The 139,146-nt window shown below is 59.4% G+C and overlaps 2 protein-coding genes and 1 long non-coding RNA gene across 6 annotated transcripts in view; 1 reads left to right on the top strand and 2 right to left on the bottom strand.

Annotated features, from left to right (window-relative positions):
- Positions 1-20,774, bottom strand: part of SLC16A3 (solute carrier family 16 member 3) — a 23,800-nt gene extending 3,026 nt beyond the window's left edge. The window contains exons 1-3 of one of the 2 annotated variants that reach the window (XM_029057049.1): positions 20,652-20,774; positions 2,640-2,885; positions 1,685-1,828 (exon numbers count right to left, since the gene is read on the bottom strand). In XM_029057049.1, coding sequence (XP_028912882.1) covers positions 1,685-1,828; positions 2,640-2,862 — 367 coding nt within the window. In that variant the 5' untranslated portion in view covers positions 2,863-2,885; positions 20,652-20,774. Of the gene's footprint in view, positions 1-1,684; positions 1,829-2,639; positions 2,886-18,499; positions 18,591-20,651 lie in introns of those variants that run through there. The other variant, XM_029057050.2, reaches the window with a different exon arrangement.
- Positions 20,775-49,699: 28,925 nt separating this feature from the next.
- Positions 49,700-51,944, bottom strand: LOC114808849. The gene is made up of 3 exons (XR_003756612.2): positions 51,539-51,944; positions 51,237-51,301; positions 49,700-50,080 (listed from the first exon to the last, which is right to left on the bottom strand). It is a non-coding gene; the product is annotated as an uncharacterized LOC114808849 (long non-coding RNA).
- Positions 51,945-55,937: 3,993 nt separating this feature from the next.
- On the top strand, positions 55,938-124,438 carry CCDC57 (coiled-coil domain containing 57). 3 transcript variants are annotated; one of them, XM_029057046.1, is made up of 13 exons: positions 55,938-55,971; positions 56,965-57,389; positions 58,050-58,158; positions 65,281-65,382; positions 67,691-67,848; positions 68,103-68,177; positions 68,805-68,984; positions 70,575-70,733; positions 82,018-82,118; positions 93,311-93,524; positions 98,163-98,281; positions 99,442-99,652; positions 124,026-124,438. In XM_029057046.1, the coding sequence occupies exons 2-13, from the start codon at positions 57,022-57,024 to the stop codon at positions 124,417-124,419; spliced, it is 2,190 nt and encodes a 729-aa protein (XP_028912879.1). In that variant the 5' UTR covers positions 55,938-55,971; positions 56,965-57,021; the 3' UTR covers positions 124,420-124,438. The 3 variants fall into 3 exon arrangements, with proteins under 3 accessions (XP_028912879.1, XP_039766978.1, XP_028912881.1); XM_039911044.1 differs by lacking the exon at positions 82,018-82,118 and adding an exon at positions 72,746-72,908 and having other exon boundaries at positions 124,026-124,338; XM_029057048.2 differs by lacking the exon at positions 124,026-124,438 and adding an exon at positions 101,886-102,194.
- Positions 124,439-139,146: the final 14,708 nt, after the last annotated feature.

Genomic DNA, 139,146 nt, shown 5'->3' with positions numbered 1-139,146 from the left:
TCGGGCGATTTACTTCACTTCTCTGGGCCTCAGTTACCTCATCCGTAGAATGAGGATGGAGACCGTGAGCCCCACGTGGGACCTACCGGATTATCTTCCCCACAACTTAGCCTGGCTCACCGGAAGCGCTTAGCAAATGCCATTAAAAGAAAAAAAACGCAGAGCCTCTCGACCCTTGCAGAGGCGACTTTGCGGGAAAGGGTCCGGCCTGGTTTGGGACGCCCCCCCGCCACGCCCGGGGCCGCTCCGGGACTTCACCAGAGCTACCGCGGTGGGCGCGGGGGCTGCTGATGGGGTCCAACGTTCAGTCCGTGAGCCCGCCACTGGGCAGGGACCGTCTCTATCTGTTGCCCAATCGTCCATTCCAAGCGCTTCGGACGGCGCTCTGCACGTAGTAAGCGCTCGATAAATACTACTGAATGAACTCCTCCAGGGAGGCCGCCCTGACTCATCGGAGAAGCAGCGTGGCCTGCTGGAGAGAATACAGGCCTGGGAGTCAAGAGGTCCCGGGTTCTAACGCCGGCTCGGCCGCCTGTCTGCTGTGTGACCTAGGGTAAGTCCCTCCGCTTCTCTGGGCCTCACCCGGAAAAGGGGGGTGAAGGCCGGGAGCCCCATGTGGGAGTCCAACCTGATGGGCTTGTATCTACCCGGCATTTGTAGAGTGTCCGGCACGTAGTAAGCGCCTAACAGATACCACAGTTATTATTATTAATCTCTCGTCTCCCCACGTCATTTCCCCCCAGCTGCGTCTCCTACGTTCTCGAGTCCCTTCCTCCACAGCCCGCAGGTACACATCTCGATACTCGGATCCTCCTCCTACCTGCGGTTTACTTCGGAGTCCGTCCGTCTCCTCTTCTAGACCGTAAGCTCCTTAAAGGCAGACGTCCACTAACTCTTCTATTTTCTCCTCCCAAGCCACCATTCGCTCATTCGGTGGTATTTACTGAGCGCTTACTGGGTGCAGACCACTATGTGAACCGCCTGGAAAGTACAGTTTGCACCAGGACAGGTTTCTTCGCCCGGTAAATTGGAGCTCCTCCGCTAGATCATTCGTTCAGTCGTATTTATTGAGCGCTTACTGCGTGCGGAGCACTGTACCGAGCGCTTGGAATGGACAATCGGGCAACAGATAGAGACGATCCCCGCCCGACAAGGGACTCACGGTCTAAAAGGGGGTGACAGACACAAGCTTATCGGGGCCCTGTCCCACGTGGGGCTCAGTCTCCGTCCCCATTTCGTAGCCGAGGTCTCGGAAGCCCAGAGAATCCAAGTGACCTGCCCCGGGTCACGGAGCAGACAGGTGGCGGAGTCGGGATTAGAACCCAGGTCCTCCTGGCTCCCAGCCCGTGCTCTATCCACTAGGCCACGCTGCTCCCCGTTATTTATTAGAACGTCTGTCTCCCCCTCTGCTCGTGGGCAGGGGACGCGTCTCCCGACTGTGTTATGTCGGACTCTCCCGAGTGCTTATACGGCACTCGCAGTAGGCGCTCGATAAATAGCACCGATTGATTCCCCGGGCTCATCCCGCCGCGCTCGAGATGCTTAGAGTAGCGCGGGTCGGGGGCTCGCCCCCCAGCCATTGGCCCAGCCCCCTTTTGCCGCCGCCGGGCTTTCGTCCGCCGCCCCCGGCGTCCCCCTCAGCCACCCCCAAATCCTGCCCTCCGCCGCCCCCGGCCCCGCTCACCAGTGATGACGCCGGCGGTGAGGTAGATCTGGATGATGCTGGTGCAGAAGGAGGCGGCCACCATCCCCAGCGAGGCGAGCAGGCCGCCCACCAGCATGACCGGCCGGCACCCGAACCGGTTCACGCACACGCTGCACAGGGGACCTGCGGGCGGACCACCGGACCCCTGGAACCCCGCGGCCGACCGCCCGGCCGCTCCCCCCGCCCCGGCCCTCCGCAGCCCCCTCTGCCCGGCCGCCGTCCCCAGGAGCGCCCCGAGGGCCGGGTGGCCGCCCCACCGGCTCCGCTTGGGCATCGCCAGGCCCTCGGGCGAATGGCCCGGAGTGAATCCCAACAGGCCTCCCTGGCCGAGGCGGGGCTTGAGCCCGTCTCCCGGGGAGGGAGACCGAGGCCCGGAGGGACTAGCCGTCCGAATCAGGCGGCGCCCGGCCGGGCAGGCTGGACTTTAGGAGGGATTTGATCCGCTCCCGTCAGGGGGGCCCGGACCGGAAGCTCGCCGCGGGCGGGGAACTTGTATCGGACTCGCCCAAGCCATCCGCCCGCAATAAGCGCTCAATAAATCCCGTCGGTGGCGACGATGGGGTCGAATCTCTCCCCTGAGCTTCTTGAGGGCGGGGATCACGGCTCTTAACTCCACCGGCCTCTCCGAAGTGCCCGGCCCGGTACTCGGCTAACAGCGGACGGTAAGCTCCTGCGGGACAAGGATCGAGCCTACCCTCTCCGAGGTACCGTCCTGTCGTGAGCGTCTAGTACAGTGCTCTGCCCACGGGCCGCGCTCGGTAAGTACCCGTCGGATCCAGTCGGACCCCGCCGCGGCCGGGGGATCCCCCCCTTCTCTGCAGCTGCTTTGGCTCATTCACTCGGTGGGATTCACCGAGCGCTTACTCGGTGCAGAGCGCCGTACTAAGCGCTTGGAAGGTAGGATTCGGCAACAGATCTGCTCCTGACCCCTCACCTGTCCCGTAGAGCATGGCCAGCAGGATGGAGGAGATCCAGGCCGTGTCGCTGTAGCCGATGCCGAACTCACGGATCAGCTCCTTGAAGAAGACGCTGACGGCCTTGGGAAAGGCGTAGGAGAAGCCGGTGATGATGAAGCAGCCGAAGAGGATGGCCCAGCCCCAGCCGCCGTCGGGGGCCTTGACCCCGGTGGGGCCTTCGTCCGGCACCACCGCTCCCATGCCGAGCCCCGCTCCGTCGCTCCCTGAGGAAGAGGAAACGCGGCCGTCGGCTGCGGGCCCGGGTCGCCCGGGAGACGGTCCTCCCCGCCCGCTCGGCGGGGGGCAGGGGAAGGCCGCAGACACCCCGGGAAGGGTCGGGCACGCCGACGCAACGGAGGCCGAAACCGCGACGCCCGGAGGAAGGGTCGCCGGGGGCTCGGCCTCCTTCTTGCCCGGCGGCATCACGGCCCTTCACCCGACTCCAAGCCCTGACCCTCGTGCCGTTTTCCGGAGGGTGAAACTGGAGCCTGAGAGAAGCAACCAGACTTCTCAGCTGTGTGACTTTGGGCGAATCACTTCACTTCTCTGTGCCTCATCTGCAAAATGGGGATGAAGACCGGGAGCCCCACGTTGGACGACCTGATCACCTTGTATCCGCCCCCGCAGCGCTCAGAACGGTGCTTTGCACAAATGCCGTGATCATTATTATTATCATTCCCGCGGCTGTTACCGCCATGGCTGATGCCAACCCCGCTCCCTCCCGGCCGTGTCAGTGAGCCCGTCCTCCCTTAAAAGAGGTCAGAGAGAAACCCGCGTCCGTTTCCATCCTGAGCCGGGTCGGTTCCGGCCAGAACAGGAAGACTTCTGCCCTGCCCGCTTCGTTTCCGTTCGGCCCCCGGGACCAGAATGGGGAAACCGCTTCCCCTTTGCCTCCGGGGACAGGGCAGGAGAGCAGAGGGCACTCCCGGCAAGACGGGGAGATGGAAGACCTGGGTTCTAATTCCGGCTCCGCCCCTTGCCCGCTGGGTGACCTTGGGAGAGTCATTTCACTTCCTCTGTAAAATGGGGGTTGAATCCCCGTTCCCCCTTCTCCTTAGACCGGTGGAGTGGGGAAGCGACCTGGCAGAGTGGCTAGAGCCCGGGCCCGGGAGTCAGAAGACCTGGGTTATTAATAATAATAATAATAATAATAATACTGACGGTATTTGTTGGGCAGGGATCGTCTCTATCTGTTGCCGAATTGTCCATTCCAAGCGCTTGGTACGGTGCCCTGCACATAGTGAGCGCTCGATAAATACTACTGAATGAGCGCCCAGCCCCGTCCTAAGTTCTGGGGCAGAGAGAAGATAAAGAGGTTGTTTCACGTGGGGCTCACGGTCTTAATCGTCATTTCACAGAGGAGGTAACTGAGGTCCCACAGCTGATCGGCGGCGGCGGGGTTAGAACCCAGGTCCTCCGCCTCCCGAGCCCGGGCTCTTTCCACCCGGCCACGCCGCTATAATCCCCGCCCCGCCACTCGTCCCCCCGGGGTTTTCCGGGGGGCCGCTCCGACCCCGTAAGGCGAGGAGGAGGGAAGTCACTCCCAGGTGGGGACTGGCGTCGCCTCGACCACCACCGCCGGACGGAGGGACCCGGAGTTAAATACGGGCCCCTAGACCCTTATCCACAACCCCCGACCTCGACGCCTAGCCGCAGCACCGAATCACAGCTCCTAGTTAATAATAATGTTGGTATTTGTTAAGCGCTTACTATGTGCCGAGCACTGTTCTAAGCGCTGGGGTAGACACAGGGGAATCAGGTCGTCCCACGTGGGGCTCACAGTCTTAATCCCCATTTTACAGATGAGGGAACTGAGGCACGGAGAAGTTAAGTGACTCGCCCACAGTCACACAGCCGACAAGTGGCAGAGCTGGGATTCGAACTCATGAGCCCTGACTCCAAAGCCCGTGCTCTTTCCACTGAGCCACGCTGCTTCTCTAGTTGCGGCCCCCAGTCACGCCCCCACCCCCAGATCGCAACCCCTAACCTTGACTCCTAACCACGACCCCTAACCTCGACCTCTAGCCGCAGCCCCGAATCACAACTCCAAACCACGACCCCCAACCGCCACCCCTGATCGCAACGCCAATCCGTAGCAATAATAACTGTGCTACTTGTTAAGCGCTTACTATGTGCCGGGCACCGTCCTAAACGCTGGGGAGGGACAGGATAATTCGGTTGGACGCGGTCCCCGCCTCACGCGGGGCTCCCGCTCTCAATCCCCCTTTTGCAGATGAGGTGACCGAGGCACCGAGAAGTAAAATGACTTGCCCGAGGTCACACGGCAGGCATGGATGATTCCTGCCTCCAAACCATGACTCCGAACCGCTTCCCAAACCGGCCCTCCTCTAAGGCCCGGGGGCCGGGGAAATATTGGCAGCTCCACCCCTCTCGCCCGCCAAGCAGGTCCCGGCTGGCCAACGGGCCGACGGCCGGAAATGTGACCCTTCCCAATCCCAGCTGGTCTCGGCTCCCGACGGGAGGGAGGGAGGGCGGAAAGCGGCGAAGGAGGGAGCCAGGTTGGAAAAAGGTTGCTCAGGCGGAGCCTCATCCCCATCGGTGGCCCCACGTCCCGAGGCGGGGCGGTCTAGCGGATAGGGCCGGGGAGTCACAAGGACCCAGCTCCCCCACTTGCCTGCTGTATGACCTTGGGCAAGTCATTTCACTTGTCTGGCCCTCGGTTTCCTCATCTGTAAAATGGGGATTAAGACCGGGAGCCCCATGTGGGACAGGGGCTGTGTCCAACCTGATTAGCTTGGATCTACCCCAGTGCTCAGTGCAGCGCCTGGAAGATAGTAAGGGCTCAACAAATTCCAGAAGGAAAAACAACAAATGACCCAGGAGAGCTGGGGAACGGGGGTGGATCATCTCGCACACAGCAGGGCAACCAAGGGGGCGGACTCGGGGTGGGTGGGTGGAGCCTAGAGGGTCCGAGACTCCGGACTGTCCGCCTCCCTGCTTCTCCTCCCGCCCCCCAGAACCCCCCCCCCCCCGAGCAACTGCTATCACTATGGGTCCCAATTTAGAGGAGGAGTACAGATACACACCGGCCAACATTCCCCACAGACCCACCCTCGAAAGGGCCCCCGACTAGTTTCCGTGCAGACGAGCCGGGCGCAGGGGGATGGACCAGCCGACCCCCGATCCGGGCAAGGCTCGAGCTCGGCCCCTCGCCGTGCCAGGGGCCCGGACGGGTCGGACCCGCGGGAATCCACACCGTCTGGGCCCCGTGATATGAGCAGCGTTCCCACGGGCGGGACGGGATTTCCACGGGCCGGGGGGCATTCCCGTGGGCAAGGCGGTGTTTCCACGGTTGCTCGGGGCCTCCCGGCCCCTTTCCATCCCGCTCGTTGTTGACGACCGAGCTGGGCCCCGGCCGATCCCCACGGAGGGGAGCAGAGCCTCCGCCCGAGGGGACTCGAGGAATCCCACGGCAGGGCGGCTCCGGTCTCCGGGGGCCGGAGGGGTTTCCGGGGAGCTCCGGGTGGGACAGGGACTGCGTCCAACCCGACAACCTTGAATCAACCCCAGCGCTTAGTACGGCCCCTCTTACTCCGGCCCAGCCGGCGGGCTCGGGTCTAGCTCCAGCTTACTCGCTGCGCCCCGGTCTCGTCTGTCTCGTGGTCCTTTCCCACGGCCTCCCCGGAGCCTGGAAATCCCTCCCCCTCCGTGTACGCCAGCCCGCCGGTCTCCCCCTCTTCAAAGCCTCGTCGGGTCACGCCTCCTCCGAGAGGCCTTCCCCCATCAAGCCCTCCTTTCCCCGGCTCCCTCTCCCTTCCGCGTCATCTACGAACTTGGATCTGTGACCTCTGGCCATCTGCTAGCCGCTCTACCCCCTCGCCCCGTGTCTTTAAATTACGCGTTATCAATGATTTATTTATATCACCCTCTCCCCCTCTGGACCGTAAGCTCATCAGGGCAGGGACCGTGCCCCGGTGATTCTGTTCTGTTGAACTCTTCCAAGTGCTTCGCGCCGCAGTCAGCACATAGTAAGTGCTCGATAAATACCGCCGACGGATTGATCGGCGTTCAGGAAGGTCACCGCTATTAAACCCGTAAATGCGGAGGCTGGTCCGTGAAGGGCACATCTCCCTCGAAGCTAAATGGGCAGCCCAAACCAGCCCCAGGCTGGGGGGCGGGGGGTGGATAAAGCACAGGCCTGGGAGTCGGAAGGGCCGGGGTTCTAATCCCGCCTATGCCGCTCGTCTGCCGGGCGACCTTGGGCAAGTCGCGTCACTTCTCTGGGCCACCGTTCCCGTATCCGTTAAACGGGGATCGAGACGGTGAGCCCCGCGTGGGACGGGGACGGTGTCTGACCCGATTTGCTTGGATCCGCCCCGGCGCTTAGTACAGTGACTGGCACACAGGAAGGGCTTGGCACGTGAATCGTCATTATTATGGTTACGTATTATTGGACCGCCTCATCTAGCCCACTGGTGGCCCCGAATGGGCCGGGGCAACTCCCAGAATCTCTGAAAGAAATAATATCCACTGACTACTACTACTACTACTACTACTACTAACGATGGTATTTGTTAAGCGCTTACTATGTGCCAAGCACTGTACTAAGCGCTGGAGTAGATACAAGGTCATCAGGTGGTCCCACGTGGGGCTCCCGGTCTTCATCCCCATTTTCCAGGTGAGGGAACTGAGGCCCAGAGGAAGTGAAGTGACTGGCCCAAAGTCACACAGCTGATGAGAGGCAGAGCCGGGATTAGAACCCACGACCCCTGACTCCCAAGCCCGGGTTCTTTCCCCTAAACCACTCCTGCTTCTACTACTACTGATAATAATATCGGTCGAGCAACTGCGGTGTGCCAAACACTACCTAAAGCGCGGCGAGAGGAGAAAGTCATTCATTCAATCGCATTTATTGATAATAATAATTATGCCATTTGTTAAGCTCTTACTATGTGTCAGTCACTGTACTAAGCGCTGGGGTGGATACGAGCACATCGGGTTGGTCCCAAGAGGGGCTCACAGTCTCCCTCCCCATTTTGCAGATGAAATAACTGAGGCACAGAGTAGCGAAGTGACTTGGCCAAGGTCACACGGCAGACGAGTGGCGGAGCCGGGATTAGAACCCGTGACCTTCTGACTCCCAGGCCCGGGCTCTACGGGCTGCACCGTGCCGCTCCTTCCTGAGCACTTCCTGGGTGCAGAGCACTGTTCTAAGCGCTTGGGAGGGCACAGTGAAACAGTCAACGGACACATTCCCTGCCCACGACGAGCTTTCCGTCGAGAGGGTCGGACACGGGCCAGACACGGTTCCCGTCCCAGAAGCGACTCACACTTTAAATAGGAGGGAGAACAGATATTGACTCCCCACTTTCTAGGTGAGGAAACTGAGTCCCGGAGAAGCGAAGTGACTCGCCCAAGGCCTCCCAGCAGCCAACCGGCAGAAGCGGGATCGTAGTTCGTTAAGGGCGGGGAGCGTGTCGGCTAATTCCGTTGTGCTGGACTCTCCCAAGCGCGTCGTGCGGTGTTCCGCACGTAGTAGGTGCTGAATAAATCCTATCGATCGACTGATCAGAAGCCAGGTCTCCTGACTCCCAGTTCCGTGCGCTCTCCACTTGGCCGGGCCGTTTCCATCTTCCACCGGCGTCCGGCACTTCCAGTTTGCACAAGTCGTGTGGGAGGCTGGGAGCCAACGCGCCGGGTCCCTTCAGGATAAGCCTTCCCTCGCCACCCCGAAACCCGCCCAGCGGCAGATGGAATTTTCTTTTTTAAATAAACCAGTATTAGATGTCCAGCAGCAGCATATTCCTCTCCGGGCGACGGCCCCTCCCCGATCTCTAGCCGGGGGACGCGGGGACGGTCGGGGAGCCCGAGCCTTGTCCTCTGGAAGCCCGAGTCCAGGGAGGGGCAAATCACCGCTCCCACCGCCCCCCGGAAAAAGTTTGGCCTCTGTGGGGAGGGGTCCCCTGGCTCCTCCCGCCCCACCCAAGGGGGGCCGGGCCGCTTGGCCGTCCTGAGGTAGCCTGGGTCGTCCGCTGATGACGGGGCCCTGCGCGAGTCGGTCTGGGCGAGAGCAGAGATGGTGGGAAGTAGCCAGCGGGAGACTGGGTGCCAGTTGGGCTGGAGAAGCGGCGTGGCCCAGTGGCTAGAGCCCGGGCCTGGGAGTCAGAAGGTCCGATCCCCGCTCCGTCACTTGTCTGCCGGGCGATCTTGGGCAAGCCGCTTCACTTCTCTGGGCCTCAGTTCCCTCATCGGTAAAATGGGGATTAAGACCGTGAGCCCTGTGTGGGACAGGGACTGTACTCCAATCTGATTTGCTTGCATCCACCCCGGCGCTTAGTACGGTGCCTGGCACGTCGTAAGCGCTTAACAGATACCACGGTTATTAATATCCGGCCGGACTCTGCGGGGAGCCTCCCTCGGGGCCCCGGGGATGGAGGGGACCCTAAAGGCCAATGTGCTCCCAAACCTCCCAGACTTCCTGGCTCGAGGCTGAGGCTGCTAGATCGGTTTTATATGGTACTTTTCAGGCGCTTACTACGTGTCAGTCCCTGCTCTAAGCGCTGAGATGGATACAAGGTAATCAGCCCTTACCAAGGACCAAAATTACGATTGTTATTATTATGAGGTTCCCCCGTGGGGCTCACAGTCTAAGCAGGAGGGAGACCAGGCAAACCTGAGTTTGCCGAGACGGCACCAGTGGCCACCATCGCCTCCCTCCCTCTTCGGCCGGCGACCGGGGGAGCCGGGCTCTCCCGCGCGCCTGCCTGGTTCAACGTACAGGTCGGTCCGGGCCCGTGGGTCAGTGGGCGTCGGCGGACACGCACGTGACGTCGCATGCGTGTCACCGTTAAGGATGTCAGAAACATCGTCCCGTGACAGTCCGTCCGAGGCCTCCTGAACCTAGAGGGGTTCTCCGGGGCGACCCCCGCCTCCCGACTTCCTGCCGCACCTTTGCATCCCCTGTCTGGGAACGCCGCTTCCGAGCCCGAGAGAGGCGGAAAACCAGACTGTCCGGTATGAAAGGGGACAGCTGGTCACCTCCACTGTGGGCGAGGTTAGCCACGGTGGGCTCTAGCGGGTTGGGGGGTGAAGAGTCACCCCACCCTGTGATGTCAGAGGGTCCCACCCACTCCCTTGGAGAACTCATTCGCTCCCATGGCTTCGACTCCCACCTCCATGCGGATGATTCCCAAACGGACATCACCGGCCCTGACCGCTCTCCCTCTCTGCGGTCTCGCATCTCCTCCTGCCTTCGAGACATCTCTACTTGGACGTCCTGCCGTCACCTCAAGCTTAATACGTCCAAAACAGAGCTCCTTATCTTCCCACCCAAGCCCCGTCCTCCCCCTGACTTTCCCATCGCTGTCGACGGCCCCGCCGTCCTTCCAGTCTCACAGGCCCGCGACCTTGGCGTTACCGTTGCCTCCTCTCTCTCATTCAACCCACACATTCAATCCATCGCTAAATCCTGTCAGTCCCTAAAATCCGCCCTTTCCTCTTCATCCAAACTACCGTGGTAATCCCAGCGCTTCTCCTCTCCCGCCGTGATTACTGTTTCAGCCTCCTCGATGCCCTCCCGGCCTCCTGTCTCTCCCCGGTCCGGTCCGTATTTCACTCTGCTGCCCGAATCATTTTTCTACAGAAACATTCGGGCCACGTTTCCCCACTCCTCAAGAACCTCCGGTGGTTGCCCGTCCACTTCTGCATCCAACAGAAACTTCTTACCGTCGGCTGTAAGACCCTCAATCACCTCGCCCCTCCTCCCTCACCTCGCTGCTCTCTTACTCCGACCCGGCCCGCACACTTCGCTCCTCTAATGCCAACCTACTCACCGTACCTTGATCTCGCCTATCTCGCCGGCGACCGCTCGCCCACGTCCGGCCTCTGGCCCGGAACGCCCTCCCTCTTCATATCAGACGGACAATGACTCTCCCCCCGTTCCAAGTCTTTTTGAAGGCGCATCTCCTCCGAGAGGCCTTCCCTGATTAAGCCCCTCCTCTCCTCTCTTCCCGCTCCCTTCGGCGTCACCCTGACTCGCTCCCCTGCTCACCACTCCCCGCCCCGGCCCCACAGCACTCGCGTACACATCTACTTTATTTATTTATATTAATGCCCGTCTCCCCCTCTAGACTGTAAACTCTTTGTGGGCAGGGAATGTGTCTGTCATACTGTCGTGTTGTACTCCTCCAAGCGCTTGGTACAGAGCTCTGCACACAATAGGCACTCAATAAGTAAGACTGATTGACGCTTCCACAATCTATTACTGCTGCTGTGACTTGGCTCAGGGGCAAGAGCCGGGGTTTGGGAGTCGGAGGACCTGGGTTCTAATCCCACCTCTGACGCTTGCCTGCTGGGTGACCTCGGGCAAATCGCTTCGCTTCTCCGGGCCTCCCCTCCCTCATCTAATAATAATAATAATAATAATAATAATGTTGGTATTTGTTAAGCGCTTACTATGTGCCGAGCACTGTTCTAAGCGCTGGGGTAGACACAGGGGAATCAGGTCGTCCCACGTGGGGCTCACAGTCTTAATCCCCATTTTACAGATGAGGGAACTGAGGCACAGAGAAGTTAAGTGACTCGCCCACGGTCACACAGCCGACAAGTGGCAGAGCTGGGATTCGAACTCATGAGCCCTGACTCCAAAGCCCGTGCTCTTTCCACTGAGCCACGCTGCTTCTCTTAATTCCATATCTAGTCTCCTTCCTACTTAAGAGTGTGAGCCCCTTGAGGGACCTGATGATCTCGTCTCCCCCCGCCCCATGCTTGGCACATAGGAAGCACTTAGCAAATACCTCAATTATTATTATTGCAAAATAAAGAAGAGGCACTTTGCCTGCCCACAAGGAGCTTTGGCTCTCTCGGGAGAGACAAGCGTAAAAAAATTTACGACTCGAGGGGTCAGTGATAAATTATCAAGTCCACATGCACACGGGAGTGCTGAGGAAGGCATAGATAAGTTTATAAGTGCTCAGGGAAGGGGAACGGAGGCAGGTGACTCTTTGTCAGTAGGGACAAAAGGTCACTTTAGGGGCTGGTGGCCCGAAGCGGCGGGGAGGGGACCCCGCCCCCACCAATCTGCATCCGTCCCCCTCCCCGGCCTCTGGGGCGGGCAAGGGACCTGGCCTCCGTCGCGTGATCTCCAATTCTGCCACTGACGGTCAATCGAGCCCTCTCTGGGTTATCAAAACAGGCAGCTTTAACCGGCCAGACGACTTGGAGAATCAAGAAGCCCTGTGGAGGCTCAGCGGCCCACCTGTAGCCCACTCGGCTCTGGTCTGGGCCTCGTGGGCCACTGGGTGGACAGAGGAGAGCGCCGGGGCCCACCCTGCCTCCACCTCCCCGGGTCACAGGGAACGAGAGGACCGCCCCAAGCCGCCCCCTTCCCCAGGATGCGTTGCAAACCTTGACGTCCTCCCTCTCGTCCGTCAAACGACTCTTCAGTTGATTTCGCCTGGCTCCCCTGCTAGAGTGGAAGACCCTGTGAGCGGGAGACATTTCGCTTCATTTTCTGTACCTCCCAAGCACCTGGCACAGTGTGGTGCACCAAGTGGGCGCTCAATACTATCATCACTTCCACCAATATTGTCACATTATTACTACCAGTTCTATTGTTGCTATTAGTTGAGCGCTTACTATGTGCTAAGCGCCGGGGTGGATCGAAGCAAATGGGGTAGGGCTCAGTCCCTGTCCCCACGTGGGGCTCCCGCCTCGATCCCCATTTTTCGGATGAGGGAACCGAGGCCCAGAGAACCGAAGTGAGTGGCCCAAGGACGAGCGATCGGCAGAGCGGGGGCTCTCTCCGCTAGGCCGCCCGAGGTCCGGTTCCGCTCCCATCTCGGATCCAAATCCCTTGACCTTTCCTCGCCGCCCTGGGCCTGGGCTTTCCTCATCACCGGCCCGGCCTCCTCTGTCACCTTGGACCCCAGCAGCGGCCCCCATCCCGGGACTCATTCATTCATTCAATAGTATTTATTGGGCGCTTACTATGAGCAGAGCACTGTCCTAAGCGCGTGGAATGGACAATTCGGCAACAGATAGAGACCATCCCCGCCCAACGACGGGCTCACCGTCTGATCGGGGGAGACGGATGGACAAAAACAAGACTCCCCAGCCGCACTGGAGCCAACTCCCCGCCTCGATCAGTCGATCGGTTCACCGGTGGTGTTTACCGAGTGCTCACGGGGGGCGGAACACTGTCTTAAGCTCTTAGTCGCAGACCCGGTCCCTACCCTCCAGCGGCTCGCGGTCTAGCCGGGGAGACAGACGTGAAAAAGAATTACGGATCGAAGCGGCGGAGGGTGAGTGAGGACCGTACTTGCCCTCCTCCCCGCCTCGTCCTTTCGGCGAACCGCCCACGTCCGCCTCGCCTCCCTTGCCCTTCCTCCTTCCCCGGCTCCTTTCGGGTACCCGTTTTTGCCCCCGCTTCCCCTTCCTTCCTGCAAATTCCCCGCCCCGAGGCAGCCGAGCCGGGTCTCGCTCCCTTCCCTCGTCCCCCCGCGCCCGACACCTCACTTCCCGGGGGCAGACGCCCCCCGCGTCACCGCCGGGCAGAGCCCGACCCGGGACGGTCCGGGGCCCCCCACCCCGGGAGCCCGCAGGCCCAGTCGAGGCGGGACCGGACAGGTCCCAGAGCATCATGGGAGCCCCACTTTCCCCGATGCAAAAGCAGCTGCGGGGCCTAACCGCTGCCTCGGTTTCCTCCTCCCCGCCAGCTCCTCTTCCTCCGGCCGACGCCTGCGGAGGACCGGAGTCGGGTGAGGGGGGATACGGGTGTCTGAGGATGGGGCTGTGGGGGGGAGGAGGAGGAGGAGGAGGAGGAGGAGGAGGAGGAGGAGGAGGAGGAGGAGGAGGAGGAGGAGGAGAGTTAGCCTAGTTCAAGTAGTCGCCCTCAAGGCCACAGCAAACGTGCTCCGCCAGCCCGGTCCCTGGCAACCGTGGGTCCCCTAGAAGACGGGCAGGGCCCGCCACCGTCTCCGTTCGGACCGGAAGGAGCCGGGCCTTAGGAGAGCCCGAGTCGGAGGCCTCGGGGCAACTGAATCCTGCATTTCGCCTCATCGGAAAGGGAGTCCGCGGGGGAGAACGCTCCCCCAGACGGAGCGGACCGGGGATGTCGGAGCCGCTGAACAGGCCCCGGGACGGGTTTCCAATTCCCCGAGTTGGTCGTCGCCTCCCGCTCTACTGCCCTGTCCAGGATGGGACCCCGGCAGTGAATTTGCCAGCTGTGGCTCAACTCCGTCGTGAAGCAGGAGCTAATTTAGTCTTCCTCTGGAGGCCCAAAGGAGACACAAAACCTGGGGGGCCGGAGAGGCCTCTCTGACTCCTCCCCCGCCCCTTTCTCACCTGCTCTTCCAGCTCCAAAGGCTCTCCGTTAGAGCAGAAGCTCCCTGCGGGCAGGGAACGTTTCACGCTTCTGCTGGATATGCCGAGCGCTCGGTCCGACGCATTGCTTAGTGCTTAGGACGGCGCTCGATAAAAGGTAAGCGCCTAAGTGATATCAAAACAGTGACAGGTACCGTCGGACTCAGTGGGCTCTCGATAAATAATTGATAACAGATGGGAGGATGAGCAAAGAGGGAGGATGAGGATGGGGAGAAGGGAGGATGAGGAAGGAGGGAGGATGAAGGAGAGGGTGGGGAGGAGGGGGGATGCAGTGTGACCTTGGGCAAGTCACTTCTCTTCTCTGGGCCTCAGTTCCGTCATCTGGAAAATGGGGATTGAGACCGTGAGCCCCACGTGGGACAGGGACTGGGTCCAACCCGATGTGCTTGTATCCACCCCAGCGCTTAGTCCAGGGCCTGGCACATAGTAGAAGCAGCGTGGCGCAGTGGAAAGAGCACGGGCTTTGGAGTCAGGGCTCATGGGTTCGAATCCCAGCTCTGCCACTTGTCGGCTGTGTGACTGTGGGCAAGTCACTTAACTTCTCTGTGCCTCAGTTCCCTCATCTGTAAAATGGGGATTAAGACTGTGAGCCCCACGTGGGACGACCCGATTCCCCTGTGTTTACCCCAGCGCTTAGAACAGTGCTCTGCACATAGTAAGCGCTTAACAAATACCAACATTATTTATTATTATAGTAAGCGCTTAACGGATACCATTTTTAATAATAACGATGGCATTTGTTAAGCGCTTACTACATGCAAAGCACTGTTCTAAGCGCTGGGGGGGGGGGGGGATACCAGGTGATCAGGTTGTCCCACCTGGGGCTCACAGCCTTAATCCCCATTTTCCAGATGAGGTGACTGAGGCCCAGAGAAGTGACTTGCCCAAAGTCACACAGCTGCCAAGCGGCGGAGCCGGGATTAGAACCCACGATCTCTGACTCCCAAGCCCGGGCTCTTTCCACTGAGCCACGCTGCTTCCCTTCCCTTATTATCACCGTCTTCATTCATTCAATAGTATTTATCGAGCGCGTACTCTGTGCAGAGCACTGTCCTAAGCGCTTGGAATGTACAATTCGGCGACAGATAGAGACGGTCCCTGCCCAACGACGGGCTCATAGCCTAAGCGGGGAAGACAGACAGCAAAGCAAAACAGAACGAAACAAGGCGAGTAGTCTTCCTTATTAATTATAATTAGTATATATTTAGCATTATTATATTAATTACAATCAGTACATAGTTAGTAGCGTGGCTCAGCGGAAAGAGCACCGATTTAGGATTCGGAAGTCACGGGTTCTAATCCCCGCCCGGCCACTTCTCAGCTGTGTGACTTTGGGCCAGTCGCTTCACTTCTCGGCTCAGTGGAAAGAGCACGGGCTTGGGAATCAGAAGTCATGGGTTCGAATCCCAGCTCGGCCACTCGTCAGCTATGTGACTGTGGGCGAGTCACTTCACTCTTCTGCGCCTCAGTTACCTCGTCTGTAAAATGGGGATTGACCGTGAGCCTCACGTGGGACAACCCGATTACCCTGTATCCACCCCAGCGCTTAGAACAGTGCTCTGCACATAGTAAGCGCTTAACATAGACCAACATTATTATTATTATTATTATTGTTATTCTCGGTGCCTCAGTTCCCTCAACTGGAAAATGGGGAGCAAGGCCCTAAGCCTCAGGTGGGCCAACCCGATGACCCTGTATCTCCCCCAGCGCTTAGAACGGTGCTCTGCACATAGTCAGAGCTTAACAAATGCCCTCATTATTGTTATTATTAATTATTATATGGATTCATACTAACGAAGAGGGAGCATAGTAATAGGGGAGATGGAGGGTGGGAAAGGAGGGAGGCCCCGCCCCTTTCGCGATGACCACGCCCATTTCGCGCTGGCCCCGCCCCCCGGCTCTCGCGGCGGCCGCCGGCGGACGTGAAGGACGTGACCGGCCGCCGCTACCGAGCAGTTTGGAGTAGGAGCCCCCGCCCCGCCCCCGGCTCCCGTATTCCCCAGAAACGCCGTGCACCCCAACCTCCCCCGCCGCTCCCTCCCCGTCCCCCAGCCCGCACTGGCCGGCCCGGGACCCCCGAGGACCCCCGGGGACCCAGTCAGTCCACACGTCCTCCACCCCCATCCCGCACCCCCAAAACCCACCCATCCCACCCCTTCCCTGTCCCCAGCCGAGACTGAAAGCCCGTCACTGGGCAGGGACCGTCTCTATCTGTTGCCGAATTGTCCATTCCAAGCGCTTAGCGCAGTGCTCTGCACATAGTAAGCGATCAATAGATACTATCGAATGAATGAAGGAACATCCCGGAGGGCGGCGTGGAGGGGGAGGCTGCCTAGCGGATAGAGCCCGGGCCTGGGACACGGAAGGACCTGGGTTCTAATCCCAACTCGTCGGCTGGGTGGCCTCCGGCAAGTCGCTTCGCTTCGCCGGGCCCCAGATCCCTCATCTGGAGGATGGGGATGGAGACTGCGAGCCCCACGTGCGCAGGGATTGGGTCCGACTCGATCTACTCGGCGTTTAGTACAGCGCCCGGCACCTAGCATCTGAGAGCGATTCCATCATCACCGTCATTATCATTGTCACCGAAAGACGAGAAACCGACACCCCACGTCCCCCGCCGGACTCGGCCTCCATCACCCATCTCGCGGCTGGGACCCCCCCCTCGCCCCCACCCGGGGATGAGCGACAGCCCGGCCGGCCCCACGCCTGAAACTGAGAAGGTCAGAGAGCGGGGGCCCGGCGCCGCCTCTGGGTCACGAGCTGGCCTTTAAAATGGGTGGCTCTCTACTTCTGGCTCTCTGGTCCTGGGCCAGCACTCAAGACAAGACCCTCCACCCCCGCCCTAAATCCCTCCCGGGGTGAGCCTTCCTAATAATAATAGTCACGTTATGCGCTCAGCGCCTACTACGTGCCCAGCACCGGTCTGAGCACTGGGGTAGATACGAGGTCACCGGATTGGCCCACGTGGGGCTCGCGGGCTTCATCCTCATTTTACAGATGAGGGAAATGAGGCCCGGAGAAGCCAAGTGGCCCGCTCAAGGTCACGCGGCAGACGAGTGGCGGAGCGGGGATCGGAACCCGGGTCCTCCGACTCCCAGGCCCGGGCCCTTGCCGCTGAGCCACGCTGCTTCCGGGTCCCGGCCCTCTTCCTCCACGGCCTGGTCCCGGCCCTCTTCCTCCACCTGGTCCCGGCCCTCCTCCTCCGCCTCCATTCGAGCGTTCGAGAGAAGACCCTACCCCCCGGCCCGGCCCTAAATCCATCCTGGGGAGAGCCTTCCTCATTCATTTTTATGGGAGTTTTGAGCCAAATGGCCTCCCATTGTCTACCCCAACTCTTCCTCCTCTGCCTACCGCAAAATAGGGGAATGGCGACCCTGGAGGACCCCGCCATCCCGGCCCCCACGCCGCCCGGATTCTCCTCCCAAGGGGTCCGTGGGCGACCCCGGCCTGCCCCTCCCGCTCGGCCGCGTCCAGCCCCCCAACGCAGCTCTTGGGGAATGCGTCCGGCTTGCTAACCCGCTGCAGGAGCCGGGGCGCCCGGTGCCCGCTGAGCTGCCCCCCCCGCAACCAACCCTCTCCCCCATCGCTTCTTTGGACTGAGCAAGAGGTTCCTGGGCCTCCTGGCATCTGGGCCAGAACGTCGGGAGCCCTCCCTCCCTTCAGGGGGTCCGTTTCGGGGGGAGAGTGAGGCCACCCTGAGAGAGTCCAGAAGGCCGGGGACAGAGAGCCGACCCTAATATGGGCAACCTGAGGCTTGCTGGGGGGGCGGGGGGGGGGTGAAGTGGACTCTTCTCCCCTCCCTCCTCCTCCCCTGCGACCCACACATAACCTTCGAGACATCCACCCTTTCCCTTCTCCCCTCTATCTCCCCCTCCGCCGGCCCCCGGCCCCGCCACCTTCTCCCCACGGCCGAGGTGGGTCCGGCTGGCTGGCCCTAAGGAGCACCGGCCGCCCCTCCTCCATCCTCCCACCCCCTCCGTGCTCCTGGTCATTTCTGGGAATGTCGATGTTCCCTTAGAAACCACAACCAGAACAATTAGGATGGGTCATTAGTTTATTGTTGACACAGTAGTGGGTGTTTGCCCTGCCCGGGGGCCCGGGTATCCAGGTCGGGATGGGTAGTGGGTACCAGGGTCCGGCCGGTTCTGCCCCTCAAGGGCGGCAGGGGGGGCGGGAGTGGGGGGCGGCTCCCGGACCGTCCTCCGAGGGCCGGGGATTTCCCTACCCTTCCCGGGCGTCCCGGTTGGCTGGTTCGAAGGCCGTCTCCTGGGCCTCCACCCTCCTCCTCTACTTCCCCGGCATCCTCGGCCAACCAACTGGGGGGCCAAAGACCGGGTCCCGCAGCCCCTCCCTCTCTCCTCTCCCAAAGACCCCTCCCCTCCGCATCGGTCAGACAAGCAGAGTTATCTAGGGAACTCTCCCAAGCGCTCAGAACAGCGCCCGGCACACGGTTAGCCCTCCGTAAACGCCGTCGATCGACCCATGGGGCACTCACCGTGAGCCGAGCGCCGCGCTGAGTCCTGATAGCGCCTCGCCAAGTCCCCCAGACGCCCTCTGGGCTAATGCTCCGGTCTTGGCCGCCCCCTCCTCTGCCCACCACCACCAGCGCCGCCGCCACCGCCGTCCTCCTGCAGGCCGCGCCCCCCTCTCTCTGCCCCCGCCTGCCCTCCCCTCACTGCAGAAGTGCCATGCTGGCAGCATCGACGTCGATAAATACATTATCCATCCTCTAATGCCCCGCCGCCCGGGCAGGCGAGGATGAGCCGTCTAGGAATAGGGCATGACGTAAGGAGCTGGCATCGGTGCCCTTCCCCGGCAGGCGGGGGCCGGGAGCGGCCCCCTCCGGGATCCAGCCCGGGCACCCGGCGGGAGAGACCACGGATCCGAGCCGGGGCCCGGGCCGGGCCCCCGGGCGCTGTGGATTTCTCAGCCGGGGAGGGACGTGCCCGTCAACCCGGAGGAACGACGCGGCCCCGGCGGAGAGCGCGCGGGGCTGGCGGTCGGGAGCCCCGGCTCTGACGGCCGCCCGACCTCGGGCAAGTCACCTAGCTTCCCCGGGGCTCGGTCTTCTCATCTGTAAAATGGGGTCAGGGACCCGTCGGCCCCGAGGGGCGGGGACCGCGTCCGCCTGCTCGTGCTGTTACCTACCAGGGTGCCCGGCACGGAGTACGCGTTTCACAAGTGGCACAGTTATCGTCATCATCACTCCTCACTCCCACTACCCGGGTCCAGGGTGGACGGGAATGGATTCCGCGCCCTCGGCTCCACGCCACCTCCGCCCCCCCAAACACCCACACGTACAGACCCCTGGATCTCCCCTTCCCCGGAGAATGGTTTCCCGGGCCCGGTGGATTCGCCGTCCCCCCAGGCCCAACTTTTCCCTCCCTCCGGTGAGCGGGCGGCGGGCGCGGGGCAAGGGGAGGGACGGTGAGGAGGGGACAGAGAGGGACGGATTCGGTGCCAACGGGCCTCCCCTGCCCTCCTCCCGGGCTGCTGCCGGGGGTCGGAAGGGCCGGGCCCCCCCTCGGAAAAAGTCGGATGGCCTCTTGGTCTCGGCTCACCCGCCCGGGGGGGTCTTCGCCCATCCCTCTAGAGAGCTCGGCCGGTCTCTCCAAGGGGGCAGGGGCCATTCATTCATTCATTCATTCATTCATTCATGAGCGCTTACTAGGTGCGGAGCACCGTACTGAGCGCTCGGAACGGACAATTCGGCAACAGCTAGAGACCGTCCCTGCCCACCGACGGGCTCCAGGGGTGCAGGGGAGCCCCCCTCCTCCCCCAGTTCCCTTCCGGGCCCTCCCCGACCCCCGGCCCCGTCCGGCCTGGGGAGGGGTCACCCCAGACGTGGTGGGGGGGCGGCCTGGCCCAGGGAAGGGCTTGCAAGCCCTCGATCCGGGCCGCCCGGCGGACTCCTCCGGGACGTCGGGACCCCCGGCCTAGGCCGGACCCCGGGCCGAGCCCCCCCGCCCCCCTCCGCCCCGGGATGGGGACCGGAGGGGCCATGTGCTCCGTGGGGAGGGGCGGCCCCGGGCACGTGGCCGGACAACGGGACCTCCCCCCCTCCCCCCCGGAGACCCCCGGACGCCCCCCGCCCCCCACCCCTGTCGTCGGCAGCCGGGATCCCAGCCCCGCCACGCGTCGGCCGGGCGACCCCGGCCGAGCCGCTTCCCTCCTCCGGGAAACGGGGATGGAGACGGAGGGCCCCCACGTGGGCCGGGCCAGCGGCTCCACCCCGACGGGCTCGGATCGCCCTCCCCCGGGCGCTTAGTGCGCCGCCTGGCACGTAGTGAGCGCTTAGCCAAATCCCCGGGTGGGGATGATAACGGGGAGAAGGACGATGATGGCACGGGGCGAGCGCTTACTGCGTGCCAAGCACCGTTCTAACCGCCGGGGTGGTTAGAGGGTCATCGGATTATTATACGTGAGGAGGAAGGAGGAGGAGGAGGAGGAGGAGGAGGAGGATGACGATGCCGAGCAGCGGCGGGGGGAGGAGGGGGCTCTGCCCGTCCCCTCCCCCTCCTCCGGGACCGAACCGGGGGCCGAGCCGAGCCCGGAGCATCCCCTCCCCGTCCCCTCCCCGTCCCCTCCCTTCCCCTCCCCTCCCCTCCCCTCCCCTCCCCTCCCCTCCCCTCCCCGCCCCCCGGTACCTGCGCTCCTGCTCCGCCGGGGCCCTCGCTGCCTGCTCCCTCCGGCTCCCGCGATCCCGATCCCGCGATCCCGCTCCCGATGTACAGGGTCTGTGTGAGCTCCGGGCGGCGCGCCGCTCGCTTGGCCCCGGGGGGGGAGGGGGGACGGGCGGGGAAAGGGGCGGGGCCCTCGCAGGACACGCCCCTCCCGCCCCCTCCCACGTGTGTGTGTGTGTGTGTGTGTGTGTTGGGGGGGGCGGGGGTCCGTCCACGAGGTCAGGTCCCGGCCCTGGGCGGGGGGGGGGGGGTTCCGGGGAGGGGTCCCGGGCCGGGGTTGGGGGCAGGTTCTGAGGGGGGGGGGTCCCGGGCCGGGGGGTTGGGGGGCAGATCCCGGGGAGGGGTCCCGGGGCGGAGGGAACGGGAGAGGGGCATTCTAGGGAGGGGTTCTGGGCCGGGGAGGGCGGGGGGAGATCCCGGGGAGGGGTCCCGGGCCGGGGTGGCGGGGGCGGATCCTGGGGCGGAGGGAACAAGAGGGGGCTTTCTGGGGAGGGGGCCTGGGCCCGGGGGGCAGTTTCTGGGACGGGGTCCTGGGCTGCGGGGAGGGCAGTTCTGGGGAGGGGCCCTGGGGCGGGAAAAACGGGAGGGCCCCATTCTGGGGAGGGGGCCTGGGGCGGAGGGAACGGGAAGGGATCATTCTGGGGAGGGGGCTGTGGGTAGGTCACTGTGGGGAGGAGTCTAGGCGGTGGGAAGATCCTGGGGCGGGCGGGGGGGGGGGCTTTCCCGGGGCGGAAGGAACGGGAGGGGGCCCGGGTCCGGGGGATGACCCGCGCGGGCCCTCGGGGGGGGGGGTCCGCTTTCATTCATTCATTCATTCATTCAATAGTATTTATCGAGCGCTTACTGTGTGCAGAGCGCTCGGAACGAACAAGTCGGCGGCGGATAGAGACGGTCCCCGCCCTTTGACGGGCTCACGGTCCGATCGGGGGAGACGGACGGACGGGGACGATGGCGATAGATAGAGTCGAGGGGAAGGACGTCTCGTAAGAACGATGGCGACTGAATAGAATCGAGGCGACGTACGTTTCGTTAACGGAACGAATAGGGTCACGAAGACATATACGGTCGAGCGGACGAGTACGGTGCCGAGGGGCCGGGAAGGGAGGGGGGGAGGAGCGGAGGGAGATGGGGGGAAAAGGGGGTTAGGCCGCGGAGAGGCGAAGGTTGCTTTCCAACCCCCTCCTTCAATCCGAGCGCTTGGTACGGTGCTCCGCGCGGGGTAAGCGCTCCGTAAATACGATCGAATGAAAGAGTTCGCCCGGAGACAGATCCGGCCTCGCGCAGTCGAAGCCTCACACGTGGCCCTTACGCAGGGACAGACACACTCCCACTCCCACTCCCTCGCACCCACTCGCTCATACACCGCCCCCCGCGAACAGCCAGGAACCCGCGGATGGGAAGATCCTCTCGGGGCCCCGTCACCCCACGATTCTGCTTTCCCCTTCCCGTCTCCCCGTCTTCCCGGCCCGCTTCCCCTCTACCTCTCGGCGGGACCCTCATCTTCCTCCCCGCGAGAGGGGTGGGGGGTCCAGGTGGGGGACGTGGCTACCCCTCCCCGTCTCCGCTTGCCCATCCCTACCCCGGCGTGGCCGATGTTGATGATGATGTTGATGGCGTTCGTTAAGCTCTTCCTGGGTGCCGGGCACCGTACTAGACGCCGGGGTGGACCCGGGAGAATGGGGTCGGACGCCGTCCCCCGCCCCCCGTGGGGCCCGCCGTCTCCGGCCCCTTTCTCCAGATGAGGTCACCGAGGCCTAGAGAGGCGCGGCGCCTCGCCCGAGGTCACGCGGCGGACGAGCGGCGCGGCCGGGATCGGAACCCGGGACCTTCTGACTCCGGGGTCGTATCCGCTAAGCTCTGCTGCTCGGGTCCGCCGCCGGCACCCGTCACGGGGCTCGGCACGTAGTGAGCGCTTAACAGATAACCCGATTATCATCACCGTCGTGATCGTTACGGCATTCCTCGCCTCCCCGTTCGCCCTCCGCTCCTTCTGCGGTTCCGACCCGCCCTCGTTAATAATAGTAATAATAACGCCAATAACAATCGCCGAGTCCCTCTTAGGTTCCGAGCGCCGGAGTGGATTTAAGGCAATCGGGTCGGACACGGTCCCTGTCCCTTCCCGGTGTCAGCGATAGTAATCGTAATAATAATTGTATTTGTTAAACGACTATTACGTGCTAAGAGCTGGAGGGAAGGCACCTGCCTTAGTTGTGGGGTTTTGATATGTCTGGCCTAGGGAAAGGGTGGGAGAAGCGTCGGGGCTATTAATTTAACAGAAGTCCTGCCCCGGGGGCGCTTACTTCATCCCAGAAATGACGCTGCGTGAATCAGCGGTGAAACCCGGATAATGTGTTTCTTTACGGTCCGGCTTCCTGGGCGAACCTCGCCTGGTGGGGGAGAAAGTCGGAGAAAGGGAGGAGGGTGGAGGGACCTTGGGACTCGCCACGCCTGCGCTATAAAAGAGACAGTGAGTGACCGTGTACTGAACGCCAACCTCGGGAGGTGGGGAGCTGGATTGGTCGAGGGGGGTCCTAAATACTCTGGGGAACTTGCTGAAAGAGCCGTCCAAGCACCCCCAGACCCTCCTTCCTCTCCCTCCTCTCACAACTCTTCCCTGACTCTTTCTGTCAGCCGGTTGTATTTATTGAGCACCTAATGTGTGCAGAACACTGTACTGAATGCCGGGGAGAGCACAATATAACAATAAACGGACACGTTCTCTGCCCGCAACGGGCTTACAGCCTAGAGGGAGAGACCGACGATTAATATAAATTCAAAAATTACAGATTTGTAGGTACTGAGGGCCTGCCTCTGAACCCAGAAAACGAGGGGAGGCTTCAACTTCGTCGGCTTCCACTTTGTTGCTTTTTTTTTTTTCTGGTATCTGTTAAGTGCTTACTGTGTGCCAGACGCCGTACTAAGCGCCGGGGTGGATACAAACAAATGGGGTTGGACACAGTCCTGTCCCCCGTGGGGCTCACGGTCTTCATCCCCATTTTACAGACGAGGTAACCGAGGCCCAGAGAAGCGAGGTGACTTGCCCGAGGCCAAGCAGCAGGCAAGAGACGAAGCAGGGCCCGGGTTTGGGCGTCAGAGGATGTGGGTTCTAATCCCGGCTCCGCCGTTTGTCTGCCCTGTGATCTTAGGCAAGTCGTTTAACTTCTCCGTGCCTCAGTTCCCTCATCTGTAAAATGGGGGTGAAAGACTGTGAGCCCCATGTGGGACAACCTGATTACCTGGTATCTACCCCAGAGCTTAGAACAGTGTTCGGCACACAGTAAGCGTTTCACAATACCATCGTTATTATTATTATTATTATTGTTATTACCGCGTGCCCGGCACTGTGCTAAACACCGGGGTAGATGGTAGATAATCAGATGGGGGCCCATTCCTTTCCCCACTGGGGCTCACAGTCTACAGGGAGGGAAAACTGGTCTTTTATCTCCAATTTCCGGACGAGGACCGGACAAGTTAAATGACTTGCCCAAGGCCACGCAGCGGGCCAGTGCTTATGCGGCGAAAGCATCCAGTCCCCTGGTAGCCGATCTCTTCGGGGTCCCCTCAGTTTGCCGAACTTTACGGTCGCAGAATCCGTCGCCTAAAAGGGCATTACTTTCATTCGATCATTCGATCGTACTTATTGAGCGCTTACTGTGTCCAGAGCGCTGTACTAAGCGCTTGGGAAAGCACGATACAACAATAAACAGTGACGTTCCCTGCCCCCGACAAGCTCAGGGAAAGGGGACATCAGTAGAAATAGATAAAATTACAGATTTGCTCATAAGTGCTTTGGGGCTGGGCGAGGAGGAAAGTGGAAAACAGAAATACAAAACGCAAAATCATTCCAACTCTTCACCGCTCGGTTAGACGCCAAGAACCTGGGGTCTAAAATCCAAATTCAGCCCAGGACTTAACCGCTGCTGCTTTTAAGGCTGCCGGGGATCGGCGCTGATCAGACACAACCTGGAAGAGGAAAGAAAGTTGGGTGAAAATACCCAGGCTTCTGCTTTGCATTTCAGGGCGGAAGAACTCAGCCCGAGGGGAGAAAAAAACGCGGGTCCGGGAGCCGGGGGACCTGGGTTTAAATCCCAGGTGACGGGGTGAGTCAGAACACCTTCTGTGGGCCTCAGTTTCCTCACGCGCGAAATGGGGATTCGATACCCGTCCTCCTTCCTTCTTTAGACCCTGAGCCCTACGTGGGCCAGAGACCTCTGACCTTTTATCTATCCCAGCACCCAGCGCTCGACATATGGTGAGCGCTCCGCCAAAACCACCTTTATCATTTCTTCCTTCCGACTCGCTTTCCTAAGGGCACCACCCGGGCCTTCTCCCATTCCTGGAGAGAGAGAGGCAGTTCACATCTGACCTGCCACACCTCAGGCAGACTTCCAGGAAATTCAGAGGAACCAGAGAAGTCAGGAGAGCCGGGCCCGGACTGCCGCTGGCAGCTGGGACGCGGGCCGGTGCCCCCGGGTCTCATCCTCCATCCAGGCTGGTTACACCCCCTTTCCCGCCCCTCCGCCGGCTTTTCTCTCTTTCCCCCACCCGCTCCATCCTCCTCTCCCTTCTGTAGGCCGCCTCCCCCTTCTTCCCACAAATCCGGCCCCCCTAAATCTCAGTACAAGGAGCCTTTCTCCTTATGGCATTTGTTAAGCATTTACTCTCATGCCACATCCCGGGGTAGATACAGGACAATCAGTTGCATTTATGATAATAATCGATAATAACCGCGGTATCTGTCGAGCCCTTGCTGCCTGCCAGGCGCTCTACTAATATAAGCAGATCGGGTTGGACGCAGTCCCCGTCCCACGTGGGGGTCAGGCTCTTAATCCCCATTTTGCAGGTGAGGTAACTGAGGCCCGGAGATAACCGGGCGCATTCCCTGCCCACGGCGAGTTTAGGATCTCGAGGGGGAGCCAGGTATTAAGAGAAATAAATAAATTAGAGAGACAGGAAGGGGGGTGGGGGAAAGCTACAGAGTGAGTCATCGAGTCTGTGAGATCACTGGGACGCGGGCAGGAAGTCCGTCCCTTTCGGCCTCGTCACGATCATTCGTTCAGTCATATATATTAAGCGCTTACTGTGCGCAGAGCACTGTATTGAGCGCTTGGGATGACAGTAAACGGTGACATTTCCTGCCCACAACGAGCTCCCATGACCATCACCTGCAGGAAATAATCGCAATAGTAATGATAATATTACCTGTGGCATCTGTTATAATCATAATAACCGTGGTACCGGTTAAGCGCTTACTCTGCGCCGGGCGCCGTTCTAAGCGCTGGAGTGGGTAGAAGGTAATGGAGTCGTCCCACGCGGGGCTCGCGGTCTTCATCCCCCTTTTACGGATGAAGTGACCGAGGCCCAGAGAAGTGAAGTGGCTTGCCTAAGGTCGCACGGCAGACAGGCGGCGGAGCCGGGACTGGAACCCACGCCCTCTGACTTCCCAGGCCCGGGCCCTTTCCACTAAGCCGCGCCGCTCTCTAAGTGCTTAGTCTGCACCGAACGCTGCGCTAAGTGCTAGGGTAGCCGCAAGAGAACTGAGTCCCCCAAGGGGCTCTCGGTCTAAGAAGGAGGGAGAACGGGTCCCGAATCCTCGTTTTGTAGATGAGGGCCCTGAGGCCCAGAGAAGTGAAGTGACTTATCCAAGGTCACACAGAGCAGGGGGACGGCAGAACTGACTCCCAGCTCTCCGCTCTTCCCACTCTACCGCCCCGCTTCTCTAAATATTGAAACATTTGCTGAGCCACATAGGTCGCCCCCACCCTCCCCTCGCCCCCGGGTGTCTGGCAATTTCCTGCGCCGCTGATTACCCACAGGACGACAGTTCCGCTCTCAGGAGACTCCTCATGACGATGACGGTATTTGTTAAGCGCTTCCCGTGTGCCAAGCCCTCTTCTAAGCGCCGGTTAGCAAGTGGTCCCACGTGGGGCTCACGGTCTTCGTCCCCATTTTACAGATGAGGTAAGGGTGAGTCGGATGGGCACGTTTACTCGGGGTGGGTACACCCTAAGCACGGGGGCGGTTGGGGATCACGGCGTTTGTACAAGTGTCCGCCAAAACACACGTCAGAATCGGTCGATGCAGGGTACTTATTGCAGAATTGCTTATTCTGTGCAGAGCGCTGCGCTAAAGGCTTGGGAGAGTTTGAGATAGTAGATAAGCGTCCTTAAGGAATTTACAGTCTACTGTGTTCCGAGCACGGTACGAAGCCCTTGGCGACGGCTAGAGCCCGGGCCTGGGAGGCAGAAGGTCTAATCTCGCCTCCACCGCTTGTCAGTTGCGTGACCTTGGGCAAGTCCTTTCGTTTCTCAGTTATCTCATCTGTAAAAGGGAGACTAGAAGCGCGTGTGCGCCTGCCTGCTGGGTGACCTTGGACAAGTCCTTTTGTTTCTCAGTTACCTCATCCGTAAAATGGGGATTAAAAGCATCGGCTCCACGTGGGACATGGGCTGCGTCTGACCCGATTTGCTTCTAACCACCCCAGCGCTCAGAACAGCGCCTGGCACGTAGTAAGGGCTAAACAAACACCGTAATGATTGATTATTATTATTCTTATTGCGATAGAGTTCGGAGACATGATACCTGCCTTCGAGGATCTTAGAATCTAAAATAAATTCCACATTGAGGGGGGAGGGATCAGAAAGCGTGAAGACGTGAACCTAAATGCTGCGTTGGGTAGGGGTTGGGGGAGGATTTGCGTGTTTTAGGAGGTGAAACTCCAGGACAAAGGTGAGGGGAAATTTTTGAAGCGGGAGAGGAGGGAGCAATTGACTGAGGAGATGAGAGAGTAGTAAGGGAAGGCTTCCTGGAGGAGATGTGCTGCTAGTAAAGCCTCGAAGATGGGAAGAATGGTGGTCTGTGAGATGATAATAATGATGATAATAGTATTTGTTTAGCGCTTACCATGTGCCAGGCACAGTACTGAGCGCTGGAGCGGATACAGGCAAATCGAGTTGGACACGGTCCCTGGCCCACATGGGGCTCCCAGTCCTAATCCCCATTTTCCAGATGAGGGAACTGAGGCCCAGATGAGTGAAACGACATGCCTGAGGTCACACAGCAGACAAGCGGCGGAGCTGGGATTAGAACCCGTGACTCTAGGAGTCCCAGGCCAGGGCTCTAGCCACGCTGCTAGTGACGAACCACCCGCCTCGACCCTCCCGGGGGGCGGCCGGTAACCGACCATGAGCCCGCGTGACCTTGGGCAGGTCGCTTCACTTCTCTGGGCCTCAGTGGCCTCATCTGTAGAATGGGGATCGAAGTGTAGGGGCTGTGTCCCACCTGATCAGCTTCTATCTACCCGAGTGCCTAGAACAGTGCTTGGCACATAGTGAGCGCTTAACTGGTACCGTGATTATCATTATGAAATTATACTGCTATTCCCACCAGGGACTGTACTAAGCGCTGGGGTGGGGACGAGCAAATCCAGTGGAACCCAGTCCCTGTCCCACATGGGGCTCACGGTCTTCATCCCCATTTTACAGACGAGGTCACCGAGTCACAGGGAAGTGAAGTGACCAGCCCAAGGTCACACAGCCGACAGGCCACACAGGTTCCCCCGAGAAGTCCTAGGCCGGCCCCATCCCTCCCCAAGCCGTGCTCGAGGCGCGTCCACTTATTCTGTTGAACGGTACAAGCCCGAGCGCTCAGGACAGTGCTCTGCACACAGCGAGCGCTCAATAAATAGCGTCGATGGACGGACTGAGCGGACTGGGAGAGTCAGCCTCAGACTTACCTCCGTATCCTCCCCCTTCTGCGGTCTCTGGCAGGCTTCTGGGCTGTGTTTATCTTCGGGCTCCTGGAACCATTTTCAGGCTGCAGACTCGAAAGCACGAAGAGGCCCCGAAGAAAATCAATGAGTCCCCACCCAGGCCCGCGGCCAGGTAAGACGATGCAAATCAGAACGCAAATCTGGCTCCATCTTGGCTTGCAACAAGGCCCTGGAGACACAAGGAGAAGGACCAGGTATTTTCTGCTGGGGATTTCCTTCTGGAGCTATAATCTGCTCCTTCCAAGAGCGATCGGTGCTCCCGAGACAGGGGAGTAAAACAAATGGACCAAATTCCAGAGTGGGGCCTGATTTTTCCCACACAATCCCTGTCTTCTGCCCCCTTCTGCCTCATGACGCTTCCCCTCTCTCCCTGCCCCAGAGAGGGAAGAGGGCAGAGAAGGATCGACTTAACCGGGGCGTGTGACACCCCCTCACCAACCCCAGTGCCAAGAGGTGGTGGATGGGACACCCTTTTATATATTAGAGTGGCACTGTGGGAGAGAGAGAGAGAGTTATTCGGTCCTTCATTCATTCAATCATATTCGTTGAGCACTTACTGTGTGCAGAGCACTGTGGAAAGTACAATTTGGCAACAGATAGAGACAATCCCTACCCAACAATGGGCTCATAGTCTAGAAGGGGGAGATAGACAACAAAACAGAACAAGAAGATAGACATCAATAGCACCAAAATAGAGAAATGGAATTATAGATGTATACTTTTCATTAAAAAAATAGAATAAAAAATAGACATCAATAGCACCAAAATAGAGAAATAGAATTATAGATATCTACCCATCATTAATAAAATAAATTGAATAACAAATATGTCCCGATAAACATCAGTGCTTGGGGCGGGGAAGGGGGTAGAGCAGAGGGAAGGAGTCGGGGCGATGGGGGGCGGAGGAGGAGCAGAGAAAGTAAAAAAGGCAAGAGGGAGAGAACGACAAAGAGGGAGACAGAAGAAGAGAAAGATAAAAGAAGGTGTGAGAGGGAGAGAGCGAGAGGAGAAAAAGAGAATGAGCGAGAGAAAGAGGAGAGAAAGAAAAAGGAAAAGGGAGAGAGGGAGAGAAAGATGAGAGGAAGAGAAAAAGGGAAAGCAAAAGAGAGAAAGAGAAAGAAAAACAATGAAAGGGAGAGAGAAGGAGGAGAGGAAGAGAAAGAAAGAGAAAAAGAGACAGAGAAGTTGAGAAAACCCTGGCGGGGGGCGGGGGGGAGGGGGCGGAAAGGAGAGCTTCCTCCACAGATCAGCCCTGACGGGTTGGAGCTTGGAGTCGACGGTCCTTTATTATTATTAATAATAATCATAATCATAGTTATGGAGCACTTATTGTGTGCAAAGCACTGTACTAAGCGCTTGGGAGAGTACAATATAACAATAAACCCATTCCCCACCCACAACGAGCTCATGGTCTAGAGGGGGAGACGGGCAGAAATAGAAGTAAATAGGTAAACAAATGAATTCATGAACTCAGTTGTATTTCTTGAGCGCTTACCGTGTGCAAAGCACTGTACTAAGTGTTTGGGAGAGTTCACTATACCATCAGACACCGGCCTGTCTGCCCAAGGCTCTCTAGGAAACGCAGCTGACACAGGAAGAAGTTGGTGAGTCAAGCTGCTCCTTTCTTCTCCACCCCTCAGTCACCAACTGCTTCCTTCCCCGGACCTCAGCCACCCCACCCCTTCCCCTCGTCCTCTCCATCCTTCCCCGCATCCTCTCCGCCTTGCCCTCGGCCTCTCCGTCCTTCCCGGCATCTTCTCCGCCTTCCTCTCGGCCTCTCCACCTTCCCCTTGTCCTCTCCGTTTTTTCCAGCGTCTTCTCTGCCTTCCGCTTGGCCTCCCCGTCCTTTCCAGGGTCTTCTCCGCCTTCCCCTCGGCCTCTCCGTCCTTCCCGGCATCCTCTCCGCCTTCCCCTCGGCCTCTCCGTCCTTCCCGGCACCTTCTCCGCCTTCCCCTCGGCCCCTCCACCTTCCCCTCGGCCTCTCCGTCCTTCCCAGCGTCCTCTCCACCTTCTCCTCAGAACCTCTGCCCCTGCTAAGCCCCTCTGCCCTTTTCCCAGCCCTTTTCCCATCAGCCCTTCCCTCAGCCCCCTCCCTTCAACCTTTCCACTCCCTTCCCTCAGAACTTAGGCCTTTCCCCGCACCCATCTCTTCCACCCCTCTGCCCCTGCGAACTTGCCCTTCTGGAAACAAAGCCCTCTACTTGAAGCCCGTGCGCCTCCCCACCCACCCGGCCTCCCTGTCTTCCCCCCACCGGGCATCTCCCCCCACGCCTATGTCCTCCCCCGGCAAGTCCTCAGGCTGGGAGTCAGAAGAGCTGGGTTCCAATCCCGGCCCCACCACTGTGACCTTGGGCAAATCGCTTCACTTCTCTGTCCCTCATCTGCACAACAGGGATTCAATTCGTGTTTTCTCTCCTACTTAGACTTTGAGTCCTCTGAGGGACCTGGCATCTATCCCAGCGCTTAACAGAGTGCTTGACACATAGTAAACGCTTAACAAAAAACACAGCTATTATTTAGAACAGGAAGGAAGTCCCCAGATGGCAAGTGCAGAGAACGTGTCTGTTTACTGCGGTATCGTACTCTCCCAGGCATTTAATACTGTCCTCTGGACACATTAAGCGCTCAGTAAATACGATCGCTTTAAGCCCGTTGAGCCCTGCTGCAGAAAGCCCCGAAATGCTCAGCCCGCCGTCCGTGTGGCAAGAAGCAGCCTGGCCTAGTGGAGAGGGCACGAGCTGGGGAGTCAGGAGACCTGGATTCTAATCCCGGCTCCACCACTGGCCTGCTGCGTGACCTTGGGCAGGTTGCTTAACCTCCCTGGACCTCAGTCTCCTCACCTGGAAAATGGGGATTCCGTTCTTATTCTCCCCGAGACCGTGTCAGGTCAGGTGGTATCGTATCTACCCAAACAGTGGTATATATTGAGCACTCACTCTGGATACTCACAGAGTAAATCGATCACCCCGGCGCTTAGGACAGTGCTAGGCACCCAGTCAGTGCTCAGTGAACACCTCGACTATTAGAGATAGCAGCGTGGCCTAGTGGATGGACCCTGGGTTCTAATCACTTGCCTGTTGTGTGACCTTGGGCATGTCACTTCCCTTCTCTGTGCCTCACTTCCCTCATCTGTAAAATGGGGATTAAAAGACTTGGAACCTCATGTGGGAAAAGGACTGGGTCCGGCCTGATCAGCTTGTATTTATCCCAGTGCTCGGTATATAGTGCCTGAAACAGAGAAATAGTAAGCATTTGACAAATACCATTTAAAAAAGAAGAATGCAGAGTGGATAAGGAAAATGTCTACGGACTCTGTTACGCTGTACTTTCCCGAGCGCTCAGTACGGTGCTCTGAACGCGTAGAGCGTTCGGTAAATAACACCGATGATGACATGAGGAGGTGGCTCGGGTTAGATCAGGCAAACCAAAGCCACTTCCTCTGTTTCCTTCCCATCCCGCCCCCCTTCTCTGAGGGGAAGGCTTGGGCGTCCTCCCCGATTTCTCCATCTCGGGTCCGGCCCCCGCCGTCTCAGACCTGACGTCACCCGGCTCCGTCCAACCCATCCCAGCCAGAGCCGGGCCGGACCTCGGCCGGGTGTCGGTCGAGGGGTGGTCCCAACCTCAGGCCCCGCGGAAGCTCAAACCCCCCGCTCCGGACTCCCCGAAGAGGCCAAGGCCAGACAGGCCGGAGAGACGGCAGCTCAAGGACACTCCCCTGATGCCAACGGAGAACGATGGAAAGGCCCGTCTCGGGGTCGGGGGGGTCTCGGCCCACCTCAGGACCTTCAGCTTCCGAGCCCGGAGAGAAGCGGTCAGAGACGCAGAGTGGCCCAGTGGGTAGAACCGGGGCCTGGGAGTCAGAAGGTCACGGGTTCTAATCCCGGCTCCGCCGCCTGTCTGCTGCGTGACTTTGGGCAAGTCGCTTCGCTTCTCTGTACCTCACTTGGCTGGAAAATGGCACCTGTCCGCTACGTGACTTTGGGCAGGTCGCTTCACATCTCTGGGCCTCAGTGACCTCATCTGCAAAATGGGGATGAAGACTGGGAGCCCCACGTGGGACAGGGACTGTGTCCAGCCCGACTGGCTTGTATCCGCCCCAGCGCTTAGTACGGTGGCTTGCGCATAGTAAGCGCTTAACAAATACCAAAATTATTATTATCTTGTCTGTCCCGGGTTCCTCGATGGAGCCGGAGGGAAGACGAGAGGCAGTCCCGAAGGATGTCTTCTCCACAGAGCGCTGAGACCGGGCGTCGAGCCTCTCCACCCAGCCTGGAGAGCTGCCCCGTCTCCTAAAACAGCCGGGAAAGGAGAGTTGGTTCTCTCTGCGCTGGCTTCAAGGGGATAATGGGGCAGGGGTCTTGCCTTCCCCGGAGATGCCCCTTTGGCCACCGACTCCTCCGCCAGCCTTCTGTCTCCCGTCTCCAAGCCGTGACTCAGCTCCTCTCGCCGTGCTCAGGGAAACGGGCTTTCTCTCTCTCTTCCCAGCTGGCTCCGGGCCCAGACGTCAGTCGCTCGGGAAAGGAAGAAGGAAATAAATGGCTTTGACCTCAAGCTCCCCATTCCCCCGGGGCGAGGGGCGGCCGGGCCTGGGTGAGGGGGGAGAGGGGGCTGGGCTTGGCGGCACCAGACTCCCAACCTGCGGGACGAGGCGGCGCGGCCCGGGAGAGCCGGGAAAAGGAAAACCGAGGGGCCGGGAGGACGGTGGGGTTCGAGGGGTCGGAACCGAAGGCCGGGCCGCTGGGCGGTCTTCGGGTTGCTGGGTCAGTGGAGGGGAGACCCCCGAGTGAGGGTAAATAGAGAAACAGTGTGGCCTAGTGGAAAGAGCTGAGGCCTGGGACTCAGCAGATCAGGGTTCTGGTCCCGGCTCCGCCGCTTCTCCGCTCCGTGACCTTGGGGAGGTCACTTCACTTCTCTGGCCCTCAGCTGCCTCGTCTTTAAAACGGGGATGGAGACCGTGAGCCCCACGTGGGACAGGGACTGGGTCCAACCTGATCTGCTTGGATCCACCCCGGCGCTTAAAACAGTGCTTGACACTTAGTAAGCGCTTCACAAATACCATCATCATCATCATCGTCACTCACCCCCAACGCCGTTTGATGAACGGGTGTCCCGGGCTTGCTCCTCTCCGGTCTCTGCCTGAGAGCAGATGTCGGGCCTGAAAAGCCCCAAGATGGAGGTCGTCTGGCCTGTTGCTCTTTGATGATGATCATCATCATCATCAGCTCTAGACCGTGAGCTCGTTGTGAGCTGTCCTTTCCAAACACTCTGCACCCAGTAAGCGCTCAATAAATACGACCGGATGAATGAACGGATAAATATCAAGCACTCGGGAGAGACCCACACTATACAATCAGTAGATGATTCCCACCCTCGAGGAGCTTACGGTCTACTCTGCGCCGAACGCTGTACTAAGCACTTGGGAGAGCACAATAGAGTTAATAGCCATGATCTCTTCTCTCAAGGGATCCCAGCCCTTCAGAAGCCAACGCTCTAGCAGAGGAGAAGACAAACTAAATCAAATTATAGGCAGGGGAAGCAACCTGAGTATAAAGGTTTCAAGCGTGAAGCCTAAGCAGCGAGGTGACCTAGGCATTTCACTTGGCTGGATCTCAAGTTCCGGATCTGTCAAACAGGGCTTCAATACCTGGCTCCCCTCAGTCATTCGATCCACCGTATGTACTTAGCGCTTCCCGGGTGCCGAACACCGTACTGAGCGCTTGGGAGAGTACGGTACGGCAGAGTCGGGAGACACGTTTCCCGCCCTCGGTGAGCGTATATTCTAGAGGCGGTTTACAGTCTAGAGGGGCCTTCAGGCCGTGTTTCCCCCCACTTTGGAAAAAACTCCAGGTGGTTGCCCTCCCAGCTCCGCATCGAACGGAAAATCCTCACTGGTGGCTTTAAAGCTGTCAATCACGTGGCCCCCTCTTACTTCACCCCGCTCCTCTCCTACTACAACCCAGCCTGCACACTTCCCTCCTCCAGTGCCAACCTCCCCGCTGTACCTCCATCTCCGCTATCTCGCCACTGACCTCTCGCCCACGTCCCACCTCTGGCCCGGGACGCCCTCCCGCCTCATATCGTATAGACAGCGACTCTCTCCACCCTCAAAGCCTTCTCGAAGGCCCATCTCCTCCAAGAGGCCTTCCCTGACTGTGCCTTCCTCTCCTCTTCTCCCACTCCCTTGTGCGGCACCCTGACTCACTCCCCTTATTCATCCTCGTCCCAGCCCCACGGACTCATGTCCGGATCTGTCATTTATTTACTTATATTCCTGTCCGTCTCTCCCTCTAGACTGGAAGCCCGCTGCGGGCAGGGAATGTGTCGGTTTATTGTTATATTGACCTCTCCCAAGAGCTTAATACAATGCTCTGTGGACAGTAAGAGCTCAATAAATACAGCTGACTGAACACCCGACTAACAGAAAGTCTACAGGGATTTTACAATCTAGAGGGAGACGGCATAGCCTAGTGGACGGGGCACGGGGCTGGGATTCAGAAGATCGTGGGTTCTAGTCCCGGCTCCTCCACGTGTCTGCTGCGTGACCTTGGGCATGTCGCTTCACTTCTCTGGGCCGCAGTTCCCTCACCTGGAAAATGGAGATAGAGACTTTGAGCCCCACGTGGGATGGGGACTGGGTCCAACCGGACCCAGTTTGCTTGTATCTTGGCATATAGTAAGTCTTTATCAAAAAACACAATTATTATTAGTAGTAGTAATGATTGTAATAATATAAATTATTCCAGTGCTTAGAACGGCACTTAGCACATAGTAAGTGCTTAATAAATACTTTTACTTTTTTTTTAAAAAAGGGAGTTAGTCTAGAAAGGAGCTTACAATCTACAGAGGAGTTTACAGTCTAGAGGGAGCTCACAGTCTAGAGTTGAGCTTAAGTCCAGAGAGGAGTTTACAGTGTAAAGAGAGCTTAAAGCCTGGTGAGGAACACCTCCACGGTACAGAAGGTCATGGGTTCTAATCCCGGCTCGGCCCCATGTCGGCTGCGTGACCTCGGGCAGCTCACTTCACTCCTCCATGCCTCAGTTCCCCCATCTGTAAAATGGGGATCGAGACTGTGAGCCCCACGGGGGACAGAGACTGTGTCCAACCCAATTTGCTTGCATCCACCCCAGTGCTTACTAGAACAACAGTGAGCGCTTAACAAATGCCACGATTATTATTATTATTACAACCCCCCCCCAAAAAAAACTTGGAGCTCTGGGGGATCTTAGACCTGCTCCCATCTGCCTCTCTGCCTCTGGTCAAGCCAAAGAGCGACTGAAACCACGTGGCCAAGCAGGAACCTCTAACGCTATTCTAAGCCTGCCGCGTCAGAGGCTACGGAGACTTTAGCAGAGTCTTCAGCAAAGACTTTTCCCTCCAAGAATTTAGCTGTTTGGTTATCCCCTGCTCTCTGGGATTGTTGACTTTGTAATTTAGTCCTGTGTGGTGCTCCACTGTTATTTGTCTAGGTATCCGATTACCTCCATCTAGGCCGTCTAAATCCTCTCAGGGTCGCACCTGGCGAGTTTCCAGTACCCACCGGTCTCGGCTACGGGACGGAGAGTCAAGCGGAGGCCGAACCCTTCCATTCCTAGCTTGGCTAGCGAGTGGAAGGCCACCTGCTACAGGTCAAAACTCACCCATGCCGGGCAACGGCGGCACGGGAGAGGATCGAGGGCGGAGACCCGGGTTTACCGCGCCGAAGGAGGCCACGGTCAACCGCTTCCGGATTTTGACCAAGACAACTCTATGGCTCCGCTACCGGAACGACGGCAGATGGAGGTGGGCTGTTCTGGGAGAGATGTGTCCCTGACGTCGCTATGGGTCAGAAACGACTCGACGGCATAAGACAAGACTGACTAATCTGTTTTCATTCTAGCTCCCCGTTGCTTAGCAAAACTCTTCATACATAGTAAGCGCTTAATGAATTCCATTACTGCTTCCATTCCACCGTCATGCTACGTCCAAAAGAGCTCATGATGTCAGCCGAACTTTCCCTAATCCTCTAACGGTGTTCAGTCCAAAGCACCAGTGCGAGCCCTACACCAAAGAACGGAAAACAACACTTCCGCCTGACCCACTTCCTCCTCTGATACAATCGTCTCTCTTTTCTCATCCTTCTCTTGTGCTGGTTGTTTCAAAACTACCCCATTTCTGAGCAGAATTTCTCATCTTGTCTTTGAGATTAGGAATTTCCTCCCGGTTCCCATGGCTTGTAGATCTGTAAATACGCTCGCCCTCCCGTGTTTCTGTCGGTAGATCCGATCATGGGAAGCAGCGAGGCTGAGAAAAACCTGTGAGTGACAGGTGCCATCCTATCTGTGAGTGACAGACATCATTTCATCTGTGAGCGACAGATAATAATAATGATGGTATTTCTTAAGCTCTTACTATTGCCAAGCTCTGGTCTAAGCTCTGGAGGGAGATTCAGGGTAATCAGGTTGTCCCACGTGGGGCTCACACTTTCAATCCCCATTTTACAGAAGAGGTAACTGAGGCCCAGAGAAGTGAAGTGATTTGCCCAATATCACACAGCAGAGGAGCGGTGGAGCCGGAATTAGAACCCACCTCTTCTCCTGGCAGCTAAAAATGGTGGGAGGTGCTCATTCGTTCAATCGTATTCACTGAGCGCTCACCTTACGGACTCGTGGAAGAGGCCCCCCAAGACAGAGGAGCAGTGACATCTCTGCTGTGTGACCTTGGGCCAGTCACTTCACTTTTTTCATGGTATTTGTTAAGCGCTTACCATACATCTGCGTCTCTACTTCAGAGAAGCAATGTGGTTCAGTGGAAAGAGCCTGGGCTTGGGAGCCAGAGGCCGTGGGTTCTAATCCTCTCTCCGTTCGGGAGACCAAACTCTCAGCCATCTGCTTCTCAGCCTTCCCTGGGCAACGACAGCTTTCCCGTGCTGTCCTGTGCAGTTTCAGCCAGCTGACGTGTGAAATCTCATTAATTAAAGTAACAGTTGGGGCTAATGACTTGTCCCGTGCAAGAAATCTGGATTCCCGTGGGACGGGTTGGATTGGCGACGGTCTCCGGGTTGGTTTCTGTCTCTGTCTGCGCATGGTGAGCACTCAATAAATATGAGCGACTGACTCAGGGAGTCTCAGACACCAGAGACAAAGAAACATCCCCATCCCGGAGGAATCTTAGAATCCACCATCTCGTCCGAAGGGCTGGCGGGGGCCTCTAGGTCTTCCCGCAGGTTTACGACACCCAATTCTCTCTCTCTTTTAATGGTATTTGCTAAGCGCTTATTATGTGCCGGGCACCGTCCTAAGCGCTGGGAAAGATCCACGCCCATCAGGTGGGACACAGTCCATGTCCCACGTGAGGCTCAGAGTCTTAATCTCCATTTTACAGATGATGGAACTGAGGCTCAGAGAAGTGAAGTGACTCTTTTTGGTATTTGTTAAGTTCTTACTATTCAGCCCCTCAGCTCCTCCTCCGGCCTGGGCCCGGTGACCCTTCGAAACCCCCGGGCTACGACCAGGCTTTCTCTCTCTCTCTCTCTCTCTCTCTGTCCTCCTGATGACGTGGATGTTTTGTAAGCAGTGAGAAGAAGCACTGCCTACTGGCTAGAGCCCAGGTCTGGAAGTCAGAAGGTTCTGGTTTCTAATCCTGGCTCGACCACTTGGCTGCTGGGTGACCTCGGCCGAGTCACTTCACTTCTCTGTGCCTAAGTTCCCTCATCTGTAAAATGGGGATCGAGATTGTGAGCCCCACGTGGGACAGGGACTGCGTCCATCCGGATTTGCATGTAACCACCCCAGTTCTTAGCACGGTGCCTGGTACATAGTAAGCGCTTAACAAATATCACAATTCTCATTATCGTAACAGCCGTCGGACCGGACAGAGCTCTTTCTGAATGTCTGGAAAGGGGACCCTCCAATCAATTAATTTATTTATTGAGTGCTCATAGTGTGCAGAAAACTGTACTAAGTGCTTGGGAGAGTCTAATAGAGTTAGTAGACAGGCACTCAGGGAATTTTTAATCCAGACAGACAGGAAACTGTCCTCAGGGAATTTTTAATCCAGTCAGACAGGAAACTGTGAGCCCGTTGTTGGGTAGGGACTGTCTCTATTTGGTTCTGAATTGTACTTTCCGAGCGCTTAGTACAGTCTTCTGCACACCATAAGCGCTCAATAAATACCATTGAATGAATGAATGACTGAAACAGACCCTAAAAGAAATGGCAGCTCTTTCAGGATCTCATCTAACAACTCTACTGTTTTGTAGTCAATCAATCAATCGTATTTAGAGTTCGCTTTCTGTGAGCAGAATATCGTACTAGGCGCTTGGATCTTAGAGTCGGTAGCCTCATTCTCCGCCTTCTAGGAGCTCACACAGGGAGAGACGGAATTTAAGGTAAATGATGGATATAGCCGGTAAGCGCGGTGGGGTTGAGAGGGGGGTGAATAAAGGGTATCGATCCAAGTGGAAGGGTGATGCAGAAGGGAGTGGGAGGGGAGAAATCAGGGAAGGCTCCTTGGAGGAGATGGGATTTTTTTTTTTTTCAATAAGAAGGTGGGAAAATGGGTAGTTCGTCGGATAGGAAGAGCGAGAAATCTTCCTTGCGGACTCTCTGATCGCACTGTATTGAATTTCTCCCAGCCCCGAGCACAGTGCTTGGCTCAGAGCAAGCGCTTAACAATTTTGAAGCAGCCAATAGGCCTTCCCAGATTAAGGCTTTTATTTCCACCCTCTGCTCTCCCCTTTGCACTGACTCTTCTCTCGCTCTTGCCCCCTTTAAGCAGCTCAGCCCCTACTTATTATTTCCCCTACCCCTAATCGGCAGTGTGGTCTAGTGGGTAGAGCCCGGGCCCGGAAGTCCGAAGGACCTGGGTTCTAATCTCCCCTCCACCGCGTCGCTTCTCTGTGCCTCAGTTCCCTCGTCTGGAAGATGGGGATGAAGACTGTCAGCCCCACGTGGGATAGGGAGGGTGTCCAGCTCGATTGGCTTGTCCAGCCCCCTCCCCCAGCGCTTAGTACAGTGTCTGACACATAGTAAGCGCCTAGAGAAGCAGCGTGGCTCAGTGGAAAGAGCCCGGGCTTGGGAGTCAGAGTTCATGGGTTCGAATCCCGGCTCTGCCACTTGTCAGCTGTGTGACTGCGGGCGAGTCACTTAACTTCTCTGGGCCTCAGTTCTCTCATCTGTAAAATGGGGATCGACTGTGAGTCTCACGTGGGACAGCCTGATTACCCTGTATCTACCCCAGCGCTTAGAACAGTGCTCTGCACATAGTAAGCGCTTAACAAATACCAACATTATTATTATTATTAATAACAAATACCAGCATCGTTATTATTAGTATGGCGCCCCCTGGTGGCTTTAAAGGACTCGGGCCGTCAGTCCCTCCTATATATTGAGCGCTTACTGTGTGCAGAGCACTGTACTAAGCGCTTGGAAGAGTACTCTACAAAAATATAGCAGACACACTCCCTGCCCACAATGAGCTTACAGTCTAGACGGGGGGAAAATAGCACCTTAGCCGCTTGAGCGTTCCTTAAACTATGCCGTGTGACCCTGGGAATGTCACTTCACTACTCTGTGCCTCAGTTACCTCAGCTGTAAAACGGAGGCGCCATTACTGTTCTCCCTCCCTCTTAGACTGTGATCCCCATATGGGGACAGAAACCATCCGGGCTGCTTATATTGATTCAATCGCAGTGTTTTGCCCATACTAAGCGCTTGAAAGATCCTGTTATTATGTATCTACCTCGGGGCTTGACACCTAATACGAGCTTAGCAAAAGCCAAGACTATTATTATTATTATTCCCTAGCGAGACAGAACACAGACATGTCTGGGAGGCAGGGGGTGGAAGGAGGAGGCATAGATATTTTCCCTACAAGTTATTCGATTGCTCAATGGCATTTATTGAGTGCTTACTGTAGGCAGAGAGTTCATTCATTTCATCGTATTTATTGAGCGCTTACTATGTACAGAGCACTGTACTAAGCACTCGGGAGAGTACAATAGAGTTGGTGGACACGATCATTCTCGGTCTCTTTCGTGGGCTCCTCCTCTGCCTCCCACCCCCTAACTGTGCGGGTCCCTCAAGGTTCAGTTCTGGGTCCCCTTCTAGTCTCCATCTACCCCCACTCCCTTGGAGAACTCATTCGCTCCCATGGCTTTGACTCCCTCCTCTATGCGGATGATTCCCAAATCTCCATCTCCAGCCCTGATCTCTCTCCCTCTCTGCGGTCTCGCATCCCCTCCTGCCTTCAGGACGTCTCTACTTGGATGGCCTCCCGTCACCTCAAGCTTAACATGTCCAAAACAGAGCCCCTTATCTTCCCACCCAAGCCCTGCCCTCCCCCTGACTTTCCCATCACTGTAGACGGCACCACCATCCGTCCCGTCTCGCAAGCCTGTAAACCTTGACGTTATCCTTGACTCCACTCTCTCATTCAACCCACGGATTCAATCCATCACTAAATCCTGTCGGTTCCACCTTCACAACATCGCTAAAATGCGCCCTTTCCTCTCCATCCAAACTGCTACGATCAGTGATCCTTATCCCGCCTAGATGGCTACATCGGCCCGACCCCTCAGCCTCCTGTCCCTCCCCACTCCAGTCCATACTTCACTCGGCCGCCTAGATCGTTTTTCCACAGAAAGGTTCGGGCCGCGTTTCCCCGCTCCTCAAGAACCTCCGGCGGTTGCCCATCCTCCTCCGTGTCAAACAAAAACTCCTCGCCATCGGCTTAAAAGCCCTCGATCCCCTTGCCCCCTCCTACCTCACCTCACTACTCTCCTGAAACAGCCGAGCCCACCCACTTTGCTCATCTGATACTAACCTTCTCACCGTACCTCGATCTCATCTATCTCGCCACTGACCCCTCGCCCACATCCTGCCTCCGGCCCGGAACGCCCTCCCTCCTCATATCCCACAGACGGTGACTCTCCCCGCCTTCAAGGCCTTATTGAAGGCCCACCCCCTCCAAGAGGCCTTCCCCGACTAAGCCCCCCCCTCCGCTTTCCTCTCCTCCCACTCCCTTCTGTGTCGCCCCGACTCGCTCCCATTATTCATCACCCCCTCCCAGCCCCACAGCACTTATCTCCATATCTGTCATTTCATTTATTTCTATTAATGACCGTCTCCCCCCTTCTAGACTGTAAGATCGTTGTGGTCAGGGAATGAGTCTGTTTATTTTTATATTGTAGTCTCCCAAATGCTTGGCATCGTGCTCTGCACATAGTAAGAGCTCAATCAATATGGTTGAACAAATGAATACAGTCTAGCAAGGAAGACAGACATAAAATGTAATTACAGTGAGGGAAATCCCTGGAGTTTTCTCTATCCTATTGCAGTCCAGAATCCCTCCTCTTTCCCAACCATTCATTCATTCAATAGTATTTATTGAGCGCTTACTATGTGCAGAGCACTGTACTAAGCGCTTGGGATGAACAAGTCGGCAACAGATAGAGACGGTCCCTGCCGTTTGACGGGCTTACGGTCTAATCGGGGGAGACGGACGGACGAGAACGATGGCAATAAACAGCGTCAAGGGGAAGAACATCTCGTAAAAACCGATGGCGACTAAATAGAATCGAGGCGACGTACAATTCATTAACAAAATAAATAGGGTAACGAAAATATATACAGTTGAGCGGACGAGTACGGTGCTGTGGGGATGGGAAGGGAGAGGTGGAGGAGCGGAGGGAAAAGGGGAAAATGAGGCTTTAGCTGCGGAGAGGTAAAGGGGGGATGGCAGAGGGAGTAGAGGGAGAAGAGGAGCTCGGTCTGGGAACGCCTCTCGGAGGAGGTGATTTTTAAGTAGGGTTTTGAAGAGGGAAAGAGAATCAGTTTGGCGGAGGTGAGGAGGGAGGGCGTTCCGGGACCGCGGGAGGACGCGACCCGGGGGTCGACGGCGGGATGGGCGAGACCGAGGGACGGCGAGGAGGTGGGCGGCGGAGGAGCGGAGCGTGCGGGGTGGGCGGTGGAAAGAGAGAAGGGAGGAGAGGTAGGAAGGGGCAAGGTGACGGAGAGCCTCGAAGCCTAGAGTGAGAAGTTTCTGTTTGGAGCGGAGGTCGATAGGCAACCACTGGAATTGTTTAAGAAGGGGAGTGACATGCCCAGATCGTTTCTGCGGGAAGATGAGCCGGGTGGCGGAGTGAAGAATAGACCGGAACGGGGCGAGAGAGGAGGAAGGGAGGTCAGAGAGAAGGCTGACACGGTAGTCTAGCCGGGATATGACGAGAGCCCGTAATAGTAAGGTAGCCGTCTGGGTGGAGAGGAAAGGGCGGATCTTGGCGATATCGTAGAGGTGAAACCGGCAGGTCTCGGTAACGGATAGGATGTGTGGGGTGAACGAGAGGAACGAGTCAAGGATGACACCGAGATTGCGGGCCCGAGAGACGGGAAGGATGGTCGTGCCATCCACGGTGATAGAGAAGTCTGGGAGAGGACCGGGTTTGGGAGGGAAGATGAGGAGCTCAGTCTCGCTCATGTTGAGTTTTAGGTGGCGGGCCGACATCCAGGCGGAGACGTCCCGGAGGCGGGAGGAGATGCGAGCCCGAAGGGAGGGGGAGAGGACAGGGGCGGAGATGTAGATCCGCGTGTCATCTGCGTAGAGATGGTAGTCAAAGCCGTGAGAGCGGATGAGTTCACCGAGGGAGTGAGTATAAATGGAGAACAGAAGAGGGCCAAGAACTGACCCTTGAGGAACTCCAACAGTTAAAGGATGGGAGGGGGAGGAGGCTCCAGCGAAGGAGACCGAGAATGATCGGCCAGAGAGGTAAGAGGAGAACCAGGAGAGGACAGAGTCCGTGAAGCCACAGATCCAGACAGGAGAAAAAAGCGTCGGGACTTCCAGGCCGATCAGAGACTGCGGGAATCCAGCTTGTAAATTTTCTGAGGGCAGGACTCTGCCTTCTATTTAGAGCGAATTTTCCCAAGTTACACGGTAAGTATTCTAGATTGTAAATTCCTAATGGGTAGGAAACATGCCTACCAGCTCATTCATTCATTCAATCGTATTTACTGAGCACTTGCTGAGTGCAGAGCACTGTACTAGCACTTAGGAGAGTACCATACAATAAACAGACACATTCCCTTCCCACAACAAGCTTACGGTCTAGGGGGTCGGGGGGAAAGACATCGATACAAATAAATAAAATGACAGATATGTACATAAGTGGTGTGGGACTTTCGGGGGGGGGGAGGGGGAGCAAAGGGAGTGGGTCAGGGCGACGCAAAAGGGGGAGGGAGGTGAAGAAAAGTGGGGCTTAGTCAGGGAAGGCCTCTTGGAGGAGATGGGCCATCTATAAGGCTTTGAAGCACTGGGAGAGTCATTGTCTGTGGGATTTGAGGAGCGAGGGCATTCCGGGCCAGAGGCGGGACCTGGGCCAGGGGTCGGAGGCGAGACAGGCGAGATGGAGGCAGAGTGAGAAGGTGAGCACTAGAGGAATGAAGTGTGCGGGCTGGCTCTATTGTATTGTGCTCTCCCAAGCTTTTAGTCTAGTGCTCCACACACAGTAAGCGCTCAAAAAACCCACTCATTCATTCAGTCGTTCATCCAGTCGTATTTATTGAGCACTGGAAGCTCCCCTCTACCCCTTTTTCCCTTGGAGAAGCTCCTCCCTTTGGAAAACTGAGCCAGAGCCCAGTGCTCTTTGTGGATCACTGACTCTAGGGAAGAGGAGGTTTTGGTTTTGGGGTGCCCTTTCCTAAAGGTGTTGATGGTTGAACTCCAAAAAATTAGATTTTGAGGCTCTTCACATTATTAAAATGACACTTGTCCAGTACTCACTATATCCTAAGTACAGTGTTAAGCACCAGGGCAGATGCAAGATAATCAGGTTGGACCCAATCCCTGTCCCACGTGCGGCTCACAGTCTGAAGGGGAGGGAGAACAGATATTAAATCCCCATAATATTCGCGGTATTTGTTAGGTGCGTGCGGCTCACAGTCTGAAGGGGAGGGAGAACAGATATTAAATCCCCATAATATTCGCGGTATTTGTTAGGTGCGTACTACGTGCCAAGCCCTGTTGTAGACACAAGATAATCAGGTGGGACACAGTCCCTGTCCCACATGGGACTCACAGCTTGAAGGGGAGGGAGAAGGGGGATTGTACTCGAAAAGGGAACGGAACTAAAAGGCAGTGAGGATTCGAACCCAAGGTGGTGACGCCAGCAAGGAAAGTAACACTCAGAGACAGTGTCGGATAGATCAGAAAAGGGAGGAAGGTGACCGAGTGCCCGCTCACCTCCGGAGAGGTACGAGTGACACAACGGCACCCCTCTCCTGTTTGGCTGTGCCTTTATTTGCAACGTATAGGAGAAGTAGCCAATCACAAAAATACTCGGACAAGCGTGTTTTCTTCAATGACAAAAGAGACTCTTCAAGCAGGCCTTATCTGTTTCGGGTAAGAAGCAATCTCCTGTCCAAGCAGGCCTTATCTGTTTTGGGTAAGAAGCAATCTCCTGTCCAAGCAGGCCTTATCTGTCTGGGTAAGAAGCAATCTCCTGTCCCCCCCGGAATTTGGAATTTGCAGATGTGATATACATCCCACCTGAAATGGGGGACTTCCTGAGACAAAAACAGAGTCATTTAGATCAAAAGCTGCTATGCTCAGAATGCTGTTTTTAACATGGATGAAATTCCCCTTTTACAGATGAGGAAACCTAGGCCCACAGGGGTGAAGTGACTAGCCCAAGGTCACACAGCAGCCAAGCGGCAGTGCCTTTTCCACCAGGCCACGCTCCTTCTCCGTCTCACACGGTAAAGCCGGCACGCGTGATATCGCACTGCCGTTCTGTGGAAATCTACCCAGACATCGAGCGCCTCTCTAAGGTACCCAGACCCGCCCAACTGCCCCACGGCTATTTGCACTCCCTCCCCGGCTCCCTCGGGACACAACCGACGTTTCCAGGCCGCTGAACTCAGAGGCAGCGGTACGGATGCAGGAGATTCGGTGCAGAAAATATGAAGATCAGAGAAGCAGCGTGGCTTAGTGGCCAGAGCCCGGGCTCGGGAGTCGGAGGACGTGGGTTCTCCTCTCGGCAGAATTAGAAACCCGCCAAACTAACTCTCTTCCCCTCTTCAAAGCCCTAATGCGAGCTCCCCTCCTCCAGGAAGCCTTCTTAGATTGAGCCCTCCCTTTCCCTCCGCCCCTCCTCATTGCCACGACTCCCTCCCTCTGCTCTTCCCCCTTCCCCTCCCCACAGCCCTTGTGCCTATTTGTATTTATTATTGATTACTTTATTTATTTTATTAATGATGTGTATCGATCTATGATTCTATTTATCTGCTTTGATGGTATCGATGCCTGACTACTTGCTTCGATTTGTTGTCCGTGTCCCCCGTTTAGACCGTGAGCCCACTGTTGGGCAGGGATCGTCTCTATCTGTTGCCCACTCGCACATTCCAAGCGCTCAGTACAGTGCTCTGCACATAGTAAGTACTCGATAAATACGAAAGAATGAATAGCTCAGCGGTAAGAGCACTGGTCTCGCAAACCAGGCGTGGTGAGTTCGAATCTCACTAGGGCCCAGCAGCCAGTATTGTGAGAAAGCAGCGTGGCTCAGTGGAAAAAGCACCGGTGTGGGAGTCTGAGGTCGTGGGTTCTAATCCCGGCTCCGCCGCTGAGCTGGGTGACTTTGGGCAAATCACTTCTCTGTGGGCCTGTTACCTCATCTGGAAAACGGGGATGAAGACCGTGAGCCCCACGTGGGACAACCTGATTCCCTCGTATCTACCCAGCGCTTAGAGCAGTGCTCGGCACATAGTAAGCGCTTAACAAACCCCCAAATGATTATGATAATGACTGGTCTTCAGGCCCAGGGACGGAAGCGGGGGGAACCTTCCATCGGGGGTTGGAGGTTTCCGGGGGACGCTTTAGGCCGGCACACCGCGCTCCAGGCGGACGGTCTTTCCCGGCGCACGGGAGGCGACGCGGCCTTCCGTTTCTATGGAAACGCGGCCTAGTCCCACCCCGCCGGCGTCGTGACCTGTCCTGGAGTTGGGGGCTTCTGCCCGGTGAGCAGGAGGACGAGAGGGGGGCGGGAGGGAATGACGACCCCCACCCGACACACACAAGCTCGCCCTGCCCCCGGGGAGCCGGAGAAGGGTCCGCACGCCAGGAGGAGGCCGGCTAGGGTTGGCACCCCTTAGCTGTTGTGCTAAACGCTGGGGTGCTTAATAATACTAATAATAACGTTGGTATCTGTTAAGCGCTTACTAGGTGTAGAGCGCTGTTCTAAGCGCTGGGGGAGATACAGGGTCATCAGGTTGGCCCACGTGAGGCTCACAGGCTTCATCCCATTTTACAGATGAGGGAACTGAGGTCCAGAGAAGCTAAGTGACTGGCCCACGGTCACCCAGCTGACAAGTGGCAGAGCTGGGATTCGAACCCATGACCTCTGACTCCCCAGCCACTGAGCCACAACATACCAACCTGGGTACGTCCCTCCCTCCTCAGATCCCATCGACAGAGACTCCCCCCCCCCCTTCAAAGCCTTATTAAAGGTCCGTAATAATGATATTTAATAATGATGGTATCTATTGAGCGCTTACTATGTGCTAAGCTCTGGGGTGGGGTGCAAGGTGATGAGGTTGTCCCACGTGGGGCTCACAGTCTTCATCCCCATTTTACAGATGAAGGAACTGAGGGACAGAGAAGTTGACCTTGTATCCCCCCCCCCGCCCACAGCGCTTAGAACAGTGCTCAGCCCATAGTAAGCGTTTAACAAATACCAACGTTATTATTATTATTATTATGAAATTAAGTGACTTACCCAAAGTCACACAGCTGACAAGTGGCGGTTAAGCGCTTACTACTGCTAATAATAATCGTGACATTTGTTAAGCGCTTACTATGTGCAAAACTATTCTAAGCGCTGGGGGGGATACAAAGTCATCAGATTATCCCACGTGAGGCTCACAGGCTTCATCCCCATTCTACAGATGAGGGAACGGAGGCACAGCTAAGTGGCGGAGTCGGGATTAGAACCCGCGACCTCTGACTCTCAAGCCTCTGCTCTTTCCGCTGAGCCACGCTGCTTCTCTAGGTGCCAGGCACTGTACCAAGCACTGGGGTGGATACGCCCATGCGGTTGGACACGCTCCCTGTCTCACGTGGAGCCCGCAGTCGCAATCCCCGTTTTACAGATGAGGGCACCGAGGCCCAGAGAATCCATTCCATTCATTCAATCATATTTAGTGAGCGCGTACTGTGTGATAAAGCACTGTACTAAGCGCTTAGGAGATTACACTATCACAACGGACACATTCTTGCCCACAACGAGCTCACAGTCTAGAGGAAGGAGATTAGGTAACCTTGCGACTTGCCCAAGGTCACACAGCGGACAAGCGGCGGAGCCGGGATTAGAACCCACGACCTCTGACTCCCAAGCCCGGGCTCCTTCCCCTGAGCCACGCTTCTTCGAGATAATCGGGTCCCACTTGGGGCTCACGGTCTAAGCAGGAGGGAGAACAGGTATCGAATCCCCATTGTGCGGACGAGGGAACCGAGGCCCAGAGAAGCAGACTTGCAGGTATGTGGCAGAGTCGGATTTAGAACTCAGGTCCTCGGACGCCCAAGCGCTTTCCACTTGGCCACGCCGCTTACTATGAGCCAGGTTCTGGGATAAATACGAGACTTTATCAGTTACTCGTGTATATTGAGCACTTACTGTGTGTAGAGCACCATACTAAACTCTTGGGCGAGTACAACATAGTCAGGCGGTCAGATTGGACCCAGTCCCCGCCCCACATGGGGTTCACAGTCTAAGAGGGAGGGAGAATATGTTTTGAATCCACATTTTACAAATGAGGAAACCAGGCACAGAGAAGTTCAGTGAGAAGCTGCGTGGCCTGGGAGTCCCAAGGGCTTGGGTTCTAATCTCGCCTCTGCCGCTTGCCTGCTGCGTGCCCCAGGGCAAATCACTTAACTACCCTGGACCTCAGTCCCCTCATCTGTAAAATGGGGAGGAAGACTGAGCCCCACATGGGACAAGCTGATGATCTTGTATCTGCCCCAGTGCTTAGAAAAGTCCTTGGCACGTAGTAAACGCTTAATAATAATCATTGTTATCCTGTATCTACCCGAGCGCCGTACAGTGCCTGGCAGATAGGAAGCGCTTAACAAATACCTTTTTTTAAAAAATGAACCTAGCTGAACTCTTCTCCTAAGAAGCTTGGGAGCCGCGGACTCGAATGGCTGTGTCAGTGCCCTGATGGAATCGATTTGCCGGTTATTTTTTACCGGTCGGTGACCCTTTCCAAAAAGCTGCTCCTCGGAGAGGAAGGGGAGAGAAACGGCAGGAGGTGACAAGTTCAGGGTTTCGGTCTCTTAAGATTGAAAGCTACAAAGGTCTCGTCGAAAGACTGTACTAAATTTAGCCCCTGTGGTATGCGTCTGGACTTCCAAAATGCCGCCGGGGTCAGCGGCCTGTCGTTGAGTGGGTATAGATTTCCCACCCGCCCTCTATTTCACCAGAAAACCCGGTGCGGTTGGAGAAGTTGCCCGGCGATAGGGCCACGGAAGACTGCCTCTGCAGCCCCCTCTTCGTGGCATTTTATCCTTTTGGCGTCGGAGACACGGCAGCGGAGTTGACATAATTAGCGTCTCAGCCGTAAGCCAGATGCATTACGAGCGGTCGGAGCTAAGAGAGATATAAAAAGAGACAATTTTCCCGTAAAGTCATCCCACCGGGGCCGAGGGCATAAAGGGAGCCTGGCTCAGAAATATCTAGAGAAACCGCTCCAAAAACCACGCCTCTCTTCCCCCATCAATAAACCAAAGGACATGCCCGGTCCTTTTTAATTAGTACTCCGTTGGTTGCCGCACTGTACTTTCCAAGTGCTTAGTACAGTGCTCCGCACGCAGTAAGCGCTCAATATATTGTCTTGTTTTTGTCCGTCTCCGCCGATTAGACTGTGAGCCCGTCATTGGGCAGGGATTGTCTCTATCTGTTGCCGAATTGTATATTCCAAGCGCTTAGAACAGTGCTCTGCACATAGTAAGCGCTCAATAAATACTATTGAATGACAAAATGAATAAATAAATACAATCGAATGAATGAACAGCAAGCGCTTAACAAATACCGTCATCATTATTCCCTCTCCCTACCTCTCCCCAGAGCTTAACGCAGTGCTGCGCGCTCAGCAGGCGCTCGACATTACGCTACGAGCTTCCTCCCAAAATACGGCGTGCAATCTGTCCGTCACCGAAGCCCGTCCGCGTTGCCCCGTTGGAGGCCTAATTACGGCGAGATTCGCGGGAGTCAGAACAGAGGCACCAGCTAGATTTTATTACGGTTTTCAGCCTCCGTCGGCCCAGCGACGGGCCTGGGCAAGGCGATGCCCGAACTGGAGGCGAACCGAGATCGCGGAGTGATTTTCCGCTTTTGCCTTCCGTGTTCCACGGCTGATCCGGGCCCCGAACGGTGAGGGCGGGTGTGGGGGGGAGGAGGAAGACCGCGGAAAAGCGAATCCCTCCAGGAGGGCTGATTTCCGGGAAGGTTGATGATCTTCTGAGAGCCTCCCTGGGGAATCTCTCATCCCGTTCCGCTGCTCGGAGGCCCCCGGGAAATAGCCGAGGCCTGGAGACGAGGCTCGGCCTTCCAGGAAGAGGCTTGGGCGTCCCCTTCGATTTTTCGGCTTTCGGGAGGCTGGGGAAAAGAAAGCCGATGGATCAGAAGCGGCGATCGAGCGCCTGCGAAGTGCCGGAAACTGTATTAAGTTCTGGGGAGAGGTCGGGAGAGTTAATGATGACGGGGGCATCTGTTAAGCGCTCACTATTCATTCAGTCGGATTTATTGAGCGCTTACTGTGTGCAGAGCACTGTACTAAGCGCTCGGAAAGTACAATTCGACAACAGATAGAGACAGTCCCTACCCAACGACTGTTCTAAGGCACGATCCCTGCTCTCAAGGAGCTGACGGTCTACTGCGTGCAGAGCGCTGTGATGAACGCCTGTGGAGTTCAATAAAGGAAGTAGAATCGATCCCTGTGCTCCAGGATTTGACAGTCTATTGTATAATAATAATGATGGCATTTGTTAAGCGCCTACTGTGTGCCAAGCGCTGTTCTAAGCGCTGGGGAGGATGCAAGGTGATCAGGTTGTCCCACGTGGGGCTCACAGTCTTAATCCCCATTTTCCAGCTGAGGTAACTGAGGCCCAGAGAAGCTAAGTGAGTTGTCCAAAGTCACACAGCTGACTAGCGGCTGTGCCGGGATTTTGAACCCATGACCTCTGACTCCCAAGCCCCGGCTCTTTCCACTGAGCCACGCCCCTCTTACTGTATGTAGAGCCCAGTGCTAAGTCCCGGGGAGAGTGCAGAAGAATTGGTAGACCCGATCCCGGCTCTTGAGGTCTGCTACGTGACCTGGGGCGAGTCGCTTTACTTCTCTGGGCCTCAGTTCCCTCATCTGGAAAATGGGGATTAAGAGCGTGAGCCCTGTGGGGGATAGGGACTGGGTCCAACCTGTTGACCTGTACCTACCCCAGCGCTTAGAACAGTGCTTGGCACATAGTAAGCGCTTAACAAGAACCATCATCATTATTATTATTCCTCCCTGTCTCTTCCTTCCTCCCTCCCTCTCTCTCTCTTTTCCTTCCTCTCTCTCGGTCCATTTCTCTCTCTTTCCCGCTCTCTCTCTCCTTCACTCTCCCTTCTGCTCTCTCCCTTCCTCTTCCTCCATCTCTCTTCCTCTCTCCCTTTCTCTTCCCCTCCGTTTCTCCGTCCCTTCATCCCTCCCTCTGCCCTTCCCCCTCTCTCCCTTCCTCCTCCCTTTCCCTCTCCGTCTCCCTCCCTCTCCCCCCACCTCTTTGAAAACCTGTGTCACCATGGTGACCCGGAATCGCTCTTTCCATGGCCAGAAAATGAAACCTGGGGCGAGATGAGAAAATTGAGAGGCAGAAGATGAAATAACAACTACAACAATAATGATAATTGTGGTATTCGTTAATGGCTTACTATGCGCAAAACACCGAACCAAGCACCGGGGTCGACGCGACGTAGCTAGATCGGTGACGGTCCCCGTCCCGCGTGAGGGAGAGGGAACGGGTCTTTTGTCCCCAGTTTAAAGATGAGGTATCTGTGGCACGGAGAAGGTTAATGACTCACCCGAGGTCACCCAGCAGGCAGGCGTCCGCTGTTCCTCAGAGAGGCCGGTGGTGGAAATGGATCAGAAATCCGATTGGCTGCCTCCCGGGGCAGACTTTGATCTCTTCCGGAAATACGGACCCCGGGGTGACCAGGCCGATAAGCGGGCTCGGTTCCACGGCGACCGGCGGCGGCCGGCAGACCCCCAGATCGGATTGAGCGTCCTCGGCCTGCACAGACGATCGGGGACCACGGGGCAGACGGTGTCGAGAGAGCGAAAATGGAGGCGGGGTCGGGTGGGAGTTTTGAGAGAAGGAAAAGGAATAGAAGAGCACCTATTCAACCGGCGATTTCTAACCTATCATTCGATCAATCGACCGTATTTACTGGGCACTTCCGGGGTGCTGAGCACTGTATTAAGTGCTCGGGAGAGTGGTCAATCGATCCTATTTACTGAGCGCTTATTGTCGGCACATCACCGTACTAAGCGCTTGGGCGAGTACAATACAACGATATAACAGACACGTTCCCCGCCCACAGCGACCTTACGGTCTAGAGGGGGAGACAGACATTAATGTAAATAAAGAAATTACAGATATGGATTTAAAGATTATGGGACCGAGCGAGGGGCGAATAAAGGGACAAATCCTAGCACGAGGGCAATCCGGAACGGAGCCGGGGAGGAGGAAACGGGGGCTTGTGGGGGGAGGCTTCTTAGAGGAGGTGTCCTTTTAATAAGGCCCTGAAGGTGAGCAGAGTGGCGTCCTTCGAATACGAAGCGGGAGGGAGTTCCAGGCCGGAGGCAGGACGTGGGCGGGAGGTCGACGAGACGGAGGGACGGCGAGGAGGTTGGCGTTGGAGGAGCAGAGGGTGCGAGCTGGGTGGTAGTAGGAAATCAGGGAGGCCAAGTAGGAGGAGGCGAGGTGATTGAGCGTTTCCCAACCGACGGCGAGGAGTTTCTGTTGGACGCGGAGGTGGCTGGACAACCACCGGAGGTCCTTGAGGGGCGGGGGAGACGCGGATTGGACGTGTTTGTAGAGAGATGACCCGGGCGGCAGAGCGAAGTCTGGACTGGGGTGGGGAGAGACAGGAGGCGGGGGCGATCAGCAAGGAGGCCGAGGCAGTCATCGAGGCAGGAGAGGAGAAGTGCTTGGATTAACGTGGTGACCGCCCGGGCGGATTTGAGCGAGGTGGAGCCGACGGGATCTGGGGACAGATTGAGTGTGTGGGTTGAATGAGAGAGATGAGTCTCCATTCTCCAAATCCATGGAGACCGGGTCCTCAAAGCGCAGATCTGCTTAAGCGCCCCATAGCGTATTGACGACAGACCTTATTCTTAGAAAGAGATCGTGAGGCCCAGAGGTGTTAAATCCCTCTTTTTCATGGTATTGGTTAAGTGCTCACTCTGTGCCAGGCGCCGTACCGAGCGCCGGGGAAGATATTAGGTAATCGGGTTGGACACGGTCCCTGTCTGTCCCTCAAGGGGCTCCCAGTCTTCGCCCCCGTTTTACAGATGAGGGAACCGAGCCACAGAGAAGTTGAATTTCCCAATCGAACTAGTCTAGGGAACCAGGTCTTCTGAATTCCCAAGGGGACCGGTTTTAACCCGGCAGGGCTGTGGGGATCTAAATAAAGATGATCCTTGTGCTTTCCCTGTAATACTAACTGGCATCTGTTGAATTTTTACTACATGCCAAGAACCGTACTCAGCCCCGGGGTAGCTTGTTCGGACACAGTCCCCGTCCCACACGGGTCTCCCGGGCTCCGGGAGGCAGAGAACATGTATTTAATCCCCATTTTACAGATGAGGAGACCGAGAAGTGAAGTGACTCACCCAAGGTCGCACGGCGGGCCGGTGGCCGGTCCGGGGTTAGAACACAGGTCCTCTGTCTCACCCTTTCGCCCTCCGGGCCCTAAATCAGAAGGTTTTCCAAGTCGCGGCCACAAGTTTCAACGGAGAGGCGAAGCCCCCTTTTATCCGCAGCTCGGGTGGAAGGGGCGAGGGGAGAGGGCTTGCGTTTTCCAACCCCGTACTGTTCACTCCTGTCCCGAAGCCCGGGTTTTTGTCTGAATGAAATGGAGATTGGAAGGGGACCTCCCTTCGAAACAAACATTCGAGCTGCTAATCCCTCCCGAGACTCTTCGGCTTTCAGAGGATGAAATGAGCCTGCCAGAAAGGTCTGGGTGGGTTTTCCTTAATCTCTCTTCTCTCACACAGATAGGATTATCGGGAATAAGGAGGCCTGGGAAACAGCAGAATCCGTGGGGGCCGATGGCCTTCCTGACTGGGACGGAAACCTGCGGGAGGGAAAGGTGGGGGAGCTTTGGAAACACCTCGGGCCTAAGAGTCCGGGGACCCGGGTTCTAATCCCGGCTCCGCCACCTGCCCACCTCTTTGGGTCTCGGCATCTGGAAAACGGGGATTTGGGATCGGTTCTCCCTCCTATTTAGAATGAGACTCAATAAATACAATCGATCGATGGATTGATAGAGCTATAGTATAGGAGATAGTAGGAGGACTCAAGGTTCCAGAATTCTATGCAGCAACCTGGTTTTCTCTGAATTAGCAGAAACATTTTGGCAGGCGACAAATAGTAATAAAGCGATGAGAACCGGGACGTTTGTTAAGCGCTTACTATGTGCCCAGCGCTGTACTAAGCGCTGGGACAGATTCTAGACTTTGAGCCCGTTGTTGGGTAGGGATTGTCTCTGCAGCGTGGCTCAGTGGAAAGAGCACGGGCTTGGGAGTCCGAGGTCATGAGTTCGAATCCCGGCGCTGCCACTTGTCAGCTGTATGACTGTGGGCAAGTCACTTCACTTCTCTGTGCCTCAGTTCCCTCATCTGTAAAATGGGGATTAACTGTGAGCCTCACGTGGGACGACCTGATTACCCTGTATCTATCCCAGCGCTTAGAACAGTGCTCTGCACAAAGTAAGCGCTTAACAAATACCAACATTATTATTATCTATCTGTTGCCGGATTATACTTCCCCAGGGCTTAGTACAGTGCTCTGCACACAGTAAACGCGCAATAAATATGACCGAATGGCTGAATGCAAGCCTCTTAACCTCTCTGGGCCTCAGTTTCCTCTTCTGTAAAATGGGGATTCGATGCCTGTTCTCCCCCCTCTGTTTAGACCGAGAGCCCCATGTGGGACGGGGACCACGCCGCCACTCGTATCTCTCTACCCGCTTGGCACAAAGGACGCGCTGAGCAAATACTATAATAATAATAACACAGGACCACCATGGAGTTGGCAGACATCAGTCTGTGGTATTTATTGAGCGCCTACCCTGGGCAGAAAACTGGACTAAGCCCTTGGGAAAGTCCAACCCGACACGTCCCCTGCCCACAAGGAGCGTGCAGTCTAGAGGCGAGCTCACAGTCTCGTGGGAGCTGCCGGATTCGGTAATACCCACCCTAAAGTCAGCCTCTCGGTCGAAAATCCACTTTCGACGTCCCGGCCCAAACTCCCCCGGCCCCCCGGACGCGCGCTAAGCTGTCCGAACACCCACATGGGCACACACGCGCAGACTCCACTGCATTTCTGCTTTCTTTAGCTCCGGTTTTAAGTTTCTGTGGGTTGTTCTTTCATCCCCAGACGTATTTTTAGAGGCCGCGGCCCCTTCTGGCCCCGGCCGCAGAAGGTCATCGTCAAGAGGTGCATCGGTCATCTATAGGCCTCGGCACTTATGTCACCGGAAGGTTCTTTTCTCTCCATCTCCGTTGATCTGACTCAATCTCCGTAGCTTTGTAGTGCCGTCCCACGGAGGTTCATTCGATCGCATTTATTTATTAATGATAATAGTAATGATGGTTTTTGTTAAGCGCTTACTAGGTGCCAGGCACTGTATTGAGCGCTGGGTTGGATAGAAGCAAATCGGGTGGGACAAAGCCGCTGTCCCCTGAGGGGCTCACAGTCTCAATCCCCGTTTTGGGGATGAGGGGCCTGAGGCCCAAGGAGGGAAGTGACTGGCCCAAGACCGCACAGCAGAGAAGTGGCGGAGCCGGGATTAGAACCCAGGTCCTTCTGCCTCCCAGGCCCGGGCTCCATCCACAGCGCCACGCTGCTTCCCATCAGGTGGGAATTAGGCCCGGCCCCTGTCCTTTTCAGGGGGCGGGAGGAGGGGAAGGCGGGCTCACATTCGAAAGGTTTTGAAGTCAGCGGTGAGGAGGGTCCACTCGAACTCATTCCCGTTCACTCACCTGTGACGTCGTCCGGTCTCTCTCTCCTTCCCCTCAACTTCCTTCAGGTTTGAAGCCCCCTGGGTCTTTCCCTTCGTCCATCTGGAAGAAAGTCACGTCAGGTTCGGGACCTGGAAATCCTCTCTAAGCTTGTGAATCCCCATTTTACAGAGGGGGAAACCGAGGCCCGGAGAAGCGACCGGGCCAAGGACACACAGCGGACAAGTGGCGGAGCCGGGATTAGATCCCAGATCCTTTGGACTCCCAGGTCTGTGCATATCCCTCTAGGCCACCGCTCCTTCTTCGGGCTACCGTCCTAGACGCCCACCCCCAAACCTTCCACCCCACACACCGCTGGCTGCCCCAGCTTGGACGCCGGGATAGGGGTTGGCGTGGCGTGATGGACAGAGCCGGGCCCGGGGGTCAGAAGTGTGACCTTGGACAAGTCACTTGACCTCTCTGAGCCTCAGCTACCTCATCGGTCAAATGGGGATCGAGACGGTGAGCCCCAGGTGGGCCAGGGACTGGGTCCAACCCGACTGGCTTGTATCCAGGGGCGGAGAGAAGGTGTGTCACTCCTCTGGGGAGTTTTCAGGGTTTTACACATCCCCCGTGCTCCCAGGCGCCGAATCCTCCCAACAGCCCCGTGGGGCAGGAGAGGCAGGCCGATTACCGCCGTTTTATAGTCGGGGAAGGAGTTGAAATAACTTGCCCAAGGTCACACGGTAAGTGGCCGAGACGGGACCTGTCCCTGCCTGCACCTGGGCGGGGTGAGCTTTCCCCCAGATTCGGCCGCTCCCTTCCCTCTGCGACGGGGTGGGGTGAGGCGGTGGGGTTAGCTTGCCGTCATTCCCACCCCCCACTCTCCCTCCTCAAATCCGACAGACACTGACCCTCCCCTCCCTGACCCCTTAATAACTGGGGGGGTTCGTTAAGCGCTTACTATGTGCCAGGCGCCGGACTAGGCGCTGTGGTGGATACAGGCTCCTCAGGTCGGACACGGTCCCTGTCCCCTTTGGGGCTCGCGGTCCCAACCTCCATCAGGCGTTCAGTCCAGTGCTCGGCACACGGTAAACACTCAATAAATACGATTGAATGAATTTTCCAGATGAGGGAACCGAGGCCCAGAGCAGTGAAGCGACTTGCCCGAGGTCGCCCGGCAGGCCAGTGATGCTTTAGTCCAGTGCCGTTTTCCCAGTAAGCGCTCATTGAATGCGGTCCATCGATCGACTGACTCCCGGACCCGGGCTCTTTCCACTAGGCCGCCCTGCCTCTGCGCATCCCGGACGCTTCTCCCCGGTCCGTCCCGGGGGCGTCGATGCTGTGCCCGGAGCGGGAAGCGGAGGTGATGCTTCGGGGTGCCCGGCCCCCGGAGAGCGGGCGACGGTCGCCCCCGGGTCGGCAAGAGCGAGAGGCCCGCGAGCGGCTCGTCCGGCTGGAGGAGGACTTCCTCTACAACCTGCGGCTGCTGGACGAGCAAGACCGAGAGCTGCGACGCCTCGAGGCCGCCCTGGCCGGGGCCCGCGGGGCGGAGGAGGCCCGGCGGGCCGAGGCCAGCGAGCTGAAGATCCAAGTGGCCAAGCTGCAGCGGGCCGTGGCCGAGGAGGCCGGGAGGCGGCGGGAGCTGCAGGAGAGCTACCGCCGGCGGCTGAGGGAGCATTGGTTCGAGCTGGAGCGAGTGCACGGGTCAGGGCCCGGGCCCCGGGGCGGGGGCGTCCCGGGTCACCCGGGGGGATGCCGCGGGCGGACGGAGCCCACCGACCCGCCCCTGCCGCTCACGTGGCCTAGGGGCGAGAGCCAGGGCTTGGGAGTCAGGGGACCCGGGTTCTCATCCCGGCTCCGCCGCTCGTCTGCTGGGCCACAGTTCCCTCGTCTGGCGAACGGCGGGTGAAGACTCCCTCTAGACCGTAAGCCCGGTGTGGGCGGGGATCGTCTCTCTCCACTGCTGTATCGTACTTTCCCCAGCGCTTAGTACCGTGCTCTGCACGCAGTAAGCGCTCGATAAACGCGACTGAATGAATGACTGGGAGCCCATGCGGGACAAGGACTGTGTCCAACCCGATTAGCCCGGCTCTACCCCGGCGCTTACGGTCTTTCTCCCCGTTTTCCGGAGGAGGAGGCTGAGGCCCGGCGAAGTGACGTGACTTGCCCAAGGTCACACAGCACACGTGACTCCTTGAGGGCCGGGATTACGTCCAGCGATCCGTCTCACTCTCCCCGGTGCTCGGTAAAGCGATCAGCTCTAAGCTTCCGGAGGGCGGGGATCGCCTCGACTCTACTGGACTCTCCCAGGAGACGCTCAATAAAGCCCGCTGACCGACGGCTTGGTCCTTACTGTTGTTACAGCAGCCAGAATGGTGAAATTGACCTCCACGTGGAGCAGTATGAAAGGCTGAAAAGGGAGTTGGAGACGAAAGTCCAAGAGCTGGATGGAGAACTGGCTTTGCAGAAGCAGGTACGTTGTGATTAGTAGAACGAGACTTTCTCTCTAATGCCCTGTTGTTATCATTACCAAATGCCATCGAGTCGTTTCCCATCCACGGCGACTCTACGGATATATCTTCTCCAGAACGTCCTATCTTCTGCCGTAATCAGGAACCCGACGAATGTATTTTCTCCAGAACGTCCCGTCCTCTGCCGTGTTCCGCAACCTTTCTAACGGCCCTTCCGTCATCGTTGTCGTGGTCTCTCGCCGTCTCGCTGCCGTTCTGCCTCTTCCACGTCTTCCCCGCACTCTCCCTAGCATTACTGTCTTCGCCAGAGAATCGGTCCTCCTGACGACGTGTCCAAAATACGCCAACCTGAGTCGAGTCATTTGGCCTTCCAAAGACCACTCTGGTTTAATTGGCTCTAAAAATCCATCTGTTTGTCTTTCGGGCAGCCCGGGGTACTCGTAAGAGCCTTCCCCGACCCCACATTTCAAAAAAATCGATGCTGTTTCTGTCCTGTTTTTCACAGTCCAGCTTTCGGTTTCCATACGTCGTCACCGGAGACGCCACGGAACTGACGATTTGTATTTTTGCGGCAGTTTTTCCATCAGCACATAATTGCCGAGCTTCTCACCGTACCTCGATCTCATCTCTCTCTCCGGCGACCTCTCGTCCTGCCTCTGGACTGCGACGCCCTCCCTCCTCCTATCTGAGGGTCAATTTCTCTCCCCCCTTCAAAGCCACATCTCCTCCAAGAGGCCTTCCCTGTCTAAGCCCCCCTTTCCTCTTCTCCCACTGCCTTCTGCGGCGCCCTGACTCGCTCCCTTTATTCATCCCCCTTCCCGGCCCCACGGCACGTATGTCCGTAGCCTTCATTTTATTTATTTATATGAACGATTTTCTTCCCCTCTGGACCGTAAGCTCACTGTGGGCGGGGACCCCCTCTATTATATTGTTAGGTTGTACTCTCCCGAGAGCTTAGTGAAGTGCTCTGCACACGGTAAGCGCTCAAACCCAATTGACCGACTAATTGACCCCCCTCAGCAAGGCCGGTGTTTGAGGCGGTTAGCGAAGCCTCGGGAAGACTACAGCAGGCTGTGATCCCTTAGCATTATCTTCATTATCATTTTAAAATATGACTTTTAAAGCACTTAAAACCAGGTGCTGGGGTAGATAAAAAGTGATCGGGTCGGACACCGTCCCCGTCCCACACGGGGCTCGCGGTCTTAATCCCCATTTTCCGGAAGAGGGAACCGAGGCCCGGAGAAGCGAAGTGAGCTGCCCCAGGTCACGCGACAGACAACCGGCAGAGTCGGGATTAGAACCCAGGTCCTCCTGACTCCCCGGCCCTTGCTTTAGCCGCAGCCTGTCGACATCCTCGGGGATTTGAGGGCGGAGTTCTTGGCACTGGGCTGCCTCATTCTCTGTGAGCGACACCTGTGCCAAAATATTTCTCGGAGGATCGAATTTCCCTGGGAATCTTCTGGCCGGGGACCTGCGGGTCGAGGAAGCCAAGGCTCTTGATTGCCAGTTCGGAGAAATGTGCAGTCATTTACATGAAACACTAAATCAATCGGTCAGCCATATTTACTGAGCGCTTTCTCTGTGCAGCGCACCTTACTAAGCGCTTGGGAGAGTTCAATCTCACGATATAAAAGACACCTTCCCTGCCCACGACGACCAATCGATTCCCACTTCCTCCAAACCGGGTTGGCTGCATTCTCCCTGGGAGAAAGCACTCCTGTTTTTGTTTTCTTTTTCACGGTATCCGTTAAGCGCTTATTATGTGCCAGGACTGCCCTGGGTTAGATACAAGCTAATCGGGTTGGGCATAGTCCCCCCTACAGAGGAGGGCATTGAGGTCCAGAGCAGTGAAGGGACTTGCCCAAGGTCACCCAGCAGCCAAGTGGCAGAGCCGACATAGAACTCAGATCCCTGTGGCTCCCGGGCCTGGGCTCCAACTCCTAAGGCCACGCTGCTTTATCGTCCTCCGGTAAAGAAATCCCCGTGGGATTTTCCATTTTCCCTCACTGGGAACCGCCAGAGGAAACTCACGCTTGTTTCCAAAGTCTTCTGCCGTTCCTCTTCGTCCTTCTCCTCCACCCCTCCCTTTCCTCCTCTTCCTCCTCCTCTTCTTCTCCTCCTCCCTCCTCCTCTTCCTCCTCCTCTTCCTTTCCTTCTCTCCCTCTTCTCCTCCTCTTCCTCCCCCTCCCTCCTCCTTCTCTCTTCCTCCCCTTCCTCTTCCTCCTCCCCTTCCCCCTCCTTCCCCCTCCTCTTCCTCCTTCTCCTCTTCTTTCTCCCTCCTCCTCCTCCTCTTCCTCCTGCCCCTCCCCCTCCCTCCTCCTCCTTCTCCCTCCTCCTCTTCCACCGCCACCCCTCCTCCTCCTCCTCCTCCTCCTCCTCCGAACTCTCATCTCAAACATCTCTGCGATCCCCGACCCGCAAAACAATCTACCAAAGGGGGCACACTGTTCCCCCGTCCTGTGATGGTCCAAATTTGGAGCTTTCATCGTGTCCGCCATCCCGCGGGGGCAGAATTACCAGCGCAGTTGGATCTGCCGGTCTTGCGGAGGGGGCGGTCGCTGGCTCCCCGCATGCCCTGGGCATCCCCAGGCAGCGGGCGCTCCCGCTACTCGGCGGAAGCCATCTCTCGGATCCCGTTTCTGAGCGGCGCGGGTGCGGATGACGGGAGGCCGGAGTTTGACTCTCCGGACGGTTCAGCCCCTTGAGGGGGAGGACGGCGTTTGAACCAACTCTGTCGTACTGGCCTCCCCCGACCGTAGGCCCTCAGCTCCTCGAGGGCAGGGCTTGTGTCTCCTGACTCTCTTCTTTTGCACTCTGTAATTCATTTATTTCCATTAACGTCCGTCTCCCCCTCTAGACCGTAAGCTCGCTGTGCGCGGGGAATGTCCCTGTTAAAGTTATATCGTCCTCTCCTAAGCGCTCAGTACAGCGGTCTGCACGCAGTAAGCGCTCAATAAATAAAATGGACTGACAGACTCTCCCAAGCGCTTAGTACAGTACTCTGGACCCAGTAGACCGTCAGTTTTTGCGCGGTAGGGATCGCCTCCTAGCTACTATATTGTCCTCTCCCGAGTGTTTAGTGCAGCGCTGGCAGTAATCTCCTTGAGGGCAGAGATTGTGTCCCCTAACTGTCTTGCGTCGTCCTCTCCCGAACGCTCACTACAGTGTTCTACACACGGTAGACCGAAAGCTCTCCGGGGACGGGGATCGCGTCCCCACGACTGTATTTCACTCTCCCAAGTGCCGAGTACCGTGTTCGGCACACGATAGGCTGGAAGCTCTCTGAGGGCAGGGATCACGTCGCCCACCTGCATCGTATCGTCCTCTCCCAAGCCCCAGCGCTTAGACCAGTGCTTGACACGTAGTGAGCGATTAACAGATGCCATCCTTATTATTTTTAATCATTCATTCATTCAATAGTATTTATTGAGCTCTTAACTATGTGCAGAGCACTGTACTAAGCGCCTGGAATGTACAAATGGGTAACAGAGACAGTCCCTGCCCTCTGACGGGCTTACGGTCTAATCGGGGGAGACGGACAGACAGGAACAATAGCAATAAGTAGAATCAAGGGGATTCAGGGCTCACTTAGGGGGAGAGAGACAAGGTATCGAATCCCCATGTTGCAGATGAGGAAACTGAGGCCCAGTGAAGCGACTTGCCCAAGGTCACCCCGCAGGCCAGCGGCGGAGTCGGGATTAGAGCCCAAGTCCCCGGCCTTCCGGGCCTGTGCTCTTTCAACTAGGCCGCTCTGCTTCGCAAGTCAAATAGCAACGACATTTATTATTATTATGATTTTATCATTCTACGGGACTGGGCGAGACGACGCTAGAATTCAGCCATCTGAAGGAGAAACAGATCTAACTCACGCCCGTGGATCTGGAGAGAGGTTTTTTTGCAATCGGACCTCTTAAAGGGTAGGGCGCAGAGGCAGATCTTTGGGCCCACTCCCGTCTGCTCCCATCGGGATGTTACGAGTCCGAATTCTCTCCGCCTGCCACCCTCCGCTCCCCGGCCTAGGTGAGGCGGGACGGGGCATCGACGTTCCGTCGCCCTCCCAGCCAAGAACGCGCTGCGTTGTGGGTGGAAAGCGTACGCTGAGCAGTCAATGCGGCCTTTGTTTTATCTTTAAGGTCTGGGCAATCCTCTGAGGGCCTCACAGACACTCGCTGTCAGACCGCAGTTCCGCTAGATCCGGCCGGCCGCCTCGGCGGCCTGGACCAACTCCAGGATGGAGCTGCGAAGCCCAGGAGCCCCGTTCAGACCTCAGGCCGCCGGATCCCGCCGACAGGCCGGGCGGCCTAGTGGGAAGGGCCCGGCAGTCAGGAGACCCCGGGGTCTAGCGAGAAGCAGCGTGGCCCAGTGGATAGAGCCCAGGCCTGGGACACAGAAGGATTAGAACCCGTGACCTTCAGACTCCCGGGCCTGGGCGCTATCCACTAGGCCACGCTGCTTCTCTGTAGCGCGTTACGTGACTGATGACAGTGATTATTAAGGGCTTTCTTTGTGCCAAGCACTGTACTAAGTCCTGAGATGAATTCAAGATCATCAGGTTGTGGAAAGGCAATTTATAAATAATAATAATAATTAGTAGGCACATAATGTGATGAATATTTATTATTATTATGGCATATAGCATGCACATATAATAATAATTAGTAGGCACATAACATGATGATGAATATTTATTATTATGGCACATAGCATGCACATAGTAAGCGCTCACTAAATACTATTGAATGAATGAATGTGCTTTGGGCCGAGAGCCTGTGGATAAAACCTTTTCATCATCATTAGTGATATTTACTGAGGGCTTACTGTGAGCGGAGGACTCCGCTAAGTGCTTGGGAGTGTCTAATCCTAACCTTCTCACTGTGCCTCGGTCTCTCCTGTCTCTCCGCCGACCCCTGGCCCGTGACCCGCCCCCGGCTTAGAACACCCTCCCTCCTCAAATCCGACAGACGGCGACTCGGGTCCCCCCTCTTCAAAACCTTATCGAGGGTCCATCCATCTCCTCCAAGAGGCCTTCCCAGACTAAGCCCCCCTTTTCCTCATCTCCCGCTCCCTTCTGCGTCGCCCGCACTCGCTCCTTTTCCTCTTCCCCCCCCCCCCCCCAGCACTTATGTATATATATATATATATCTGTCATTTTATTTCTTTGTATCGACGTCCGTGCCCCCCACCCTAGACTGTGAGCTCGTTGTGGGCGGGGAATGTGATCATTTATTGTTGTAGTGTATCCTCCCAAGCGCTTAGTTCAGAGCTCTGCACACCGTAAGAGCACAGTAAATAAGATTGACTTGAATATGTTCCCTGCCCACAGCGAGCTTACAGTCTTAGAAGGGAAGACGGTAGGGTCTAGCGGATAGAGCACGAGCCCGGGCGTCAGCAGGTCCTGGGTTCTAACCCCGGCTCTGCCACTTGTCTGCTGTGGAACCTCGGCCAAGCCACTTCACTTCTCTGGGCCGGGCCCCGGGCTCTATTTCCCCTAGGCCTCAGTTCCCTCATCCGTAAAATGGGGATTAAGACCGTGAGCCCCATGCGAGACAGGGACCGTATCCAACCCGATTAGCTTCTTATCTACCACAGTGCCGGGTACAGAGTAAGCGCTTAACGAGTACCATAAAAAAGACATAAATATACTTAAATAATTTAAAATACATGTATTCAGCATCTATAATAATGACGGTCTTCGTTAAGCGCTTCCAAACTCGCCTCCGATCTCACGTCGACTAATCTCCCCCGCCCTCGGAATTAAAAGCCCGGTGAGCGCCGTTCTCGGCAGGCCCTCGGCACTCCCGGAGAAGTAGTAAATTCTCTCGAGGTCCCTCCGTCACAACTCGCTGGGAATTTGCGGGGAGCCAGAGCGCCCGAAATAGACAAGATGAACACAGGCCTAAAAATAGCCCTCGGTGACTGGGATTCCGAAATAGATAAGAGTTGAGGCCGTCCCGCTGCCGACGCCAACTTGAATTTGGTTCGGGTAGCTCCCCGCGGGTTCTCCGAGTCCGTCTTCTCTGAGGTAAAAGTCTCAGAGTCCCGCCCGGTTGTGAGGCAGCTTGGCCTCTCCTCTCCACTTCATCCCGAGCTTCCGGAGGTGACAAGTCACCTCTTTTCCCGGGGCGCTGGTGCGTCGTCCCTCTGTCGGTCGATTTGGTCAGGGGGCCGAGAGTTCGATTAATGTCAGAGTAACCATTATTATTATTTTGGTGTCCGTTAAGCGCTTACTTCTGAGCCGAGTTAATCGGGCCCGAGTAGGAGGGAGTCCTGAGTTTGGCATTTGATTCTTGGGGTCACATGGCGGGTGAACCCTGACCCGGTCTCGTCAGGCCCCTGCGTGTCCATTTCTTCGTCCGTACGAGGAGGCCGACGGGCGAGCCCGGTCTTCAAAGCTTCGGAAGTGCTGAAAAAAATCGATCTCCCCAGTTCGTCGACTTCCAGTAGGTCTCTCCCAGTGGATTTCCGGCGCCGGATGTGGGGAACGTTTGGAGCAATAATAGCAAAACATTAACGATAGTAATCATGATAACCGTTGAATCAGTCAAGCACTCACTATGTGCCAAGCACTGTCCGAAGCTCTGGGGTAGATAACAGATAATCAGGTCCCACGGGGGCTCACAGTCCAAGCAGGAGGGAGAATATAATGTGCAGATATCTATAATTCTATTTATATTGACGTTATGGATGCCGGTCCGCTTGTCTTGTTTTGTCGTCTGTCTCCCCCGCTTCTAGAATGTGAGCCCGTTGGGTAGGGATTGTCTCTATTTGTCGCCAAATCGTACTTTCCAAGCGCTCAGGATAGGGCCCTGCACACAGTAAGCGCTCAATCAATACGACTGAATGAACGACTAGGCACGGAAACCCCACTTGGCAGATGAGGGAACCGAGGCACCGAGAAGTTAAGGGGCCTGCCTAGGATCCGACAGCGGGCAAGTGGCGGAGCGCGATTAGACCCCAGGTCCTCCGACCCCCGGGCCCGGGCTCTGTCCACCGGGCCGCACGGCAGCGGTCACGTGGGTCCAAGGAGGGGATCGTTTGGCTCCCTGTCCAGCCGCAAGCCGCCCCGGCTTTCCCGCCGTTCATTCCCGGTCTTCCCTCACCCCATCCCTCTCCTCGTGTCTCAGGAGCTGCTGGCCCAATTTGAAGCCGAGCTGAAAAAGAGGGAGCACGAGTTCCGGCTGAAGGCCGGCCACGCGAACAACGTCGTCCTCACCCACCAGCTGAAGGTACCCCCGCCCCCCCTCCCCCCCGGACCGCTTCTCCCATGGCTCGGGGGGACGAGCCGGGCTTGGGAGTCAGAGAACGTGGGTTCTAATCCCGGCTCCGCCACTGGTCTGCTGTGTGACCTTGGGCGAGCCGCTTCACTTCTCTAGGCCTCGGTGACCTCATCTGGAAGATGGGGATGAAGACCGTGGGGTAGTTACCTCGCATCTACCCCAGCGCTTAGAACAGTGCTCGGCACATAGGAAGCGCTTAACAAATGCCATGATTGTCATCTGCTCCAGTCAATCATATTATAATTATTACAATGATTATTACTGTTAGTAATAATAATAACGGTGGTATTTATTAAGTGCCTACTACGTGCCAGGCACTGTATAAGCACGGGGTGGATACAAGCAAATTGGGTTGGACACCGTCCCTGTCCCACGCGGGGCTCTCGGTCTCAATCCTCATTTTCCCAACGAGGTAACTGAGGCCCAGACAAGTGAGGTGACTTGCCCGGGGTCACACAGCAGACAAGTGGCGGAGCCGGGATTAGAACCCATTGCTTTCTGACGCCCAGGCCCGGGCTCTACCCACTACGCCATGCTGCTTCTCTTTGTAGAAAAATGATCCAGGCAGCAGAGGGGAATATGGGGGGAGTGGGAGGGAGGACGGGAGGCAGGGAGGTCAGCAAGGAGGCTGATACAGCTTTCATCCGGACGGAAGAGGATTCGGGCTTGGATTAACGGAGTAGCAGTTTGGATGGAGAGGAAAGGGCGGATTTTAGCGATGCTGTGAAGTTTGAGCAGACGGATTTAGCGATGGATTGAACGTGTGGGTTGAAGGAGAGAGAGGAGTCAAGGATAACGCTAAGGTTACGAGTCTGGGAGACGGGAAGGTTGGTGGTGCCGTCTACAGGGATGGATAGGTCAGGGGGAGGACGGGCTTCGGGTGGGAAGATGAGGACCTCTGTTTTGGACAGGTTAAGCTTGAGGTGACGGCAGGCCATCCAACTAGAGACGTCTTGAAGGCGGGAGGAGATGCGAGACTGCAGAGAGGGAGAGACATCAGGGCTGGGAAATATAGATTTGGGGATCATTCACGGAGGGGTGCGACTTGAACCGTGGATGGGAGTGAATGAGTTCTCCAAGGGAATGGGTGTAGATAACGGAAGGGAATCCAGAACTGAACCTTGAGGGCCCCCCACATATAGGGAGTGGGGGGCAGAGGAGAAGCCCGTGAAAGAGACTGAGAATGAGCAGCCAGAGAGATAGGAGGAGAACCAGGAGGGGACGGCGTCGGCGAAGCCGAGGTTGGATAACGTTTCCGGGGGAAGCGGATGGTTGACGGTGTCGGTTGCCAGCCGAGAGGTCGAGGAGGATCAGGATGGAGAGGAGGCCGTAGGATTTGTCAAGAAGGAGCTCGTCGGCGACCTTGGAGCGAAGGGGACGGAAGCAGATTGGAGGGGGGTCAAGGGGAGAATTGGCGGAGAGGAACTTGAGAAGGCGGGTGTAGACAACTCGCTCAAGGAGAGTGGGGAGGAGAGGTAGGAGGGAGATGGGGCGATAGCCGTCGGGCGTCTGCCCGTCTCACACGATGGTCCAATTGTGTGATGGCAGTCCTTTAAAATGTGCCTCACCGAAATCAGTGGCGTCACATCAGCTGTAAAATTCAAACCCAGAAGTCAACAGAAGGGTGCGGAGATGCCGTGTAGGACAGTGCGTCGCAAAATTGGGGGTGGGGGGATTATGAGTTCTTCATGTTTTTCTTTTGGTTCTTGCAGAAATCCCTGCCTCATCCTGTTCCTCCACTGGCTTCTACTTGTTCTTTTCCATAATGTGCTCTAATTCGTTCTGGGTTTTGTTTTTTTTTTTTAATTGAACAAGTAAGATTTATTTTCTCTTTCCAAGATTTCCCAATTGTAAGGCAAGAAGTTTCGGGCCAGTTCACTCCTGACTCGTTCTTGTCTGTTCCTGACTCTGTGACGTTTCATCAGGTGGGTTTTGCAAATCGAGATCTCGCCCTCTGAGGAAGAAACAGAAAAAAACCCCAAACTAAATGCAGTGGAAAAAACGTCTTCAAACTTGCTAAAAAACCAAATTTCCCAAAAGGCAAAATTCTACAGCATGGAGCGGTCCAGGATAAAATCTCTCCTGCCTTGAGGGTCAGCAGGCTCATAAGTACGGCTAAGGGGTTCGTTAAGGACTTTCAGTCCGTCAGTGGTATTTATTGAGTGCGTACGATGTGTAGACCACTCTGCTGAACGCTTGGGAGAGTCCAATCTTAATATTCACTCCCTCGTTTCGAATCTCGTTCTCCCCCGAAAAGGTAAAACTGCTGAACAAGGAGCTGGAGGCCGCGAGAGAGGCGGGAATCAAGGCGGAAGAATCGCTCCGCGTGGCCGAAGCGACCGCTGCGGAACTGGAGAAAGAGGTCAAGGGCAAAGACTGGGAAATGAAGAATCTCGCAGCTGTGAAAGATGCCCGGTACCACCTCGCGCCCCGTCCGGATACGCCGTGGGGCTGGGAGCGGGGGATGAAGGGAGCGAGCGAGTCGGGGCGACGCGGAAGGGAGCGGGAGAAGGGGAAAGGGGGGCTTGGGCAGGGAAGGCCTCACGGGGGAGATGGGCCTTCCTCGAGGGGCTTCCCTCCGAACGGCGGCCCCGGGGGTCCGAGGGGACGGACCGGTAGCTCTGCTTCGCGCCACGGGCTCCTTCTTCCTCCAACTTTGATCGTTTCAGGATAAAGCAGTTAGAGGGGAAGCTCCACTCCCTAGAGCTGACCAAGAAAAAGGAGGAAGAAATATTTCAAAGGAAGTGAGTATTTCTAATAATACCTGGGGAACGTATTAGAATACTAATAATGATAGTAAGTAGGGTACTCGTTAGGTGCTCAGGACGTGCCAGGTAATAATGATGTTGGTATTTGTTAAGCGCTTACTATGTGCAGAGCAGAGCGCTGGGGGAGATACAGGGTAATCAGGTTGTCCCACGTGACGCTCAGTTAATCCCCATTTTACAGATGAGGGAACCGAGGCACACCGAAGTTAAGTGACTCGCCCCCAGTCACACAGCTGGCAAGTGGCGGAGCTGGGATTCGAACCCATGACCTCTGACTCCCAATCCCAGGCTCTTTCCACTGAGCCACGCTGCTTCTCTGTGTTCTGAGCGCCGGGGGCGATACCGATTAATCAGGTTGGACACAGAACCTGTCCCACGTGGGGCTCACGCTCTTATCCCCATTTGCCGGATGAGGTAACTGAGGCCCAGAGCAGTTAAGTGACCCGCCCAAAGTCACCCGGGATCGGAACCCAGGTCCTTGTGACGCCCGGGCCCGCGCTCCTTCCACCCCAACGGGCCGCTTCTCCGTAGAGAGGGTGGCACGCGGTAAAGCCCTTATCCCCCGCCGCCATCCCCGCGCCCGCTTTTCCTTCGGGGCCCCAGGCACGAGGAGCTGGATCGCTTTTCCCGGGAGAAGGAGGCGGGCCTCTCCGAGCGCGTGCGGGAGCTGGAGGCCGAGGTCCGACGGCTGCGCGCGCTGGGGGAGAGCCAGGAGACGGAGCAGCGCCGGGCCCGGCGGAGGCAGGCCGACGTCCTGAGCCGGAAGGACGCTGCCATCGCCAGGTAAGCCCTCCGCTCCCACCCCTCCCCGCCGTCACAGCCCGTCCCCGTCCGCCGCGCCCTCTGGGCCCAACGCCGGCATGGGGATAATAAATGCCATGTCTCTTCCTGATAATAACAACTCCCTTTCACTTCTCTGGGCCTCGGTTACTCATCTGCGAAACCGGGGATGAAGACCGTGAGCCCCACGTGGGCCGCACGCTGCGTCCGGCCCGATCCACTTGTATCTCCCCCGACGTTTAGTACGGTGCCCGGCGCAAAGGAAGCCCCTAACGAGCACCGGGCCTGGTGGTGGAGCCCGAGCCTGGTAGTCTCCCATCTAATCCCCGGGCCTCCGGTAAGGTTTTAAATAATATCAATAATGGCGTTGCTGTTTGTCCAGCCCTTACTGTGTGCCAAGCCCTGTTCTAAGCGCTGGGGGAGATTCAAGGTCATCGGGCCGCCCCAGGTGGGGCTCACAGTCTTCATCCCCCATTTGACAGATGAGGTCACGGAGGCCCGGAGAAGCGGAGTGACTCGTCCGAGGTCACACAGCTGACAAGCCGGGATTAGGACCCACGACCTCCGACTCCCGAGCCCGGGCTCTCTCCGCTGAGCCGCGCTGCCTCTCTAGCCAGGCGGTCTCTCCATCTACCCCAGCCCTCCGTACGGCGCCCGGCGCAGAGTAAGCGCTTAGCCGAAACCGCAACGATTATGATTACCTAGCCCAGCCTGCCTCCCGGGAAGTGGAGAGAAGCAATTAACTGTTATTATTAATTGGGGAAGTGCTTATTTTGTACCGAGGACCGTCGCCCAACCCTTTCTCCCGTCCGCCCTCCCCTTCCGTATATAACAGACGGCCGCGCTCCCCACCTGGAAGGCGTCGTCAAAGCCACATCTCCGAGAGTCTTTTAATTAATCAGAGGCCCAATTAAGCCTCCTTTTCCCCTCCTCCCTCTCCCCTTCGCCTCCCCCTCGCACTTAATTCGTACCCTTTATTCCCCCCACCCTCAGCCCCACGGCACTTACGCCCATATCCGCCGTTTTATTTTAACGTCTGCCTCCCTCTCTACCCTGGGAGCTCCTTAACGGGGAGGGAATGTGTCTCCCGACTCCGATGTCCAGCACCCCCCCCCCCCCCGACCGCTCAGTACGCGCTCCGCCTACGGTCGGCGCTCGATAAATACCACCGACTGATCGGTTGGGGTAGGTGCGAGACGGATGCAATTAGAGACTGGACCCAAAAAGTGACTAATAATAGCTATTATTAGGATTATGGTGGTATCTGTTAAGCACTTACTATGTGCCAGGCACTATACTAAGCAAATCAAGGTGGACACGATCCTTTGTCCCACCGGGGGGGGGGGGGGGCGGTCACGGTCTTGATCCCATTTTCCAGATGAGGGAACCGAGGCACAGAGAAGGCAAGTGACTTTTCCAAGGTCACCCAGCAGACAGGTCTTCCCGAGTACTCTCCCGTATACTCAGCCCACAACTCTGCACCCGCCAGGGGCTCGAAAATATCATCGATTAATCGGTCTGTGGAACGAGCCCCTTCGAAGCCTCTTTTGGGGGGGGGGGCGGTTTTCCTCTCTTTCGGTTACCTCCTGGTAGACTCCGGGAAGAGGTGGCGGCCGTGAAATCCAGCCGGGATGCCCAGGTTGTTCAGATGTCCAAGGAGATCGTTTCCAAGGACCTGCAGGTGCAGGGATTGCAGGAAGAGGAGGTGAACCTCAAGGCTCACCTGCTCGGGCTCCAGCAGGACATCGACAGGTAAACGTCCTTTTAATAATAATCATCCTAATTATCATTACTCCGGTATCTGTCGAGCACAATCCCGAGCCCGGAACTGAGGGCTGGGGTAGCTCTGACAATGGGGATAATAACAACGGTTGTATCTGTTAATAATAACGTTGGTATTTGTTAAGCGCTTACTACGTGCAGAGCACCGTTCTGAAGCGCTGGGGGAGATGCAGCGGAATGAGGTCGTCCCACGTGAGGCTCACGGTCTTCGTCCCCGTTTTACAGATGAGGGACCTGAGGCACAGAGAAGTGAAGTGACTTGCCCACAGTCACCCAGCTGACGAGGGGCCGAGTCGGGATTAAGACGTTAAGCGCTTCCTACCCGCTAAACACTGTGCTGAGCGCTGGGGTCGGCCCAAAGCAATGGGGTTGGCCCCGGTCCCACGGGGGGCTCACTGCCTTCGTCCCCTTTTACGGGTGAGGTCGCCGAGGCCCCCAGAAGTGAAGCGACTCGCCCGAGGTCACGCGGCGGACGAGTGGCGGAGCCGGGATTGGAACCCAGGTCCTTCTGACTCCCGGGCCCGGGCTCTGTCCGCTAGGCCGCCCCGCTTCGGATGGAGATCTGATACGAGATGGGTCCCACGTCGGGCCCGCAGCCCGAAGTGGGAGGGAGGACACAGGCGGCGGGGCCTAGTGGCTAGAGCGCGGGCCTGGGAGTCACGGGTTCCAATCCCGGCTCCGCCCCTCATCTGCTGTGTGGCCTCGGGCGAGTCATTTCACTTCCCTGCGCCCCAGTTACCTCATCCCCGAAACGGGGAACGTGACCGCGAGCCCCACGCGGGAAGGGACCGATCGCCTTGCATCTACTCCGGCGCTTAGGACAGGGCTCGGCACGGAGAAGGGGCCGAACGGATACCGTCGTCATTATTATAAGCATTCAAATTCCATTTTGCAGGTGAGGCCCAGAGCAGCGAAGTGACTCGCTCCGGGTCACACGGCAGTCGAGTGGCGGAGCCGGGATTGGAACCCGCCTCCTCTCGGGGCCCGGGTTCCAATCTCTAGGGCCCCGCTGCTTCCCAGATTTCCACTTTCTGGCTTCTCGTTTTTCACTTGAGCCATCCGGCTGCTGCCGGCTCGGGGCGCCGGGGCTTGGCGCGCCTCTGCGCGCCGGCCACGCTCCCTCTCTTCCTCCTTCCTCCCTCCCCCTCTTCCCGACCCCCTGCCGGGCTCCGGAAGGCCGAGCCACGGGGCCTTTACGGGCCGGATAGCTTTCTATATGCGGAGAGGGCCCCCGTCCGGAACCTCACTCCGCACGGCGGGCCAAAAGAGGAACGGCCGCCGGGATCGCTGAAATTAGGAACGACAGTGGGGCGGCTCCGAAAGGCCGGGGAGGCAGCGCGGCCCAGTGGGAAGAGCCCGGCGCCGGGACTGGGGAGACCCGCCTTCTCACCGCGGCTCCGCCGCCTGCCTGCTGTGTGACCTTGGGCGGGTCACCTGACGCGTTAATAATCACAGAACTCCTCTGTTCATTTAGCCGAGCTGGGTGCGCAAGCGTCGGGGTAGAGACCAGGTCGGACACGGCCCGCGGCCCACGTGGGGCTCACGGTCTCAATCCCCGTCTTACGGATGAGGGAACTGAGGCGCAGAGAAGGTTAAGTGACGTGCCCGAGATCCCCGGGCGCAGCCAGGATCGGAACCCAGAGCCTCCGGTCCCCGGGCCCGCGCTCTTTCCGCTTGGCCACGCTCCACCCCGCCACGCCGCGACGTCGCTCGTCCGTCGGCCGGAGCCGAGAGCGGTGCGGCCCGGTGGGTAGAACCCGGGCCCGGGAGCCAGCGGGGCCCGGGTTCTAATCCCGGCGCCGCCCCTCGGACCTGGGGCCAGTCCCCTCGCTCCTCCGCGCCCCTCATCCGGAAAGCGGGGGATCGAGACGGGGAGCCCCACGTGGGGACGGGGTCCCGATTCGCTTGGATCCGCCCCAGCGCCGAGCACAGTGCCTGGCCCACAGTACGCGCTCACGCAGTACCGTCGTCACGATGGCCAGGTACGAGCAGCGACTGTCTCGAGCACTGGAGCGGGAACGAGGCCTCGAGCGGGCCGAAGTACAGGCCGAACTGGATTGGCAGAACCGCTGGGAGAGCATGGAAAGGACCCAGGATCAGAAAGCGGAGGAATTAATGCGGGCCTTGACCGCGGCGCGGGACCGGGTAAGGAGGGGCTCCTCGGGGCGAGGCAAAACCCCCATCCGATCCGTGGGATTTATTATCATCGTTTATTATTTATCGAGCGCTTCCTGCGGGCGGAGCCCCGGACTGAGCGCTTGGGCGAGGAGTAGAGTTGGGCGGCACGATCCCTGTCTACAAGAGAAGCAGCGGGGCCCGCTAGATATTCATTCATTCTCTTCAGTCGTATTTATTGAGCGCTTGCCGCGTGCGCAGCTCCGAACTGGGCGCTTGGAAACGGACGGTACGACGGCAGAGAGTGACATCCCCCGCCCGCAACGAGAGACCGGCCCCGCCACGTGTCCGCTGTGTGACCGTGGGCGAGTCACTTCACCTCTCTGTCCTTCCGCTCCCGCGTCTGGAAAATGAGGATCGAGACCGTGAGCCCCACGTGGGGCGGGGACCGGGTCCATCCCGATTTGCTCGTATCCACCCCGGCGCTCAGCACGGTAGTAAGCACTTAACGAATACCAGAAAAGAAGGACTTTACGGGCTAAGAGGGTACTCTCCCGGGATCGCTGCGGGAACGGATCTTGTTGTTAGAATAATAATTACTATTAGGTCACCGGACCTGGGTTCTAATCCCAGCTCCGCCACATAGGTAACTGAGGCCCAGAGGAGTGAAGGGACTCACCCAGGGTCACGCGGCAGACCAGCGGCGGAGCCGGGATGGGGACCCATGCCCTTCTGACTCGCGGGCCCGGGCTCTAGCCGCCAGGCCACGCTGCTTCTCGTGAGCGGGGCAGTTTGTCGGCTCTCCCCGGGTGCAGAGGTCGGCCGCGCTCTGGCTTTTCAGGTCGCAGCGAGGCCCCGAGGGGCCGGACGGAAGCTGGGAGAAATGGAGGCGGTCCCCGCCGCTTCGACGCTCGAGAGAGGCCCGGCCTCCCAGGCTCTCGGGGGGGGGGGGGTCACGGTTCTCTCCCTTAGAAAGAATAAACTGTGGTGTTTGTTAAGCGCTTACTATGTGCAAAGCACCGTTCCAAGCGCTGGAGTATACGAGGTGATCAGGTCGTCCCACGTGGGGCTCAGGGGTTTAATCCCCATTGGACAGATGAGGTCACTGAGGCCCAGAGAAGTGAAGTGACTTGCCCGAGGTCACACAGCTGACTGGCGGCAGAGGCGGGATTAGAACCCGTGACCTCTGACTCCCCTGCCCGCGCTCTTTCCACTGAGCCACGCTGCTTCAAAGAAAAACAGAGAGAAAGAAAGAAAAACAGGTGAGGACCCTTTCAGGTCCCACATGGGACAACCTGATTACCTTGTATCCACCCCAGCGCTTAGACGGGAGCTGGGCGCATAGTAAGCACTTAGATACCGTAATTATTCTTGGTATTATTATTATTATTAATAAGGGCAAGGGTGACAGAGAAGGGAGGGGAAAGGAGGGCTCAGTCAGGGAAGGCCGCTTGGAGGAGGGTGATGAGGTTAGAGACCGTGAGCCCCGTCGGGGACAGGGACTGGGTCCAACCTGATTTGACCCCCCCAGCGCTCAGTACAGTCCCTGGCACAGAGTTAGCGCTTAATAAGTACCCTTATCGTGGAAGGAAGCAGCGTGGCTCAGTGGAAAAGAGCCCGGGCTTCGGAGTCAGAGGGTCGCGGGTTCGACTCCCGGCTCTGCCACTCGTCAGCCGGGTGACCGTGGGGCGAGTCACCTCACTTCTCCGGGCCTCCGTTCCCTCGTCTGTAAAATGGGGATTAACCGTGAGCCTCACGGGGGCCGACCCGATCACCCTGTATCTCCCCCAGCGCCTAGAACGGTGCTCCGCACATAGTAAGCGCTTAACAGATACCAACATCGTTATTATTATTATCATTATTATTATTATTATTATTATTAAGGACCCAGGCTTGAAAATGGGCCCGGTGCCCCCTCGTGGCCAGATTTCTGCTCGTTAGGCTCTGAGCTGGGGCAGAAAGGAGCGGGGCGGGGGTGGGTGGGAGGGCAATACCCCCACCCGCTTCACTACTCTGGGCCTCAGTGACCTCATCTGTAAAAGGGGGATGAAGACTGTCAGCCCCACGGGGGACAACCTCGTACCCCTGCCCCCCCGCGCGCTTAGAACAGTGCTTGGCCCATAAAAAAAAGAAAATGTTGGTAGCTGTTAAGCGCTCACTATGTGCGGAGCACCGTTCTAAGCGCTGGGGGAGATACAGGGTGATCGGGTCGTCCCAAGTGAGGCTCACGGTTAATCCCCATTTTACAGACGAGGGAACGGAGGCACGGGGAAGTGAAGCGACTCGCCCGCAGTCACACAGCTGACGAGTGGCGGAGCCGGGAGTCGGACCCATGACCCCTGACTCTTTCCACCGAGCCACGCTGCTTCCGTGCTAAGCGCCTCACAGATGCCATCGTCAACATGGTCAGTGTGATGGTGGTACTGGTTAAGCACGTACTAGGTGCCAGGCACCGTCCTAAGCACTAGGGTGGACGCGAGCAAATGGGGTTGGACGCAGTGCCCGTCCCACCCGGGGCTCCCGGCCGCAATCCCCATTTTCCAGATGAGAGAACTGAGGCCCAGAGAAGCGAAGCGACCAGCCCGAGGTCACACAGCAGACAAGCGGAGCCCGCGGCCTTCTGACGCCCGGGATAAAAAAGCAGATTGGACCCAGGCCCTGTCCCACAGTCTATGAGGGGTGAGGGAACTGAGGCACAGAGGAAGGGAAGTGACTTAACAATAATAATGTTGGTGTTTGTTAAGCGCTTACTATGCGCAGAGCACTGTCCTAAGCCCTGGGGTAGACACAGGGGAATCGGGTCGTCCCACGTGGGGCTCACGGTCTTAATCGCCATTTTACGGATGAGGTAACGGAGGCCCAGAGAAGTGAAGCGACTCGCCCACGGTCCCACAGCCGACAAGCGGCCGAGCCGGGATCCGAACCCACGACCTCTGACTCCCCAGCCCGGGCTCTTTCCACTGAGCCACGCTGACTTACCCGAGGTCACTCAGCGGGCACACGGCGGAGCCCGGGATCGGGACCCAGAACCTCCGACTCCCCGGCCCGGGCTCCTTCCAGGAAGGGAGACCGCTTGACCGAAGCGTGACAGACATTCCCTCCCACACCCGAGCAGTGGGAAGATCATCCTTCTTCCGTGCTACTCCATCTGCTGTTTTCAGCGCCCGGTTACGTTTTCCGGTCCGTCGCCCTCTTCCCTCGTCGTTTCTTCGCCGTCACCCGTGAGGAGAATCAACATCCGTTGGACGCTCAAACGGCTCCGTCGCCGGTCAGCCGAGTGACTTTGGACAAGTCGCCTCACTTCTCCGGGCCTCAGTTCCCTCATCGGGAAAATGGGGATTAAAGCCGTGAGCCCCCCCCCCCCCCGCAGCGCCTGGCCCATAATAAGCGCCCAACAGATACCGTTATTATTATTATTATTATTAAATGTTAAATGGGAAGCAGCGTGGCCTAGTGGATAGAACCCAGGCCTGGGTGAGAGGAGGACCCGAGTTCTAATCCCAGCTCTGCCATTCGCCTGCCGCGTGACCTCGGACAAGTCAGTTCCCTCGTCCGTAAAATGGGGATTAAATCGTCCTCTGTGAGCGCCGGGCGGGACAGGGATTGGGTCCAACTGGATTATTTCCATCTACCGCAGCACACAGCAAGCATTTAAGCAAGTACTGCAGAAACCGCCAAGCCCTGTAATAATAATAATAATAATAATAATAATGGTATTTGTTAAGCGCTTACTACGCGCCAAGTACTGTTCTAAGGGCTGAGCGCTCTACTAAGCAGGTCAGACCGAATCCCCGTCCCACAGAGGACGCAGTGGTCTACAGAAGAGGGAACGAACCCCCATTTTACAGAGGTGGAAATGGAGAAGCGAAATGACTTATCCGAGGTCACGGACGAAGGGGCCGAGCCGGCGTTAAAACCCAGGTCCTCTGACTCCCAGGCCCCCCCCCCCCCCCACCCGGGTGTCGCTTCGAATTCATTCACGGAAGCGAAGTCCAGAATGGGTAAACGGAGGAAATCGTCACTCTGTCCGAAGACTTAAGGGTTCGGGGATGGTAGATCCAACTCGGATATTTCATTCGGTCGTATCTGTCGGGCGCTTACTGCGTGCCGAGCACTGTGCGAAGAGCCGTCGTCTTCCGTGTACGAAGAGGGAGGGAGATCGGGGCCAGAGGCAGGACGTCGCTGAGGGGTCGGCGGGTAGGTTGGCGCTAGAGGAGGCGTGGCAGATCAACGGGCCCCGCGTACGTGAAAAGGCGACCGTTTTCGGTGCCGTGGCGTCTGTTCTCTGCAGCGCCTTTTCACTTTCGCCTCTCCAAACGCCGAAGCTTCCGTTCACAGCGGACCGATCCCCCCCGTCGGGTCCGCCGCTCTTCTGTTCCTCCGAGAAACCTTCAGCTAGGCTGCGTTGCTCAAATTCTAGACCGCGAGCTTCTCGTGGGCAGGAACGGCTCTCTTTGTTGTTACGGCGTGCTCTCCCAAGCGTTCAGTACAGCGCTTTGCACGGGGTAAGCACTCGGTAAGTACGACGGGACGGAGGAGTGAAATTGGTGCCTCCCCGCGGCTTCAAAACGCTTCTTCCGCCCAGCTCGGCGGACAGTTCCCCTCAAACTCATCCACTGAACGGTCGCTTCGACCTCCTGTTTCCTCCTTCCTTCTCATTCGTTCGTTCAGTCGTATTTATCGAGCGCTTCCTCCGCGCCGGGCACCGTACTAAGCGCTTGGAAAGTACAACTGGGCAGCAGACAGAGACGATCCCTGCCCGACAAGGGGCTCACGGCCTAGAAGGGGGAGACAGACCACAAAACAAAACATAAGACTAATAATAATAGCCCCATCGGGCCAGGTTTTTGACTACGAACCCCATGTGGGATGATGATAACGTTGGTATTTGTTAAGCGCTTACTACGTGCAGAGCACTGTTCTAAGCGCTGGGGTAGACACAAGGGAATCAGGTCGTCCCACATGGGGCTCACGGTCTTCATCCCCATTTTACAGATGAGGTCACTGAGGCCCAGAGAAGTGAAGCGACTCGCCCACGGTCACACAGCTGACGAGCGGCCGAGCCGGGATCCGAACCCACGGCCTCTGACTCCAAAGCCCGGGCTCTTTCCACTGAGCCACGCTGCGGCCAACCCGGTTAACTTCTGTCTACCCCGGTACTTAGAACAGTGCTTGATACGAAATAAGTGCTTAACAAATATATTATTATTAGTACTACTAATAATAATAACCCCGGCGGGCCAGCGTCCTCGACTGCGAGCCCTATGGGGGACTGCTGGGTCTGTGTCCAACCTGGTTCATTTGTATCCACCCCAGCGCTTAGAACGGTGCTCGACAGGAACTGAACGCTTAACAAAATATATTCTTATTATCGTGGTCGTTATTAATGACGATAAGAATAATAATAATAGCCCCAGTGGGCGAGGGGCTTGGACCGCGAGCCCCTCGGGGGACCGGGACTGTGTCCGACCTGGTTAACGTGTATCCACCCCAGCGCTTAGAACGGTGCTCGACCGGAACTGAACGCTTAGCAAATATATTATTATTATCGTCGTCGCTATTGATGACGATAAGAATAATAATAATAGCCCCAGTGGGCGAGGGTTATGGACCGCGAGCCCCACGGCGGACCGGGACTGTGTCCGACCTGGTTAACGTGTATCCACCCCAGCGCTTCGAACGGTGCTTGATACGGAGTGAGTGCTTTAACCAATAGAATAATAACGGTAATAATAACAACAGTAATAATCAGCCCATCCAGTTTCGTAGAGGGAGGGAGCTCCGAAGGCAGCCACCACCAGGAGGCAACACGAACCCATCTAGCCGCAAACCCTTCCAAGCCGCTCTTGGCTTCTGCAATTCCTGGCTGGAAGTCCCCAGCCATCCCGCGCGGCCTCTTCCTTCCTTTCCGCCTGCCGGAAGCCGGCCTATCCCTTCTGCTCCTCCTGGAACAAATTCCTGCCCCGTTAACTTCTCCGTACCTCTCTTCCCGCGCCCCGACCCTTCGCGGTGTCCCGGCAACCGTCGGGAGGAGGTTTGGGGCCTTTCCTAAACCCAGACCGCGATCCCTCTGACCGTGCGGGATCCGGAATCGCTCCCCGGGACGACGTTCCGGCGGAGACGCCCTCGCACCCTCATCTGCCCGCTTCTCTCCGGAGGAGGTGGGGCTAATCGTCGTGCCGTCGTTCATTCGGGAGTATCTGTTGAGCGACTGCGATGTACTAAGCGCTCGGAACGGCCAATCCGGCAACGGGTAGGGCCCGTCCCCCGCCCGATGACGGGCTCCGCTCGGCACTTATTGGGTGCCGTTCACCGGGCTGAGCGCCGGGGTAGCTCGAAGACCACCCGCGGGGGATTCGCGGTCTAAGTGGGAGGGAGAACGGGGATTGAATCCCCGTTTTTGCAGATGAGGGAACGGGAGAAGGCAATCGGTCAGTCAGCGGTACTTATCGAGCGCCTACCGTGTGCCGAGAACCGTACTGAGCGCTTGGGGGACTGCAACGCGAGGGGACGTGGTAGACGCATTCGTTGCCCGCAGCGAGTTCACGGTCTAGGGTCGGAGACGGACATCAAATATAAGCGATGCACGATACGTGGATTCTAAACGGAATCATATAAGTTACGGTTACGGACGTAAGCGCCGGGGGGGCCGAGCGGGGAATGAAGGGTATAAATCTAAGTGCGAGTTAAGGTGAGATGACTCGCCCCGGGTCACACAGCAGATAAGTGGCAGAGCCGGGATTAGAACCCGGATCCTCCGGCTCTCGGGCCTGGTTCTTTCCACTCGGCCGCGCCGCCAACCTAATAATAATTCTTATTTATTTAACTGCGGCGTCTGTTAAGCACTTACTACGTGCCGAGCACGCACTGACCGCTGAGGGGATTACCCAGTCCCCGTCCCACGTGGGGCTCACAATCTCGATCCCCATTTTCCAGCTGAGGGAACTGAGGCCTAGAGAAGTGAAGGGACCTGCCCGAGGCCGCACAGCAGACAGGCGGCGGAGCCGGGATTAGAACCCACGACCTCCTGACTCCTCTATGCCATGCTGCCTCTCTAGGATCCCCGACAACCGAGCGCTTCGTTCATTCGTACGGTCGTATTCATTGAGTGTCGACTGGGTGCGAAACACCGGACTGAGCGTGGGGAGAGCACCGTGTAACAGAAAAACAGATTCCGTGGGGGTCACGGGGAGACAGGATAGACACCCCCTCCTCCCCCCCGCCCCCCGCGCCTCGGTCTCCCCCGTCCGCCAAGCCTTTCCGTCGGGTGGGGCCCCGTCTCTCGGTTTCTCCCCCGGACAGCCCGCTCCAGCCGGGGACGGAGCGTAGCCCCACCGGGCCCGAGAGCGAGCGAGCGAGCGAAAGCGACCTGCCCTCGGTCTCCTAGGCGCCGGACCCCCGCGCGTCTCTCGGCCCGCCTCCCTCCGCCGAGGTCCAGCGCCTCAGAGAGCAGAACGCCTCCCTCCGGAGCGTCGTCACCCACATGAGAGAGCAGATGGAGGCCCTGAGCGCCTCCCGGCCCTCCGCCCTCGCCGCCGGGGACCGGATCGTCCGTCCGCCGGCCGCTGCGGGTGAGAAAGCGGGGTCGGCCCTGCCCTCTGTCCCCCCGCAACTGGGAGCCCCCGCTAGTTTTGGTTGTCTGTTGCTGTTGTTCGATGGTATTTAAGCGCTTACTCCGCTCCAGGCCCTCTGCTAAGTGCCGGGGTAGAGACGAGATCGATTTGGCAGCTGTATTTCATTCATTCACTCATTCAGACGGATTTACTGAGCGCTTCCTGTGTGCAGAGCACTGTACTGAGCGCTTGGAAAGCCCATTTCGGCAACAGAAAGAGGCGATCCCTACCCACCGAAGGGGCGACGGTCTAGAAGGAGCAAGAACCTTCTAGACCTTCTAGGAGGTTAAGAAGCAGCGTGGCTCAGTGGAAGGAGCCCGGGCTTGGGAGTCAGAGGTCGTGGGTTCGAATCCTGGCTCTGCCACTTGTCGGCTGGGGGACCGTGGGCGAGTCGCTTCACTTCTCTGGAAAATGGGGATTAACTGTGAGCCTCACGTGGGGCAACCTGATTGTTCTGTATCTACCTCGGCGCTTAGAACAGTGCTCTGCACATAGTAAGCGCTTAACAAATACCAACATTATTCCCGATTTGTACATTCCAAGCGCTTAGTACAGTGCTCTGCACATAGTAAGCGCGCAACAAATACTACTGAATGAATAGAAGCGGGGAGGCAGATGTCCAAACGAGTGAGCGGGCATCAGTGGCGTCAGTATAAATTAAGAGAATTATAGAGATATGCACATCATTAATAAAATAAATGGAATAATACCTATGTACATCTGTACACAAGCGGTGTGGGGCAGAGGGAGGGGGTCGGGGCGACGGGGAGGGGAGGAGGGACGGAGGAAAAGGGGGGCTTAGTCTGGGGAAGGCCTCCTGGAGGAGGTGAGCTTCAGTATTTATGGGTGCGGAGCGCTGTACTAAGCGCTTGGGAGAGGACAGTACAACAGGGTTGGTAGCCGCATTCCTGGCCCATAACGAGCTTACCGTCCAGAGGGAGAAACAGAAAGAAGGAGGGAAAGAAAGAAAAGAAAGGAAAAGAAAGTAGAGGAAGGAAGGAAAGGAGGAAGGGAGGGAGGGAAGGAGGAAGGAAGCCCTGTGTGGGACAGTGACCTTGATTAATTTGTTTCTCCCCCAGTAATTTGTATCTTCTACGTGCTTGACACAGGGTGCTTAACAAATACCATAAAGGTAAAAAAAAAAAAGGAGAGCGATCGTTATCCCTGGCTCCTCTCACCCCTCTTAAACCCTATCATCTTCTCTTTCCCACTCGGTCATCCCAAATACCCTGAACGGTCTCTAGAGTTAAGAAGTAGTAGGGCCTAGTGGGTAGAGCCCAGGCCTGGGAGTCCGAGGATCTGGGTTCCGATGCCAGTTCCCTGCCGTGTGACCCCGGGGCAAGTCACTTCACTGTTTCTTCATCTGTAAAATGGCGATTCAATACCTGCTTGTTTGGGGTTTATGAAAGCGGTATTCGCTAAGCGCTCGCCGTGTGCCGGGCCCCTTTGTGAGCGCCGGGGTCGGTCGGGGCTTATCGGGTTGGACGCGGCCTCGTTGACGCGTCGGAAACGTCTCCCTCCGCCAGCTGCCGCGCTGCCGGCCGCGACGTCCGCCGAACTGGCTGCGGGGATGCTTCCTGCCGGAGACGCTCACTCGGACTCCACGCTGACCCAGCTCCGACACAAGGTGAGGCCAACCTTCGCCTCGGTCGCATCGCCCTCCCCCGGGCGCCGAGGACAGTGCTCTGCACACAGCAAGCGCTCGATCAAGACCCCCGATGGGTTGATTCAGGGAAGCCGAGGGCCCCGCTTTCACTCAGGCCAGCGGCCCCCCACCCTGGGTCTCGAAAACGAGACTCTTCCCTTGGCTCTTTTTCCCCTTCAGATGGTTTCGCTCCAGTTTAATCCGCCCCAACCCCGGTCGGGACCCCTCCGACGTAAATAAGCGTCCTCGAGACGTGAGGAGCGTAGGACGCTCTGCTTCTCTGTCCGTCGATCAATCGGTCGGGTTCGTTGAGCGTTTACCGTGGGCAGCCCCTCTCAGGGTCGCACCAGTCCTCTACCGGTCTCGACGACGGGAGGGAGAGTCGAGCCGAGGCCCGTCCATTCCATTCCTAGCCTGGGCAGCGACTAGCGAGTGGCGGGCCGTCCGCCGCGAGTCACAACTCACCCGTGCCGGGCAGCGGCGGCACGGGAGAGGGCCGAGGGCGGAGACCCGGGTCTACCGCGCGGGAGGCGGCGATGGTCAACCGCTTCCGGATTTCTACCGAGAAAACCGGACGGCTACGTGACCAGAACGACTGCGGATGGAGAGCGGGGCGTCGCCACGGGTCGGAGACGACTCGCCAGCGTGAGACGAGACTCCGGGCGGGGAGACACGGTCCCGTCCCCCAGCGAGCTCGCGGTCTAAAGGGGGAGTCGTTCTAAACGGTCCGGCGTTCCCTAACTCGCCGGCCAGGCGGATTTTCCGATTCCCCCCGGGGCTGATTCCGGGCAAGGAAAACGGCAGACCGAAGGGCGGGTTTCTCAGAAGGTTCTCAGCGAGAGTGGTGAAGTGTGAATGGAAGTGCTCTGTTAAGCCCTCACGATGTGCCAAGCCCTGAGGTGGATCAAAAACAATCAGAGCAGATGCAGTCTCCGTCCCCCGCGAGGCTCACAGTCCGAAGCCGTGGGGAGAACGGGGGACGTATCCCCGGCTTTCAAATGAGGAAACCGAGGGACAGAGAGGGGAAGCCCACCTCCCTTCCCTCCCCTTCTTCTTCAGTCGGATTTATTGAGCGCTCACTGTATGCAAAGCTTGTACCAAGCGCTTGGGAGAGTACGAGAGAACAACAGGCACATTCCTACCCACAAGGAAGTCACAGTGTAGAGGGGGAGACAGACGTTAATGTAAATAACGTGCCTCGCCCAAGGTCACACAGCAGGGTCCTCTGGCCCTTTTCGCGGGACCACGCCGCTCTCTTTTTACGACAGAGGAGACAACACCCAAAGAAAAGGCAAACTGGGAATGAAACCTTCCCGAGTGATGCGTATTTAGTGATTCCGTGTCCGTTCTTGACCTGTGCAGTTCATGAGACAAGTGGGCCAAGCTGATTTAGATTATAAACTTGTAGAGAACGAGGATCGTAGATGAGGACGATGGTAACGGCGATGGTAGTGATATTCGTTAAGTGCTCCCAATATGCCAAATAAGGAAACTGAGGCCCAGAGAAGAAGAAGAATAACGATGGGAAGTGTTAAGCGCTCACTCTGTGTCAAGGACCGTTCTAAGCGCCGGGGTAGGTACGAGCTGATCAGGTCGGACACAGTCCATGTCCCGCATGAGGCTCACAGTCTTAATCCCCATTTTGGAGACGGGGTGACCGAGGCCCAGAGAATAATAATAATGTTGGTATTTGTTAAGCGCTTACTAGAGCACTGTTCTAAGCGCTGGGGGAGATATAGGGCAATCGGGTCGTCCCACGTGAGGCTCACAGTCTCAATCCCCATTTGACAGATGAGGGAACTGAGGCACAGAGAAGTGAAGTGACTCGCCCACAGTCACACAACTGACAGGTGGCAGAGCCGGGAGTCGAACCCGTGACCTCTGCAAAGTGACTTGTCCGAGCTCACACAGCGGACAAGTGGCAGAGCCGGGATTAAAAGCCGGGTCCTTCTGAGTCCCAGGCTTTTCCCGTTAGGCCGCGCTGCTTTCTCGGTACGTACCTTTGGGTTCCTTTAGGCACGTCGGATCTGTACAGCCAGGCCTCGGGACGAATTAAACAATGGCACTATTCAGGAGGTCTCGGGTCGGGAAGAGGCATGGAAATTCCCGGTGACCCTTTGTCCTTCCGCGACAGCGCTGGGCCCCGTATCTAGGGAAAGTGGCGGGAAGAGGAAGAAGAGGGAAAAGGATTTGCATCCCCGTCACAGACTGACTCTGTTCAGGTGACTTGGCCTCATCTCCGGCTTCCCCTCCTCCGGCCCACGGCTTCCCTCCCAGCGCGAGTCCGCGAGAGGCAGCGAGGCCCAGGGGTTAGAGCCCGGGCCTGGGCGTCAGGAAGACCTGAGCTCTGCCGGGTGACCTTGGACGGGTCACTTCGCTCCTGCGGGCCTCAGTCACCTCATCCGGAAAAGGGGGGTAAAGACCGATCCCCACGTGGGACACGGACTGCGTCCAACCCCGTTAGCGCTTAACGAATAGTAAGCGCTTAACAAATACTATTAAAAATCAAAGATACTCTTAAGAACTGGTTGTCTTACAGGCCTGTCGGCCAACGGGGGCGGAGAGAAGCCGCTAACGGAACCTGGCTCTCACGGCCCCATTCGTATTTATTGAGCGCTTACCTCGTGCAAAGCACTGGACCGGGCGCCTGGGCGAGGACAGTACAACAGTAGACAGTCACATTCCCTGCCCACAGTGAGCTGACAGTATGGGGAGGGTCGGGGGAGACAGACCTCAATGCAAATAAATAAAATTAAAGCTCTGGACATGGGCGCTGTGGGGCCGGGAGGGGAGGTGAATAAAGGGAACAAGTCAGAGTAATAATAATAATAACAATGTTGGTATTTGTTAAGCGCTCACTATGTGCGGAGCACTGTTCTAAGCGCTGGGATAGACACAGGGGAAATCAGGTTGTCCCACGTGGGGCTCAACGGTAATCCCCATTTTACAGACGAGGTAACTGGGGCGCAGAGAAGTGAAGTGACTCGCCCACAGTCACACAGCTGACAAGTGGCAGAGCCGGGATTCGAACCCATCACCTCTGACACCAAAGCCCGGGCTCTTTCCAGTGAGCCACGCAGGTTCTTTCGGAATCGGCGCGGCGAGAGAGAGAGAGGCCGGGGCTGGAAAAACCTGAGTTTTCTATAGAATTCAATCCGCCCCGCAGAATAAATTCTGTACAGAACTCAGGTTTTTCCATCCCCGGCGACGGGTGACGTAAATGGCGACGAGGATGGGATCGCAGAAGAGTGGTGAAAAGGAAAAGAGGGCTTAGGCAGGGAGGGCCTCCCGGAGGAGACGTACTTTCCGAAAAGCTCCGAATAGGGGGGAGAGCCGTCGCCCGTGGGATTTGAGGAGGGAGGGCGTCGCGGGCCAGAGGAGGGACGCGGGCCGGGGGGCGGCGGCGAGGCAGGAGAGGTGAAGGCCCGCTGAGAAGGTTGGCGTTAGCGGAGCGAAGTGTGCGGCCTGGGTCGTAGAAGGAGAGGAGCGAGGTGAGGTGGGAGAGGGCAAGGTGGTGGACTGCTTTAAAGCCACTGTTTGTGTTCGATGCAGAGCTGGATGGGCAACCGCTGGAGTTTTTCGAGGAGCGGGGTGACGTGGCCTGAAATGATCCGGGCAGCAGAGCGAAATAGGGGCCGGAGTGGAGAGAGACAGGAGGCTGGGACGTCAGCGAGGAGGCTGGATTACAGGACGGGCTGAGTGATTGCATTAACGTGGACGGAGAGGAAAGGGTGGGTTTTAGCAGTGTTGAGAAGGTGGGACCGACAGGATTTAGCGACGGGTTGAATGTGTGGGCTGAAGGACAGAGAGGAGTCTCACAAGCCCAGGTTACGAGCCTGTGGGACAGGAAGGATGGCGGTGCCGTCTCCAGTGACGGGAAAGTCGCGGAGGACAGGGTTCGGGCGGGAAGATGAGGAGCTCCGTTTTGGACGTGTTAAGCCCGAGGTGACGAGAGGCCAGCCGAGTAGAGACGTCCCGGAGACAGGGAGAGAGATCGGGGCTGGAGATGGAGATTTGGGGATCCGTCCGCACAGAGGCGGTAGTTGAAGCCACGGGAGCGAACGAATTCTCCAAGGCAATGGGTGTGGATGGAGACCAGGAGGGGACTCCGAACTGGAAACCCCGAGGGACCCCCGCGGCTAGCGGAAGAGGAGCCCGCGAAAGAAACTGAGAACGAACGGCCAGGGAGATGAGGAGAACCGGGAGAGTCGGCGAAGCCGAGGTTGGATCACGTTTCCGGGAGAAGGGGATGGTCCACGGTGTCCGAGGCAGTTGAGAGGTCGAGCGGGATCAGGATGGAGTAGGGGACGTTGGATTTGGCAAGAAGGAGATCATCGGTGACCTTCGAGAGGGAGATTTCTGTGGAGTGAAGGGGACGGAAGCCGGATCGGAGGCGGTCGGGAGAGGACTGGAGGAGAGGAATTTGAGACAGCCGGCGTAGACGGCCCGCTCGAGGCTTTTGGAGAGGAATGGCGGGAGGGAGACGGGGCCGTAACCGGAGGGAGCCGCGGGGTACAGGGAGGGCTCTTTTTAAGATGGGGGAGACGTGAGCCTGTTGGAAAGCAGTGGGGAAGAAGGGCATCGGCGCTCGAAGATGGCTGGGAATGGGAGGAAGGAAGGGAGGGGGGTGAGAGTTTTGATAAGGTGCGAAGGAACGGGGGCGGATGCCCAGGTGGAGGGGGTGGCTCTCGAGAGGAGGCAGGAGTTCTCCTCTAGAGATGGGAGAGTTGAAGGGGAGGCCGGAAAGGGGGTGGGACTGAGGAGGAGCGGGGGCGATTTTAGGGAGCTCGCCCCTGAAGTCGTCAAGCTTGTCCTTATACACGGTGGGAGGGTGCGGGCCTGGGAGTCGGAGGACCCGGCTTCCGATCCCGGCTCCGTTACTCGCCTGCCGCGTGACCCCGGGCAAGTCGCTTCACTTCTCTGGGCCTCGGTTGCCTCATCCGGAGCTGGAGATTAAATACCCGTTCCCCCTCCCATCCGGACCGCGAGCCCTACGAGAGACCAGGACTGCGTGCGGCCCGCGTATGTTCTGTCCACCGCAGCGCTTGGTACGGAGTTGGGCACGCGGGGAGCGCTTGGCAGATATCCCGACCGTCGCACGGCGTAGTGGATGGAGCACGGTCCCGGGAGTCAGGAGGACCCGGGTTCTGCTCCCGGCTCCGCCACTTCGCTGCTGTGCGACCTTGGGCCAGTTGCTTCGCCTCACTGGGCTCGGCTCCCTCATCCGTAAAACGGAGATAAGAGTGAGAGCCCCGGGTGGGACGGGGACCGTACCCAACCCGATCGAACTCGTATCCGCCCCAGCGCTTCGAACAGTGCTTGGCACACGGTGAGTGCTCAGTAGAAATAACTGCTGTTCTTATAATGACGAAGCTCAGCTCCGGCTGTTCCCGGAGCGCCGAGGTGACCGGGGATCACTTCCAGAATCCAAGGTTCTTCCGGCTAATACTAATGATAACGTTGGTATTTGTTAAGCGCTTACTATGTGCCGAGCTGGGGTTCTAGGCGCTGGGGTAGATACCGGGTAATCGGGTTGTCCCACGTGAGGCTCACAGTTAATCCCCGTTGGACAGCTGAGGTGACTGAGGCACAGAGAAGTTAAGCGACTCGCCCGCAGTCACACAGCTGGCGAGTGGCAGAGCCGGGATTCGAACCCATGACCTCTGACTCCCAAGCCCGGGCTCTTTCCACTGAGCCACGCTGCTTCAACCGACCCCCGCCCTTGGCCAGAAAGCGAGCCCCGCTCGGGACGGGGACCGTGTCCAACCCGATTAGCTCTTATCTACCCCGGCGCTTACCGTTTTTTAAAAAAAGCCCCTTTCCCGCTGAAGCCTCAGCCCACTGACCCCTCACCTACCGCCCGGCAGGGTAATATATTTCCACTCCTCTCTGCGTGTAAAGGGTAAGTGATTTTCCAGGGCAATTACCTCGGGGGCGGAAGATTGCACACCCGGAGCGAGTCAGACTGGTTCAACCCTCCATTGGGAAATGAAATGAAGAAAGACATCACCCACCGGAGCCGGGCGGCCGAAGCCTCCCTCCGTCTCGGGCGGCCGCCGCGCACCCGCAGGAAACGCTCTCCCGGGTCACGGGGGGTCGAGGGCGGGGGGTCCCCCCTTCCTCCCCGTCGTCTACTTCGCCGCCGACCCCTCGTCCCACCCCGCCCCCGCCCTGGGGCTCCCTCCCCCCTCACGTCCGACAGCCGGCCGCCCTCCCCGCCGTCCAGCTAAAAATCGTGGCTGAGTGGGTCGGGCCGGGGCCCGGGGGGGGGGGGGGGGGGGGCGGAAGGACCTGGGTTAATGTTGGTATTTGTTAAGCGCTTACTATGTGCAGGGCACTGTTCTAAGCGCCGGGGGGAGATACAGGGTAATCAGGCCGTCCCACGTGAGACTCCCAGTCGATCCCCATTTTACAGATGAGAGAACTGAGGCCCAGAGAAGTGAAGTGACTCGCCCACAGTCACGCAGCTGCCAGGTGGCAGAGCTGGGATTCGAACCCACGACCTCTGACTCCGGAGCCCGGGCTCTTCCCACTGAGCCACGCCGCTTCCCCAGCGTTGGGTCCTAATCCCGGCTCCTCCACGTGTCCGCCGGGTGACCTGGGGCAAGTCACTTCACTTCTCCGGGCCTCCTTCACCTCATCTGGAAAATGGGGATTAAGAGTGGGAGCCCCGTGTGGGACAGGGATTGTGTCCAACCCGACTGGCCTGTATCCACCCCGATGCTTGGTACGGAGGAAGCGCTTAACGAGTACAATTATTAAGAATAATAATGATAATATAATAAAATCCCATCTTCCCCGAGAGGCCTCACAGTCTAGAGATCTGACTCACTGCAGCCTTTCAAACAATCCAGCTTTCCTCAACACGTAACCTGCAAATTAGGCCAAATCCATCAATCCATCAGTGGTACTTCCTGAGCGCTTACTGTGTGCAGGACACTGCGCCCAGGAGAGGACAACAGAACGGAGTTGGTCAACACGATCCCTGCCCGTCGTCATCATCGGTGGTATTTACTGGGCGCTTGCTGTGTGCCTCGTCCATTCCCGCATTCAGCCGTATTTATTGAGCGCTCACCGTGTGCAGAGCACTGGGCCAAGCGCCCAGGAGAGGACAGTAGAACGGACTTGGTAGACGCGTCCCCCGCTCACAACACAGCACGGCCTAGTGGATAGAGCCCGGGTCGGGGAGTCAGAAGGGCCCGGGTTCTAATCCCCGCTCCGCCGCCGTTCAACGCTCTGTGACCGTGGGCGAGTCACCTCAGTTCTCTGGGCCTCAGTTCCCTCATCTGTCAAATGGGGATGAAGCCTGGGAGCCCCACGTGGGACCGGGTCTGGGTCCCACCTGACAACCTCGTATCTGCGCCCGATACGGTGCCTGGGACATAGTGAGTGCTTAACGAACACCACAGAAAAGCCCATGAAAAACCCCAAAACACCGCAAATCCTAGCGGGAGGTGCCAGGCCCCACCAGAGCCAGGGGGCACCTCTCTTCGGACGGCGGTGAGGACCCCCCCCCCCCCCCGCGACCCACCGCGGATTGTTAAGATGCGGGGGACTTCCAGGCAGAGGTGGGGCGATGCGGGTGCTGGATGACGACTCGAGGCTTGGCACGGCCCAACTAGATCGCGTCTGGCCCTGGACTTGGGGGACGGTGGAGGGAGGGGGCGTTAGACACCCCTGAAATATTGCCACCCAAGAATGACTGAGCGCGCGGCGGGAGCTGAACCCGACGTGAAGAAGATTCGGTATTCTGCCTAAAGGATTTCCAAACCGAAAGGGGCGGGGGGGGGCAGACCCGGAAGAGTGGCTGAAAGTCGAAGGCGGAAACTGTCATTTATTTATCGACGTTAATGGCTGTCTCCCCATTTAGCCTCTAAGCTCGCTGTAGGCAAGGGACGGATCTCCTAACTCTGTTGAACCGGACTCTCTCCAGCGCTCGGAGCGGTGCCCCGCGGGCGGTAAGCGCTCGGTAAATATGATCCGTCGACCGAAACGTCCGAGAAAGCGTCTTTGAATTCCATCCCCCTTCAGCTCCCAGCCTCTTCAGAATTGGAAGAAAATGCTCCAACGTCAAAGGAATCTGAACTAGGTCCGGGGGACTCCGAGAGGGGAGGAAAGAGGAGAAGCAGCGGGGCCCGGTGGAAAGAGCCCGGGCCTGGGAGTCCGAGGACCTGGGTTCTAATGCCGGCTCCGTCACTCGTCTGCCGTGTGAGCTTGGGCGAGTCAACTGACTTCTCTGGGCCTCAGTTCCCTCATCTATAAGATGGGGATTAAGACTGCGAGGGCTGTGTCCGCCCTGATCAAGTCGTATCCGCCGCAGCGCTTTTACTCGACACACAGTGAGCGCTTAACAGATCCCATTAAAAAAAAGGGAGAAGCACTCAGAAGAATTCCTCTCGCCGCCACTTTCTTTTCCTTCCGGGGTGCGGGATCCCCTCCCCCCGAAACGCCATCACTCCAGAGACCCGACGTCTAACGGCAGGGAGCGCAGCTTAGACCAGTCTCCCCACTTGGTCCCTTTGAGCCGTGGAGCGGGAAGAGAGGCAGGACTTTCTGAGAGCGGGTGATTCTGTTTATCGTGATAACGCCGTCTCGTTTTTGTTTCGTCCCCTTTCGCCGTGCCGTCCCTCTCCCCCGATTAGACTGCGAGCCCGTCACTGGGCAGGGATGGTCGCTCTCTGTTGCCGAAGCGTCCATTCCAGTCGCCCAGTACGGCGCTCCGCACGTAGTAAGCGCTCGGTAAATACTATCGAGCGAACGAATGGATTCCGGAGAGGTGGGGACAAAGCGGGAGAGGGATTGGGCGTCCCGGAGAATAAAAGCCAAATTCCCTCTTGGCCTTCAACCGAAGGGTGGTCTGCGAGGGGCTCGGAGGGGGCGGAGAGGAGGATCACGGGAGCGCCGAGGTGTGGACGAGCCCGGGTGTATACGGTTCCCTCGCAGGCGGTCGAAGAGGTGGCCGATTCCAAACAACATCAAAGCGTCAGCCTAGAGCGCCGGATGGGAAGCCACGAAACCTGGCTCTCCTCATCCTGATTTCATTTTCCCATCTGTAAAACAGGGACAGTAATACCTACTTGTTGTCAGACGAGGCCGAGAAGCCACCCCAAGCACTGCAGATGAAAGGCCTCGTATAAATACCGAATGTTATTATTGTCGTTGCTGTTCCAGGACGGGTGGGGAAGCGGGCATGGGGCAACAACCCCGGAGTTAAGCAGGAGGATGAACATGCGGATCCGTCGGTGGCGTTTATTGAGCGCTTACTACGTGCCCAGCTCTGGACCGAGCACCCGGAGGTTGCGTGGAAGCAAGGGAATCCATCGACGGTATCCGTCGAGCGCGCGCCGTGAGCGGAGCGCCGTTCTAAGCCCTCGGGAGAGTACGGCACCGCAGAATTAGCAGACGGGTTGCCGGCCGGCCCCGAGCTTACGTTCTAGAGGAATCCCGGCCTATCGGTCGGTAGTGTGCGCCGAGGGCTTCCTCGGCCGAGCGAAATCGAGTACGGAGACCCGATTCGTACCTCCGAGGAGCTGCCGGTCTACGATGTAGAGAGCACCCTTTCGGTGGTGGAGAGAGTCCATCCGTGCAGTCGTCTCTGTCGAGCCCTGACTGGGTGCAGGGCGCTGTACTGAGCGCTTGGGAGAGTACGCTATAGCAGCAGACACATTCCCTCCCCGCTACGAGCTCACGGTCTAGAGGGGGAGAGAGACACGAATATACGTAGATCGGTCGACGGATGGATAGATAAATTACGGATATAGCCCGTGGGGCCGGGAGGGGGGAAGAACGACGGCGCCGCCGAAGGGAGTGGGAAAAGAGGAGGGCTTTGTCAGGGAAGGCTTCTTGGAGGAGGGGGGCCTCCGATAAGGCTTTGAAATGGGGGGTGGGGGGCAATCGTGTGTCCGGGAGGAGGGCGTTCCAGGCCGGAGGCAGGTCGTGGGTGAGAGGGCGGCGGGAACGGACGAGATCGGGGTCCGGCGAGGAGGTCGGCGTCAGAGGAACGAAGCGTGCGGGTTACGCCGTGGTAGGGGAGTGGCGAGGCGAGGTAGGAGGGGGCGGGGGGATTGACTGCGTTAAGGTCACCGGTGAGGAGTTTTTCTGTTGGACGCGGAGGTGGATGGCCAACCACTGGAGTTCCTGGAGGTGTGGGGCGACGTGGCCCGAACGGTTTCGAATAGTAACGATGGCGTTAAGCGCTCACCACGTGCCAGGCCCGATCCCGGGCAGCAGGGTGGAGTCTGGACCGGAGGGGGGAGAGACGGGAGCCGGGGAGGTCAGCGAGGAGGCTGATGGCCGATCGAGGCCGGATTAATGCGGTAACGGTTCGGATGGAGAGGAAGGGGCGGATTTTAGCAACGTGGCGAAGGTAGAATCGGCAGGATTTAGCGACGGCTCGAATACGTGGGCCGAATGAGAGAGGGGAGTCAAGGGCGGCGCCGAGGTTACGGCTCGTGAGACCGGGGGGACGGTGGTGCCGTCTACAGCGATGGGGAGACAGGATTTGGGCGGACCACAGTGAGCTTTGCCCACAGCGCTCGACGGACGCAATCGAACCAATGAAGCCGGGCAGGTCGGGAGTGGAGTTTTAGCCGTAGTACGTTGGGGGTGACGGGAGGCAGTCCAAATAGAGACGTCTCGAAGGCAGGAGGAGGTGCGAGACCGCGAGCGAGTCCTCCGAGGGCGTGGGTGTAGATGGAGAATGGAGGGGGATCCAGAAGTGAACCTCGAGGGACCCCCACGGTTAGGAGGCGGGAGGCAGAGGAGGAACCCGCGACGGAGGCCGGGAACGAGCGGCCGGAGAGACGGGAGGAGAAGCAGGAGCGGACGGTGTCGCCGAAGCCGAGCTCGGATAGCGTTCCCGGGAGCGGGGAGGGAGACGGGGCCGTAACCGGAGGGAGCCGTGGGGGCCGGGGAGGGGTGTTTTAGGAGCGGGGAGACACGGGCCCGTTTGAAAGCAGTGCGGAAGAAGCCACGGAGAGAGAACTGTCGAAGATGGCAGTTAGGGAGGGAAGAAGGGACGGGGCGAGTGTTTTTAGATCTCTGCCCTCCAAGAGATCGCAATCCGCTGCACGCAGAGCACTCTACCGAGCCCTTGGGTGAGCGTAATAGCGCGAGTAGCCGTGATTCCTGCCTTCAAGGGGTTTCCGGCCTAGCTTTCCGCCTGTCGCCCGCAGGGTCCCGCGAAGCAAGATTCTTCAGGCGGAGGGGCAGCCGGGGAAGACCCTCCCTCCGGGGCCGGGACCCGGGGCCACCGCCGACCCCTCCGGCGGCCGGGCCCGCGCCGGAAGCTGAGAGAAGCCGCCGGGAAGATCTGCAGCCTGAGCCGCGAGAAGCAGCAGCTCATCGACCTGGGCAACCGGCTTCGGGCCGAGCTGGCCGCCGCGACGGGTGAGCGGCCGGGGGCTCGTGCGAATTGGCCTTCCCTCCCCATCTCCGGAGCCCCGCTGAACGCCCGCCCCCTCCGGGAGGCCTTCCCCGGCCGACCCGGCGTCACCCCTCCGTCCGGTCCCTACCCGCCGCCCCGCCCTCGCGGCGCTTACGGCCACCGTTTTCATCGTTCACCTCTTCTATGGGATGAGAATAGTAATCGTAATAGCTGCGGTACTTGTCGAGCGCTTACTACGTGGCGGGCGCCGCCCTAAACGCTGGCGTGGACACGAGCAAATCGGGGGGCCGGTCTCCGCCCCTTGTGCGGCTCACGGTCTTCATCCCCATTTTACAGATGAGGTGACTGAGGGCCGCAGAAGTCACTTGACCAAGGAAAAGGGGCAGAGCGGAGATTAGAACCCAGGTCCTTCTGACTCCCGAGAGGCACCGTCCCTGCCCACGATAAGCTTAAGCACTCGGTGTGTCCCAGGCACTGTACTAAGCGCTGGGGCAGATACAGGCTGATCAGGTCGGACGCGGTCCGTGTCCCACACGGGGTGCGTAAGCTTTATCCCCGTTTTACAGAAAAGTAAAACGCGCGTCCCAAGGTCACACGGCAGCATGGCTCAGTGGAAAGAGCCCGGGCTTGGGAGTCAGAGGTCAGGGGTTCGAATCCCGGCTCTGCCACTCGTCAGCTGTGTGACTGTGGGCGAGTCACTTCTCTGTGCCTCCGTTCCCTCATCTGGAAAATGGGGATGAAGACCGTGAGCCCCGCGTGGGACCACCTGTTTACCCCGTATCCACCCCTGCGCTTAGAACGGTGCTGTGCACAGAGTGAGCGCTTCGCAGATACCAACACAGCAGCAAGTGGCGGCGCCGGGATTAGAACCCGGGTCCCCCCGACCCCCAGCAGCAGGCCCTTTCCGCTCGGCCTCCAGCTTCCCCATGTCCTTATATACTCTGCTGTTTCCTCTACCTGTAATATGCCTCAGTTCCCTCATCTGCAAAATGGGGATTAACCGGGAGCCTCACGCGGGACAACCTGGTCGCCCCGTATCTACCCCGGCGCTTAGAACGGTGCCCCGCACATAGTGAGCGCTTAACAAATGCCAACATTATTAATATATTCTGGTTGTAATAGGATTTATTAAGTGCTTAACACGTGCAGAGCACTGAACTGAGCCCTGGGAGAGAGCATACGGGTGGGAATCAGACCCCCTTTCGAAAAGTAATTTTTGTCTTATTATTAGGATTATGAGTGATAATACTATTACTATTTGCCAGGCACTGCTCTGATACTGGATACAAGCAAGTCGGGTTGGACACAGCCCCTGTCCCACATGTCGACGACGACGGTATTTCTTAAGCGCTTACTATGTGCCGAGCGCTGCTGTCAGCGCTGGGTAGATAACGAGGCGATGAGGTTGTCCCACGTGGGGCTCACGGTCTTCATCCCCATTTTACAGATGAGGCAGCCGAGGCCCAGAGGAGTGAAGTGACTTGCTCCGAGTCGGCCGACGAGTGGCGGAGCCGGGATTAGAACCCAGACCCTTCCGACTCCCGGGTCCGGGCTCTAGCCACTGGGCCTCGCCGCTTCCCTCCGTCGAGACTCCTAACTCCGTTAGGGTGGGCATCGGGTCTACCAAGAGTGTTTGGCATCCCCCCAGGTGTTCAGTCCGGTTTTACGCACCCAGGAAGCGCTCAGTAAATACACGGACAATTGGATAGTGCCCGGGCCCGGCAGTCAGAAGGTCACGGGTTCTAATCCCGGCTCCGCCACTCGTCTGCTGGGTGGCCACGGGCCAGTCACCTCCCATCTCTGGGCCTCCTCGGTGACCTCATCTGGAAAAGGGGGATGAAGACCGCGAGCCCCCCCGGGGACCGCGTCCAGCCCGATTTGGTCGTATCCACCTCAGCGCTTAGTACGGGGCATGGCACGTAGAAGGCGCTTAACGAAGACGGCTACCGTCATTGTTATTATTAAACGCGACCGACGGTCGCGTTGCTTGAACCCTCCCCGGCCTCCCCGCCCCCACCCCGTCTCCCCCTCCGCCGGGGACCCCCCCCCCCCCCCGCCCCGGGCCGTCTCCCTCAGCCGGTCCTTTCAGACGGAGGCGGGCCGGCGGCGGAACCGGGGAGCGCCCGCGTGAGAAGGTCGACTGTTGGGACGGGCGGGCCCGTCGCCGCCCTTAGGCCTCTCTCTCCCCCCCTCCGTTTCTCGGGGAGGCAAGGAAGGAACTTAGAATCACCCCTCTGTGGCCCAACCCCGGGGTCGGAGGCGAAAGAGCAGGGGGAGGGATCGGATTCGCGGGAGCCGAGTCCCTCGCGGCCGGGAGGAGGGACCCGCGGAGGGAGCCGGGGCCGGGCACTGGGGCGGCTTTGTCAGCGGGGGCAGGACGCGGCCCCGCTGTTCCCAGGAGGGCTCGGGGGGCCGTCCCTCTCCGGACCACCCCCGGCCCCCCCCCCGATAAAGGCGGCCGTGTCTCCCCTCGCCGGGGGCCGGCCCTCCGGCCGGCGAGCCTGGCCGCGGTGGCCCGAGACGCGAGTACACGAGCCCCGCGTGGGACGGCGTCCGTTCCCGACTTGCTCGGAGCCGCCCCGGCGCTTAGAACGGTGCCCGGCGCCTAGCGAGCGCTTAACGACCGCCGCGGTTATCATCACTCTTGAACCGGACCCACGGGATCCGGCCGAGAGCCGTGGGGGAGGGGAGGAGGGGCGGGGCGGGCCGCACGGCACGGGGCGTGCGAGAGGAGCGGCGGGGCTCGATACTGATAACGTTGGTATTTGTTGAGCGCTTACTCTGAGCGCCGGGGGAGATGTCCCACGTGAGGCTCCCAGTCTTCACCCCCATTTTCCAGATGAGGTCACTGAGGCGCAGAGAAGCGAAGTGACTTGATGATGATAATAATGTTGGTATTCGTTAAGCGCTTCCTATGTGCGGGGCACTGTTCTAAGCGCCGGGGGAGATTCGGGGTCATCGGGTTGTCCCCCGCGAGGCTCACGGTTCATCCCCATTTTCCAGACGAGGGAACTGAGGCACAGAGAAGTGAAGTGACTTGCCCACAGTCACCCAGCTGACAAGCGGCAGAGCCGGCATTCGAACCCATGACCCCGGCTTAGTGGGAAGAGCCCGGCCTTGGGAGTCAGAAGTCGCCGGTTCTGATCCCGGCCGCGCCGCCCGTCGGCTGTGTGACCTCGGGCGAGCCGCTTCACGTCTCTGGGCTTCGGTTCCCTCACCTGTAAAACGGGGATGAAAGACCGGGAGCCCCGCGTGGGACGGGGGCTGCGTCCAGCCCGATTAGCCCGTCTCTACCTCAGCGCTTAGAACGGCGCTCGGCACATCGCGAGCACGTAACGGATACCGTCATTTTTGATTACTATTACACGGTAAGCGCGTAACACATGCCATTAAAGAGAAAATGAGTCGACGGTGTGACCGAACGGCGAGCCCAACCTTCAGAAGAAACCCTGGCTTGTTTGTTTTTAGACCGTACTGTCCCAGGCGCTTAGGACGGTGCTCTGCACACGCTAAGCGCTCGGTAAATACGACCGGCTGACTGGTTCTTCACAGCTGGCCGAGGATGAATCGTCGCTTTGAGTTCCTTGCGAGACTGGTCGATCGGCTTTTTATAAATTACGGGTATTTGTCTGGTTCGTGAAACCTTCGGCGGCGAGAGTACCTTAGGGAGGGTTCTACGTGTCGGAATCATTTTCCCTGCGTGCTAATGACATTTGTTAAGCGCTTACTGTGTGCTGAGCACTGTGCAAAACGCCGGTCGGTCGATCAATCGATGGCATATAATAATTATTATCACTAGTGGCCCCGTCATTATTATGGTATTTGTTAAGAGCGCTGACTGTGTGCCAAGCCCTGCTGTAAGCGCTGAGGTCGATAAAAATCAGGTTGGACACCGTCCCCGTCCCCCCGCCCCGGGCCCACGGTCTCGCGCCGCATTTTACAGATGAGGAAACTGAGGCCCAGAGAAGCGAAACGACTCGCCCAGGGTCACGCAGCGAACGAGTGGCCGAGCTGGGATTAGAACCCGCCGCCTCTGACCCCCCCAAGCCCGGGCTCTGGCCGCCGGGCCCCGCTGCTGCCCGAGCGCTTTGTGCAGAGCGCCGTGGTGAGCGCCTGGGGGAGCCCAGGGAGATGGAGTTAGTAAACGGTGTCCCCTGCCCAGTTCAGTGAGATCAGACCCTGTCCCCGTCCCACCCAGGGTTCGTGAGCCAAGAAGGAGATCGGAGCCCCATTTCGCAGATGAGGAGACAGAGGCCCAGAGAAGTCGAGCGACGTGCCCGGCGCCACCCAGCCGGCGAGCGGCGGGGCCGGGATCAGAACCCGGCTCTCCCCACATTGCCGGGAGACCGAGGCGGCGCCCCCCCCCCCCCCCCCCCATCCGGATGCTCCCGAACTCTCTGCCGGGTGACCTCGGGCAAGTCACTTCACTTCTCCGGGCCTCGGTCACCTCATCTGACAAATGGGGACGACGACCGTCCGTCCTACGCGGGCCGGGGACCGCTCGCGTCCACCCCGGCGCCGACGCACAGTAAGCGCTGTACGGATTCCACAGTCGGTATGGCGTCGTCATCATTTCTCGCACCCCTCTGCGGAAAAACGCCCCCCTCCCACACCGCCTTTCCCCCGTTCTCCTCTCCTAGGGTCTCCCGCCGGGGCGCCCCGGCCCCCGCCTCGCGCAGCCTCGGGGACCCCGAAACCAAGGGAGCCAGCGACGGCGAGGCCTCCTCTCGCGGGCTCGGACCCCCCGCTCGCCACCCAGGTAACAGCAGGAGCGGAGAAGCACCGGGTTGCGATGGGGCGGGGCCCAAGGCTGGGCCTCCGTTAGGAAATCGTGGCTCGAGGGGACCCCCCGATCGCGGGCCCGGAGTTGGGTACCGCCAGGGGGAAAAGCGACACGGTCCAATCATCCGTTGGCGGGGCTCTCCCGGAGGGGGGGGGGCGGCTACCGGGTCTCCATTTTCCAGCTGCGGCCCAGAGACGGGAAGCGACTTGCCCGAGGTCACCCAGCAGACAAGTGGCGGAGCCGGGAGCCCTTCTGAGTCCCGGGCCCGGCCTCTACCCACCGCTTCTCTCCCGACGCTCAACGCTGAGTTCTCATCCCGGCTCCACCCCTCACCCGCCCGGTGACCTCGGGCAAGTCATCTCCCCGCTTCCGGGCCTCAGCGACCTCATCTGGAAAATGGGGATCAAGAGCGTGAGCCCCACGTGGGACAGGGACTGGGTCCGCCTGCATTCGCTTGCGTCCACCCCTCCTCGTCGCCATCGCGGCGCGCCGCACACAGAGAGCCGCCGGATAAATACCGGCGATGGATTCGAAACGGTCTCTGCCCCTCAGGCAGTCTAAGAGAATCCTTAAGCGCTACCGGCGTGCCAGTAATGACGACGACGGCCCCTGTGTGCGAAGCACCGTTCCGAGCGCCGCGGGGGATACACGGCCATCAGGTTGTCTCACGCGGGGCTCCCGGTCTTCATCCCCATTTTCCAGATGAGGTCACCGAGGCCCAGAGAAGCCAAGCGACTCGCCACGCGGCTGCCAAGCCGGGGGGAGCCGGGATCGGAACCCACGCCCTCCGCCTCCCAGATCCGGGCTCCTTCCACTAAGCCACGCCGCTCCTCCAGGCTGGGAGCCCCAAGTGGGACGGGGACGGCGTCCGACCCGATTAGCTGGTATCCGGGAGTGTTTATTGAGCGCTTACTGTGTGCGGAGCACTGTACTAAGCGCCTGGAACGGACAGATCGGTAACAGATGGAGACGGTGCCTGCCCCAGCGCTTCGAACGGCGCTCGGCACCCCGTAAGGGTGTTAGCAATACCCCAAGTATCATCGGTAAGAAGCAGGGGGGCTCCGAAGGGGAAGGAACCGCAGGCCGGGGAGACGACGAGAGCAGGGCGGTGGGTGACTCCGGGCCGAATTCCCTAGGCGCAGCCTCCCTCGTCCGCGGCCCCCGCGTGTGGTTCGACGCCGACGCCTCCCCCGGAAGGCCCGGCCCGAGGGCCGCCCGGGACCCCCGGCCCGGGGCGTCCCCGGACCCCCTCATCCGGAGCGAGCGGTTCCCTCCGGGACGTGTGGCGGCTTCTGGAGCTGGGATCGGATCCTTCGCCTCTCAGCTCGCAGGAGGACGGGGGCCCAGGTAGGAGCGGTTCGGCCGGAGGCCGTTTCTCGGGTCTTCCGGGAGGCCCGGGAGGAAGGGGAGATGGATTTTTTTTTTTTTAAAGGTATCCGGTGAGCGCTTACTCCCTGCCAAACAGGCCTGTGGCCTAGCGGATAGAACCCGGGCCTGGGAGCCGGAAGGACCCGGGTTCGGATCGCGGCTCCGCCACTCGTCCGCTCTGTGTCCGCGGGCGAGTCACTTCACTTCTCCGGGCCTCGGTGACCTCGTCTGTAAAAACGAGGATCGAGACTCTGAGCCCCCGGCGGGGCGGGGACCGCGTCCGGCCCGGTTTGCTTGTATCCACCCCAGCGCTTAGTACGGGGCCCGGCACGTTGTAAGCGCTTATCGGATGCCATCGTTACTCTCATTAAGATAACGACAGATAGACGCATCCCTGCCTACAGCGAGCTACGGTTAGGGGGAATGGGAGGGAACGGGAGTATTTAAGCTCGGTAAGCGCTCAGTAAATACGCTCGAATGAAATAAGTGCCGTGGGGCTGGGGGGAGGTTTCCAAATGCCTCGCTAAACATTCAGTAAATACGATGGACCGATGGATCGAGATCGGGCATCACGATGCCACATTAAGAGCTCAGTAAGTATGACGGATTAAGGGTGAGCATCGGGTGGGCGCCGGAGCGCCACAGGAAGCGCTCAGGAGGTACGATGGACGGGCTGACGAAGGGGGACGTCGAGCGGGCATCAGAGCGGTCGATCGGTCGCCGCGGGGCGGGCGCCGGAGCGCCAGAGTAAGCGCTCGGTAAAGACGGCTGCTCGGTGGTGGGGCCGAGGAGATGCCCCCGGCCAGCTGCGGTGGGAACGGACGAAAGTAACCCCACCGCCCCCCGCCCCGGGCGTCTCCCCCGACGGCGGGTTGATGATTGATATTTATTTAAGCGAGGCGTCCTCGGTGACACGAGAAACGCGGCCGATGACCGGACGCCCGAGAGGCTCCCGGAAGCCCCTCTGCCGGTCCCGTGGCCGTTTCCAGCTCCCGGCTGTGCCGCGATGCTCCGGAGACAGACAGTCTCCTAAGCCCCGCCGACCCGGCGGCGTCCCATCAGGTCGGGGGCTTGTCCAGTGCTCTGCGCGCGGTAGGCGCTCCAGAAGCACGACGATGAATGAATGAGACCGAGCCTGGCCGGGAAGCAGAAACGGGCGACTTAGAGGAGGCCTCGCCGAACCGTCGCTTAGCAGATATCGCGACCGTTAGTCCGCCCGCGGGCCCGTCTGGGCCACGTTGCTTCTCACCTCGTGGCTCAGTGGAAAGAGCCCGGGCTTCGGAGTCAGAGGTCATGGGTTCGACTCCCGGCTCTGTCCCTCGTCAGCTGTGCGACCGTGGACGAGTCGCTTCACTTCTCTGGGCCTGAGTTACCTCATCTGGAAAATGGGGATTAACCGTGAGCCTCACGTGGGACGACCTGATGACCCTATATCTACCCCAGCGCTTAGAACGGTGCTCTGCACATAGTAAGCGCTTAACGAATACCCACGTTGTTATTATTACCTCCGCCGAGGGGCCTCCCCGGCTACGGCTCTATTTCCTCTCTCCCCTCTCCCCTCACCGTCGATTATGCACCCCTTGAACACTTTGATATTCTCCCCGGCCCCCGCGACGCTTCTGTCCGTATCCTTAAGGCCCGGTGGACAGGGCACGAGCCCGGGGGGGGCGGTCAGAAGGTCCCGGGTTCTAATCCCGGCTCCGCCGCCCGTCCGCTCTGTGACCTTGGGCGAGTCACGTCCCTCCTCTGGGCCTCAGTCACCTCGTCTGGAAAATGGGGATTGAGACGGCGAGCCCCACGTGGGACGGGCGCTGTGTCCGACCCGATTTGCTTGGATCCTCCCCAGTGCTTGGTCCTGGCACGCAGTAAGCGCTTAACAAATAGCATAACTATCATTACTAGCCCCCCTATCTCGAATCGATTTTCACGCCCGGCTCCTTTTATCGACTGTAAGCTTCTTGTGGGCTGGGATCTTGCCTGCCCACTCTATTGTTCTTTCGCAAGTGCTTTGAACGGTGTTCTGCACAAGGCGGTCGATAAGCAGCGTGGCCTAGGGGCCCAGCACGGATCCGGGAGGCAGAGGACGTGGGTCCCGATCCCGGCTCCGCCGCTCGTCGGCTGTGTGGCGTCGGGCAAGCCGCTCAACTGCTCTGTGTCTCGGTTTCCTCGTCTGTAAAACGGCGATTTAATCCCTGTTCTCCCTCCTGCTTAGACTGCGAGCCCCACGTGGGACAGGGACCCGGTCCGACCTGATAATCTCTCCTCTGACCGAGTGCTCGGAACGGTGCTCGACAAAACGAGTGCTCAACGACAGCTAAAAAAGGGCCATCTAAAAGTAAATAAATTCCACTGATGAAGTGATTGAAAGAAGAAAGGGAGAACCCAGATGAGCCCGGGTGAGGACGAAAGCCATTCGCTGGAAGCATTTATCCGTTGCCCCCGAGAATCGATTTCCATCCCTCTGTTCGGAGAGCAGACGTCCAACCGGGGTGCAGGCTTATAAAGGTTATTAAAAAAATGAGAAAGGTGTTTTTTAAGTACTTCCCAAGTGTTTAAGCGGCGTACTAAGCGCTGAGGTAGATGCAAGATGATCGGGGCCCACGCGGGGCTAAGTTGTGTGGAAGGGGAACCGGGGGAGAGTGAGCCCCGATCCTATCGCCGCTCCAAGCCGCCCCTCGCTTCCGGGGCCAGAGTAAACCGGAGCGGAGAGAGGCCGCCTCGCCCCCCCCCCCCCGCCCCCCGAGATCTCCGAGAATCAGGACCGGGATATCGGATAAGCTGCCCCGAGGTAGTTGATCAGGATGGCCGCCGTCCCTGTCCCACACGGGCCTCCCGGCCCGTCCGGCAGGAGGAGCGCGGGCATTCGAATCCCCACTGAGCGGTTGAGGAAACTGAGGCTCAGAGGCGTGAGGTGACTCGCCCAGGGTCGCCCAGGAGAAGGAGCCGCGTTCTCATCCCGGCTCCGCCACGTGTCCGCTCTGCGTCCCCGGGCCAGTCGCTTCACTTCTCCGGGCCTCCGGTTCCTCATCTGGAAAACGGGGATGAAGACCGGGAGCCCCCGCGTGGGACGGGGACTGTGTCCAACCTGATTAGCGGGTATCTACCCGGCGCTCAGAACAGTCCTTGACATGTAGTAAGCACTTGATAAATACCATGATCGTGCCCGGGGCAGGATTAGAACCCGGGTCTCCGGACTCCCGGGCCCAGGATCTTTCCTCCCCGCTGCTGCTGCCCTCTGACAAGACCTACACGTTTCCAAACAGGGTCCTAAAGACCCCAAAAGGCCCGTTTGCCCTCCGCTAAATCCCCGCCCCATGACACTGATGCTTAACGATGCTACTAACGATAATAATCGTGGCGCCTGTTAAGCACTCATCACGTGCCGAGCACCGTTCCGAGCGCCGGGGTAAATACAGGGGAAGGAGGTTGGACCCGGTCCCCGTCCCCTGTGGGCCTCACACTCTTTCGACCCCCACTGTGGACAGATGAGGTAACGGAGGGCCAGAGAGGCGAAGCCACTCGCCCAGGGTCACCCGGCAGACGAGCGGTGGAGCCGAAATCAGAAGCCATGACCTTCCGACTCCCAGGCCGGGGCTCTGGCCGGCCGCACCGGGTTGCTTCTCAGCTGATCCGGGGCGACTGTTGAGTAAGAAGCCGGAGAGATTGGCAATAGGTTAGACGAGGGTTCAAAGGGAACGGAGGATCCAAGATAGCTCCCGGGGTCAAAGCGGGCAGAACGGACCCGCCGGGGAGCAGGGCGGCCCGGTGGAAAGACCCTGGCGCCGGGACTCACGGGGCCGTCTTGGAACGGCGTCTGTTGAGCGCTCACCGCGTGCTTCCGGACGAGGTCACCGAGGCCCGGCGAGGCGAAGCGACTGGCCCAGGGTCGCCGGGATCGGAACCCGGGCCGCCCCGCCGGCCCGGGCTCTCCCCACCGGGCCACGCCGCTCCTCTGGTCCCGGCTCCGCCGCCGGGCCGCGGGGAGGACGGCTCCGCTCCCCCGGGCCTCCGTTCCCTCGTCCGTCAAACGGGTAGGAAATCGCCGGCCTCCCTCCCCGGTAGCCCCCGGGCGGGACCGCGTCCAACCGGATCATCTTGGCTCTACACCCCCGCTCTCGGCACGCGGGAGGCGCTTAATAAATACCCCGGTTATAGGCCGAACGGTTCCTTCGGAGGAGTTCCTCGGAGTCTAAAAACTCAAGGGGTGAGGGCCCCGGGATCCCCGCACCCGGCAGGGCGGGAGAGGAGAGGTCAAGGAGGCCGAGGAGGAGCAGTTAGAGCCGCGGGAGAAGAGTCGGAGCCGCGGGGAAGAGAGAAGGCGTTCCTCCTGGCCCAGCCCGGGACGGGGATTTAAGACACAGTTCCCGTGTCGAGAGAAGAGAGCCGACTGTTAGCCAAGCTCAGTCGGACGTCCGTCGGATGTGTTGGGCGCTTGCCGTCTGCAGGGCACTGTACTGAACGCCTGGGAGGGGCCCCGTGGCCCAGTGGATGGGGCCCGGGCCCGAGAGTCAGGAGGACCTGGGTTCCGATCCCGGCTCCGCCGCTCGTCTGCTGTGTGGCCTCGGGGAAGAGGCTTCACCTCACTGCGCCTCGGTTCCTCACCCGCAGAACGGGGAATGAGACGCGGTCCGCGTCCAACCCGATCAGCTTGTGTGTCCCCCCGGTGCCGGGCACCGTACCGAACGCCGGGATGGACGCGAGCAAATCCGGCCGGACCCGGTCCCGTGTGGGGCTCACGGTCTCAGTCCCCATCTTACAGATGAGGGAACTGAGACCCTGAGAAGCGACAGGATATAAGGACGGGGACGTGAGTGTCATGGGGGGGGGGGGGGGGGGCGTCTACCAAATTCCCTAGAGTTTCGGATCCGACCGTCTGGACGCCACGGAGGGAGAGGGAATCCCGTCTACCCGCCGTTAGGTACTCTCCCGAGCAGACCCGATTAGACCGTAAGCCCGTCAGAGGGCGGGGACCGTCTCTATCTGTTACCGGTCTGTCCATTCCGAGCGCTCAGTACAGTGCTCTGCACATCCTGAGCGCTCAATAGATACTATCGAATGAAGCGCCTCGTACGGTGCTCCGCACACGGCGTGCGCTCAGTCGATCCTTTGATGGTTTTGATGGAGAGCTGACTGTATTAAGGTACGGTTCAAGACAGAGTTGGCGGTAGAGATAACGGTATTTCTTAAGCGCTTAACCCTGTGCAGAGCACTGCACCGAAGGCCGGGGAAGAACGCGTAGGTGGAAATCAGGGCCGGTCCCTGGGGAGAGGGGACAGTCTCCCCCCGTAGACCGCGAGCATTTCTTCGTTCGTCCCGTCGTATTTACTGGGCGCTTACTCTGGGCCGAGCGACCGGATTCAGGTCTCGGGAGAGGACGTGAAGGGGGAGGGCGTTCCCGGCCGGAGGTGGATGACGGGGAAGACGAAAGCAAGGTAAGGCGGGTCGGCGTCAGCGTGCGCGAGCTGGACGGGCGGGGGGTCGGCAAGGTCAGGTGGGCAGAGCGAGCGGAAAAATACTACCGAGGCACCGAGCCCGTAGTTTACCGTCTTCAAAACCACAATGGCCTCTTTATCCGACCCATCCGAAGAGCGAGGGCATCCCCGTGCATCGAGGAGAAACGGTTGCCCCATCTCCCCCTCAGCTCCCTTCCCCGGTCACGGCCCTCCCCGCCGCCCGACTTTCCCGGAAGCCTCCGGGCCCCCGCTGCCCCCAGCCGCTTGGACGGGCCCCTCCGGATCCCCGCCTCCTGGCCGGCGATCCCCCCGCGGCTAAGATCGGCCCGATCCCAGCGAGAAGGAGCCACCGGGAATGCTCGAGGGCGGCTGAAGAGGCCGGAGAAGTGGTCAGCTGGCTGGGGCTTTGCCCGCGAGAAGCAAGAGGGAAGCGGGAAACCCAGCCCGAACCTTAAAAATAATACTAATTCCGCTCTCCGGTAAGCGCCTGCTCCGGGCCAGGCACCGTACTGAGCGCTGGGGGCGGGGGATACGAGGAAGTCCCCGGCCCACGGGGGGGGGGGGGGACTCCCGGTCTCCAGTCCCATTTTCCAGATGAGGCGACTGAGGCCCGAGGAAGTGAAGTGCCTTCCCCGGGGGTCACCCGACAGACACGTGGCGGAGCCGGGATGAGAACCCGCGTCCTCCCGACTCCCGGGCCCGTGAGATCCAGTCCCTCTCCTCGAGGGATCTGGAGTACAAGGGAGGAGACGCGACGTACTAACAGATACCATCCTTCGACAAGCTGACACGTGTTGACAGAACGAGGGGTTTAAACCCCAACCGCTTAAAACCGGGCGGCCCCGGTCCCACTGTCAACATTTCCCGAGGCCCAAATGAGCTCCTCCGCCGACTCCGTCGTGGCGAAAGCTTATCGGAGAGAAGGAAGGTATCTGCGACTAGTTTCATCTGTTCGATCGTGTTTGTCGAGCGCTTTCTACGTGCAGAGCGCCATACCGAGCGCTTGGAATGGACGATTCGGCAACAGACAGGGACGATCCCTGCCCAGTGACGGGCTCGCAGTCTAAACGGTTTGATTGAATTCGATTTAGTCGAATCGAGGGCCCGGACGGGGCGGCGGCCGACCCCGACGGCAGCTGGGTCCCGCCGATCGGCCAGCGGGCCAAATAGGGGCTGCCGCTATCCCGGGATCCACCAGGGCTTAGAGGAGAGAGGCCGTCGGGAAGACGGCGGAGAAGCGGCGTGGTCCAGTGGGTGGGGCCCGGGCCTGGAAGTCCGAGGTCGTGGGTTCTAATCCCGGCTCCGCCGCCTGTCAGCTGTGTGACCTTGGGCAAGGCACGTCACTTCTCGGCGCCTCAGTGACCTCATCTGGAAAATGGGGATAAAAGACCGTGAGCCCCACGTGGGGCAACCTGATTACCTTGTATCCACCCCGGAGCTCAGAACAGTGCTCGGCACATGGTAAGCGCTTCGCGGATACCAACATAGTTATTATTATTGTCACCTGGGCAGACAGGTGGTGGAGCCGGGACTAGAACCCAGGTCCTTCCGAGGCCCGGGCCTGAGCTCTACCCACTGGGCCACGCTGCTTCACTCCCGAGTCGTTTCCCTTCTCTGGGCCTCAGTGACCTCACCTGGAAAATGGGGATTAAGACCCATTTGGGTCATGGACTGTGTCCGACCTGTGTCCCCCCTCTCCCTCCGCCCCGCACACATGCACGGTCCACTGGGGAGGCAGAAAAGACATCGAATCCCCATTTTACCCTATTCTGAGCGCCGGGGGAGAGAGGAGTTAAATCAGGTCGGACACACGGCGTCCGAGAGAGAACGGGGATTCAATCCCCATTTAACAGATGAGGAAACTGAGGCCCGGAGAAGTGCTCTGCACACAGAAGCGCTCAATAAACACCCCTGAACGAATGAAGCGAAGTGATCCGTCCAAGGGTCCGCAGCGGGGAGGAAATGGAGCTGGGGTTAGAACCCGGGAGCTCTGACTCCCAGCCCCGAGCTTCTCCCCCCCGGGGCCACGCTTCTCCTCAGTCAGCCGACCGGTCGTCTTTATTGGGCGCGTATCGGGTGCGGAGCACTGGACTGAGCGTTTGGGAGAGTACAATAGGACGATATAACAGACACGTCTCCTTCCCCCAAGAAGCTTACAGTCTAGAGGGGGAGACCGACGTGAATAGAAATAAAAAAATTGCAGACGGGGACATAAAGGCCGTGGTGCTGGTGGGCGAAAGAGAATCCAGGCTCTTTCCAGTAACCCACACCGTTCCTGGTTAAAAAAAACAGCGTAGCCCAGTGGCTGGAGCACAGCCCTGGGGGTCAGAAGGACCTGGGTTCTAATCCCGGCTCCGCCACCGGTCGGCTGTGTGACTTCGGACAAGCCCCTTCACCTCTCTGGGCCTCGGTGCCCTCCCGCGGAAAATGGGGATTGAGCCCGTGAGCCCCGCGTGGGACGGGGGACCGGATCCCACCCGATTAACTTGCATCTACCCCAGCGCTTAGTAGGGTGCCTGGAACATAGCGTTTAGCGAAAACCATTATTAAAAAAAAATCAGAACGGAAAAGAACTTCCCACCAGGCCGTCGTGCCGGTGCTTGAAACCCGCCGCCCAAACCACTCGAACGCCCCTTTCTTTCTCGCCCGTTGCTTCAAACACTCGAGGATTAGAGAGTAGGACGGTTCTCGGTTTCCCACCCACCCCCTCAAACCTTCCGAGGACGTGGCCAAATAAATCCACGTTAGCTCTCTCCCCTGAAGTTGTTCTGTTGAAAGAACGCCTGCCTTCTGGCGGAGAGGGGAATCGGACCGAAATCAGTTGGGAAGACCCAGAGCGAATACTCGAAGCGACGGCAGGAATAACCTGTCGCGCTTCGTTTCCGTGTGGTTTGGGGGGCTCCTGGGGGTCCCCGTTCCTCTGCAGGGGAAGGGGCGGAGAATCAATCTCCTCCCCGTTGGCTCCCTACCCCGGGCTCACGAGGAAGTTCTTGAAAACCGGCCCGTCAGCCCTGCCCGAGGCAGAGCCTTGAAATGAAGGAATCGTTCCGTCCGGCACCTCCCACGGAGGCCTCGGAGTGGGGTTTGGGCAAATCGGGGAGAAGTGTGGGGCCTGGCGGAAAGCGTCTAGGCCTGGGACTCGAAAGACCCGGGTCCTCATCCCGGCTCCGCCGCTCCCCGGCTGCGGGACCTTGGGGAGGTCGCTTCGCCTCGTTCGTTCGTTCGTTCGTTCATTCGGCCGTGTTTATTGAGCGCTTGCCGGGCGCAAAACGCTTTACTAAGCCCGTGGGAGAGTACAATATAATAACAGACACATTCCCTGCCCACAGCGAGCTCACGGTCTAAAGGGGGAGACGGACCTTGAGCTAAATAAATTAATAAATGGGTAGTGGGCAGAGCCGGGCCCGGGATCAGGAGGTCACGGGTTCTAATCCCGGCTCCGCCGCTTGTCTACTGTGTGACCGCGAGCAAGTCGCTTCACTTCTCTGGGCCTCAGTTGCCTCATCTGGTAACTGGGGATCGAGACCGTGAGCCCCGTGTGGGACAGGGACCGAGACCAACCCGATTTGCTTGCCTCCCCCCCCCCCCCCCGCCCCGGGCTTAGTCTAGTGCCTGGCACCTAGTAAGCGCTTAATAAATACCGTGATTATTATTAAGGGCTGTGGGGCTGAGGGAAGGGTGAAAAAAGGAGGAAAGTACGGTGACACAGAAGGGAGTGGGAGAAGAGGAAAGGAGGGCTTAGTCGGGGAAGGCGTCTTGGAGGAGATGGGCCTTCGATAAACCTTGGAAGGCGGGGAGAGTAAATGTCTGTTGCCATTTCGGCCTTTACGTGCCACGTAAAAATAACAATAATAGCGATACCAGCAATCGTGGTATTCATTAAGCGCTTACTGTGCGCCGAGCGCTGTACGGAGCACTGCGGCGGGTACAAGCTGATCAGTTCCCACACGGAGCTCACAGTCTAAGCAGGAGGGAGAACAGGGATTGAATCCCCATTTTGCAGACGACGGAACTGAGGCCCGGAGAGGTGAAGCGCCTCGCCCGCGGTCACGCAGCAGACGCGGCGGAGCCTGGATTAGAACCCGGGTCCTCCGACCCCCAGTGGGCCCCGGGCGACTCCGGCGAAACTCCGTCTCTCTGGGCAGGTGGGAATATTCCCAGTCGCAGACGCGTTCCGGAAACGCACCGGGCCCCGCTTCCCGTCGCTCTCCCGGGGGTCTCTCGCATTCCCTTCAGAGCGGAGAGCCGAGGAGACGCACGAGAGCGAGAGAAACGTACCCTGCCTTCAGCCCCGCCATCCCCCACCTGACTTCCCTTGGCGATAATAGGACGGGAAAGGGGCTTCTCGATCCTATCATCTATTTTCCTCCGCGCCGGGCAGTCGGGACGTCGCCCCCGGCCGAGGATCCGACCCCCAACCGGCTCCCCGGCTCCCAGCCGGCGCGCATTGTTCTCGCCGCCGGGCACATTCCTGCTGATGTCACGGGCTGGGTTGGCAACAAAAGGCTTTCGTGTTCGCTCCGGCTCCAGTGGAATAATAATAATAATAACTGCGGCATTTCTTAAGCGCTTACTATGTGCCAGGCACTGGACTAAACGCCGACTCGCTCCCTTTGCTCCCCTCCCCCCCCGCCCCACAGAACTTATATAAATGCATATATCTATAATTTTATTTATTTATACGGATGCCTCTTTCCTCTCATCGACGTCTGTCTCCGCCGCTGTAGAGCGGGAGCCCGTTGTGGGCAGGGATTGTCTCTCTTCATTGCCGTATTGTACTTCCCAAGCGCTCAGTACAGGGCTCCGCACACAGTAAGCGTTCAATAAATACGACCGAATGAATGAAGGGGGCGGGTACAAGCAAATCGGGTTGGACACAGTCCCCGTCCCGTGGCGTCATCTCCATTTTACAGCCGAGGGAACTGATGCCCAGAGAAGTCAGTCGTATTTACCGAGCGCCTACCGTGGGCCCAGAGCTGGACCGAGCGCTTGGGAGGGGACAGTTTCACGATAATAGTACAGCGTAACAAGAAGCGAAATGACTCGGCCAAGGTCACCCAGCAGACGAGCGACGGAGCCGGGATTAGAACCCAGGTGCTCCGGGCTCGGCTAGGCCGCGCTGCTTCTCCAAGCGGAAGCGGGCCGGAGGCCGGCACCTCGCCGGGGGAGAGCGGGGTCGGGCGTGAGCCACCTCGGAAGGAAGAACTCGGGCCCGTCCCGGAGCCGCTGTCGAGCGACGGGGGAGGGAGAGAAGCGGTGCGGCCTGGTGGCTAGAGCCCGGGCCTGGGAGTCAGAGGACCTGGGTTCTGATCCCGGCTCCGCCGTGTGTCTGCCGGGTGACCTGAGGTAAATAATCATGGTGGTATTTGTTAAGCTCTGACTACGTGCCGGGCACTGTTCTTAGCGCCGGGAGGGATACGAGGGGATCGGTTTGTCCCACTTGGGGCTCACGGTCTTGATGCCCATTTTCCAGATGAGGTCACCGAGGCACAGAGAAGTGAAGTGACTCGTCCAAAGTCACGCAGCTGACAAGTGGCGGAGCCGGGACAAGAACCCCCGACCTCTGGCACTAAACCACGCCGCTTCAGCTCTAAAATGGAGATTCGACCCCTGTTCTCCCTCCTGCTTAGACCGTGTGCCCCAGGTGGGACGGGGACCGTCCATTCACTCGGTTGTATTTATTGAGCGCTTACTGTGGGCGGAGCTCTGCGCTAGGCGCCCGGGAGAGTCCAACAGAACAGTGACCAGGCACGTTCCCTGCCCACAACGAGCTGACGGTCTAGAGGGGGAGACGGACGGGAATAGAAATCCGTAGATGCCCAATGTGGACGTAAGTGGCGCGGGGGGTGAAGAGAGAGAGCGGGTCAGGGCCGTGCAGAAGGGAGTGGGAGAAGGGATAATTTAAACTGTAGCTTCCCCGACACGTTGGACGGTGCTTGGCAGATAGTAAGCTCTTGACAGATATCCCGACTATTATTACTAGGCGTCATAATAAGCACCTAATAAATACCATAATAATCCTCCACCTGCCTCCCGGACATTTGGCGACCTCTCGCCTCCGAGCGAGAAGCCGGCGAGGCCCAGCAGGAAACAGGAAACGGCTCCGCCGCTCGTCTGCTGGGAGACCCTGGGTAGATCACTGAACTTCTCTGTGCCTCAGTTACCTCGCCGGGAAATGGGGGCGAAGCCCCCCGTGGGACGTGAACTGTCCTGATGATCTTGTACCTACTTAGTACAGTTCCCGGCACCTAGTGAGCGCCCAACAGACGCCCCGGTTATCGTCGGTGTTCTGCCCCAACCGTAGGTTTAAGGAAGACCGACGCGTTTCGGCTTTTAACGCCGAGTCAATTCCCCGACAGCGCCTCTCTCCATCTCTGTCGCTCCAGAGGAAGAGCTTCACGTGGCCAGGCGCCCAGTACGCATTAAGCGCTCGGGAAATGCCGCCGATTGAGGGATCTCTAGGTGTGCGTTATCGGACGCCCCAGGCGGGGAATTTCACATAAGAAAACACGTCGACCCACTCTGGCGTATTGGACTCCCCCTTAGGGAGAAGCAGCCCGGCCTGGTGGCTTCGGCCCGGGCCTGGGAGTCAGAAGGACCCGGGTTCTAATCCGCCTCCCTTCTCCGGGCCTCCTTTACCCCATCTGTAAAATGGGGATTAAGAGCCTAAACCCTACGTGGGACAGGGACCGTGTCCAACGTGATTAGCTGTCTCTACCCCGGTGCTTAGTACAAAGCCTGGCCGATAGTCAGCGCTTAATGGACACCGTTAAAAAAAAAAAAGACCCAGAGACGGGCGGAAAAATTCAGTAAAGAGAAGGTAGGTTCCAGGAGGAGCTGAGAGGATCTGGAGATGTTTGATCTGAAACGAGAAGGGCTAAGAAGTGCCTGGAAGGTTTTTAAGAGGCTGGAAAACAAGGAAACGAGGAGAAATTGCGAGACGGTTTGTTCAGGCCGAAGGAAGAATTTCCTGTGGACGCCGGGGTCGCTTAACCCTGGAACGGGCCCCTCTCAGAAACCGCAGAGCGGACCTTGTAACCTCCGCCATCTAAAACCAGGAAAGGTGTAGAAACTGCCCCTTGCAGCAAGAGTTACTTAATAATAATAATAATAATGGTGTTGGTTAAGCTCTTACTGCAGGCACTGTAATAATAATAATGACGATGGCATTTGTTAAGCGCTTACTATGTGCAAAGCACTGTTCTGAGCGCTGGGGGAGATACAAGGTCATCAGGGTGTCCCACATAGGGCTCACGGGCTTCCTCCCCATTTTCCGGAGTAGGGACCCGAGGCCCAGAGAAGCGAAGTGACTCGCCCAAAGGCACCCAGCTGCCAAGTGGGAGAAGGGGGATTAGAACCCACGACCTCTGACTCCCGAGGCCGGGCTCTTGCCACTAAGCGCCGGGCTGGATAGAAGCCGATCGGGTCGGACGGAGCCCCCGTCCCCCGTGGGGCTCACGCTCTTGAGCTCCATTTTCCAGAGGAGGGAACTGAGGCCCAGAGAAGTGAAGCGACCTGCCCGAGGTCACGCAGCAGTCGAGTGGCAGAGCCGAGATTAGACCTGCTGACTCCCAGGCCCGGACTGTGGCCGCTAGGCCATGCTACTTCCCCTTCCCCGTCTCTCTGAGGTGCCGAAATGCTCGTGCGAAGCCAGTCGAGCAATCGGTGGTATTTATTGAGCACTTACTGCGTGCAGAGCCCTGTGCGTGCTGAGCTCTTGGGAGAGGACAACCCAGCGGAGCTGGAACGTGCCATCCCTGCCCTCCAGGAGGTCTGGGTTTTTTTTTTAACGGTATCCGTTAAGCGCTTACTATGTGCCAGGCACTGGACTGAGCGCTGGGGTAGATACAAGGTCAGCGGGTTGTACGTTCGGAGCCCGGAGGCCCGGTGAGAAAGTTAGCCGCACCAGAGGGGCCGAGCACGTGCGGCCCGGCTGGATCTCTACAGACATCCTCGGGGCAACTGTTGAAAGGCAAAGACAATCCCTCTAGACTGCAGACTCCTTGAGGGCAGGGAATGTGCCTGTTTTATTGCGATATGGTACTCTCCCAAGCGCTCAGTACAGGGTTCTGCACACGATAAACGCTCCATAAATCCGACCGATCGAGTGTTACCCCGCTGGGCCTCCCTCCTGGGTGGTGGTGAGCCTTGGGTGGGGAGAGGCCCTGGATGAGAAGCGGCTTAGCCTAGCAGTTAGAGCAGTTAGAGAAGCAGCGTGGCTCAGTGGAAAGAGCACGGGCTTTCAGGGGTCATGAGTTCGAATCCCGGCTCTGCCGCTTGTCGGCTGTGTGACTGTGGGCGAGTCGCTTCACTTCTCTGGGCCTCGGCGACCTCATCTGGAAAACGGGGATTAACTGTGAGCCTCCCGTGGGACCACCTCATTACCCTGTATCTCCCCCAGCGCTTAGAACAGTGCTCCGCACCTAGTAAGCGCTTCGCAAATACCAACGTTATTATTGTTATCATCAGAGTCCTGGCCTGGGTGTCCGCCAGGTCTCTGCTGTGTGTGACCTTGAGCGAGTCACTTCACTTCCTCCGTGCCTCAGTTCCCTCCTCTCTGAAGCGGGGATTACCACCGTGAGTCCCAGGTGGGAGGCGTCCAACCTCGGGCCCAGCGCTTAGCACAGTGCCTGCCACACAGTAAGCGCTTTAAAAAGGCGGGGAGCGGTGCGGCCTAGTGGAAAGAGCACGGGCAATAGGACAGGGCTTAATAGGGGAAGGCTTCTCGGAGGAGACGTGCTTTTAAAATGGCTTTGAAGGTGGGGAGACTGTCGCATGTGAAGAAGAAGGAAGTTCCAGGCCAGGGGCAGGGTGGGGGCGAGAAAGCGAGATCGAGGTACAGAGACGACGTTGGTATTATTATTATTATTATTATCGTCCTTGCTGAATTGATTTCCCAACCCCTGTCTACCCTGGAAGGGAGGTTACAAAGGCCACGTGCTTTTAGTCCCTTCCCTGTCGCCCTCCCTCTCTTCTCAAGAAAGGAGGGAGACCGAGGCACCGAGACGACGACGGTATCGTTAGTATCATTATCGTCCTCGTCCTCGCCGAACTGATTTCCCGACCCCCGTTTTCCCCGGAAGGAAGGTTACGGAGGCCACCTGCTTTTAGGCCCCGTCGCCCTCCCTCTCTTCTCAAGAAAGGAGGATTTTACCGGATCGACTTGCTGCGCTCTGGACATGGGCCCTCGGGGCAGACTATTACTGCCATGTTTCTTTCCCTTCCCGGGAAATAATCCATAAGGAACCAGGCTAACAGTTGCTATCCCGACCTGCCGGGACGCCTCGCTTCTCACTCCCGGCTCCGGAAAGTCCGCACTCCTCTAACTTAGGTCATATAATGACCCCCTGCATCGACTCCCCGTTAACACGTAGCCTCCCATCCCCGTTCCCCCAGCTTTTCTCCTGTCGTTGCCGGAATTATCATCATTTCTATTATCGCTGCCCCGCTTCACTTCTCTCTGCTCTTTTCTTTTAATGGCATGCGTTAAGCACTTATTACGCGCCGGGCACCTGTACTAAGCGCTGGGTTAAATCCAAGTTAATCAGGTGGGACGCCGTCCCCGTCCCACACGGGGCTCACGGTCTTCATCTCTGGGTAGGGACTGGCTCCATCTGTGGCCGAATTGTACTTTCCGAGCGCTCTGCACACAGTAAGCGCTCGATAGATAGGACTGAAGGAACAGATGAGGTAACTGAGGCCCGGAGAAGTGAAGTGACTGGCCCAAGGTCCTCGCGACCCCTAGGCCTGCGCTCTATCCCTTAGGCCTCCCTGTTCGGTGCCGGGGCTGACTCCGACTCCCCTTCTTCCTCCCCTCCTCCCCCGTCTCCTCCTCCTCTTCTCTCCCCCCCTTGTCTCCTGGCCCCTTTCCAAGCTGGAACAGTCTCTCCCGCCCCTTCCCTCCCCTCCTCGGGAGAGGGAATGTGAAAAGGGAACAGAAAAGAAGGAACCAAACACAAAGACAGATCCTCAGGAAAGAGCCCCGCTAGCTGAGATGCTACCGACTTCTCCGTCCACCGGGGCGGCCGGGCTGTTTTTAGAGAGCGGATTCCAAGCGCTTAGTACGGCGCTGTGCCCCTAGGAGAGCGCTCAGTAAGTACTCTCGAATGAACGAAGGCAGAGACCCACTGGGCTTTCCCTCTCGGGCTCTGGGCCTGGTGGACAGGAAGTCCAGGTGCCGGCCACACCTGCTGTCAGTCGCCGAGGTGGCCAGCTGGTCCCCCTCCACCCACTAGCCCGAAGGCCAACGAGACTAGTCCTTCCCCACCCCCCACCCACCCATAAAGACCCTGCCCGGAGCCCGGAGTGAAATCCAAAATCCTGGCCCCAGCTGGGAGGGGAAGAGGCAGCACCAGGGATCGCGACCCCTTCTTTCTCACACGCTCTTGTCCGCTGCGTGACCTTGGACGAGTCACTTCTCGGGGCCCCGGTTAGCCCATCCGGACGGAGGGGATTGAGATTCATTCAGCCGAGCGTTATTTATCGAGCGCTTACGGTACTGAGCGTTTGGGGGAGTACGGTACGACGATAAAGAGGCACGCACCCTGCCCACGGTGAGCTTACGGTCTAGAGACGAGTTTACAGTCTGGAGAAGATTAAGCCAGGGGGACGAGGACTGCGTCCAACCGAATTGTATCACGGTATCTGGTGAGCGCTTACTGTGTGCGAAGCACCCCAGCGACTGGCACGTGATAAGCCCTTAAAAAACACCATCATATAAAAAAAGGACACTGCTCTAGGACCCTGTAGACTGTCAGCTCCTTGTGGGCGGGGAATGTGTTTGTTTTACAGTAGTCTCCCCAGCGCTCACTAAAGGGCTCTAATGGCAACCGTCTCCCCGTTGCTCGATCTTGTCCATCGCGTCGCCCGCGTCCTACCTCGGGCCAGGGACGTCCTCCCTCCTCATGTGAGGCAGATAATTGCTCTCCCCTTATCGAAGGCCCACCCCCTCCCAGAAGCCTTCCCTGACTGCGCCCTCCTCTCCTCCCGCTCCCCTCTGCGTCGCCCCGACTCGCTCCTTTCATTCATCCTCCCTCCCATCCCCGCGGCACAGATGGCTATGTCCGTCATCCACTGATTTATCTATACCACCGTCCGCCTCCCCCGCTGGACCGCGAGCTTAGTGTGGGCAGGGAGCGTGTCTGGTTATCTGGACTCTCCCTAGCGCTTAGTACAGTGCTTTGTACGCCGTAAGGGCTCAGTGAATATGACCGACTGACCGCTCAGAGGGCGGGAAGCCCGGGAAGCCTGAGGGAGGCCTCTCATCCCTGCGGGTTTTTTCCTGCCAAGGGCGGAAGCCGCTTGGAAGCTCCCAGCCCGGCCCGGAGCAGTTATTGTCACCGGCTGGACACAGGAAATTCCTGTCAGAGCCCCAGGGGTGCCCACGGCAACTCCTCGGCGGCGATGGATCTTTCCGAGCTCGCCCGGGATCTTTCCGAGCTCGCCCGGGAACACGAACCAAGACCGGGGCCCTCTCACCCCCCAGACCGGCGGGGAGGCGGGGAGGGGCAGGGAGACGGAGTCGTCTCCCCTCTCCTCGGGAATCTCCGGCGGCGGCCTCCGCATCGAGCCCCGGCGCCTCACCGCCGCGGCTTTAAAGCCCCCTCTCCCCTCGTCCCCTCCAACCTCACCCCGCCGCTCTCCTGCCGCGAGCCGGCCCGCACCCTTCGCTCTCCTAACGCCAACCCGCCCCTCGAGCTCGTCCGTCGGGCCGCCCGGCCCTCGCCCGCCTCCTCCCTCTGGCCGGGAACCCCGTCCCTCCTCGGATCCTCCAGCTCTCTCCACCTTCAAAAATCCTCCTAAAATCACTCTTCCAAGAGGCCTCCCCTGACTAACCCCTCTCCCCGCCCCCCCCCAAGCCGTTCACCCTCCGGTCCGCGGCCCCCTAGGCGTCCGTGTTACCGTCGCTCTTTCCCTCTAGACTGTAAACCTCTCTCTGATGACGACGGCGGCGGTGGGATCCGTTAAGCGCTTACTCCGAGTCAGGCGGCGTTCTAAGCGCCGGGGTGGACGCTGGCTTAATCGGGTCGCCTACAGTCCCACGTGGGGCTCCCGGATTTAGCCCCCATTTGACGGCTCAGGTAACTGAGGTAGAGAGAAGGGAAGCGGCCTGCCCAGGGTCACGCGGCAGACAAGTGGCGGAGTCCGGATTAGAACCCGCGCCCTTCTGACTCCCAGGCCCGGGCTCTAGCCACCAGGACGGGCTGCTTCCCCTGCAAACGGTAGGTGCCTGAATGAAGCAGCGTGGCTCAGTGGAAAGAGCCCGGGCTTGGGAGTCTGAGGTCATGGGTTCGAATCCCAGCTCTGCCACTTTGTCAGCTGTGTGACTGTGGGCGAGTCGCTTAACTTCTCTGCGCCTCAGTGACCTCATCTGTAAAATGGGGATGAAGACCGTGAGCCTCACGCGGGCCGACCCGATGACCCTGTATCTCCCCCGGCGCTTAGAACAGTGCTCTGCACGTAGTAAGCGCTTAACGAAGACCACCATTATTACTGTTAATACCACCGGTCGATTGACCGACTGGGAAGCAGACACATCTAAGCCCGTTTTATGGAGAATCCCGAGAGGAAGACGCTTACTCTATCCCTACCAAGATTTATCATTATTTATTGTTATTCTCAATAGCAGCAGTGATAATAATAACTAGCGGGGAACGTCGTGCTCCTGACATCCTCGTCCAAGTGCTTACTGTGACGTAGAGCAGCCCGTGCTCAGAAAATGCCTCTGGTACCCTGAGTGAAAGAAAAGGTGGGCGGAGAAGGGGCGGTTTTCTCCCGCGCCGAATTTTAGCTAGGAACGTCCGCAAGAGCGAGATCGTTACCTGCTCCACTGAGAAGAAAAAGAAAAAAATGAGTCATCCCTGAGCTGAGGCCTTGAAGTAGTTGGTCAATCAATACTTCCACCTGCCTCAAAACAGAACATTTATCGGCGGGCTCCCTCGACTTCACAAAAATAATAACGATAAGAATCACGGTGCTTGTTAAGCGCCTACTATGTGCCGAGCACTGTTCTGAGCGCTGGGGCAGATAGGAGTTAATCGGGTTGGGCCCAGTCCCTGTCTCCCCTGGGGCTCGCGCTCTCAATCCCCATTTTCCAGATGAGGGAACTGAGGCCCCGAGAAGTGAAGGGACCTCCTGAACGTCACACGGCAGACGCGCGTCGGAGCCGGGATTAGAACCCGGGACCATCCGACTCCCAGGCCCGTGCCCTATCCGCTAAGCCACGCTGCTTCCCGCCGCCCGCCGGGTCCATATCCGCGGGGGGTGGTGGGACGGGGCTTTGGGGGAGGGAGTTAAACCTTCCGAACAACCCGGGAGGGAAACGGGCGTGGGTGACGATAAGGATGGTGGGATAATTTTGCCTTCAGCAGATCACTTCTCTGGGCCTCGCGACCGTCTCGCTCTGCTGCTGAATGGTACTTTCCCAGAGCTCAGTTGGGAGCTCGGCACGCAGTAGGCGCTCAATAAATACTCCCGAATGAATGAACGAAGAGCCCTTCACCATAGGTGACAGTCCTGTGAGATGCGGTCCTGTGAGAGAAGGTCCCGGGGTTCCGATCGCGGCCCTGACACTCATCCGCTTGCCGGGTGACTCTGGGCAAGTGGAGTCCGGCCTAATCGTCTCGTATCCGCCTCGGCCCTCAGCCCGGGGCTTGCCCCATTCACTCATTCGTTCACTCGGTCGTGTTGATCGAGCAGCCGCTCCGTCCGGAACATCGAACTAAGCGCTCGGGGAAGTACAACGGTAAACGGTGACGTTCCCTGCCCACCACGAGCTCACAGTCTAGAGGCGGGGAGACAGACATCAATTCAAAGAAATGAAATGACGGACATAAGCGCCGTGGGGCTGGGAGCCGGGGGGGGGGGGGACGACAAAAGGAACGAGTCGGGACGACGCGGAAAATACACAGTAAGCCGCACGCTGAGTCCCCTTAACAAATACCGCAGTTATCGTTATGAGTTTTGTCGTCGATGGTGGCGGTTTTTTTATGGTCTTCCGTCACCTCATGTGTAAAACGGGGTTTAAGACCGTGAGCCCCGGGTGGGACAGGGACTGTGTCCGTCCCGATTACTTTATATCTTCCCCGGTGCTTAGAACGGTGCCTCGCACATAGCAGGCGCTCCACAAGTACCGTAATGATGATTATTTGATACAGAGTAATCGGGTTGGACACGGTCCCTGTCCCCCACGGGCCTCGCAGTCTTAAACCCCGTCTTCCAGACGAGGGAACCGAGCCCCAGGGAAGTGAAATGACCCGTCCGAGGTCCCCAGCAGGCACGCGGCGGAGTCGGTAGGAGAACCCAGGTCCTTCTGACTCCCGGGCCCGGGCTCGATCCACCGGGCCTCACTGCCTCTCATCAGTCGACCAGTCAATCCGTCGTACTTCTTAAGCGCTTTCCGCGTTCAGAGCATTGTGCCGAGCGCTTGGGAGAGTACAGTATGAACGATAAAACAGACACATCCCCCCCCCCCCCCCCAGTGAGCTTTCGGTCTAGAAGGGGAGACAGACATGAGTATAAATAAATGATGGATCTGGACATAAGCGCCGTGGGGCCGAGGGGGCGGCGAATAAAGGGAGCGAATCAGGGCGACGCAGAAGGGAGCGGGAGTAAAAGAAAAGAGGACTTAGTCGGGGAAGGCCTCTTGGAGGAGACGTCCCTTCGGTAAGGCTTCGAAGGGGGGAGAGTCGCTGTCGGAGAGGAAGAGGGAGGGCGTTCCAGGCCAGAGGCAGGATGTGGGCGAGAGGTCGGCGGTGAGATGGATGAGACGGAGGTAACGGTGAGAAGGCGAGCGTCGGAGGAGCGAAGTGTGCGGGCTGGGTTGCGGTAGGAGAGGAGCGAGGTGAGGTGGGAGGGGGCGAGGAGATTGAGCGCTTTCAAGCCAGTGGTGAGGAGTTTCCGGCTGATGCGGAGCCGGATGGGCAACCCCCGGAGGGTCTCGGGGAGCGGGGAAACGTGACCCCAACGTTTCTGTGGAGAGACGATCCGGGCGGCGGAGCGAAGTATGTTCTGGAGCGGGGAGGGACAGGAGGGAGGGAGGTCAGCAAGGGGGCTGAGACGGGTAATCCGGGTGGGACGGGAGAAGTGCTTGGATCGACATGGCGGCGTCTTGGATGGAGAGGAAAGGGTGGACTGTAGCCCCCCCCCCCCGTGAAGGTGGAACCCACAGGATTTAGCGACAGATCGAATCTCTCCTCTCTTCTGATGATAGTCCGCGGGAACCGTTTCCTTGAGAGATCCTCGTTTCGATATCGGCATGCACGAATGTCCTCCTTCAGCGGTTTGGGAGACGACCGCGTTACCCTCCTCGGGCCGACGCGGTCTCCGTGTGGACGTCTCGCTGCTTTGAAAGTGCACCTAGGATGCCAGTTGCTCGGCAGAAACTGGGGCCCGGGGAGGTTAAGGGCCTTGTCCTAGTCACACACAGCAGGCAAGTGGCAGAGTTGGGATTAGAACTCGGGGCCTCTGACTCCCAAGACCTGTGCTCTTTCCACTCAACCGTGCTGTTTTTCTCTAAGGTGGTCCTTAAAAGAGCCCATTCTCCCTCATCCGAAAGGGAGATTTGACTGCAGATCTGGCTGGCGGGGGGGGGGGGGGGGGGGGGGGGGTTCTAGAATTTTCCAGAAAGGCTCCGCGGCCCTCTAGCTGGTACGCTCTCCGTGCCCATTTTCCAGATGAGGTAACTGAGGCCCAGAGAAGTGAAGTGACTTGCCCAAGGTCACCCAGCGGACAAGTGGCAGGGAGGCGGGAGTAGAACCCGTGATTTAACAGAAACGTGCTTTAAATCCGAACGGTGAGGGTGAAATCTACCGAGCGGGGAGCGAAAACAGAGAGAGTCCAGCTTTTCCCGACTCCCGGTCCTGAGCTGCTCCGCCACTGACATCCGGGAGCGAGGTCAAGCCCGGCTGGCCGTTTGGGTCCCCCCCACCTTGGGAAGCAGCGCGGCTCCGTGGAAAGAGCCCGGGCCTCGGAGTCAGAGGTCGCGGGTTCGACTCCCGGCTCTGCCGCTTGTCAGCTGCTGTGACCGTGGGCGAGTCACTTCACTTCTCTGGGCCTCCGTGACCTCATCTGGAAAATGGGGATGAAGATAGTGAGCCTCACGTGAACAGTGCTCTGCACATAGTAAGCGCTTAACGAATACCCACGTTATTATTCCCCCCGCAACACGCCCAGTTCCCCGGGCCCACCTGGGCCTCGGATTTTCCGCCCCCAAGGAGGCGGAATCCCCGGCTGCCAGGGAATTCCGGCCGCCTTTCGATTCAGCCCCGTCAGCCCTTCCTTAATCACTGGATCCGTTTACGATCCTCCGATTGCCACTAGGAGCAGTTTGAAGAGAACCCCGGTTGAACTCATTCCCAGTTGGGATAATGAGCCCTGTGAGAAAAACGCTAAACGAAACTGGGTTTATTTAAACTGGAGAAGAGGAGGGTGCTTAATAATCATCGTCGGGCGTAATCTACCAAGGGTTGTTATAAACAATTATAAGCAGCCAGTCTGTTTCCTCAGCCGGCTTAAACCGCATAGAAAGGATGTAGGCGAGACGGGGAGAAGTCTTTTCGAGGGCCGGGAGGCTCTGGGAGCCATCGCTAAGAAAGGTTGTGGATGATGATTATCGTCATTGTTTTTATTACGGTATCTGTCAAGTGCTCACCGTGTACCGACCACTGTACTAAGCGCCGAGCAAATCAGGTCGGTCCCAGTCCCCGGCCCGCGGAGGGCTCGCGGTCTTCATCCCCATTTTGCAGGCGAGGGAACCGAAGGACAGAGAAGTGAAGTGGCTCGCCCGGGGCCACACAGCAGGCAAGCGGCAGAGCTGGGATTAGAATCCACGACCTTCTGACTCCCGGGCCCGGGCTCTAACCCCTAGGCCACGCTGCTGCTCGGCACGACTGATCCGGGTTAAGCACCCGGTGTGCGTCAGGCACCGTTCCAAGCACCGGGGCGGCTACAAGTCGATCAGGTCGGCTGCGGTCGCGGTCTGAGGGGAAGCGGGAAAACGGAACACGCGTTTTATCCCCATTTTAGAGACGAGGACGCTTTGAAGCCCGGAGAAGTGAAGCGACGTAACCGAGGTCTCACCCAGCCGGCCAGTGGGGGAGCCGGGATTAGAACCCGAGTCCCGGGAGTCCCGGGCCCACGCTCCAGCCGCTGGAGTTTTTATTTGTTTGCTTGTTTAGAGAAGGGCAGACTCTCCTTCCGGCGAAAAGAGTCAAGGGACTGGACTAGAACTCTCCCTTTCATTCACGCAATCAACGGTACTTATTGAGCGCCTACTGTGTGCAGGGCGCTGTACTAAGCGCTTGGGAGAGGACGCTACAACGCTGGACGGACACGTTCCCCGCCCACAGCGAGCTCAGAGTCTAGAGGGGGACTTGCCGCCGGATCCTAGGATTCTCCGCATCCCCCCGGAATACGGAGGGAGACCCCCGCCGGAGCAGGAAGCCGAGCGGCTGGAGGTTCCTGGGGGGAGGAGCGGGGGAAAGGTCGGCGTTTCGTGGGGGATGGGGCCTTTTCCCGGGCCACACTTGGGCCGCGTGAAGCCACGCCGGCCGGCCGCAGGTGGTGCAACGTTTGACCTTCGCGATAGAAAAGCGGAGACGCTTCTGGCCCGCTCCGGCTCCTCGTTGGCCCGGACGCCGCTCAGCCGGCGTCCCGCGACGTCTCGCCCGACCGGAGGCTCCGGCCCTTGGCCGGACCGGGCTCCGCCGGGGCGGGCGGCGGGGGGCCCCGGGCGCGGGGGACGAGGGCTCCGAGGGGAACGTTAACCAGCCGGGGCCCACCGCCGCCTGCCTCCCTTTGACTTCCGAGAGGGGCCCGGGACTGGGCCCGTTTCAGTTTCGCGTGAGGAAATCGTCCCGGCGGGCGTCGCCCGCCTCAAGATGTTGGCGTGGGGGAGACGGAGAGAGAGACGGTGACTCTCCCCCCACCCCCCGCTTCAAAGCCTTATCCGAGGCCCACCTCCTCCAGGAGGCCTTCCCGGACGGACCCCCCCCCCCCGCTTCTCCCCTCCTCTGCGTCGCCCCCCTTCGCTCTCCCCCTCCCTCCCGGGCCCACGTCATCTATGTCCAGATCCCTCGTTTTATTTATTGGTATTGATGTCTGTCTCCCTCCCCTCTAGACGGTCAGCTCGTTGTGGGCAGGGAATGTCACCGTCTATTCTCCCAAGCGCCGAGTACGGTGCCCTGCGCACGGTAAGCGCTTAATAAATTCGACGGAACGAAGGAACGACAGAGAGAGAGAGAGAGAATCCGAGGCCGCAGCCTCCCTGAGGGGGTATTTAAAGAACACACAGCCACAGGACCGCCCGGCCCCCCCGGGGCTCTGAAGCCGGAGCGGAAAAGTGGCACTTGTCCCCCCGGGTTCTCTCAGCGAAACTCCCGCCGGGCAGCGCCCGTGTCCGTCGAGGAGCCCCGGGAAGCGCATTCCCAAGCTTCTCCGCCTCCAACCCGGGGAGCGGAAGGAAGGCGTCCCCGAGGGGCGGTACCCCCGGGGGCGACCTGCCGTCTCCCCGCGGCCCTCCCGCCGATTTCAGAAACCCCGTTGCCACGGCCGAGGCCGGTCCGGCGCGTCCTCTTGGTCCCGTGGGCCCCGGTAAAGAAGCAGCGTGGCTCACTGGAAAGAGCACGGGCTTTGGAGTCAGAGGTCATGGGTTCGAACCCCGGCTCTACCACTTGTCAGCTGTGTGACTTTGGGCAAGTCACTTAACTTCTCGGTGCCTCAGTTACCTCATCTGTAAAATGGGGATTAAGACTGTGAGCCCCACGTGGGACAACCCGATTCCCCTGGGTCTACCCCAGCGCTTAGAACAGTGCTCGGCACATAGTAAGCGCTTAACAAATACCAACATTATTATTATTAAATTCCCCCTCCTCTCTCTTTTTCTCGCCCCTCCTACGCAGGAGAGACCCCTTCCCCTCAGACAGTCAGCGGCGGCGGCCAGGAACGGCGGCGGCAGAAGTCGACCCGGGCTCCGCCGGCCTTCGCCGTCGAGGCCACGAGGGTGCGGGTCCGGCCCAGGCCCGAGGCCCCAAGTCCCCCGCCCCGGCCTCGGCCCAGAAGAGCCCAGAGCTCCCGGGGGATTCCCAAGATCCGGAACTACAACGTCAAAGACTGAGGGGCCGGGGCGGCTCCGGGGCCCGCCCCCGGTGCCGGGCGCCCACGGGGAATTGGGGTTCGACCGCTCCTCGGGGCCGGGGAGGCGGGGTCGCGGCAGGCGGGATCGCTGGAGGGCAGGCGCCCGGAGGCTGGGCGGCCATTCGAAGAGGGCATAATTTGTGCCGTCCGCAGAGTTAATTACAGTTAACGAGCTTCCCGCCGGCTCTCACGGTCGGGTACGTCCGCGTTCCGGCGGGAGGACCATTTGCCCGGTCCGGGGAGGAAACGGCCGGGTCCGAGCGGCGAACCGAACCCCGGGGGAGAAGTCCGCCCGCCCCAACCCAGCTCCCCGGCCAAATCGCGGCACGCTGAGCCGGGAAACCTCGCACCCCCACCCTCCGGCACCCAGTTCCGGAAACCCCGCCTAGCGCGGCCTGGCGGGAAGGGCCCGGCCCTGGGAGTCGATCGAACCGTCGGTCTTCATCGTCCCTCAGTCGATGGGATTTCTTGAGCGCTTACTCCGTGCGGGGCACCGAACTGAGCGCCTGGGAGAGGACGGTACAACGAAAAGCACCGGGCTAGGCGCTTAGGAGAGGACGATCCATCGGAGGCGGTGGACGGGTAGCCAGCCCACGGGGAGCCGACGGTCCCGAGGGTCTGGGACCCCACCTCCCCGCTGTGGGGCTCCGGGCGAGCCGCTTCACTTCGCGAGACCTCGGTCTCTTCCTCTGTCCTCCGGAGAGTCGATCCCCGCTCTCCCTCCTGCTCAGTCCGGGAGCCCCATGCGAGACGGGGACTGCGTCGGACCCTTCGGGGGAACGTGCTGAGCGCTCACTGTGGGCGGAGCGCTGCGCTAGGCGCTTGGGACGGTACGACGCGACAGTAAACAGGCACGTTCCCTGCCCGGGACGAGCTTACGGTCCAGAGGCCCGATTTAACTCCCATCAACCCCTGTGCTCAGCACAGTGCTCGGCACACGGTGAGCTCTTGGCGGGTTCCGTAAATGGGGCGCTGGGGGGAGTAGGACTTGGCACCTTGTGGTTTTGAGGGACCCACAAACACACACACCCCCCCCCTCCCCCCCAAGGCAGTCTGGGGTGACCCCGGGAAAAGAAAACCCCGGCAACCCACAGCATCTCTGCCCTATCCTGGGGAGCCCAAGGGACCCCCGTAAATCAACCGATCAGATTTATGGAACGCTCACTCTGGGCAGAGCGCTGTTCTAAACACCGGGGAGATCCCCGCCCCCAGGGCAAGGGGAGGGAGGATTGGGATTTTCCGGTTTGAGGGGTCCCGGCTCATCAGTCTAGTAATAGTGGTAACTGTTAAGCGCTCTCTCCGTGCCAAGCCCAGATGCGAGACAGTCAGGTCGGGCGCAGCCTCGGTTCCACGCAGAGGCCCGCGGACTGAAGGAGAGGGGGAACGGGGCCTCGCCAGCCAGGCCTCCCGGCAGGGTGGGCTCTGTGCTGGACGCCCCCGTCCACTCCCCAGGTGACGATAACAATTAAGGCATCCGTTCAGCGCCTGCTATGTGCCGGGAACCGTACTAGGCGCCGGGGCGACTCCGACTAAAGCGGGTCGGACGCGGTCCCCGTCCCCCGTGGGGCTCACGGTCTCCATCCCCATTTTCCAGATGAGGGCCCCGAGGCCCCGAGAAGCGAAGCGACTCGCCCGAGGCCGCCCGGCAGACGCGGGGCGGAGCCGCGATCAGAACCCACGACCTCCCGACTCCCAGGCACGTGCTCCGTCCGCTGCCGTCTTGCCGCTCCTCGGGGTAAACGGTGAGCGCGCCTCACCCCAACGGCCGCCCTGAGGAAGGGTTCACGAGAGACCTTGAGATGAAGAGCGGTGTGAGGACTGCAAGCCCACTCTTGCCCTCCCTCTTCGGTGACCCTGGAATTTTGGCTCCAGCGGGAGTTGACCGGGTCGCAGGGGGAGGGTACTGGGATTTCCCTGTTTGGAGGGATTCGGGCCTCAAGGGTCTAAATCAATGAGAGGGTTGGTCGAGCGCCGTCCCAAGCGCTTGGGAGAGGACAGCGGAACGGCAGAGGAGAGTTGGGATATCTACAGGGCCAGCAAGTCGGACACGGGGCCCGCAGCGTAAGCGGGAGGGAAGAGTGGGATTTTCCGGTTCGAGGGGTTCCGGCTCAACGGGCTAATGACGACGGTGTCTGTTAAGCGCCTTCTCCGTGCTAAGCGAGATCATCGAGTCAGACGCGGCCTCAGTCCCGCACGGGGGCTTTCCGGGCTCCAGGGAGGGAGAACGGGGATCTGTTCCCCATTTTGCAGAAGGAAGGAAACTGAGGCTCGGTGAAGCGACGGGCCCGAGGTCACCCGGCTGGCGAGCGGCGGAGCCGGGACGAAGAAACGGGTCCCCGGGCTCTCGAGGCCCAAGCCCCTCCCGTCAGGAGAAGCGGATAGAGCGCGGGGCCCGGGAGTCGGCGGGACCTGGGTTCTAATCCCGGCTCCGCCACGCGTCCGCTGTGTGACCGTGGGCGAGTCGCTCCACCTCTCTGGGCCTCAGTTACCTCATCCGTAAAACGGGGGCCTGAGAGGCGAATCCCCTGCGGGGATCCCCCGTCCACCCCGACGATCTGCTTCGTGCCCGGCCCGTAGTAAGTGCTTAACGAACACCATTATCGTTATCATTATTATTAGGAAACGCTTTCCTCCCCTCTCTCCTCCTCCCTCCCTCCCTCCCCCCCTTCTCCACCGAAGGAGCGAAGGAATCTGGGGGAGAGAGGAAACGCGGACACCATCGATTCTAGATCGGCGGATAAAGACCTGCCAAAGTACACCCGGGGCAGGGGCCGGTGGGGTCACCGAGCTTATCTCGGGGGGTCACGTCAAGACAGCACCTGTTCCTTCCGTTTGTTTAACTGGCCGAATGTCAGCCGATGCCGTCTCGCTCTTCCCGTTGGCTCAGTTCGAAGGCAGGGACGGTCTCTGATTCATTTTTCGGATGGCCTGGCCCAATCGGTCGGTCGATCAATGTAGCGAGTCCCTCCCGCGTGCGTCTTTCGAAACGCGGTGTCGGGGAATACCCCCGACGGCCCGAAAGACAAACAGATGGGTTCGGGAGCTAGTAAGCCAAGGCGGTCTTCGGAAGGCCAAAGGCCCCGGACTCCGATCAGCCCGTTTTGGACACGCCATCAGGAGGATCGATTCTCTGGAGAAGCCGCTGATGCTAGGAAAAGTCCGGGGAAAACGGGGGAGAGGCAGCCCGGCAGCTAGACGGCTAGAAACCCCCGACGACGGTGCCGGGGGGACCGTGAGCAAGGGGACGGATTACGGCGGGAGCTAGGACGCTCCGGAGAAAATACGTCCGCAGAGTCGCCGGGCGTCGGAAATGACTCGCCGGCATTGGAGCGTCATAATGATACTGTGTGCAGGGCACCGTAGTGAGCGCTTGGGAGAGTACGATACCACAGAATTAGCAGTCTCTCCCAGCCCCGCGGCACTTCTGTCCATATCCGTAATTTATTTCAATTAAAGTCTTTCTTCCCCTCTAGAACGTTAGCTCGTTGCGGGCGGGGAACCAGTCTGCCCACTACCGTATCGTACGCTCCCAGGCACTTAGGACAGTAAGCGCTCCACAAACGGGACGGATCGATCGAGGGGCTTACAATCCGTTAGGTGCAGAGCACTGTTCTAAGCACTCGGGAGAGGACGATACAACCGAGGCGGAGCGTTGAGTCCGCTGTCAGGCGCCGGAAGAGGTACGGGGCAATCGGGTCGGACAGCGTCCCCGTCCCACGTAAGGCTCACCACGCCAAGGGGAGGGAGAGCAGGTGTGGAATCCCCGTTTGACGGACGAGGAAACCGAGGCCCAGAGAAGATCGGTCGGTCACCGGTGTTTACGGAGCGCTTACTGTGATCGCTTGGGAGAGCACGAGTACCGCGGAGATGGTCGACCCTAAGTGACTAATAATCGGAGCATCCGTTGAGAGCTCACCGTGTGCGGATTACTAGGAGCGCAGAGGTTATCGGCCTGCCCCCCCGTGGGGCTCCCAGTCTCCATCCCCGTTTTCCGGATGAGGGAGCCGAGGCCCAGAGAAGCGAAGCGGCCGGCCCGGCGTCCCACGGTCGACAGGTGGCGGAGCCGGGATCAGAACCCACGTCCTCTGCCTCCCAAGCCCGGGCTCTCTCCACCGGGCCACGTTGGATCTACCTCGGTACCGCCCGGCGCGGAGCCCCTGGGAGAGTCCCGCGCGACGGAATCGGTAGATAGGTCCTCGGCCCGCGAGGATACGGGAAGAAGTTACAGAGAGAGAAAAGGGAAGAGCGTAAGGGAACGGACGCAGATGCCGGGGGCGCGGGGGAGTCGGGGCGGGGAGGGGGGTGAATATCGAATTCTTCAGCGTGGCCCTCGCGTCCGACAGAGAAGCCCTCGTATCCCCACTCAGACCCCGCAGGCGGCCGGCGCCCGGTGAATTCGATCGAGCCGGGTCCGGGGAAGGTGAGGTAGGAGGGGCGATGGACCGCTTCAAAGCGGACGGAAAGGAGATCCCGTTTGACGCAGACGTAGACGGGCGGCCGCCGGAGGTTCTCGAGGACTAGGGGGCCGCGGACCGGACGTTCCGGGGGGCGGGGCGGGTTCTGGTAGAGAAGCGAGCCGGGGCGGAGCCCGAACCGGAACGGGGAGAGCCGGGAGGCAGGGAGGTCAGCGAGGAGGCCGGGAAATGAGAAGTGCTTCGATCGCTGTGGTAACCGTGTGGGCGGAGAGGAAGGGGAAGATTCTAGAGATGCTGCAGAGGTGGAAGCGACAGGATCTGCTGCGAGATTAAACGTGTGGGTTGCACGAGGGAGACGGATCCAGAGATGAGTCAGGCTCGTGAGACGGCGGCGGCTCGGTGGAGAGAGCGCGGGCCTGGGGAGTTCGACCCCGCCACGCGGCTACCGCGTGACCGTGGGCAAGTCTCCTGACCCCTCCGGGCCTCGGATCCCCCCGTCCGTGAAACGGGGACGAAGGGCGAGAGCCCCACGTGGGACGGGGACCGCGTCCGACCCGGTCAGCTCGTATCCACCGCGGCGCTCAGAACGGGGCTCGGCCCACGGTAAGCGCCCAACAAGTTCCGTCGTCATCACCGAAGACCGGGGGAGGACGGCGTCCGGGTGGAAAGGTTCCGGTCTGGACGTGTCGAGCTTGAGGCGTCGGCGGGGCCTCCGGGTCAAGATGGCCCAGAGGCGGGGGGAAAACTTCGGCAGAGAAGGGGGAAGGGGTCAGTTCTCCGAGGGGGCGGGCGCAGATGGAGGATGAGAGGGGGACCCTCGGGGGAGGGGCGGGAGGCGGTGGAGGATCCGGCGATGGACGCCGGAGAGAAGGGGGGAGAAGCAGGCGAGGACGGCGTCGGCGAGGCCGAGGTCGGATAACGGTTCCGGGAGAAGGGGGCGGCCTAGGCGGATCGGGATGGAGAAGAGGCCGTCGGACGGGGCGAGAAGAAAGTCGTCGGTGACTTTCGAGGGGGCCGTTTCCGCGGGACGAGATACGCCCCCCCTCCCCCCCCCCCGGGTCTTCGCCACCAAATACGCCCTCTCCCCCACGCAGAATTTACGAATGTATCTCTAGAGCGAGGCTTAGCGGCAAGAGCCCGGGCTTGGGAGTCAGAGGGCGTGGGTTCCAATCCCGGCTCCGCCGCTCGTCGGCCGCGGGACTCCGGGCCAGTCGCTTCACTTCCCCGGTTCCCTCATCCGGAAAACGGGGATGAAGACCGTGAGCCCCACGGGGGACCGCCCGACGAGCTCGCGTCCCCCCCCCCCCCCCCCGCGCTTAGGACGGTGCCCGTAGCAATCGCTTAACGGGTCCCGTCGTTACGGTTACGGTGACCGTGCGACCCGCGAGGCTCTTTCCATCCGTCGAGCGCTGTACTAAGCGGCGGGAAAGCACGAGCCCAACGGGTCCCACCCGGGCCTCCCGTTATGAGGAGGAGGGGGGACGGGGATCGGATCCCCATCTTACAGACGAGGGAACCGAGGCCTGGAGATCGGAAGCGACTCGCTCGAGGTCACGCAGCGGCAGGGGCGGGATGAGAAGCCAGGTCCCCTGACTCCCAGGCCCCGGGCCCGCTCCACGAGGCCGCTCAAACCGCGGGACTTCCCCGTAGCGGTGATCTGTCCTAGGGTCGGCCCGCTCCGCTAGATCGCAAGCTCCCCGAGGTCAGGGACCGGGCCCGTCAAGTCGGTCGGGCTCTCCCGAGCGCCCGGCTCGGTGCGCGGCGAACGGCGTCGACCGAGGCCTTAACGGGGTACTGGCCAATCTCCGTTCATTCAATAGTATTTATTGAGCGCTTACTATGTGCAGAGCACTGTACTAAGCGCTTGGGATGAACAAGTCGGCAACAGACAGAGACGGTCCCCGCCGTCCGACGGGCTCACGGTCCGATCGGGGGAGACGGACGGACGAGGACGATGGCACTGAACAGCGTCGAGGGGAAGAACGTCTCGTAAAAACCGATGGCGACTAAACAGAATCGAGGCGACGTACGATTCGTTAACAAAATAAATAGGGTGACGAAAATATATACGGTCGAGCGGACGGGTACGGTGCCGTGGGGACGGGAAGGGAGAGGTGGAGGAGCGGAGGGAAAAGGGGAAAACGAGGCTTTAGCCGCGGAGAGGTAAAGGGGGGATGGCAGAGGGAGTAGAGGGGGAAGAGGAGCTCGGTCCGGGAAGGCCTCTCGGAGGAGGTGATTTTTAAGTAAGGTTTCGAAGAGGGAAAGAGAATCGGTTCGGCGGAGGCGAGGAGGGAGGGCGTCCCGGGACCGCGGGAGGACGGGACCCGGGGGTCGACGGCGGGACGGGCGAGACCGAGGGACGGCGAGGAGGCGGGCGGCGGAGGAGCGGAGCGTGCGGGGCGGGCGGTGGAGAGAGAGGAGGGAGGAGAGGTAGGAAGGGGCGAGGTGACGGAGAGCCTCGAAGCCTAGAGTGAGGAGTTTGCGTCGGCCCCGTCCGCCGCCTCCCCCCTCCCCTTACGTAACCCCCGAAGGCCTTCCTTACGCGCCCGTCCCATGACCCCCCGTTCCTTCCCCTCTCCGTAATCTACTTGAGCGTCCGTCTCCACCGCTAGACCGCAGACCCCCGGAGGGCCAGGATCCTGTCTACCAAAGCCCCCGCCTTCTCCCCAGCGCTCCGTCCGCCCGAATATACGGACCACCCGTCGACCGACTCGAGGGCGTCAGCCGTCGACCGGGTCCGGCCGCTCGGAGACTCGGAGGTCGGCCCCTCCGGCCCGAAGAACGGATCCTTTCAAACCCTCTGGGTTCCGAGCAGAGCTCTCTCCCCCTCCTGCCCCGTTGAGCCCGGGGCAGTTCCGCTCCCCCGGGGTCGGCGGGGAGGGAGGCGGACGTCCCGACCAGCCGTCCCGAAAGCAGGCCCGGAGAGGAGCGGGTCTCGCGGCGGCATCTCGGTGCCGGAGGGACTCGCGGACGGGCGGGGAAGGGAGGAAGACAAAAAAAAAAAGCCAGAAACGACGATCCCGCGCCGAGAAGCGGCGCGGCCCGGCAGTCAGAAGGTCCTCATCCCGCCTCCGCCACCCGTCCGCCGCGGGACCTCGGGCGAGTCCCTTCGCTTCTAACGACCGCGGCGTCGGTTAAGCGCCTACCACGCGCCGGGCGCCGAACCCGCAACCGGGGCGGCCGCGGCGGATCGGGTCGGCCCCGGTGGCTCTCCCGCACGGGGCTCCCCGTCTCCGTCCCCGTTTTCCGGACGAGGTCGCCGAGGCCAGAGGAGCGAGGCGACCCGCCCGGGGCCACGCGGCGGACGGGTGGCGGACCCGGGACCAGACCCCCCCCCCCCCCCGACCCTCCGACTCCCGGGCCCCCGCTCCGGCCAGTTTTGCCGGGCCGCTTTCTCCGGGCGGGATCCCCGCCTCCGTTTTCGGGCCTCGCCGCGTCCCGCCGGCGTCACGACGACGACGACGGTGTCCGTCAAGTACGTGCCGGGCACCGGGGCGGACAGAAGCCGATGAGGTCGCGCCCCGCGCGGGCTCACGGCCTTCGTGCCCATTTTCCGGCCGATGAGAGGAGGGGCGGTTTCCGTCGAGGGCCGAGCACGTGCCGAGCACCGTTCGAAGCGCTGGGGTGGATGGAAGCCACCCAGGTCAACCCTCCCCCCCGCCCCCCTTCCGGACGAGGCCCCCCCGAGGCCCAGAGAGGTCGAACGGGCCGCCCCGCGGGCTCCGGCTCCCGCCCCGGCCTCCGGTCCGGCGCCTAGCGCAGAGTGGGGGGCGGGGGGAGGCGATGAACGGCAGTAACCCCGTCGGGCGCGCGGCCGGAAGGGGTGAACGACCGGTCCCCCGCCGGCCCCGCCCCCGCCGGCCCGCTCGGCCCATCACCCTATCGCCTAGCAACGCCCACACGGGCCCTCCCGTTGGTCGGCGCCGCACGCCCCCGCCTCCTCATTGGTCGGCGCGCCCGGGGGGGCGGGACCGGCCCGGGAGAGAGAGGGAGGGAGGGGGAGAGAGAGAGAGAGAGAGAGAGAGAGAGAGGGAGGGAGACATAGGGGGAGGGGGCGGCGGCCTCCATCTCCCCCTCCCCCCCCCCAGTCCGCCCAAGCGCCCCCTCCTCGGGCGGCCCCCACCATCCGTCCGTCCGACCCGTCCCGTCCCCAGAATCGCGGGCCGGGGAGGGAGGCCGGGAGGGCCGCAGCGGGCGGGGCGGGGCCGGGCGGGGGGGGGCGGGGCCTGGGGGGCAGGACCCCTCCCCCTCCGTCCTCCGTCTCCCCTCCCCGGCCCGGCGAGGGGGGCGGGGGGAGGGGCCGAGGGGGGGGGCGGGCGGGCTCCCCCCGCATCCCGGTGGGGGGGGGCGGGGGGGGTCCGGGGAGGCCGGGGGAGACCGGGGGGAGGGGCGGGAGGGGGGGGGGGTCCGGGGGCCCGGCCCCGACGCTCATTGGACTGCGCGGCGGAGCCGAGCCGTCAGCCCATGTGGCGTGGCCGGCGGCCCAGGACACGCGTTTAAATAGCGTGGGGAGCGGCGGCCCCGGCCTCAGCCCCGGCCCGACCTCCGCCCGCCGGCCCCGACGCCCCGACGCCGGACCCCCGACAGGCTCCCCCCCCCCCCCCCCGGGAACCCCCGGACGGCCGAGACCCCCCCCCACCCCCCAAAGGTAATCCGCGCCCCCGGACCCGCCGCTCCCGGGGGCCCGGGCCGGGCCGGGCCGGGCCGGGGGGGCGAGGGAGGGAAGGATGGAGCGATGCGGGGAGGGCAGGGGCAGGGGCAGGGGCAGGGGCGTCCCCCCCGCTCCCCTTTGTGGGCGGCCCGACGCCAGCCATTTTGCCGCGGGCCGCCGGCAGGCCGCGCCGCCGCCTCGCGGGGGGAGGGGAGGGGAGGAGAGGGGAGCCCCCCGATCCCCCCCGGATAGCCCATCGGGCCCCCGCGTTTGGCTTAGGCGGCCCCCCGGGGAGGACGCCCGGCCGTCGGAGGGAAACCACGGGGGGGGGACGGGGAGGGGGACGGGGGGCGCCGACGCCGCCTGACGAAGAGCGGCGGCCCGGGGACCACGAGGGGCCCGCCGGCCTCCGGCCTCCCGCCCCCACCCGCCCCCACCCGCCCGTGGCCGAATCGCCCGCGGCCAGCGCTCGGCACGGTGCCCCGCACACGCCGAGCGCTCCGTACCTACCGCTGGATGACCGGCGGCCCCGCGTGTCCCGCCCTCCGCGGCCCGGCCCGGCCCGGCCCGGCCCGGCGCTTCGAACGGGGTCCGCCCCGCGCTGAGCCGCCGAACGGATGCCGCGACGAGGGCGATCCTCTGGGCCTCGGTGACCTCCCCCGGGAAATGGGGCCGAAGGGCGGGAGCCCCCCCCCCCCCCCCCACGGCGGGACGGCCCCCACGGGCTCGGCCCGCCCCCGCCGCCGTCCGGGGAGGACTGGCCCGGGCTCCCCGGGGAGAAGGCGCTGCGGAAAATCGGAAGCCCCATCTCTGCCCCCGAGGAGCTTCCGGGCCTCTCCCGCCTCCCTCCCTCCCTCGCCTTCCCCCTCCTCACACGCGGGACGCGCTTACTCGGGGGTCGAGCGCTCACTGTGTGCGAAGCGCCCCCGCGGGACGACGACGCCATCCGTTAAGTGCTTCCCGTGGGCCGGGCACCGGACTGAGCCCCGGGGTGGAAGAAGGCCGACGAGGATGATATCTGCTAGGCGCTCACTAGGTGCGGGGAACCGTCATTGAGCCCCGGAGGGGGAGAGTGATAAGCACGATACCTGCTTAGGCGCTCCCTAGGTGCGGGGAACCGTATTGGGCCCCGGAGGGGAGAAGTGATAACAGTTGTGATGTTTTAAGTGCTCCCTAGGTGCGGGGAACTGTACCGGGCCCGCGGAGTTGGATGATAATTGTATTTGTCAGGCGCTCGCCCGGTGCCCGGGCGCCCTGTCAGGCCCTGGAGTTGGATGACGATGATGATGATCGCGCTGGCCCGTCGCGCGGCGGCCCCCCCCGGGTGCCGGGCGCTGTGCGAACGCCCGGGGTGGTTTACCGGCGAAGGGGGTGGACCCGGCCCCCGGCCGCGCGGGGGTTCGCCGTCTCCGTCCCCGTTTTACGGACGAGGCGACGGGCCCGGAGAAGCGGAGCGACCTGCCCGGGTCCGCCGCGGCCGAGCGGCCGGGCCGGTCGTCTCGTATCTGTCCCGGTGCTCAGAACGGTGCCCGGCGGGTATTGAGCGCCCGACGGATACCGTCGTCGTCGTCGTTCTTGTCGAGTGGCGACGCGGGATTCGAACCCGCGACCTTCCGGCTCCCGGGCCCCCCTGCTCTACCCGCTAGGCCCCGTGGCTTCTCACGGTGACGATGGCGGTGCCGATGACGACGGGTCCCCGTTCGCTCGTTCGTTCGTTGGTAATTTACTGAGCGCCTACTGTGTGCGAAGCACCGCGCTGAACCCCCGGGGAGAGTACGGATGGCGCTCGGCTACGTGCCGAGCACCGTTCTGAGCGCTGGGGGGTAGAGACGGGTGGATGGGGTTGGCCCCGGCCCCCCGGCCCACACGGGGCTCACGCTTTTAATCCCCGTTTTATAGACGGGGCCCAGAGAAGGGAAGTGACCGGCCCAAGGTCACACGGCGGCCGCCGCGCGGCGGGGGCCGGGATTAGAACCCGGATCCTTCCCCGGTCCCAGCTCCGCCCTCCGACCGGAAAAAAAGGTGCGGTCGCCCGCTGATCTCTGGACCCCGGAGATCTCTGGCGCGGAGAGGCCGGAGAGGCAGCCTGGCCTACCGGCGAGAGCCCGGCCCTGGGGGGTCAGAGGGACCTGGGTTCTAGTCCCGGCCCTGCCGCGTGTCCGCCGGGTGACCTCGGGCAGGTCGCTTCGCTCTTCCGGGCCTGGGTTCCCTCATCTGGAAATCGGGATGGAGACGGTGGAGCCCCAACGTGGGACGGGGACCGGGTCCGACCGATTTGCTCGGATCCGCCCCGGCGCTTAGTACGGTGCCTGGCGCGCATAGCAAGCTCCTAACGGGTGCCGTGGGCGTTCTTCTCCTCATCTGATCCGGTGCCGGGCACACAGTGAGCGCTTGGCAAATACGTTAATGATAATTAATTATTATTATCATCTGCTCCAGTGGCAGGCACATAGTAAGCGCTTAACGGATACATAGTAATAATCATCATCATCTACTTCGGTGCCCCGGCAACGAAGTAAGCATTTTAACAAATATGATGATTTTTTATTATTGTTCTCTAACCCCAGTGGCTGGTATATAGTAAGCGCTTAACAAATATCACAGATGTTATTATTGTTATTATTGTTCTCTACCCCAGTGGCTGGCACATAGTAAGCACTTAACAAAAATCGTAATTAGTAGTATTATTATCGTTGTTCTCCGTCCCAGTGCTTGGTACATAGAGAGCGCTCAACGAGTACCGTGATGATCGTTTAGGCCCATTAAGGGGGGGGTGGTGACCCCGATATTCGATCGGGGCCCGGCCGTTCCGACCGCCGTTCCCGAAGAACGGCTTCCGGGCCGGGCCGGAGACCGAGCGGGAGGGGCCGGAGCTCTCTCGGGTCCATCGGCCGGGACTCGCCGCGCATAGCAAGTAGGAGGAGGACAGGGTAGCGCGTTCCCGGGGAAGGGCGAACGAGCGTCCGGGCGTCCCGGGCGGCGACTCCCGCCCTGGCCGGGGGCCCCCGGATTCGAGAGAGAGCAGGGAAGAAGAAGCCTCCGGGAGGCTGCCGCCCGGCCGGAGGAGCGGTGAGCCGGAGGTCGACCGCCGCCCGAGCCGGGGAGACGCGGGACGCGCCCCGGGCTCGGGCTGGACCAGAGCCCGGATGACGGCGGTGACGATGTTAACGATGATGGTATCCGTTAGGCGCTTACTCCGGGCCGGGCGCCGTACTGAGCGTCCCCGTCCCTCGCGGGGCTCACGGCCTCCGTCCCCCGTTCCCCGGGCGAGGTGACCGAGGCCCGGAGAAGCGACGCGAGGCCCCGGGTCCGCGCCGCGGGCAGGCGGCGAAGCCGGGATTAGGACCCCACGGCCTGCCGACTCCCGGGGCGGGGTGCTCCTCGGGCGCCTCCCGAGCCTCCCGTCCCGCAGCCCGGACGGAAACCCGGGATCGACCCGGTTTCGGACCGGCCCCCCGGAGAGACGGGCCGGGGTAGGGAGTTCCGTGGGGCTCCTGCCTGGAAAAGCCGGAGCCGCAGGGGGAGAGAGAGAGGAGGAGAGAGAGTCGGTCTGCCCACGCCAGTGCCCCCGGAGGCGGGCAGGACGAGGCAGCACCAACCGCCGTACCCACCTTCCGGGGCCACCCCCGGAGGGGGAGGGGGCTCTCCCGGGGAGGGGGGTAGAGTCTCCTGGCCCAGTTTCGCCGATGCCAACTCGGGGAGGAACAGGATGGCGAACGGAGGCCCGGATGCCGCCTCCCCAGAGAGGAAGCTGGGGCCGGCCCGGGCCCGTTCGGTCCTATTTATCGAGCGCTCGCCACGGCGCGGAGCCGAGCGCTTGGGAAAAGGACGGTCCCTGCCCGCCACGGGCTCTCGGTCTCGACGGGGAGGAGCGGACGTCCAATACGAGTAAAGAGGCGTCGATATGGAATAAATAAACTGCAGATATGTACGCGAGGGCTGGGGGGGGGGGGGGGGGGCGGCGGGGAGAGCAAAGGGAGCGGGTCGGGGCACGCGGAAGGGAGCGGGAGATGAGGAAAAGGGGGGCTTAATCTGGGAAGGCCTCTCGGAAAGTCACACGGCTGACAGGTGGCGGGGGCGGGATTAGAAACCCCTGACCTCTGACTCCCGAGCCCGGGCTCTTTCCCGCTATGCCACGCTGCTTCTGTCCCGAGCGCTCGGGAGAGCCCAGTAGAGCAGAGCGGGTTCTAGAGGGGGGAGACCCGCGTTGTGAAAGAAATCCTGGATCCGGGCAAGCGCTCAGTACGGCCCTTTGCACACAGTAAGCGCGCCGTAAGTAGGACTGAATGAATGAACGACGGCGGGGCTGAGGGTGGGGTGACTAAAGTGACGGGGACGGGGGCCGTCGGCTGCCCGGGCTCGCGGTTGGGGGGGGGGGGGGAGCGGGTTGACGGCGCGGGTGCGCCCGGCATCTGGTGGCCCTTGGCTGACATCCGGCCCGGGGCGGGCCGGGGTGCGTTCGCCCCGTCGAAAAGGTCGGGGGGGGTCCAAGGAAGGGCTCGGATGAATTCACGGGTGACGGTCGGCGTGACGAAAACCTGGAGGCTTAATAAGGATCGTGGTGATGGTATTTCTTAAGCGCTCGCCCCGGGCCGAGGCCACCGTCCTAAGCCGCCGGGGGAGATACGGAGGTCATCGGGTTGTCCCGCGGGGGGCTCACGCTCTTCATCCCCGTTTTCCAGGTGGGGGAACTGAGGCACAGAGAAGTGGCTTGCCCATAGCCTCGCAGCTGATAAGTGGCGGAGCCGGGGGATTAAAATAATGATGGTATTTGTTAAGCGCTTACTATGTGCCGAGCACTGTCCCCGCCGGGCAACTCGCTTCACTTCTCTGTGCCTCGGTTCCCCTCGTCCTGGAAAATGGGGACGGAGCCCGCGAGCCCGTGCGGGGCGGGGACTGCGTCCAACCCGGATTTGCTCGCCTCCACCCCGGCGTTTAGTACGGTGCCTGGCACATAATAAGCGCTTCACAGATAAACCACAATTATTATCGTTATTACTCGAGGGCTGGGAATGATTGTCTTCCAACGCTCGTACTCTCTCCCGGTTGCTTAATTCAGCTCTCACTGTGAATCGTAAGGTCCTTGGGCGGGGTTTGGGTCTAATAATAATAATAATTATTATTATCGCCGTGGTCGGTTAAGCGCTTATTATGTCCCAGGCACCGTACCGAGAGCCGGGGGACGGGGTAATTGGGCCGGACCCAGTCCCCGTCCCTCATGGGGCTCACGGTCTCCATCTCCATTTTTCAGAGGAGGTCACCGAGGCCAGAGAAGCAAAGTGACTCGCCCAAAGGTCACGGGGCAGACGAGTGGCAGAGCTGGGATTAGAACCCAGGTCCTTCTGACTCCCGGGCCCTAGCCCGCGCTCTGTCGTATTCCCCACCTACTTAGCAGCGGGCTCTGTACCCCAGTAATGATGATGATGATAACGATGATGATAATTGCGGGCGTATCGAAGCACGAGAAGCAGCACGGTCCAGTGGGAAGAGCCCGGGAGTCGGGAGACCTGGGTCCTGATTCCGGCCCTGCCTACGGCTTGCCGGGTGACCTTGGGCCAGTCACTTCTCTGTAGCTCGGTTTCCTCCTCTGTAATATGGAGACTCAGTACCTGTTCTCCCTCCTACTTAGGCCGGGAGCCCCACGTGGGCCAGGGGCCCGCGTCCAACCTGACCGACGTGTCTCTGTCCAGCACGGAGAAGGGCATCCTCCGTTGGAATTCCCGAGTCCTCACTGGGTTCCGAGCCCCTGGGACGGTAACGATCCGGGCCTCGGCGTCCTATCTGTGAAACGGGGATTGAACCGTGAGCCCACGCGGGACA

The sequence above is a fragment of the Ornithorhynchus anatinus genome, unplaced genomic scaffold (assembly GCF_004115215.2).
Source record: "Ornithorhynchus anatinus isolate Pmale09 unplaced genomic scaffold, mOrnAna1.pri.v4 scaffold_264_arrow_ctg1, whole genome shotgun sequence".
In the NCBI taxonomy this organism is placed as follows: domain Eukaryota; kingdom Metazoa; phylum Chordata; class Mammalia; order Monotremata; family Ornithorhynchidae; genus Ornithorhynchus; species Ornithorhynchus anatinus.
This window is presented reverse-complemented; position numbering and strand designations above follow the sequence as displayed.

Coding starts and splice junctions, on each gene's coding strand:
- CCDC57 (XM_029057046.1), top strand. CDS start 57,022: ATGCTGTGCCCGGAGCGGGAAGCGGAGGTGATGCTTCGGGGTGCCCGG. Junction 57,390..58,049: donor GAGCTGGAGCGAGTGCACGG/GTCAGGGCCCGG, acceptor CTGTTGTTACAG/CAGCCAGAATGGTGAAATTG. Junction 65,383..67,690: donor TCCTCACCCACCAGCTGAAG/GTACCCCCGCCC, acceptor TCCCCCGAAAAG/GTAAAACTGCTGAACAAGGA.